Here is a 141621-nt window from a genome sequence, read left to right as displayed (position 1 = left end):
TTGCTATACGGTAAAGTGAAAGGAAAAATCCAAGTTTTGGGGGTGACATTGTGCAATGAGTTGGCATGCTGAGTATTACTCCTGATTTTTCTCTCTTCCTATCTGTATCCGATTTATTTTGCTAAAAAAGTAGTAATAGTAAAACTGTAAAATGTACTTTATGAGCAGTGATAAACTTTTTAACAGGAAATTGAGTGAATGCTGACATGGATTTGTTTTAACCAATCACCAGTAAACACGTGTCATTATTTTGTGTGGAAATACTAATATCTTTTTCTTTAATTTTTACTTTCATTAATATCGTTAGATGGTTTAGTGGTGATTGGCGCTGAACTTGGTAGTGAGGATCGCAGTTCGATCCCCTGCAACTGCGATCAGGAGGGGACTGGAACCACTTGATGTCAGAACTGACCCCCGAACCAGATTCAACTGGTGGTAAAAAACAAAAAAAAAAAAACAAAAAATTATAGTAATTTACAGTTTTGCTCTGAAAAAAAGTTACAATTTTTTCTTATTCTTAGGGTTCGTGGCCTAGCTTTTTTTGAGCTTATGCAAATAGCTTATGCAATATAAATTAAGTTTTATGTTATTTTATAAGTTCACACTATTGAAAATTATAATTTTATAAGCTATTTTATCATAAACTACCTTGACAAATTTATAATAATATATAAAATTTTTATAAGTTGTTTGTATAAACTCTAAATAAGTTATAAATAAGAGGAAAAAATGTCAAGCAAAACGATACCTTAGTAAATTGATATTTCTATTATACTTTTGGATAAGAACGGAACCAAACTAGACTAGACTCTAGAGCAAATGTTGGATAATGGAGAAATAAAATTATTATTCTTGTATTAATCCTTCCATTATTAGAGAAATGGTCTTGTTAATCTAATGTTTGGTCGTAGACAAGTAAACTTCGACAAAATATTGTTAATCAAATTCGAATTCACCCAAAGGTTTGTCAATGTAAATTTGTATTCCTGTCATAATTAGATCTTTCACTTATCATTTGAGCCAAATCACAAAAATTACATGTGATAAAAGGATTAAATATGTTTTTTTAAAATTTTGTGAAGTAGGGTATAAAAAAGTTTACTTTTTGTCAACAATTTTTAGCTCAACGAGTAGAAATATCGAAATTGCTAGTGTCGGACATCATGATTGAGATTCAAACCTCGGTCCTTGTGTGTGAGAGTTTTCAATTATTTGTCATTTTGTTTATTTATAAAAAAAAAAATTTACTTTTTTTGGGCTTGAACTTAATTTGATTTAACTTACATTCTTTTTTCTTTAAAAATAAAATTGTTTTTAAATAGAAGAGCCAAATTCTGCCAAAGAATGGAATAAATGTTTCAAATGCCGCTTGCGCTTGGAATCAAATACTTATTTCTCTCAACTTGTTCATACATGAAAAGTTCAATAGGAAAAAATTGCTTTCTATAATACACCTTCGGTTGTGTCTAACTAAGGGACTCAATACTCTACAATTGTTTTCTACTAGATGGTGAAAGAATGGACCTGTGTAATTTGGAGTGTAAAATAAATGAACTTTCTATACCTAACCTAAAAAAATTGCTTCACCACATGATCCTAGCTACATAGGGCCTCAACTGAGAACTTCTTTGCAATTCCTGGACATGGGTCTCCCCCAAAATTTTCTGGAGCTACAGTTACCATGCAAGATTGCTTGCCAATGCAGTCCTGCCAAAACATAATATTTATTGTTAGCACAAGAGGTTAGGAAGCAGAGTAAATATGAAAGGTGGGTGCATATTAACTCGGTATCATAAAAAATATAATAGTAAATCATTAGAGGCTTGGCTTACTAAGTAAGTAACATCATATGATGTATATATTGTACGAATTTGGATTTGTTGTGGCTAACAATCCACGCATTCACATAGTCAAGGATGTCAGTGGTCGTTGTATTGAGATCAGACAATTCAAATTTCAATGCATATTTGTTTTTTTTTTTTAAACGGACTGAATGCGTAGACTATTTTAAATCTCAATCCAATGACGACTAACATCCTTAACTATGTGAATGCGTAGACTATGACTTCAGCAAATCCCAAGCCAAATTGTACAAGGTTCTAGCTGATTTTTATTAGTATTGCTATTGGAATGAAACAAATAGCTAAGTAAGAATTGACACTAAACGAAATGGTAAACATACCCTTTGAGGAGCATCATATGATTTGTGAGCATGACAACTCCCCTCTCTATAGTTTCCACAAGTTCCTTGTGGCAATCCATAGCTAGCAAATTTAATTTGGGAGATCTTTTGTCCAATGGGACACCACAAATCAGCTAGTCTAGTAACATTGTTCCTAAGTGTTGGTTGATTTTCATATATATCAGCACAAACACTTCCTGTTGTTCTTTTCACCAAAGATATTCCATTAGGGTCACCTCCCCATTCTTCAAACACAACCAAATAGTTCCCTCTTGGGTTCAACCATGACCTAGGAACATGGTACCTGTCCAATTACAACAACAGATTTTACATGATGTTCAAATTAAACCATTCACTATCGTAAAATAAGATGTAGTCCAAATTCTTACCATTTCTGTGAGGGTTGTCCGCAATTCGTCCGACATTTTGTTTCGGTATAAGTTCCGGCATAATAACAATCCTCACATTTACCGCGTGCTATATATCCTGGCCAATGTCGTCCGATGTTACGACCGTTTATCCATACTTGACCCTTTCCCATACTGCTCATATCTAGAGCTAATGGATCATTGCCTGCTGGTGTTCTAAAAAATGCCTAATGACATTGAAATACAAAATGATTCAGAATACATTTAGAGGTAAGTGATCATGATTACAAAATTAAAACATATGTTGAAAATTTAATCATACCTTGTACCATGTCAAAGGTTTTCTTATAGCCAATAATGATCCTTGTACCCATCTAACTGATGTGCTTCCACTTAGAGTGTGAAGTTTTAAGGCTTCACCCTCAAGACCAATCTGCCCAACAACAAAAATCAAATGAAATCTCTTAATGTTGCATTATTTCCGAAAAGCAAAATCACATATAATAATGATTGATTCATACATAACGCGCTAGCCAAAATAAACCAGCAAAACATTGCTAGCCAACAAACCTTGTAAGACCATTTTTGTCGAGACAAGTCTCTGGTACCCTCGTTTAGTCCCTCGAGTGTGACCGGGCCTAACACCCCGGCATTCCATGTCTCAAAGTGCACGCCGACATTCTAGGATTAGTTGAAAAGATTTCAAATAAGTAAATATTATGAAAATTCAAAAAGTATTAAAAATAGTTAAGATGTTACAAAATTTCAAGAGAACTTACCGGGAGACCGACAGTAATACTAAGTAAAGAGATCTTGTTATTTCCAATCCTTAGATTAACATTCTTACTAAATGTTAATTTAGGAAACTCCAATGAACCATACACAGTACCTGCATTCAAACATAATGGATAAGTAATAATACTATAGTTTGCTATAGAACTGAGAAGAGAAAAAAATACTAAACAAAAATATAATTCACTAATTTTATTGACCTGAAAGTTGACCATTAATGAATACATGCATAGCATGACCTGCTGACATTATTGTAAGTAGAGGAGATTGTCCATTTTTTATAAAGCCTTCATTTGGATCAATGTTGACACTGAAAAAGTGATGCTAGTATTTAGTAGATGAAGAATGAGTATAAAGTATAAAGCAAAATTATCAAGAAGAAGAATTTTCTAATTATTAGCCTAAGACATAATCAGTTGAAAGACACTTACTCTGTCATATACCACAAATAATCAGTAGAATCTCGGGTGACGTTTATCTGCTCCCATAATGCATACGCTGTGATGGAATCGCGTTCATCGGATGATGCTGGTTCTTCATTATATGACTGCCAATAAAATGCACTGTTTGCAGCAGTCATCTTCATTGAGGAACTTTGAGTACCAAGCTGTATAAAATCAATTACATAATATTAATAGCCATACTTGAAAAATAAATCAACATAGACAAAATACAAAGAATTTATGCATAAATGATTAATAATTCACTTCAGTTTTATCAAACTGTTGTAACGATTTATTCCAGTTAAGTTTTCCTTCTTGACCCGACCTATAAACGGTCTTAACAATAAGTACTATCTTACCCTTGCAGTGTTGAAAACTGCAGTTTTGCAGTTAGGAAGAATGCTAACTGACCAAGGTGGCAGTTCATATTGTCCGTCCCCATATTTAACTGTCGCCGGATATTTGGTATCATAATTCGCAAGGAATGCAGAACAAACACCAGTAATATTTGTCTTGAATTCATGTACCTAAGATAACGTTAACAAAAGTAAGCAAGTAAATTTACAATACAAAATCTATTGTGTTGAGTATTCTCATAAAACCAGCTTATGGTCTTTAATTACCTCTAGATTTTTTCCTGGCCAAGTTACTGTGGGATCAACAGACAATAAAGCTGGTTCACATAGCTTAATTGCTTTATGTAAATCTCTTAAATGCCCCCATTTTGGTTGGTTCAAAAGTCCTAATACAGTCATTAGATGTAAAAGTTAGTTAAACAAGTTAGTTATAATAGTTAGTCACACTAAGCAACTGCAATCGGGAGAAGACTGAAACCACTTAATGCAAGAACTGACCCCCGAAACATATTAGGCACGGAACCGGATACTGTTGGTGAAAACCAAAAATAGAAGAAGCTTATTTTTATGTATTTAAAAGAACATACCAAATTCATCAAGAGGGGCATCAAAGTCATAGCTTGTAGCAATGAAGGGTCCACCAGATGTTCTATCAAAGTTGGTTCCTCCATGATACTAGATTAAAAAAAAAAAAAATATTACACTCAAGTTAAGTTAGAGTTTACAAAGCATGGATTGAATTCATAAATCACAATTGCAATGATTTATTTATTTATCCTACCATATAGTAGTTAACAAATGAGCCACCATTTTGTACAAATCTTGCAACAGAGAATGCCGTGTCTTCTGCTGATCTACGTGGAACTGCACCACCAAACTCTGTGTACCTACATAACATGAAAAATAAGAAGCATAAATAATGAATTTAGAATATGATATTCTGTGTGGTACATAACATGAAAAAATAAGAACCATTAAAGAAATTAGAATATGATATTTTAGGAATTTATTTGTTTTGACTTACCAGCCAGTCCAATTTTCAGTCCACATTTTGGGTTTGAAGTTCTTGTTGGGCATGAAGCTTTCACAGTAGTAACCATTACAAGTATCAATCTGTTGCACAAAATAAATATGAATTAGAGACAAATAATACAAGGGAGTAGAATCAATTTTTTATGCAATCAGCAATTCCAGACATTCACGTCGCAATTAAGTCGTTGGATCAAGATAGGAATGTCTAATTTGTAATGTAAATTTTGATTTTAAGAAATAATTTAAATTATCAAATTTGAAATGTGAATCGTCTGACTACGTTAATGTGTGAATTACTTACGGCAACAAATCCAAATCTCAAAAATAAATCAATTCAAGTAGTGCTAAGGGTGTATTTGGCAAACACGATACTAACTTTTAAGTTTATAAGCTTATATAACTAAAACAAACTTGTTTGGTAAACGTCGATTTTTTATGAGCACGCAACTTATTTTTTTTCTAGCTTATAACTTATTTTAATACGTTAGTTCAAGTAGCTTATAACTTATTTTGTAAGCTTATTGTGATGACAGTTGACAAAGAGAGCTCTAAGGTGCTTACAATAGGATCAGGAGCATCTTCTTGCTTGCACATAATCCATGGTACACCTGTATCTAAACTTACAGCCATTTGAGCAAACCATTTCGTGTAAGCTTTCCCAGGAGCACCAATTTCCCACTCCACTGGTCCATACTCGTTTTCTATCTATCATATTCAATTGCAAATTAAACAACTGTCAGTTAGGATCATTATAATTGCAATAATGTAATTGGCCAGCTTAAAACTTCCTAGCAATATAAATAAAAAATAATAATATGTGAATGTGAAGCAGAAATCAATAATACAAATAAAAATAACATTTAAATTATATTTCCTTGCCTGAGACAAAATTATTGGACCTCCCTGCGTTTGAAACAATTTCTCTGCCTTCATCATGTCGACAATCTTAGTAGTAAAATTTTGCATTGCCGCCTACATGTATCATCATATAAATTATATGATTGCTTAGAAAATTGACAGAATTTCATAATCAAATCAAATAATAATAATGATAATAATTAAGGGTCGCTAAGCGGCGTCTCCGACACTGGTTAAGAAAACAAAAACAAAAAACCTTTTAAGTTAAAAATAACACTTTTTTAAACCTTCGAGAAGTTGATTGCACAAGTTTCCATACCATATTACTATAAAATGCTTCCTTAAACGGTGCTCCCTTAAACGGTGCTCCCGTGCCCTCGGGGCACCGTTTAGCATAATCTATACCCATATATCCAGAAATATTAACTTTTGATGCAACTATTTTTTCCTCCAATTTTACTCTTCATTTAATCTATTTTATTTACAATTTTATTGAAAAAGAATTGTCAACTTGACTATCGGCTAGAATTTCACTTTTTAAGATAAATAAGTGAGACTATCTCCAATGATAGTACTTATTTTTTTTAAGTACTAGTACTTAATAGGTATCACCATTGGAGCAAAAACAAAATAGGACCCATCAAGACTTGGTACTTATACTATTTTTTGTGGGACCCATTAAAAAAGATGTAAATTTATTGGTGAGATGTGTTATTGGTAGGACTCATTTAGAACTTTTTAAGAGTTGTTTGGTTGGAGGGATTGAATACTTATTAGGTATTATTATTAAAAAATTATAAATGAATGATGTGTATACGTTAGATCCAGTTAAGTACCAAAAAATGGGGAGCTCCATTGTGGATGCTCTGAGAGTATCATGATTTAAACACCGGTCTCTGCATATAATATGCAATATTTATGTCTTTATCAAGTGAGTTATGCTCAAAGAGATTTTATCATTTTTATTCAATGAAATAGTAACTATTTTCTTAAATAATTGCATCTTAAAACAATATTGCATAAAATTGTTGTTGGACCGTATGGAGCCCCATTAGGTTGGATCAACATATTTGATTGAAAACAACCATATAAGTGATTTGATATCACATTTTCACCAAAAATCTTAAGACATTAGGGTTCGAAAACGTTCCTTAAGCTTTTTAATATACTCACAAGCCACTGCTTTAAAAATTTAGGGAGCTTGTGAGCATATTGAGAGGCCTAAAGAACAATATTTTTAAGTTTATAAATCACCTCACTTATATGTTGTTCAACATCAAATCTTTCAATCAATATAAAACATAATTCGCAATTGATATATCTCAACAATTTTACCCTTTAGTAGTAATATGTAATAATAATATATATTCTAAGTTTCTAACCTTGAAAGGCTCATTGTCTGTTCTGAATGCAATACCCGGGACATACTTAAGCCAAACAGGAAATCCCCTGCGTTTCAAATATTAAAAAGAAGACCTTTGAGTATAGTCCAAGCATTATTGTCATTTTCCATAAATACAAATATTATGCTAGAATTATATTGTAATAATAATAATATAGAATTATAATGCAGATTACAAAAATTGATTACCCCAAGTTCCATTCAGCACATGCGTAGGGACCAATGCGTAGATGAACTAAAAGGCCAGCTTGTTGCACCACCTTGATGAACTTAACCAAATCGTACCTATCCTCAAAATAATACTATTTTTTTTTTACAAAAAAAATTAATTAGCTTTCTAGTTAATAACATTATGACAAATTAAATTAAATTCAAAAGAAAAAGAAAAAAAAAAATTGAATTACCTGACCAGGAGAAGGTTCATGTCCATTCCAAAATACATAAGTTTGTATAACATCTAAGCCTCCATCTTTGGCCTTTTGAATAAGTTCTGGCCACATCTAAATTTATCCAAATATCATTGAGAATTTGAGATACATAAAAATTGTTTAAAGATTAACAACTTTGATGCAGCATGTAATAATATGATATACATTACCTGAGGTGTACTTCTTGTATAATGAATGGACCCAGAAATTAAAAGTCTTCTCTGTCCATTAACAACAATGGCCTTGTGATCATAGGTCACTGAGCCAGTCACTGAACAAACCCACAAAAATAATAATAGCAAGAAAGAAATTTTTGTATGCTTCATTGGTGCCCATGAACCCATGACTTGATCACTCATTAATTATTTTTTTTTAAAGAGAATAAAGAAAGAAAGAAAATTGGGTTATTCTTTTGATTTAAGTATAGTAGTTGAGGGGTATGGTATTAATGTCTAGCTGGTGAGAACTAAGAAGCCTACAACTTGTTTACTTAAATCAATGTACTTAGTTATAGAGATTATGGGGTGTTTTGTGGTTGCATAGCGAAAATTATTCTTATATATAGAACTAAGTTATAACTCAAAACATATTATTAAACTATATTTTTAAAAAGAAATAAATCTTCTCTACAAAAAAAAAAAATAAATCTTAAAATATTCTAAACAAAAATATAAATTATAAGATATAGTGATATTTTATTTTAAATATAAATCTAAACTATAATTAAATTTAAAATCTTCAACAAATATTTAGTCAAATTATTTCCTACAATTGAAAACCTTTGTTTTCTTCCATGACATTGACCCCACAAGGAATCAAAACAAGTGAGCATATACTAATATTGCCATTGCCGGTGGCCTATGGTAAATGTATCTTTATTTCCTTTCTTATGATTTTTTTTACCGTAATTTCTTTTCTTATGATGGTTATTATTATACATTTAAGACAACAAATGCGGAGGAGCATCTGACTAAAGAATAAATCTTTCATCTTGTAGGAAAAGGCTCCATTCGCCGCCAATGCGGAAGGATGCCGTCGAAAAGAATGCTTTAAGTTCTTATCGCGTGGCCGAATTCTATACTTAATTCAACGGACCAATAACTCTTAAGTGAGTTTGGTGTTATGCTTAAGCTATTTGCAAGCTCGATAGCTAACATAAAAGGAAGGGCACTCCCTCTAATTTTGAATATAAACCTAATTTTTAGGTTTATTGAATAAAGCATATATTTAAACTATAAAATTGTCTAAATACATGCTTATTTTTTGCTTATATTTAAAACCAGGTAGTATGGCAATATTTATGTATTAATGTAAAATAAAATAAAATAAAAAAAACTTTCTTTTGAGAAAAATTTAGGATTATGATTACAAATAGGATAAGAGAGTTGGATATGATCGGATATGGGCATGTGAATTTTATTTTACGGTAACAATAAAGTTTTTTTTTTTTAAGTTATCTTGATAATTTGGAGGTATTTGTCCATCAACCAACAAGATCAAATTATATACATACCAAATTATATTTCAAAGACTATTATTATAAGGGGTGATGGGAGCGTTTTTACCACACTTAAGTCAATCTTTGTTGTATGTTGTTATGGACTTGTATCGTTTGAAGGTGTGGTCTTATTTATGTTGTTGTTTTTAATGGTACATATTAAGGTTTTTGTTAAGTGTGTTTTAATGGAATATCAATTTTTTATGCATCTTTCGGCGTTTCTGATTCTATAGTTTCTAAATTATTTTACATTTTCAATTATTTTGGATTCCAGTTTCCAAATTAATTTACATTTCCATCGGGTTCAACCATCAATGCTGAATATGTCGGTGCAATCAAGACCGCACAAACTGTCAGTGCAATTAGGACCGCACAAAAAACAACAAATTAAAATTACCAAAATAAAAATTGGATTCTAGAATCCGAGTTTTTTAATTTTTTATTTTACTTCAAAGAATAGATTCCGAACAATTTTAAAGAGGCAAAAAAAAAAATAGAATTTTGAGAGGTCTTGAAGAAACATGAGGAGGGGCAAAGTGAAAAATTCTCTTGTTTTAGTTGAGAATACTCGTAATAATTTATTGGGCCTAGTTTTCATTTTGGCCTTAGAACGGACCCGGTTAAGATTTTCAACATGCTTGTGGGTTGTGTGCCATCGAATATACAGTTTCTTCTTTTAGCGCCCCATCCTTCCAATTCTACACCTATCACAATGTAGAATTCGAGTATGTAAATAACAAAAATTAGTTCACATTCCAGAATGTGAAAATGTCATTGGTTTCCATGACATAAAGGAAGACGCAGCTATAATGGATTTTCGCTCTTGTAGGGGTGCACCGGTTTGAGGTTGATTTGAAGTTTTTTTTTCTTTTTTTTTTTCGTTTTTTCTTTTTAGTTTGTTTCAATTTGAATCAACTAGATCAAATTGAAATTGGTTTGATTCAGATAATGGATTACCTCCCTCCGTTCTCAATCTTTGGTATTTTAAAGTTGAACATATAGATTAAAAATAATAATTTTTACCTTTTACTTTTAATAACTTATTTATTAAAAAGAGTAAAATCTATTTAATAAATGCTTTGAATAAAAATAAAAAACTAAAAAGACCAAATATTAGAGACAGAGGGAGTAATTTTATTTATAAAATATAATTCAAGACTAAGGACAATAAACTATAAGTATTTCAAATTAGTTAACAGGTGGTTGTTTTTTTTATCTAAGTGTTTAAGTTTTTATGGAATAAAATGTCACACACACTATGAGTCTGATTGGTATGTCCAATAAGATAGCTTATAGTTTATTGGACTAACTTATACTCCAAGTCTGAAAAGAAAAGAAAAAACAGTGTTTGGTAAAAAGTTATAAGCTATATTCAAAAGAAAAGAAAAAAAAAGTCTGATTGGTATGTCTAATAAGATAGCTTATAACTTTTTTCAGACTCAATAGTGTCTTTTGAATAAGCTTACTCCAAGTCTGAAAAAAAAAGAAAAAAAGTCTGATTGGTGTGTGTGAATAAGCTTATTCAAAAGAAAAGAAAAAAAAAAGTGTTTGGTAAAAAAAAATTCTCATTAGCTTATAACTTTTTTTGAGATGTTATTTCAAGTAGTGTTTAAGCTTATAGTTTTTTTCATTTCTAATCTTTAATTTAATTATTTTTTATAAAAAAAAAAATTACTCATTAAAGAGGAAAACTACCCACACTAGACATGCATGTCCTTTTATGTATTTTTATATCTATCAATCATTTGCGTTTAAAATTTCTATTATCACTAGCCGCCGCACAATAACACATCATTGCCTTCTCTTATTGTTTATCTTCTAAAGAGGGGTGATTTAGGGTCAATTTTGATCCAAAATCACCCCCTTGATTGTTTTATATTAGCTTTTATTTAAATAAGTGAAATTTCACATAGATTAGAGTTTTCCTGTTTTATTTTGTGATTTCTTTGCCTCAATGCGTCCCGTCTTCGTGCGGTGTTTGTTTGATCCCCGTCTTCGTGCGGTGCTTGTTTGCTTTCTTTTTTTTTGCGGCGTTCATTTGGTTCAGATTGACAGATAAACTTTGATCAACTACCGATTCAATCAATGACAAGGTCATCAACGATGAAGATCCGAAGACATGAGTATTTCGGTTACTTTTATTTTGTCACATTATTTGTATGCTTAAGCATGTCATTTTATGCTATTAACTTGGATGTTGTGAGTTTGTTCGTAGATTCATCCTTTACGTTTTTAGCGACATTGAATTTGTGTTTGTATCTGATGTGTTTATCAATTTGAATGAATGAATATTTTATTTTAGTCAAAAAAAATAATTTATCAATCATTTAAAAACTAATTTTATCAAATTCTTTAATTTTAATCAAGTAATTTTTCAGCTATCACATAACTTATCAATTATAAGCTAGCTTATAGCTTAATTTACCTAAACAAGCATAAACGCAGAAACTACGTAAAAAAAAGGCTCTCTATGCTTCCGAAACCCTCTTCCATAAAATAATTGGTAATAACCTCAACTATTCATTCTGCGACTCGAAACCATGTCAACATGGAAATTTGATTTTCACACACTAACACTTAATTTACCGCGAAACCAAACACAGACAATTAGCATAAGGGTGCGTTTGTTACGGATTAAAAAAATAGTGATTTTGATCTAAAATAATTTAGAGATTAGATTTTAGAGATTTTTAGAAAAGCTGATTTTACTTTGTGTTTGTTTATTATAATAATTTTTTATTTTTAAATAAAATAATCTTTAGTTTGTTTGGATACAACTTATAAAAGTGATTTTTTTAATTACAAACAATTTTCTCCTTTTAACATTTCTTTTCTCTCTCCTTTAAAAAAAATCTATTATTTTATAAGCTACTCTTAGTAGCTTATCATTTTTAGCTGTTTTCTGATTATTTTTAGCTTCTGATTATTTTAAAAATTTGTAACAAACAGACGCAAAACAATTAAAAGTGATTATTTTTATAAAAAAAGTAATTTTTTTCTAAAATAAGTGATGACGAATCGTCACACTCTCTAATCCATGCCTATTTTAGCAACATTAGATGCATTTTAGTAGGTTTTTAGCAATAAATATAAGAGAAATCTAACCATAAGCTTGATTACTTGATTTGCAAGAAAACAGGAAAAATTGCAGGAAATGGAGGATTTTCACTACGCTGGGGGCGTAGCCCACCACGCGCCGCGTGATGGAGCTCACAGGGAGCCAAGATTTTTACTCTGATCACGCGCGGCGTGATGCCTTACCACGCGCGGCGTGAAGCTTTGTTGAAGATGAAGATTGCTCTCTGACTTGATCACGCGCCGCGTGATTCTGTTACCACGCGCGGCGTAGTTGATGGATTTGCAACCACGCGCGGCGTGATAGATCTGGCGCGCGGCGTGGTTGCCTTCTGTATATATAGTTTCTGCATAATTCTGTTTTGGGGTTGGAAAATTCTGCAAATTTGATCTACATTCTGGGTTTTGAACTTCAAGATTGGGATTCAAGACTCCGAAGGAAGCTCCAAGCACATCGATAGCATGGATTCACAAGCCATGACATTGAAGCTCGGACGCGGACAAAGGGAGATGAGGAGCTAAGTTCTTCGGAGGTAGGATCTAGGATAGCCTAGGATGTAGATAGACTTCATGTAATCTGCTATATGTGTAAGAAACTACTCGGTTATAGTGTTGATTTAATGCAATTCGATGTTTAATGCTTTATAATCCTTCATTAATGTTGTAATGATTTCGAGTTAAGTCACGTGCGAGAGTATTGATTTAATTTCTGAACTGAATTGCATTAAGCGCTCGAGTGTCTCCGGTCGAGAGATTGAGGCATAGAGTGTAGCGAACGATTGACGCGCGTTAATATCATTCGTTGTAGGTAGCTTCCGCCCGAGAGATCGGGGGAGTATCGACAACGAATAGAGTGGATTTTGACAAGAGATTGCGATTCACTAATTTGTCGATCTAGTTGTTAACACTTGAGTAGATTCCTATGATATAGTAGATTGCATGTTGTTTAGCTATAGACTAGGCGATTCCGATGATTCTACCTCGCTTTTCCATTATATCAAAGCACGTTTTCTAGCAATTCATAACTCAACATACCCCCAATTTATGTGTATTTCTTGCATAATGTCTATGAGCACTATTCGACTAGTTTAATCACACAATCCCTGTGGATCGATATTTTTATTACTACGTGGTAATTCGTTCACTTGCGAAATAATCCATCAAGTTTTTGGCGCCGTTGCCGGGGATTGTGATTGATTCGACAAGGCAATAGTGTTCATATTTTCTGTGTTTTCCTTATTTTTCTGTTTTATATTTTTCTCCCGGAGCGTTCTACTTGTGTGTTTCATTGTGCATGCGGAGAACAGGTCCAATTAAGCTGGATTTCGATTCTGAAATTGAGACAGCAGCACGAGCAAATCGTAAAGCGGAAGGAAGATATGTTTGAATCATACAATCAAGAGGCACTCTTAACTAGTTGCAAGTTCAATAATGTCTTTCTACAAATCATTACCAAACAACTAGAAGCTCAATGTATGGTGCAAGCAACCTCTCAAAATAATCCTCATTTCAACACCTTCAATCTTGGAGTGAAGAATCACATGAATTGTTCTTATGGAGCTAATCTGAATCAAGCATTTCCTCAAGATCAACATTATGAAGATCACCTTGAATCTTTTGAAGATACTCTTATCTTAGCCATGAAGATGACTCAAGGCAATTTTGAGGTGATGAAGGCAAACCAAGAAGTGTCAAGCGAACGTCATGAAGCCTCCATCAAAAATCTCGAAAATCAAATTGGTCAACTAGCAAGGCAAGTCTCTTCTCTACAAACTCAAAGTGGTTTTTATGGAAACACCACAGATCTTCGTAATGAAAGTTGTAATTCCATTAATTTGAGGAGTAGAGAAGTTTCATCACAAGAAGTAGTGGAGAATCCTAAGAAGGATGAGAGTAAAAATGGTGTAGTTGAAAAGATGAGGGATGGTGTAGTTGAAGATAGAAAAGAAAATAAGGAAGAAGAAAAAAATAAGGAAGAAAAAGCTTATGAGGGTGAAGTTGAAAAGAGAGTGGAGAGTGAGTCTAGTGCCAAGAAAGGCAAGAAACCTCTTGTGAAGGGCCCCAAGTTTCAAGTTCCTTCACCATATGCTAGAATGCCTTATCCTAGGATGAAGAAGGTCAATAACCAAGACCTTGAATTTTGTGGAGTGGTATCCGAATGTTTCAAAGTGGAAGTGCTAGAGGAAGTGGTAAAAGATGAGAAAGAAGAAGAGTGGGATCATGAGATTGAAATTTTTCTTCAAAACTTGGATAACCCCCTAGAAGAGGAGAAAGAGCCAAAGGCAATAAAAAAGCCACCGGAATTGAAAGAACTTCCTCCTAAATGGAAGTATGTGTTTTTGGGTGGCGACTCTAGGAAACCCGTGATCATAAGTGATTTGCTCACTCCACTAGAAGAGAATGACTTGTTAAAAGAAGCGGAGAAAGTGAATGACGACCTAGGATGGGACTTGGATGGTGTGGTTCCTATCTATTGTTTGCACAAGATGGCCAAAGAAGAAGAGTCCGATCCGGTTGTCAATCCTCAAAAGTCTTCCACTTCAACATTTAAAGCTTCGGTGAAGAAAGGTTCTAAGAAATCTCCATCACGGTCTAGTAAGAAGGAAAGAACCAATTTGAAGACCAAAGGGGAAGATCTCAAGAGTGATTCGGGAAGTGTGAAATCATTACCTATTGATATTAATATTGCTCCTTTGAATGAAGAGAACAAGAGGAGCTGGGTTGAGTCAACTTTGAAGTATCCTCCCTAACTTGTGAGGATGAAGCGTCAAGCTAATGACGAGAAAGAAGCGCTTCATGGGAGGCAACCCATGAGTTTACGGTCTTTTCTTCCCTTTCACTCTTATGCTACTTTACTTTCGTTGGTTTGTAATAATAATTTGATGTTGCTTGGATTTGGCTGGATGTACTATTTTAACTCTGAATTTGAATCTTCTTTTGTATGATTATGGAATGGTTTTTACTTTTAGAGTTTGTTTCAATACTTTGGCATGTTCCTTCTAGTTACTTGAGTATCAATTGCTTGATTGTCTCCGCGTGTGATATGTGAAACCTGCAGTGCAATAGCTTGTTGCACTCATGTGATCAAGAGGCAAAGGAAGGGAACGCACACTTTTTGACCGGTTCTTTGATTCGACCCAACCGAGAGGTATTGAGCCAAACACTCCTTTTTCTTCTATGTGTGATATCCACTCATGTATTGTCTCTCGATTTTGCTTGTCGTCTTTTTATTTGATTGGTACCTTTGTAGCACACACGAGGCATGTTCCTTGGTACCTTTGAGCCTTTCTATCCACCCTTACATATAATTATCCTTTGCTTAACCAATTTGAGCTGAAAAAGAAAATGTTATTTTGCACAACCTTAAGAAAATTTTGATGAAAAAAGGAATGACTTTCTTGGAGGTTAGGCACCTAATTAGTGGTTGATGCGCATTGCTCACCACTAAGTTTGGGGTTGCTCTTTGGAATTAGCAAACAATAAAGTTTGGGGTGAGGGTACTAGAGAACTTACAAATGTTTGATTTGAAAAATTGAGAAAATTTCAAAAGTTACAAGGCTTTTTGTGGAAGAGAAAAAAAAAAAGAGAAACAAAAAGAAATGAATGTTGAAAAAGGGAAAAGAAATGCAAAAAGAAGTGATAGCCTTGAGTACAAAAAGAATTGCAAACTTGTGTGTTGAAATGAAAATGTTCTCTAGTCCACTATGTTTCAAAAGAATAAGGTTTTGGTTTATGAAATTTTCTTTGACTAATAGGGGGATCTAACTCCAAGTTTTTCTACGATTTATCCAAAATGTCACCATCCACCCTAGCCAAGCCACGTTATAACCCTAAAAGACCTCTAATGTGTGTGCACAAAGTGAACCGAATGAATTCTTAGACTACTTGCAAAATTATTGTTGACTTGCATTGATGTGTTGATTTGAGTGAATTACCCAAACTGAAGAGTGCATGTGAGTAGTGTGATGAAATCATAGAGCCGTGGTCGAAAAGTGTGAACTACTTGAAAATGTCTTGCGGGAACGATTGTGCAAATTGAGCATTGTTTGCAGGTGGATTATTGATCATCAGGTGATTCTCACGTATGTATGATTCGAGTGAATTTAAGGAAAATGCCAAGGTCTTGACACAAAAGCTTGAGGTAAAAGTTGTTTCCTTGAGGACAAGGAAAAGTTTAAGTTTGGGGTTGTGATGACGAATCGTCACACTCTCTAATCCATGCCTATTTTAGCAACATTAGATGCATTTTAGTAGGTTTTTAGCAATAAATATAAGAGAAATCTAACCATAAGCTTGATTACTTGATTTGCAAGAAAACAGGAAAAATTGCAGGAAATGGAGGATTTTCACTACGCTGGGGGCGTAGCCCACCACGCGCCGCGTGATGGAGCTCACAGGGAGCCAAGATTTTTACTCTGATCACACGCGGCGTGATGCCTTACCACGCGCGGCGTGAAGCTTTGTTGAAGATGAAGATTGCTCTCTGACTTGATCACGCGCCGCGTGATTCTGTTACCACGCGCGGCGTAGTTGATGGATTTGCAACCACGCGCGGCGTGATAGATCTGGCGCGCGGCGTGGTTGCCTTCTGTATATATAGTTTCTGCATAATTCTGTTTTGGGGTTGGAAAATTCTGCAAATTTGATCTACATTCTGGGTTTTGAACTTCAAGATTGGGATTCAAGACTCCGAAGGAAGCTCCAAGCACATCGATAGCATGGATTCACAAGCCATGACATTGAAGCTCGGACGCGGACAAAGGGAGATGAGGAGCTAAGTTCTTCGGAGGTAGGATCTAGGATAGCCTAGGATGTAGATAGACTTCATGTAATCTGCTATATGTGTAAGAAACTACTCGGTTATAGTGTTGATTTAATGCAATTCGATGTTTAATGCTTTATAATCCTTCATTAGTGTTGTAATGATTTCGAGTTAAGTCACGTGCGAGAGTATTGATTTAATTTCTGAACTGAATTGCATTAAGCGCTCGAGTGTCTCCGGTCGAGAGATTGAGGCATAGAGTGTAGCGAACGATTGACGCGCGTTAATATCATTCGTTGTAGGTAGCTTCCGCCCGAGAGATCGGGGGAGTATCGACAACGAATAGAGTGGATTTTGACAAGAGATTGCGATTCACTAATTTGTCGATCTAGTTGTTAACACTTGAGTAGATTCCTATGATATAGTAGATTGCATGTTGTTTAGCTATAGACTAGGCGATTCCGATGATTCTACCTCGCTTTTCCATTATATCAAAGCACGTTTTCTAGCAATTCATAACTCAACATACCCCCAATTTATGTGTATTTCTTGCATAATGTCTATGAGCACTATTCGACTAGTTTAATCACACAATCCCTGTGGATCGATATTTTTATTACTACGTGGTAATTCGTTCACTTGCGAAATAATCCATCAATAAGCTATAACAAACGGCCTCTAAAACGGAGTCAAAATTCTTACAAGATCAACTTAGACAAGACAACACGGAGTCGAAATTCAGTTAATTGAATTGGTTGTAGAAATTAAATCATCGATCGTCTTTATAATGATTGCAATCCTGATAGGTTCCCATAAAACAATAGCCAATCAATCGTATGTTGTGTCCATATATTTGATCTTATTACTGTTCTTTATTTGTAGTGTAACTTGCATTCCGTGATAGATTGATACTAGTAGTATAGTATAGTACGTATGTTTTTTTGGATACAAGTATATTAATTATGTTATAAATCCACAATATTTAATTAACATGCTTTCTTTTAAATGTATATTTTTTAATTAATTGAAATTTAAATTGATCACATTAAATTTATGTGAGACCTGTATAATAATTATTTTTTTAATACAAGTATAGTACTTATATTAAAAACACAATATTTAAAATGCTTTCTTTTTTGTCTACCAAAAAAAAATACTTTCATTTTAATGTATATTTTTTAATCAATTAAAATTTAAATTAATTACATTATGTGAGACTTATATACTTTAGTAGTTCCACTTATATTTAATCAATTATTAATGTACAGAGTTCAAATTTTGGCATGAACAATTTTTATTCAGATTTTATTTATCTTACTGCCGAACTTTAAATTATCGAAGCCTCATTTTTCTAAAAACCAAAAGGTTAATATCAACAATTTTTTTTATAGAGTACTTTGAAAAAAGCGTGTTAGAGAATGTCTGAGATCAATCAAGAAATCTTGAACTTAAATTTTACCTATAGCCTTTCCCTTCCCTTGCCCATGAAAATTCTGTACCCACCATAACACATTGAGATCTATATAGGGATATAGAGGGGCCATGGGCATTCTGTAATTGAAAGAAAATAAAATGTCATGTAGCAACTGAAAAGCAATGGCCCCATTGCCCCAATTTTGAAAAGTAGTATAATTTTGGACTCTACTATATTAAAGACAGAAATTACATTATAATTTCTCACCAAGTCACAATCAGAGACAGCATTGCCACTAGCATCAAACGTTTACAAGAGTGATTTACAAACAGCATACGTAGCCTACTTCATGATCGTAAAAATTACAATAATTATTTATTATCTTTTCATTTCATAGTCATAAATAGGTAGGAAAATAGTTGTTTTAATTAATTTCCAATGAAAAAATAAGAAGCATATGTTCCATATTAATTGTTTATGGATTTGTGATCATGCTTTGGATAAATGTGTGGTAAAGAAGGTCTAGTAGTACATGACTGAATTTTGATGTTTGGTCTCATGGATATGATGATATGATATTTTGATGGGTTATAATTAATTAATACTCTTACAAGGAATCAAAGATTGCTATCCATCATTCAGTTATAATAAATTTTCTATGGTATTGGTACTTGACTCCCCATGAAACTGTCATTGTTAGCATTTTAATTTGGAAATTTATGTGGGTACACCCATTTAACATCATGAGAATTAATTTTGAAATTTATGTGGTACATGCATTTAATATTACAAGAGAGATAAAAATGTGAGAGTTAAGAAATTACAAGGTTTTGGGTTCCAAAGTGTTGTCCCTTGATCACTTGGGTGAAAAGGTTAAGATTTTAACCAAGACATATATTGAGTTTAAGTGGTTAATGAGCTCCTTTAGGATGAATAGTTCAGGAGAATCCGGATTCAATTCTTGGTGAATACAATTCTTGATCAGATTTAACTTATTTTGCAGATAAACTATAGATTACTGTAGCCTTATTCTCGTGAGAACCACATGGATATTATGTTTGAGGGTGGCTTAAGACTAGAGAAAAGAATTTTTGCTTTAATTATCACTCTCGGTGATCTGGTCTGTCTGCTTGTTTAGACTATGTTTCAGATTTATGTATTTGTATTTTTCTAGGGCTTGCATGATTCTTTATCATGTTTCTTTGTTGTACTTTTTACTTTTAGTCACATTCTGTGTTTAATTGACTTTTAAATATAGTATTTTTATTTTTTTGCTTCTTAAAAAAAAGTGAGAATCAATATAGATATGAAAAAGAGTGTAATTAGAAATAAATCAAGATTTAAAAAAAAAGAAAGAAATAAGAATTAAAATAGAAATTCACAAAACAGAGAAATGTTAATTGTTCAAAAATGAACGCTGCTATTTTTTTAAAAAAATAATCAAGATTAATTTTAATTTCAATGATGAATATATTTCATTACTTAAATTAAGTACATACGTGAAGAATAGTAAATGAAATGTGTACTATTTTTTTCCTGCAAAAGAAATATAAAATGTTAAAAAAAATGAAAAAAGTGAAGAGTGGGAAGAAGGTCAATGAAAAGGAAAAAGGTAAAAGATTCAGACATTCTCTCATCTTTCTTCGCAGTGCTAAAGAGGGGGCAAAAAAAAAAGTGGATCGTGTGGATGGCACGCTTATCTAGCACTTTTCTCTTATGTACTAGTACCACCACCAATACTACTAATTAGGAAATAAAAAAGACTTACAGTAAGTTGGTCTAATGATAAAAATTTGGATATTTAAGGACTCACTCAAGTCCTTAATATAGGAAGAAGTTAAATTTTTAGATACATTGATATATTATATATTCTAGATACATTAATATTTTAATGCATCTAAAAAATAAACTTTTTTTATATTAAGGATCGGAGGGAGTATATAATTAGAAGTTCGATTTTTAATTTTTGTAAAAAAGAAAGGAAAAAATTGTTTCGCGCACATATATTTTAATTTACTATGTGCAAATATGTGATTAATTCAATTGAAATTTATGGTTAATTAATTTATATAACTGAAGTAACTACAATTTTGTCTACTAATTAAATTAACCCTATATTTAATTGAATTAACTACATTTTTAATGTGATTAACTAGATCTCCTTTGTATAACTGAAGTAACTACATTTTTAATGTGCGTCTCCGTATCATTATTGTTAGAAAATGTGGTATTTCTTTCTCTCTCACATGATATATATAGTGGCTAAAGGTAACTAGTAGAAACTTTGTATTATATACTGATCTAACCTGATGATCAGAAGAGGTTGATGGCCGGTCCGTTGAGCAATTCGTCCACACCGAAGGGGGGTTTGTACCTGCAGGTGCTCCGATGCCTAAGTCAACAAGAGAACAAGAGATACAAAAGAAGAGAGAGAAAGTAGAATGCAGAATCATTCAGAATACCTGGCTCTCCTGTCTAGGAGAGCTTATATAATTGCCCCCGGCGCTGGGCCAAAGGTTGGTCTATTGGGCCGGGATAACCGGCCCAATAAACTCAACTGCCAAGATAGCCACTGTATCGTAGGGGAGACCGTTATTTGCCTCTATCTTGGTTGGAGCCGTCCCGCTATTCGCGGGTAAGGGATAAACTCTGTGACAAGTGTGGCTGAATGGATGAGCACGTGTCAAACGTGCTGCTTAGCTGTTAAGCTACGGTGGAATGGATCAACATGCGTGGATAGATGAGCACGTGTTTAACGTGCTGCTTATCCGTTATGTCGAGCAGGACACGTCATTGGCTGACGTGTCGGGGAAGTCTCCCCTTATTGGGCCGTGCCCCCAAATGTCGGGCAGAAGCGATTGGGCCAGCTCTTAGCCCAGTCCAGAACATATACGTAAGTGTCGAAGTTTGAATTCCGAGCACTAAATTGATTCACCTCAAGATAGAATTTTTAGCAACTTAACTACATGACAAAAAAAATATAGATGCTAAATATGATTTTATTCCTATATATTAAACCAATCATATCAAATATTGAGCTAAAGGATCGTAGTAGATTTTTATTTCTATAATTTCTTTTAATATTATATATATATATATATATATATATATATATATATATATAATAATTATATATGAACAAAAAGTAGACGGACAACGTTGATTCTCTACCTTCATGTTCATGCTTCATGATGTATCTTTGATCTCTACCTTCAGGTTGTTGTAAAAGATATTTTCTGCATCCGATAGGCTCTTAAAATGAAGACTATATTGGTGGCATATTGATTCTCTTATCATTGGCGGTGGTAATATTGATCCATTGTTTCTGCTTTGAAAGCTTCAAGGAAGGAATTGTCTTCTTTATATGAGAGGCAGAGTGCATGTTACCATGATGCTAGCAGCTAGAGCTTGGACCATATGCACCTGATGATTAGTATTATTTTATTTTATTTTTGTTATTTAGTCCTCAAATAAAATCAAACAGTTGAATATCTTATATTTAAATAAAATTGGAAACAAAGAAATCCTTTTAATTAAGGAAAATGCTATATACATGTTAAAGAAGTGACTCTTTAGGAAAAAACACACATTTAATTTTTCTTATGAGTTGATTTTATAAATATGAGTTAAACACAATATAAAAATATAATAATCATGCTCAAATTTATTGTTGAAACATAATTTTTTTCTCAATGGCACAAAAGTGCAACCCAAGAACTTCCAGAAGCTTTCATTTAAGTACGTTTAACTGCGGAGTTCTGATGAAATATGATTTATTAGTACAAGTATGATCGCACCTATTGTTGAAACGTAATTGAGTAAAAGAAATACTCAAGACTAGATCATTCATTGACATATGCCAATATTATTATATATAATGTTGTCTGGTTTGTTATTACAGTACACACTTGTGAAGATGGAGACGGCGCGGTCATATGGGGACCAAAGTGGTTAAGTTAAAACTTGTAAATTAATTAATTAATTCCGTCGGGATGTGTCCATTTGCCTGCTGCACAATCATTCAATTTTTATTTTTATATTTTTGCATGTCATGCAATGCAAGCTAATACCTCATGCACCTATATCTCTTTCTTTTTCTTGCTCTGATTTCACCTTGTAATTCCAAAATCAAAAGTTGATAATTTTCCAAACTTTACAGTAGGAATGCTGTGAAAAGTTGAATGTTTTTTTTTTCTTCTGTGGATAAGGTTTTGTCATACGTATGGGGTCAGCGTAGTAGCATTCCACACACTCCATATATTTTGTCCTATTTCTTTGTCTTCTTTGCTCTCATCAAGTCACGTGAATTTCCAATATACTCACTCCATAATTACTGTTTTTTTCTCTTCCAAATTTAACTTCATATGCTTACCGCTCTTGTTGGAAAATTAGGTAATTACTGCTTGGACAAATGTTTCAGTGAAGAGTATTCACATGGTGCTAGAGATGGATTCAGAGGTGCATATTCTTCATGCTAATAGGGAAGCTAACTAGTGTGCGGATGTTTTTTCAAATACATAGGATGCGAATTGGAATTAGACATAATTTATTTTGATGTTTGTCCGAGTAGAGCGCAACATTTATTTGATTTTAATGGATATTGGAAATTGGTACCCCTCGTTTGATCGCCTTTGTACATTAAGCCCTAATTTATATGAAAATAAAAATAATTTATTTAAACGACTTATAATTTATAACATAAAGTATATTTGTGGAGACTGGAGAGTAATAATAATTGAATTTCGTTCGTTAATTCATTTTTTTTCTTTGCATGGTAGATTTATAAAAGATATTTACGAAAGCTATTTTAAAGATAAATGCTATCATGTGCCCGATTTAAACAAAAAATAAAAACGTTATATTTAATATAATTTTTAGACATTTCATATATTTAATACACAAACTTGGAGGAAAACTACTAACTAGAACAAACCAACAAGGATCTTAGGAATCCAGGTAGAACACACCTACACGTTTATATCGAGCCCGACACAAGACAAGTCACATCTCATTCATACCTAAAAATCATATCTAGGACAAGAGTATCACCCTATTCACTAGATTCTCAGTCGTCGAAGACCCTCCAACAAAGATCACATCATTCTGGGAGGTACAGATCGACCACACAACAACATGCGAAACTAGAGTCACTCTTAGCCTAACCTGCCTCCCAATCCCTATCCTATAAAACTCAAATAAATCAACCATACCCTGAGGGAACACAAACTCTCTCCCTAACCATCTAGAGACAACATACCACGCCGACGATGTTAGATCACAAGTCACAAGAAGATGATCGACCAACTCCATCGACCCCAGGAAAAGTATTCATTTAATACATCAAATTAAATTTTTGGTGGAACTATAAATATGCACTCATCTTAAAAAATATAACAAACGATATTTTTTAAAGAAAAATGATATTGCTAACGAGTATTTTGGGAACACTGTTTCAGATCTTAAATGGCAAATTTTTGTATAAATCTATGGAATTTTTAAAAAGCGCTCCGAAACCCTTGTTAGCAGCATCATCCTTTTTAAAATACGAGGAAAATTAAATAGGTCATGTTATATTTTTTAATTTTTTGAAAGGAGGTCAAGTTATATTTGATGCCATCAAATCATAGCTATTTTTTGCTTATAAATGAGGCTATTTTTTATGTTTATAAGTAAGGTGGAAGAGAGCAGTAATTTAGAATAAAAAATATAGTCTACTAGCATAAATTTTAATATCTATATAACGGTTTTTTTTGTTACAATCTATATAACGGTTTTAATGGAGCAGAGATGAAAGAACATTTTGACAGTTGAATACATTTTACTGTATACTAATTTAAGGAATGGGGTGTAAAAACTAATAATGAGAAGACATATTTTTAAGGAATATTTTTACTATGAATTAGGAGTAGACATGTTGCCACATATATATCTTCTTCTCTCCTTTATATATTAGTGGACAAAAGGATCAAAGAATACCGTTTCAGTTGCAATTATACTTTTGCAGCTTCCACTTATTCATTATTCTATCATACAAAATATGATGAATAATATGTTACCACCACCTTATCATTCTTCTCTTATGTCTTTGGATCTTAATATTCAAGATCAAAACCATGAGGACCAACTTTCTAGTCCAAATTCTTCTAATTCATCATTTTCTTCTCTATCATCTTCATCATCATATCCTATTCTCTTAAACCACCCAGATCAAGTTCAACAACCATCTTATTACTTACCAAATGATCATCAAGAGGTGAATATATATATATATTTTTTAAACGTCAAATATATTATTAATCAGGTCTCTGCAGTAATATGTTTATACTACTGAATTGAGATGCATGTATATATTTTAATATCTTATTGTATTTTATTATTATTATTGTTATACTTTGTCTTTGTTTTAATTGACCCCCTTTAATTTGATCTTTAGGTTGAGAAGATTAATAGTATGGTCTCAAGTGGATCATGGGATAATAATTCAACTGGTGAAAACCATGAGATCATCAAAAGTAAACACAAGCTGACAATTAGATGGAAGAAAGAAGGAATTAATAATAATATTGAAGAAGTTAATCATCATCATGATGATGGTACTTCAGTGAAGTGGATGTCTTCAAAGATGAGAATGATGAGGAAGATGATAGACTCTGATCAAACTAGTGGCGGTTCTTCTAACATAGCAAGCAATTCAAAGCAAAAGTTTGAAGATCAAAAGCAACCACTTTCACCACTAGGAAGCAGCACCAATAATTATTCAAATCAAATTAGGGTTTGTTCTGATTGCAACACCACTAAGACCCCTCTTTGGAGGAGTGGACCAAGAGGCCCCAAGGTAACATATAATCCATGATCCACACCTTTTCAAAATAAAATCAATTTAAATTAAGCCTATTTTGGATATGTGAAACGTACTAATTTAATCGTGATTTTCTCGAACCTCCAAATTGAAGATTCAATTCAACCCATAGGACTTGGTGTATCTTTTGTATCATCGTGAGTATGCATGGAATCACGGCGATCCCTCGTATTTTGCAGAAGCTCCACCAAAGTATAGCTTATGAAAATCACGATTGGTCACCGTAATTCTAACATATCCACTATAATACTAAACATAGGCTCAAGCTATGTTTGAAACTACAGTGTCTTGATGAAGTCATAGTGGTGACACACAGTCCTTTTGTTGATCTTTTGTAAAATCATGATGATACACTGTTATTTCAAATTCTAACAAACTCACCGTGGATCTAAACATACATTTTATCCGGTTATATAACACAAAAACATACACTTTGCTGTTTATTTAGTTAGGCTCAAACTTTTGATTATAAGAAGAATTAATATATAACATTATTATATAGTATTATTTAGCTAATTAATTAACTATGATATGTTGAAAATTGAACAGTCACTATGCAACGCATGTGGGATTAGACAAAGGAAGGCAAGACGTGCCATGGCATTGGCTGCAGCATCGGCAAATGGTACAACAGTAACTGCTGATCAGACATGTTCTGTGAAGAGAAAAAAGTTGCAGAAGAAAAAAGAGAATAAGTCCAAAATTGATTATTGTTCTACACATTTGAAAAAGAAGACCAAGTTTGAATCAGAACCATCTCATCAAACTAAAAAGGAGTTCATAACTTTTGAAGATTTGAGATTAAGTTTGAGTAAAAATTTGTCTGTTCAACAAGTTTTCCCTCAAGATGAAAAGGAAGAAGCTGCTATCCTTCTCATGGCTTTATCTTATGGACTAGTCCATGGTTGAGAGAGCTTGATGCAGTTCTTCATGATTAATTAAGATTATTGTTGACTAGGTTTTTGATACTATTATTATATCTATCTTTTTTTTTTGTCAGGTAGCCTGATGGCTAGAAAATTCACCCTTAAGGTGGATAAATGGAGTGTCCGATGTTCAACCCCGATGCAATGTCCCTTCTAACTGAGCTAAGCTCACAGGGCATTATTATATCTATCTTATTTAGGTGTTATTAGGACTAGTTTGAATTTGATTAAGGGTACGTTTTGTAGTGTACTAGAAGAAGCTGGTGCAATAAAGTTGGTTAAGAAAATAGGGAGAAGGACGAAAAAGGACCACAAATAAGTTGCATTGTTGTAACTGATGGATGGTGGGAGAGATCAGCTAGGGTGATCTTGTGAGTTTTTTTTTGTTTTTTTTATATATTTAAGAAAGGGTGTGATATTTTGAGGTGTGAACTTATATATATGTGTGATTTCAACAAGTAGACAATAATAAAAAAGAAATGTTTATCTTGTTCATCGATTTCTTATTAACTAGTACAATAAAATCCAAAATAGTACTACAATTAACCGAGTAATTGTAATTGCAATTTTTTTTAATGACAAAAAAAAATATATATAATTAAATCACCAAAATTAATCACCACAAGAATTTCGAGAATTAGACTATATCTCCCTTCATGACTAGAGAAATAACAACTTGAAGTAGTCTCTACAAATGAGAAAGAAAGGGAAAAGTCAACCAAACCAACAATGTTCGAGACACACCGGCACAATCACTCCCACATACCTTAGAGTTGCTCTAGTTCTTTTCGTTAACTAACCTACCAAGTGCTTTCCGGTAACCAAATTATGTCCTCAATAAAGAACAAGTTTCATCTCCCACTTAAAAGAAGTATAATTAAGATTAATGAGTAGCTTTGTAGTTGAATTAGAATGTTTTGTATAACTAAGCTAGCTTGCACCCTATACAACGCTAGAGTAAAATTGTGCATGTGAGCGAATATATTGAGGATTTGAGATGAGAAAGCAACATGACTACTTTTATTTCTTCTTTTTTTTTTCCTCATGTTCTTTCCTGCCCCGGCCGTATCATTCTCAAAAATTTTAATATAAAAATATTTGACCCAATGAGGGAGGGAAGTTCTCTTTCTCTCCTCAATGATGACAGTGATGATTCGGGTTTGGGATGCAGCTTTTTGTGTTACCCATTTGTGGGATGCATAGTTGATTTTAGATTTTGTCTGCTTCACAGTAATAACGCAAGTAGCTAGCTACTATAGTTAGTTAGACTTAGACTTGACCCTTCATGGTACCCAAATACTACTGTACTACTAATAGTAGACATTACATTACATTTACACATACAAGATACAAGAGCTAGCGGCGCCACAAACATCAAACCTTATCATTATATTATAATATATATATGGTTCAGATTGCCCATTTTAGTTGGACACAACTTCCATATACTAGTAGTGCTATACTACTGCATGCTACTGCCTCTTTTCATATTTATTCATCTTAATCAATAGTAAATTCTTAATTAGTAGATTATTTGATTAAAAAAATGAGAAGAAAAAAACCTTAAATAAGAAGCTTTGTAAATACAAAATTACAACTAAAAAGCTCGGTTGATATTTGATGTACGTCATCAAGGGTGGTGGGTTTAAATTAACAACATACAATTTCTATACCCTTATTATTATGTTTGAATTTCACCACTTATCTTTTTGAAACAAATTAAAATAAACAAATATGAGTATAACTCATTGACAAAATATAGTTGGGAGAAGATACCTCCTTAAATAAATATTATCAATCAAGAGTGTGTTAGAGAGTTTGCACTTAGTATTTCTCTATCAATCAATACATTGAAATGAAAATTGATATATTTAGAAGGATTAAAAACCCATTTCATCTTAAATTATTAAATGCTTAGAAATATGTATTAAATATGGGGATGTAGCTCAAATGGTAGAGCGCTCGCTTTGCATGTGAGAGGCACGGGGTTCGATCCCCCGCATCTCCAATTTTCTTTGATTTTTTTAACAAAATCATTACAAATATTTACTTTTTTATATCATAATTACTTCTAAAATCAAACATATGGACTTCTTTTATTTAAAAGTTTTTTTTTTGTTTACAATTTTTTTTTTTGAAGAAGTTAAATAAGCTCACCCAAATTGGCACAAAGAGAATCAAACATGAGACCAAGCACACTCTCAGGTTTACAACTTATGACCTTATGCATACTACCAAGATCTATCACAACTAGACTAAGTCTAGTGGCTTAAAAAACCGTTCTCACATCATTTAAAGAATGTAACACGTCATATTACACCGATAGTGTATATAAATTAAATCCTACTTTTTAAGAATTTATTTCTTCTTCATAATTTAGTTTTTTTTTAAAACTAATTCTTCATAGTTTTTAGTTAAGAATTCAATTTTTTACTAATAGCATATAAAAAATACAGTCTCTAAATGCCTATTGGGCCATGATTGGGACATGCGGCCCATTAGTAGGGATCATATTAAGAGATTCTTACTTGTCCGTGAAGAAAATGAAAATACAAAGCAAACTCGAAAATACAAAAACTCAAAACTCATTTTGTGTCTCAAGAACTTCCACGATTATTTGGTAGCAAAATTAGCAGCGATCATCACCATCATAATCTTCGTTATCGTCATTTGGTTTTGATGAAATGTCAATGAATGAAGCTCCTCCACCTCCACCTCCAACTGGGTTACCCATGAAGCGCTTCAAGTTCGTTTGGCGCTTTCTTTTGCTCTCTAATCTTGCTCTTGGAGGTTAGTTACGATTTTTTCAATTTCAACCTTCACTGTTGTTGTAACGTGAATTTCTGATAATGGGTCATTGTTTATTACTGTAATCTTCAACCCGAATGTGTTTTTGTCTTGTTTCGTATTTGCATATTAGGTGTTTGATACATTGCCTAAGCCATCTTCAACCCCAATGTGTTTTTACCTTGTTTCGTATTTGCATATCACGTGTTTGATACATTGCCTAAACTATCTTTTTTGGCTTTTCCTTTCAAGAAGGTGCCCACTTGACCCGTGAACATGCTTCTTTAAATTCTGTGTCTGATTATGCTAGCTGGATTCTTTAGTCTTGCAAGAAACAATTCAAAAATTTGAACAATATTCGTTTCATTGATTAAGGTCTTTCTTTGAAAGGTTTACCATCGAGAGCAATTTGATTGCATTTTTTATATAGAGATGAAGGCATTCAAGATGAATTTTAATCACTGTGGTGAAATATTTCTTTGCTTTTTCATCATTTCATACTTATTTGTTATAATTCATGGTTGTGTTCCGATTGGCTTTAGTAATTATGACTGTGTTATGGTCGATTTGAATGTAATAGTGAGAGTACTTCTGTCTCATTCATTCGGAATTTAAGAACGGAGCTTTTTGAATCTAAATTTGACGGAGTCGAATATAGATCATTTGTCTTTGTTTGGGTATCTGGGGGCATGGGAGGGAGGATCTAAGGGAAATAGTTGGTGCATCTCAAGGGTTATTATCATCATTGCATGATGGGTATATTGTTTCCTATTCCCTTTTACTGGAATTAAATGCTTAATCTTTATGTAATTGCACGTTGTGATTGAAAAATGGTACTATTTAGGACCTGTCTAACATGATTTTTCTTCAACTCGTACAACTTTTATGTTTAAAAAGAACTTTAAGAGAAGAAAACCTCAGTGGTTCAACCAGTTGAAAGATGTGTTTGTACTTAAATCTAAGAGTCTGAAAATGCGTGGGTTGACCTTTTTTTCTTCAACTCGTACAACTTCCCTGCTTAAGAAGAACTTTAAGAGAAGAAAACCTCAGTGGTCCAACCAGTTGAAAGATGTGTTTGTATTTAAATCTAAGAGTTTGAAAATGAGTGGGCTGTCCTTTTTTTCTTGTTGGTTCTTGAGGACTGATGACAGTATGAGAAAATGGCCGTTTAGTGATTGGTGTCCTTTTACTATCAGTACCTTGTTACTCTGCAGTCTAGTGGGATATCTATCTTCAATAATAATTGCACCATGTGAAGTCACTGACCATCTGAATCATTTCCACTGCTATATGAAATCCTAATTTTCACTGCCAGTTACTGGTGATTTTGCCCCATAAAAAATATTACCTTTTGGATATTATTTTGTAAATTTGTGATCAGTTTAAAAGGGATGATATATTGATATGAAAATGATCAGTTTGACAGATAGTATTTATGGTTATATTTTGTATTTTTGCTGATATCATATGAATATGATGTTGCATCATACGTTAAAATATTTATGCATCATCGGCCTCAACTTCTCATCTATTCTAAGGCTTTTTGATGTCCCGATAAAAGTGGACATGGAAACTCTAGTGTATAATGTACATTTGGCTTTGGTTTAGAGGGGAACATCTTCAACATACTGGTTTGTGCCTTTGTGATATGGTTCTTCTCTTGGTAATATTCCATGACCTTGTTATGCGAGTTCGTGTGAAAACTTTACATCTATCTATCTCTTTTTAAACATTTAAAACTTTGATTGGACCAAACTTATTTAATATCTATAAAAAGTAGAATTAAACATAACATGAACTGATTTATTTCCCTAATTTGCTTTTGTTGCTCCATGATTCGTATTTGATAATTCACAGCTTTTCTGTTTGCAAGGGCAAAACGGAGAGATTCAATGGAGATTCATAGAAAAAGAACCGCACACAGATTGCACAAGAGCAAAGCTCCTGTTGAAGTTCCTCCAGAACCCATCACAAATTCATTGGACCTAAACTATGAAGATTTCTTGGTCCCGGTCACAGTGCCTGTGGAAGTGCGGGCTCCAATTGCTGAAGAACAACAGCGCGAAGTTTTCAAGTGGATGCTGGAAGAGAAAAGAAAAGTGAAACCAATGGATGCTATGGAGAAAAAACAAATTGACGAGGAAAAGTACATTCTTAAGCAGTTCTTGCGTGCAAAATCCATACCCAAGTTTTAACTTCCTCTTTGACTCTAGCGTTGTTAAATAACTGACAGATTAAAGTTTCAATCTGATTTGTCCCTGACTTTGACAAGCTCATCGCTTCCAAAGTTAATTTTTCCCTGAACATGACAGTAACAGGTTAATGGCATGCATTGCATTTCCAAGAGTTTTTAGGGAAGCAAGCAATCAACTTAACCTAGCTAAAAATTCTTGTAACCATACTAGTTGTGCATTGAGGGATAACTGTAACCGTCGTCTTATATAATGGAAACATAGATATTATGCAAGAATATTAGTGTTATATCAACGACTTCATTGAAAACGAGAACCATTATGCCCCCGCTACTGGTAGGTCTCTAATAGGCAGTTGTATACTTTAATTTTTGCTCCTAACTATGATATCTTTGATGGTTGTGTGCTTGGATGAATGATGTACTTGCCAATTATTATTTTAATGATTAAGCCGATCTTTGGATCCTTAGTGAAGTCATCACTCTTGCTTTTGTAATTTTTTCTAAATCCAAACACAATTTTATGGTGAAAACCATTGTGGGGGACGCTTATGTACTAGCAAAAAAGAAGACACCAGAAATGATAGCGACATGAACAGTAGAATAATTTAACTCAACATATGTATGGTTATGTTTGTTTGTGGCAAACTTGTCATGTGAAAGTGGTGAACGTTGATGTACTTCAAGTGGGTCAGGCTTAGCAACCAAAGTTTTGTTATATGACACAGTGTAAGAACTGGACTTGATGTGGAGCAGCCACCAACCTCAGCTGTTGATGAATCTCTATCCAACTGCTCGGATAGGCTGAATGTCAATGGCCGCCAATCTTCATGCACATCCTACAGATGTTATCCTACAGGTATGAAAGAGTGGTGCTCAATTTTCTTTCATTATTTATAAAATAAAACACATTTTGTCTAGGCCCCTACCTGAAAACAGTAGAGTACTGTACATATCCAAATTTATGTTTTCATTCCAAGCACGCCATAATTTGATTATCAAGAGCTGAAAATTGATCGTTGTTGTTGATGCAACAGTACAAGACTTGGTGTTTAAAAAAAAAACAAAAAAACAGTACAAGACTTAGCAATATGCTAGTTGTTTGAGAGTTCTTCGTAGATTGAAATCTAGATTCTTATTTGGTCACCTTAATTATTAATGCAGTACTTGTCTTATAGTATTGAAGTTCTTGTCTTTGCTACGTTAGGGACCATCCTGATCTCAGGTACTCACTCACTCCATGTAGAATGTTGATATCATGTTAAAGAAGCGAGTGAAAATAAAAAGATTCATTTTATTACTTTGAATGTAAAATTATAATTTCACATAGTCAGATAGTTTGTACCAGACTGGTTCAAAGGTATGATGATTGTTTTTTGTTCCCTCTTAAATTAATAAGAATTCTTCTGATATCTCTTCTACTAAAAGATATTTTTTTTATGGTGCAAATTTTATTGGAAAATATCTTTTGATAATGCAAAATTTATGTAGATAAAAAAAATCATCATGTAATATAAAAAATTCATAAAAACATCTTATTATGTCCAATATTGTCTAAAAATTTAAGAAAAGTAAAACAAAATAAATTGAAATTTTAATTAAAAACTACAATTATTAGAAAGGCGTGTAAATTCACAAGAAAATAGGAGTTTGAAGAAACATGGATAATATAGATAGGACTTGGAGTTATATTATTCATGCATAATATATATTGGACTTAGATTTATGAGGTTGGTAGCTTAATTGGTTAGAGTTAGGATTTAATGAGTAAAAATTCACTGTTCAACTCATGACAGAGGTAAAAATATTAATTACTAACATTAATAATTAATGACAAAGAGTAAATTGATTTCATAAACCGCAATTGGTTTATTTTCACATAAACAAATAAATAAAAATCGGATACATTCCGAAGACTAAATATATAATGCTTGATGCAAACACATGTTCATTTGTTGAATGCAAAAGAAAACACCTGAAAAAGTGTGATGAATAGTTCAACTGATTTGGATTAAGATTGAAAAAAGTTAAGGAGTAAAGGTTCAGAGTTCAATTCTGTGATGGTAGTTCAACTGATTTGAGCTAAAAATGAAAGCAGTTAAGAAATAAAAGTCCAGAGTTTAACTACTGGCGAGGATAAAAATTACTAACACTACAAATTAATTATTAACTTTCGCCGTAATACATCAACCCCATTGTAAACTAGTTTATAAACTGCAACTGATTCATTTTCGCATAAACAGATAAATAAAAATTTGATCAATATATATCATTATCATATTGTATCTCTAAAAAAAAAAATTGATCACATTACTTAAACATTGGAGCTATTGGCATGCGCTTTTTTGTTTCTCAGTTTGGACTATTTGGAAAGATCAAAATAACCTAATTTTTTTTAGAGAGGCTGAAATTTGGAATCACATTACTTTCAAGGTGGTTAATATGGCTTATCAGATTGAGAAAAAGATAAATTTTATCTTGCATCCTAGGATGAGAATATATCTAGACGTAATACTCAATGGATAAAACCTCCTAATGGTTTTGTTAAAATAAACATTGATGGCTTTTACATAAATGAAACTTTAGCTTGTGTAGGCCTCATTAGAGATCACCATGGTCACTTTGCGAAAGCTTTTTTTTACATAATATTCGAACAATAAATGTTTTGTTTGCCGAGTTATGCAGTATTTTATTTGGTTGTCAAATAACTAGAGAAATGCAATTGACTCACGTCATCCTAGAAACTGATTCAACTCATGTTGTCAATATGATCAACAATCAGTTTACTTCCATCATTCATCTTCAACCTCTCCTCCATGAGGTTATCTCTCTTATTCATCTCTTTGGTTGGACTATCCATGTCAATCATATACACCATGCATTTAGAGGCGCCATAATGTTGGTTTCACGCTTGTTATGCTAAATTCAATTCCTCTTTATATTAATATTCTTCTTGATAAGGACTTAAGGGGAATTTGTTCTCTATAGTCATGTCTTAATTCTTCTCTTATTTTCCTTTGTATATAGAAAAAAATAAAAATTGATCAATTTATTTCGTTATCATATCGGTTATCAATGTTAACCCGTGGGCCTTATCGCCTCTTTAGCGGTAGAACTTGACAAGAAACAAACGGTCTTAATTTTCTTGATGATAACTTAGGATTTCTTCAGTACAGAGGGACAAAATTAACCGATTACTTATTTATTGCATCCGCATTGCATGGAATTTTTAGTCCATAATTAAAAAGCCTCTAATTATTTATACTTGTGTACTCTATATAGGTGACAAGACAAAGACAACAAACTATATAAATTATTTATTTAGTATTTCTTTTGTTTACTATTTGATGATGGATACCGGTATCATGCATAAGTAAAATTTAATTAGTTAAGAAAATTGATGTATTTAGTTTAAAATATAGATAAAATACATTAAATTTATTAATAAACTTTTATTTATATTTGAGATTGGAGTAATTCACATACTAAAATGAGTAGCGACTTGAAAAGAATAAAGTTTCCGTACCTTTTACTTTTTATTATTGTGTTGTAAGTATAAATTTCTATTGTAGGTTAGTGTGAATGAGAATCTATATACACAAAAAAGAAAAAGATAAAAATTGAAATGTTGAAGAGAAGAGTGCGGAAAAAGAAAAGGACGGAGCTAGCTAGAGCCAAATAGTTAGTATATCGATTTTTATTTTGTTTTCACCACTGATATCCGACTTACTAGAATGGATCTTTGGTCGTAAAGAAAGTGTGAAAAACGAAAAAATGTTGACCCAAAACAGAGGATGAACAATCGTCACCTAATTGACATGAAACAATAAGACATTGTTTTCGATTATCTTTGTAATGTATAGAGAGACAAATTAACGGTTACTTGTATAAATATAAATAAATTGTATAATACTACCAAAAACTATACTCGGTGTGCAAAGGAACTAACTTCTTAATTACATAAGTTTATGAAATTAATTCATTGTCATATATGTACAAAACATTATGCCACTTCAAAACTTGTAACTTTAAATAATCTAGGCACAAAGTTTATGGGTTATGGTTAGTCCAAAAGAAAAGCCTAGAATTAAATCTTTGCTTGCAGCTACGCCTTGGAAGTTTTTGTTTAATATTGTTTCGTGGCGTTTCCATTCTCTCAGGTGTTATGCTTAAGCTTAACATGTTCCACATAATCTCAACATCTTTGTAACCACACATTTCAACATCATCTCGAAGATTTAATAACCCACCACTGGTTTTGCCGCATTCGCCGTCCGCACCGCCGCCGCGTCGACATCGGCCAACAACCCCTGCTCCTAGATAATAATTGAATGAATAAAATTAATATTTAAAAAATGAAAATGACTCAACAGAAATGAAATACTTTCTAAGATCGTTCTCGTAAGAAACATATGAATTTGATATATCTTTGATTCATTGTATTATGGATCAAATTAATGCATTTCTTATAAAAAGAACAAAAAATCAAACTCACAACTGCGATCAGAAAAGACTAAAACTCCTTTATATTTAGAACTGACCACGAATCATATTAGACAGCCCAACGACAATACAGTAATGAAAAAAAACGAAAAAATAGTAATATTTAGAAAATAGAGATAGGACCCACCAGATTTTCGAAGCTTGATTCGGGAGGAGAGTAGAGTGAAAGTTCTTCTGAGCTTATGCAACCAATCCATTTATGAAGTGAACTGGCGCAAACAGAGAAGAGGGACATAGGAATGTAGGATATGATTTATATAGCACTATTTCTATACTAGTATAATTGAATTTCATGTGTATGTATGTATATATGGGGTATAGTATATGAAGCATTAAATTAGAAAAAAGAAAGGCACCGAAACCTATAACACGTTGGTTGAATGAGGTGCCAAGCGTCTTGTGTTGGTACAATCCACAAGGCCCTCTTTGGTTTGCTGCCAATAATGCATATGCCAAGTAAGCATCAACATTTGACTACACTTCAACTTCTTCAATTTATTTATTTATAAATCCTATCCTAGTAAAACCATTAACTTAGAATATTATTGATTCGGCTTCGGCTGCTCTTGTCACATTCTAGGAATCTCTTAAATGGTCCACCTTTGATGACCACCCCCCTCTTACTTGTATTCATACACATCACCACCCTTGACTTGACCCTCCTCTTTTTCACTTCCTCCTTTATTATCATTTTTTTTACCTTATACAGTAAAAAAAAACTTTAATTTTACTATTTACAGAAAGAGAAAAAAGTACTTACACCTTGTAAATATAGAGATTAGTCATTAATCTATTCAAAAAATTATATACTCGTTGAGTAAAAAAATAAATAAAAATTGGGAAATTGTCAAAAGTTATCTATTTTAAAAGGAAATATTTTGAAAGTTGTATAATCATGTCATCAAAAATCTAAAAAATATGTTTTCAACACAATATTTCTTTAACATAAAAGCATACATTCACATGTCAAATATGTTAGATGATGAATAGAAAGAGGTAGACTAATATATATATATATACATAAACGTGTCAAATATGGTGTCTATATTTTTAGGTTCAAATAATTCTGAAAAAATAATACGGTGTGTTTATTTAACATAAGGAAAATACTAAACAGTGCTCTCGGGGCACTGTTTAAGGAACTAAATATAGTAATATCATATTGAAATTTGTGCAGTCAACGTCTCGAAAGTCTAAAAAGTGTAATTTTCAATTTGAAAATTTCCTTTTTTGGTTTCCTTAACCAGTGCCCTGGGGGCACCGGTTAGCATGACCCTTAACATAAAAATACTTTAGCTTTTTACGACACTACGTTTATCTTTATCTCTTATATAGAGTATATTTTTTCATACGTTAAACTTATTTAAGTCTTAAATAAAGTTGTAAAAAAAGTCCCAAATATCAAAACCTCGTATTTGACCTAGATTCAACTCAAAATTAATATAATTGATAAGCATCCGGTCGAATGTGACTCAGGTCTCGGGTTAATAATTTAGAAATATTGAACATAAACGGTTACATATGGACGGGTGCAGGTCTCTAAAATTGTATCTCATGGTAACCAAAATCGACCAAACAATAATTAAAATGCAAATTAATTTTGTTTCCTTCTTTTCCTTTCTCTAAATCTCGTATGCTATTCGCTTTGTTATTTTTATTCATTTTTGATATAATTTTATAAACTTGTAATATATATGCTGATGATAGAGGTGCGAAAGATATTCTAAATCTATTTTAATTTTTGCTTATCTTCTACTTAATTTATTATTGTCTTTCGATCAATAGATTCGAAACAAAGTAATTTCATGTCACCCTTTTATTTTTTTATTAAGTTCTATCTTTTGTTGCATTGTGTAAGATGTATTGAACTATTTAAAAATTTTGGATAATGAAGTTTTAGATGTAAACATATATAGTTCAAATTTTGGACAGCCGCCGTCCATTCCCCATCAACCCTAGTTTTTTCTTTTGTTCATCCACCAAGGAGGGGTGGTTTTAGAGTTAATTTTGACCCAAAATCACCCCTCTAAATTGTTTTTGCTTTTCTTTTCATTTAAATAAGTGATTATTCACATACATTTGCTTTTTCGTTTTTTGTTTTTTAAGTTTGTCGTTGTCTTGTGCGGTGTTGTGTTTATAGTCGTCTTGTGCGACGTTGTATTTGTGGTCGTCTTGTGTGGCGTTGGTTGGTTTTTCATTTTAGTACGGTGTTTCATTGATTCAAATTGACATATCCACCTCAACTCATTACAGATCTGATGAAGACTGCTTGGACATCAACGTTGCAAATCCGGGTGAATGAAAATTCCAGTTACTTTTATTTTGTCATATTTGTAGGCACATTTATAATGCCGTTGTATGTTATTAACCTAGGTGCTGCAAGATATTGTTTGTAGATTCACCATTTTTAGTTTTTAGCAATCTTGAATTTGTAATGATCGATGTATTTTCAATTTGAATGAACAAATACATATTTTTAGTCAAAAAAAGTTCAAACTTAACATTTAATAACCAATATGTTCTATCCGCACCCCGTACGGCCCAACACCCAAACAAAGCAAAAATGTAGGTGGTCCAAATTGAGTCTAAATTAAATTGTTGCGGTTTTTATCGGTTCAAAGATTTTCGTTCCAAATTGGACCGAAATTGACTGATGTTCATACCTACTTTATATAGAGTTGAGATCATTTTTAAAATAAATGGACATATGTGTTACTATAATTTTAGTGTATGATTATGTACTCTCTGTTACTACTTTTTAAGAATTGTTTTAGCATACAACTCTCAGATAGTGGATTGTTGGTGTTTTTACCCTATTTTATCCTCATTTTGAGAAATGAAATGTAGTTATTGAGAAAAAAGAAATTAATTTTATGAAAAATGTAAAGTAAGAGTTATTGAGAAAATAAGAGAATAACTAAAAAATTGTGACTTTAAACTATCAAAATAACATTTAAATAGGGATAAAAAAATATTCTCAAACAACATTTAAAAATGAACTGAGTTAGTAATTAAAATATCAAGTTTTTTTTGTTTTCACCACCAATTTAATCTGGTTCGGGGGTCAGTTCTGACATCAAGTGATTCAAGCTCCCTCCCAATTGCAGTTGCGAGAGATCGAATCACGGTCCTCTCTACCAAGCTCAGTGCCAATCACTATCGAACCAACTAACCATCATTAAAATATCAGATTTTAAAAATGTGAGTAAGTATACTTTCATGGATTGAGGCCCAAAATAGTAGGTGATACCAAATCTTAAAAAAACAAAACAGGATAAGATCCTCCCTCCCGTCCACATTCCACAGCCAGTTTCACTAATGCTGTAAACACTCTTAAAACTTGTAGAATTATCCGTGTTTATCACCAGAATAATTATTCCGAAGCCGATAATGTGGTCCCTTGCACAATTGTAACAATTTTTCTGAAACCATGAGGACCTCCACCAGTGAACCGATACTGCCCGCACTTTTTTCAAACCCACGTCATCACTTCCCGGCAAACGGAGCAATTAAACTTCCCAACCACAATCTCATACACACAACACCAACATTGCCACGCCGTCATTGGACCGCCTCTGCAAGCCGTCCAAAACCTCCGATTACAGTTTATAACAACATCGACGACCAGGATAACAGGTCAGTGCCTATTTCTATTTTTTTTTTTATTTCCTTTCATTTCTAATTTAATCAAATAACAATGTAACTAACTAACTAACTAACTAGTGTGACTAATTGTAACTAACTAACTAACTGACTAGTGTGACTAATTAGTATAACTAACTTTTATATCTAATGAGAATCAAAATGTGCGTTTTGATTGTAAAACTAATAACAGCTATTACCTTTCATTTTTCCTTTAGGGATTCGATGGGACAAATGTGGCTAATATGTTTTAATTTCTCATGGAGATGGTTTTCTAGACTTGTTTCCTTTTACTTGTTATTGTCTCTTAATCTGGTTGCTGTGGCCTCTGATTATCCAGCTCCTTCAACTTATGCCTGTGAGGACATTGCCAATTACTATTCCCCTTTGAAGCATTTGCGATTAAAAGGCGAAGCACTCAAGAGAAAATTGAATACTATCATTGCTCCGCATCATTCCTTGTCCTACCAAGAGGTTATTTATTCCTCGTTTCAAATATGTACTGTGTGTGTAGCCTCAGTTTTGGTTTAAACTATTGTACTGCCACTTGTTTGCTATGCTAAGGATTTATCTGGGATTTGGATTCCACGCAGCAAATGTGTGACACATTTATTGATCTTATCTGTCTGATCTCAAATTGACGGTTAAGAATTAAGATTATTTAAAGATAATTTAGTGAAGTTGTAATATGAACCGACCAATTTTAAATTGACGGCTGAGATCAATTAATGCATGTCAATGTCTGGTTTTAAAGATGTTGGGAATCCAGGTCCATATCTTTGTGGTATTTCAAATCTTTATATCAGTAATGTCACACAGGTGTGGGATGCTCTCAAGATTCTTGATGCTGCTGATATTGATAAACCAGGAGCTTCATCGGGAATGTATGTAATGCACTTATAACATGACTTTTTTTTCTTCTTTAATTTGCTTTACACTTTCCATTATGTGACGCCTTTTGTTTATTGCATTATGTTTAGCTGGTTTTTATATGCCTGGTGATTTTTGATACGCAGAGTTGAAATCTACTCTCTCAGAGTTGTTCCAAAATGGTTATCAGGAAAACCACAAGGATGGAATAGTAAGTCAACTGCTCAATTTGATGAATTTGTCATTATTTCGATATTGGTTTTTGACTACTGTTAATTAACTTATGGTATTTGTAAAAAAAAGGTAAAAATGCAAGTATGTCTGATAAGAAAATAAACATGTATTTGATAAAATACCAAAGTAGAAAGAATTTTATTGAACTAGTGTATATTGCACAGGGAGCTTGTTTTAAGCAGTTGATCTTTAACAGTCTCGAGCTTAAATAAATATACACGATAATAGCAAGAATTTAACCTTGTAACATTAAGAGACGGGGTTCAAATCTAGCACAGACAGACCTATTTCATTCTTTATGATGAGCTCCAATTCTACTTGTTCCATTTTGATGTGTAGATGGGGTTGTGGCCTAACATATGACTAGGAAGCCTGAAAATTAATGTTGATCATGTTATCCTTGGAAAGCCCTACTATCTTGATCAGTTCCTTCCACTACCTCTTATTCCTTCTCTTTTGTTGAGTTTTGGTCCTGAAGTTGTTGGATAGAAGAACCTCTCTCTTCTGTCATCTCAACCTCTAGAGTAGCTACAATCATTGCACTAGTAACTTGGTCAGACGGCTTCAGCTCAGAGGGCTTCAGCAGGGGAAATTTAGTTGCCATGCCTGGTGTTGGAACTTCACCGCCACTGATGACCAATCTTCTTATGTGGAAGAACTTGAGTTAGGTGATCTTGTTGGATTGAGTATTGAAACTCTTAACTATCACAGCTATCAACTGTTTTTCTTCCCAATATTCCAACTCCTCATCTTGAACCTAGACTAGAATACCTGAATCAAATTTTGACGGACACTTCCTTCCCAAAGGTCCACAATGTCTGGTTGCTCCCTTTATAGCAAGGCCCCCACCATTTGACCATCCCCTTGGAATTCCATCTCAGCCTTGATAGCTTTTCCTTCTCAGGTGCCCTGTGTGTTCAAGATACTGATTTAAATTAGTCAGCCACCAATAATTCTCCCTTCTATCAAATATTGGAATCGTTTTCAAGATGCAATACCTAACTCCAATATTAGACCTTTGATACCAATTGGTATGAATTGAATCAAATATAGAAGAAAGTAGTGTTTATTGATAGAAAATTCTATTACATCTTCGGTATTCAAGAAACTTGGTTCTCTGCCATCTAAACTCCTTTCCAAGCAATTTTCTTTTCCTCGTATTTATAGCCTATCATTTCACATTATCTAACTAAGTCACTTATTTATGTAATTGTATCTTATAGGGGAGCATCTTTGGCCTCGTTCTTATGGGCTGACTTCTGCTCCATCTTTGACTGATTTACACAACATTCGCCCTGCCGACGTTAATGGTAAGGGGAACCACAATTCAACATTTTACCAACATTACTATTTTGGTTGATATTGCAAGTTTCTCTCAGTAAATTCATCAAGGGGGAACAAGTACTATGGGGAATGCATAACTAGCTCGACCAAATGTTTGAGGCCAGCCAACAAAGAAGCTGCTCCTGACACGGAAGCAGACAAGAAGAGGTGGGCACCACCTAAGCAGGTCATATAATCGTTTTTATTTTTTATTGTCATTTTAATATCCTATTTAACTCACTGATCATGCTTAAAACTTGACGGGCATCTGGCCTGGTAGTTCCACCTTACATCATTTCGGACTAGGGTTGGAGCATTTTTACTCTAGATTAAACCCATGTGATTAGGATTAATTCAATCTCTATAACTGATATTCACAATAAATTTGTACCTTGCAAATCAATAATAGCTGTTAAAAGGAACCTGAAAGGAAGGTGAAAGCTCCACTACTATATTACTTCTATTTTCAAGTAGCTATGATGTCTCTTGACCTGAGCAATTAATATATTGATTTAAACTTCATATGGGATATACTCATATACCTCTTTGGTATTTATGTCTTAAAGTTAACCTGACCTCAGGTTAGAGGAGATATTGCAAGGGCATTAATGTACATGGCAGTCAGTTATGGGTTTCAACAACCAGGGGGAAGTCCAGGTCTTCGCCTTTCAGACACTCCAAATGCTGGTAGGTTCAACTATTGAATTTCTTGCCAAACAATGATATTTGGATCATGATCTAAAACCCCGAGGGGTAAAAATACATGTCTTGCCTGTGTTGGCTGAATTTTCAGTGTGTTTATCTTGCTTTTCATGTGGCTGTATAATATTAGATGATTGAAGCGGTCCAGAGCATTCATTACTGTTTTTAATAACTTGTAAGTTAAGATATTATGCCATAATCTCAAACTGAAAATTTATATCTTTACTGCAGAAAAGAGAGAGATGGGACTGCTTTCTACATTGTTAGAATGGAATGAAATGGATCCACCTTCAAGGGAAGAGAAACTGAGAAATGAAAGAATATGCAAATTTTATCAGCATAATCGTAATCCTTTTGTTGATCATCCGGAGTATGCAAATCTTATATGGAAGCAGGTTGTTTCAAGACATGGTCCTCACAACGATAAGACTGTTTCCAACAAAGGAAAAGAATTGGAACAGTTGTCTCAATTAATATTGTTTGCCGTAATCCTTTTTTTATTAGTACCCAAAATAACATGAATCTCATTTACACACTATTTAACAGCCAATAAAATGCATAGTAAAACGTCCCTTAAGCTTAGCTCGGTTGGCAAGACATTGCATTATATATGTAGGGAGTCGGAATTCAAACTCCGATCATCCCACTTATCTACCGGTATGATTTATGTAAAACATACTGTAAAATATAAACTGAGTATTTTTATTTTTTTAAACGCAATCAAACTCAATTCATTTCATTCGTAATAATACTTTCACTACATGGTGGACAATATATTACAATAATTATACACTTGGGGATTAATTATAATTACCTCCGTTGTTATGATCAATAATTATAACTTTTGATCCCTCAAATATTATCGACTTTTGATCTATACTTTTAATCAAATTCTTGTGTACTTTTTCATCTCCTTCCAATCGCAATTCATGTTTTCTACTACTAAATATATTAAAATTGATTACCACCAAAGTTACTAATTTATCCTTATTACTTTTAACCACGTTGCAAGATTTATATATTTCATTGTAATTTCAATAAAAAAATTTAAAAACTATATAGAAAGAATATACGATAAATACAAAAAAAATAAATATGCTAAAAAATAAAAATAAATCAGATTATAGATTGGAACAAAACAGAACAATTTATACTCATAAAAATAGCAACAAAACAGATTAATACGATCAACTCAATAATCTATTAAAAGAAAAAAGAGAATAAAATAGTCAATAAAAAAAATTATAGAAAAAATAGGAAGAATATGCATAAAATTAGAAATATAGAAATAGAAACATAAACAATAATTTAAACACAAGCGCTTGTAGCTCAGTGGATAGAGCGTCTGTTTCCTAAGCAGAAAGTCGTAGGTTCGACCCCTACCTGGTGCGTTTCTTTTATTTTATTTTCCTTTTGGATACAACAATATGTTTCATAAAAAATACTATTAATTAATAATAATAATAATAATGCAATAAAGTTAATTACTATCAAATTTACTAAATTATCATAAATATTCCTAATCAAATTCCTAACTTTTTATTAAAAAATATACACGGAACTATTATTTGTGGGTGACGTATACATAAAAAGTTGGATAATTTATCATTGATAATTATAATCAAATTTATTCATTTAATAAGTTTTACAAAAAATAGACAATAGTTTCACTTATATTTTAACAATATTATATAATAAATTTTCTACCAAAATATAATGACAAACTTAAATATCGAATAAAAGTCAATGCCCCGTGCAAATGCACGAGTCTTAAACTAGTTAGTATTATAAAAACCTCTTTTACAAAAAATTAAATTTTTTTAACATAAGATAGAATTTTTTTTTTTTGAAGAACTCAAAATGAAATATTTTAATACAGTCAGCCTCCGATGGATTATTTATCAATTTTTATGCCAAAAAAATTAAAAAGTTCATATTTAGTTCATCCATTACTAAAAAATGTAAACTTTTGCAAGAAAGATTTATATAATATATTAAACATGACCGCGAAAAAAAAATATTTCAAATGATATACACGAGTTGATAAAAAACAGAGATAAAAGATCATGACAAAAAATATTTGAGGGATCAATCAAGACTTTGTTTAAATTTTTTATAGATACTAAAAACAAAATAATTTGAGATATTTATAAAGAAATAAAAATTACATTACATAATTTTTTTTTGGGTAAATCAAAAGTATCCTCTGTGCGTAACTACCAAGACTAATCTCCTCAAGTTAAATGAGATTCATTTAAGCGGTTGAACTCTCTTAACAAATGTTTCTCCATTCGCACCGGTCAGATCGAACCCAGAATCAAATGGTTAAAGATCCAAGTATAGGATTAAAATTCCTCATTTAAAAATGTGACAAAAAAAAAAAACCATGGTATTATTGATGAACGGTGAAGATTTGCGCAGGTCGTAAAATTGGAGAGGAATAGCAGGAGTGGATCCGGATCCAACGATCCTTCTCCATTACCACACTCCACTCTCCCGCCGATCTCCGCCGTTTCTCCACCATCCCTCATGCGTCAGTTCTGAAAAACATCAAATTTATTCTCTTTTCTTTGTCTTTTTTTTTTGTTCTGTCAACAATGAGAATGAGGTTTTACAACAATCTTATCTTAATCCCTTCGAAGAATCTTCGCCGCTCTTTCTCACAACTCACCACTACCACCCCACCAACACAACATTTTCCCGAGAAAATTCTTTCACCCCCTAATTTTCCCGAGAAAATTACTTCACCTAAATCTAAATCCTCCAAACCCAGTTCTAAAAATAAAATCTTGAAGACCCTCTTACGCCACAAGTCTAAACCCAAATCAGCTCTAAGATTCTTCCAAATTGTTGAGAGAAAACGTGGGTTTGTTAAAACCGTTGATGTTCTCTGTTTATTGCTTCACATTCTATCTTCAACTCAAGAAACTCACCATTCTGTTCGATCTTTGCTCAACAACTATGTTTTTGCTGATTCTAGTCCTTCTGCGAAAGTAATTGTGGAACAGTTATTAGAGTGTTCAGGAAGGTATGGTTTTGAATCGGATTCGCGGGTTTTTAATTATTTGTTGAATAGTTTTGTTAGAGTTAATAAGATTACAGATGCTGTTGAGTGTTTTAGAACTATGTTAGAGCATGATGTGATTCCTTGGGTTCCGATTATGAACATTCTTTTGACTGCTATGGTTAGGAGGAACATGATTAGTGATGCACGCGAATTGTATGATGAAATGGTTGTGAGAGGAATTTATGGTGATTGTTACACTTTACATGTACTTATGCGCGCGTGTTTGAAAGAAGAAAAATTTGAGGAGGCTGAGAAGTTTTTCGAGGAGGCTAAGGGTAGAGGATTGAAGCTTGATGCGGCTGCATATAGCATTGTTGTTCAGGCGGTTTGTAATCGGATGGACTTGAATTTGGCGTGTGAGTTGTTGAAGGAGATGAGGGAGTTTGGTTGGGTTCCGTCTGAGGGTACGTATACTACTGTTATTGTTGCTTGTGGGAAGCAGGGAAACTTTGTGGAGGCTTCGAGGCTTAAGGATGAGATGGTGAGCAACGGTTTACGTATGAACTTAGCTGTTGCAGGTAGCTTGATGAAAGGGCATTGTATGCGAGGAGATGTGAATCTTGCGCTGCAGTTGTTTGATGAGATTGTTGAGGGTGGTGTTGTTCCTCATGTGGGTGTGTTCTCGCTTTTGATCAATGGCTGCTCAAAGATTGGGAATATGGAGAAGGCATGTGAACTTTACACCCAAATGAAACTCTCGGGAATCCAGCCTACTGCTGCAATTATAAATTTTCTGTTGAAAGGATTCTCAAAACAGAATTTGCTCGAAAATGCATACGGATTGCTTGATGAGGCAGTTGAACTTGGTATCGCAAATGTTGTTTCATATAACATTCTTTTATTGTGGCTCTGTGAAATAGGAAAGGTTAACGAGGCTTGTAATTTATGGGACAAGATGATGAGTAAGGGTATTACATCTTCACTAGTTTCTTACAACAATTTAATACTTGGTCACTGCAAAAAGGGTTGCATGGATGATGCCTACAGTGTGTTGAATAATATTCTTGAAAGGGGTCTGAAACCAAATGCTGTCACATACACTCTTTTAATAGATGGTTTTTTCAAAAAGGGTGATTCAGAGAGAGCCTTTGCTGTGTTTGAGCAAATGGTGGCTGCAAATATTGTGCCTCCAGACCACACAGTGAACACCATTATAAATGGTTTGTGTAAGACCGGCCAGGTGTCTAAGACACAGGACATGTTGAAAAAATTTATCACGAAAGGTTTTGTTCCCACTGCCATTACTTATAATAGCATCATAAATGGATTTGTCAAGGAAGGTGAAATTGGTTCTGCACTTTCTGCCCAACGGGAGATGTGCGAAAAGGGAATTTCTCCTAATGTTATCACTTATACTAGTTTGATTAATGGATTTTGCAAATGTAATAAGCTTGATCGTGCTTTGGAAGTGCATAATGATATGAAACACAAGGGTATGGAATTAGATGTTATTGAATATGGTGCTCTCATTGACGGTTTCTGCAAAATGCAAGACATGGAAAGTGCAAGCAAATTCTTCACTGAACTTTTGGATGTTGGTTTGACTCCTAATGCAGTTGTTTATAACAGCATGATTAGTGGCTTCCGACATTTGAATAATATGGAAGCAGCACTTAACTTGCACCAGAAAATGATAATGAATAAGATTCCATGTGATTTGCAGATATACACCACATTGATCGGTGGGCTTTTGAAAGAAGGTAAATTGAGTTCTGCTTTAGATCTTTACTCAGAGATGCTTTTCAAGGGTATCGTGCCTGATACTGTCATGTATACAGCTCTAATAAATGGACTCTGTAATCATGGTCAGCTAGAAAATGCAAGCAAGATTCTAAAGGAGATGGATGGGAATAATATAACTCCTTCAGTTCTTATTTATAACATTTTAATTGCTGGAAATTTTAGGGAGGGCAATCTGCATGAGGCTTTTAGACTGCATGATGAGATGCTTGATAAAGGTCTTGTGCCTGATGATACTACTTATGATATTCTTGTAAATGGAAAGCTCAAGGTATCACATACTCTTGCTGGAGTTTAATTCAATTGCAAACAAGTCTTGGAGAAAGTTATTGAATGACTTGAAATTGGTCCAATATTCCATTGTTTACAATGCGGCACCGTCACTTTAGATTGAAGGTGTGTCTAGTGTCTAACACTGAACACATGTTTACATTTTCTCAAATTATTACCGGTGTCAACATGTCAGTGTCAGTATGTGTTTGTGTCTATGTCAGTGCTTCATAGATTGTGTATCTTATAGACCTAGAAATCTGGACCAAAACTCCGTTCATGACGTCTTCCATAGATTGTGTATCTTATCGGTATCCTTTAGTGTAATCATAGGAAAAGTGAATTCTATCAGTTAGATTCTTTCTTTGCCAAGAGCATAATAATGTCATGAGCCAGATATTGTGCAGAGAATCAAGCTTTTTGGTATGGAGTTTCAAATAACTGCAGTGTAGCATGGATTATCAGTGGGGATATTAGCAATGGAAAAGACACACAGCTCAGGTGTGATCTTAACAATACTCTAGTTTCCTTTTACATATGAATTGTAATTTTAAGTTTATTTTGTGAGATAGAAAAAGGTCGTATTATTTGATCTTCTTGCTTTACAAATAACTGTTTGATTCCAAACTTGCCCCTTTTTACTTGACAAGGATGGATAAGTTGTTTCCTTTTCACTTAATATTAATCAATCACATGGGACTAATTTTAGTTTAGAATGGGATAGTGTGTTTATGACTCATAAAATTATATCATTTCAGTTTTAACATACCATATATTTATAGGTCCTTGAAGTTTGATCCGTCAATGAAGTCTATGCTTTTTTATAGTGTGGGGGTTAGGGTAGTGAAATTTAAGCAAACACTTTGCCATATCTGCCATTTCTTGAATGGAGTTGGCGACTTAGTATATTGATCATTTTGTATAGTCTCTCTGGTTGCTTGCTGTGGCCTCTGATTATCCAGCTCCTTCTACTTATGCCTGTGAGGACATTGCCAATTACTATTCCCCTTTGAAGCATTTGAGATTAAAAGGCGAAGCACTCACGAGAAAATTGAATACCATCATTGCTCCGCATTATTCATTGTCCTACCAAGAGGTTATTCCTGGTTTTAAATATACTGTGTGTGTAACCTCAGTTTTGATTTTAAGTATTGTACCACCACTTGTTTGCTATGCTAAGGTTTCCTCTTCGATTTGGATTCCACAGTAAATGTGTGATTCTAATTCTAAATAAAATATTCAAGTGTTATTGTTTATTGCATATGATAATATTTTTCATAAGATTAAGAAGAAAAAGACAAGGTAAGTGGATAATCCTTTTTTATTAGTACCCAAAATAACATATGAATCTCATTTACATACTACTTTACAGCCAATAGAATGCATAGTAAAACATACTATAAAATATATATAAACTGAGTATATTATATATCCTAGTTATATTTTTCCATGATATATGATCATATATAGTTTTTGTTTTCATGCAAGTGAGCATTCATGAGGGAGGCCTTGAGGAAACCGCTTTGTATCAGTGCAATAATTATAAATCATGTAATTCTTTTGCACCCATTGAATCCTAGCTTGTCCTGAAGAATCCAATGATTGTTTCATCCATGATTGATCTGAAGTTGGATTTTTGGAAGAGCAAGAAGAGCCTGAAGAAGTCCAAACACAAGCTTGGATATTGAAGTTTCCATATGAAGCAGTGAATGGGGCTTGGGCCCAATCTGTTTTCACCAGGCCTCCTCTTGTTGCCCAATTATCTGCATCCCAAAGGCTTGAGTATATACTCATTGCTTGGCTTCTAGGAAAAGGAATACCTTTTGACTCAAAATTCTTGAATTCTCTTAGAGGGGTCCCATCCACAGAAAATCTGATATATCGATGACACAAAAAAAGGGTTTAAAATATGAAGATAATATAATTATTTTTTTATTGGATGTCGATAATAGGACATGCACAACCAGTATTAAAGTCTAATGAGAATCTAATATTTTGCGGTTATTTTTAAATTAGCATTTTAAAGTGGACTTGAGCAGTAATATCATGATACTCCCTCCGGAACACTTTATAAGCAAAAATACACTTTTTAAATTCATTGTATATTTAATGTATCTGGTCCATAAAGTAATCCATTTTTGCTTATAAAATATTACGAAGGGAGTATTTTATTTGATGCCGGTTTAAAATTATTTTATGTCGACAATACATGTTTATTAAACTGTTGTTAAAATTAGAAAAACAAATAAAAAATTCTTTAATTATATGTGAATACATGTTTCAACTTGTTATATTATACTTAATTTACCAAAAATAAGTAGTTTGTATTTTACTTTTAAGTTTTTTTATAAATGTAATAGAAATGAGGTAGGATTTATACATGATACTTTGAGGGTTCCAAAGAATGGAATAAGTGTGAAAGTCCTTGGTAGGGTCGAACCATAAATAGAATTGCTGTTCTTTGTTCCCTTTCCCTTGTGCATAAATATTTGTATGAACAATATAAGGATCACCACTTAAGTTACCCAAAAATTCAAAATCTATTTCATCATGAGCACCACCAAGAGAAGATAGCTGCAAAAATCAGTAACAAATATTTAGTTAATATAATTTCATGCTAAAATATTTATATGAAGATTGAGTAATAAAAACACACATATAGAAGAGAGTAATATGAAGGAAACTTAAACTTACATAATATGTTGTAACTGTTCCAGCAGAGTTACCAGGTACAAGCTTAAGTTGCATGTCAATTTTTCCAAACAAGTATTGATTTTTGGAACGAAATCCAGAGCCAGAGGCTTTGTCTAAAGACAGAGTAAGAAGTTGTCCATTGTTAAGGATTTTGCCACGACCATCACCCCATGTTATATCAAAATATTGATTGAAATTACTACCAGCATAAGCTACACCCAAAAAGGCTATAAGTAGAAAACCAATAAGTATTTTATTTGCCATATTTCAACAAACTAGTGATATGTTTCGGTAATAATGAGTTTTTTTGGTTGGTGTGAATAGCAAGCAACTTAATTTGAAAGGAAAAGAGAGAAGCGTATTTGGTGAGGAATGAATTGCATGCAAGTTGTGGAAGTATATATAGTGAGTGTGTTAAGAGGAGGCAATTATGAATATGAAGAGCTAATTGGTTTTTTAAGGAGGTGGTGAAAGTGGTTGGGAAAAAATATTGCAAACGTGTGGAGTGAAGTGTAGATATGGGTTGACTTGTCTTTGGTGAGACTAAGCTGATCAAGTACTGTAGGGTATGTGGGGCCATGACAGCTGGCTAATTAAGGGATTATAGTACATCCCAAAGTTATTATCAAATTATTTGAGCCAACGTAGTACAAAAGCTTTTTTCCTCTACGTACCTGAAAAGTTTTGGCTTTTATAGTTCATATGTCATGATGGCAGCTGTCTGTGGGTTATAGCAGTCTTCTTAATTAAGAGAAAAAATTATAACGGAGAGTAATTTTTATCTTATAAGTCGATTGTGTAAGATTGAGTTACGATCAATCTAAATTTTAATATGATATCCATTTGACCACATGTTTGTTGGAATTGTTTAGAGTCTCACATTGCTCAGGTTTTCAAGCTATTGAGTGTATAATTGTGTTTAAACACCCTCTCATTCATCCTTAAAGCTAGCTTTTTGAATGAGATTCAAGTTCATTTAACATGGTATCAAAGTCGGGTTAAAGACTGCAATGTAAAAATTAGATTCAAGTCCATTTAACATGCACACGCTAGACGTGAGTGTATAAATATACTTGAACACTCTTATTCTTTGAGCTAGTTTTTGTGATGACTATCTAAATATGAAATAACACAAAGGTGTGTGTCACTTAATTCTAGATATGGCATTTTTTTTCTAGATGATGTTAATTGATCATCAAATTAGTACAATTGGGAATAGGATAGTTTGGTCCCTAACTAAATATTGAGCAAAGAAAAACAATGGCTTCATTAATTGATTGTTAATATTATTCACATTATATTCAAGTTGTGCATGGGTGAATTTCAACTTACGTACGAACAAGTGTTATTTTAGATGGGAAGTTTCAACGAATACAGGTGCAAAGTTTATTACGGTATAGAAGGATTCATGAATCTATATTGGACTTTGAATTTTATTACATTTAAAGGGGCTGGAGAAGTTAGAGAAATGAGCTGGCTTAATTTACTTGTTTAACTATAATAGCTTTTTGCCAAAATTGGGTACCAAAATTAATTAGTAGTACTTTAGCAAATATGCATGTAATTGTGAAATAGGACTAATATTTTTCTTCTTATCATAATGTTCTTTTCAATCATTTTTTAAGCCAGTCAAATGTGGTTTCGTGAAAAGTTGGTTGTGAACGAAGTATATATTATATACTTAAAGATTTAAGTGTGATTGGTTAAAATTTTCGACATTATAAATCTAATATCTTAAGATTTTGTTGCTCCAAAATTCCGATACTCTCCCAGTCTCCTGTGCTCTCAACTAGGTTATATCAGAGATCATTCGATTAGGCGAGGGAGCCCGAGCAGAATCTTACTGTATTCACATTCCTAGCAAAGACCATTTCCTTCTTTTGGTATGTTGTTATGAATTGCAACTTAATAGAGGGTAATTGTTTTGCTTAGAATAGGATCCACCCACTCTCTGACTCTGAGTTATTGAATGTATTAAGGAAAATCGTTTCATAATTCCCTCATATGTGTCTATTTGGCACTACATCATACATGATTAATATCGGTATATGGAAGAAACTTCTTCCACTTAAATTAGAAGTCACTCATGACAAATTCTTATGCCTATATTTGAAAATGTTTAAAACTTTGTATAACTATTGGGCCATCCACGGAATTCAAAATCTTAAAAGTTTAAAATAAGAGAAAAATAATATGCACCGACAGTGTAAAATAATTTTACGTTGTCAATCAATACCAACAATTTTTTCTACCACATCACCCCATTTCAACTCACTTTCTTGATATGACATGACAAAATGATAATTGTTTATTGGACGATCGTATAAAACTATTTTACACTGTCGGTGTATATTCATTAAACTCTTAAAATAATAGTTATATATTATAAATGTACATAAAATATTTTATTTGTATCAATGATAAAATATGATTTAATGGTAAAATATAGTTATCTAGCGTTCTCATTTTTTTCTACATAATTTTAGTTTAAGTCATTTAAAAGTTAAAGTAAAACTAATAAAAAAATTGTAAAATAAAAAAAATCCAACCCATTAAATATAGCCACATTCAAAAATCACAAAACAAACCGGTGAGTAGGCCATTTCAATTCTCATAACAAATTCATACATTTTTTAATGTTATTATCATTATTTTTTCTTCACCACTACCCACCGAACCGCTTAATCTGATTCAAAGTCAATTTTTGCATCAAATGCTTTCAGTTCTCTCCCATCGTAATTGCGGGGATCAAATCGTGATCATCTTTACTAAATCTAACATCAATCATCACTGAACTAACTAACGATTGATTAATGTTATTATTTTGTATACAACCCTTTTATGTTTCTTTTTTATTATGGACCATTTTTAACATTTGAAAAGGACTCCAAATTATTTGAATCATCCCTAACTACTATATCATCATTTTGCACTTAGATATTCAACACTTTTTCAAGTATATTACTACTATTTTATTTCTTTTTGACAATAGTTAGTATATTTTCACCTTCGCTAGTATTTGACCTCAGTCCTTTTAGCCTTTTATATGGTGCCGACATGGTCATTTTTATTTTATTTTTTGGTATTTTGAAATGGTCATTTTTGGCAGACACATATCACAATCTCAGTAAACTGTTTCTTCTAAATAAATAAAATCGTCAACCAAGAAAAATGAGTAAATATCCAATCTTCTAAAATTATAGGTTTGGAAATTTACACCTCAAAAATTTGTAAATAAGTAAAAAATAGATTTTAAATAAGTAAATTAGTTATTCAAACTAAGACATTGAGTTCAAGTAAAAGTAGTTAATGAGTTTCCCTATGACGTATTGTTCGAAAAAAACCCGCATTTAATTCTTGGTAAAAAAATTTTTTAGCCTGACTTTCTTAATCTTGCGGCCGAACTCCAAATTACTGGAGTCATTTTCCCTAAAATCCATCCGACCCCCTGTAATTTAAAGGACAAGTTGACGATTTACTCAATGAAAATAAAGCATAACAGCAGGGCTAAGCATATAATAATTGTATACAGTAAATATCAACATCAATATCCACAATGTGTAGTAGTTATAGTCAATTTAATTAATTTGTTAGTATTAATTAGATCTTACTGGAATATTAACAATGACCAATTTTGGAAGAAAGGAAGAAAGAAACAGTTGAAATTTGGAATTTATTAACAAGTTGGGGGTGGTCTATTAATCCATTGAAAATGAAAACTACTCTTATATATAAAGGATTGCATCGTCATTAGTCTGCCAGCCATCAATAATACCGCTGTCTTCCATCTATTAAACTCATTAGTCTTACAGAATTGGACCCCAAGTAACCCCACACAAATTGTACACAACAAAAACATGACAAATACTAATTGAAAACTACTTAAAATGGCCCTATATATGCAAATTCACCTTTGCTATGTAAATTTTATTACTATTATTTTGGGTACCATTAGCTAGTTGGAGTCGGCTATTTCGTAAAGATGTGACTATGGATTGAATATAAAAGGATGTGACTATGGTGCATATGAATAGGCTCGAGAGGAGTTAGGAGGGAACTGGTGGCGGTAGCGGACGTAGACGATTTTTTGTTTGGGAGGAATAATTATAGGGTGATTGTTAGTTATACTATTATATCTAATGTTGGGTTGCAGCTAGGTTGATTTTTTAGATGAGTGGAGTGTCTATTTTTGCTTGGCAGTTTATTAATGACGGTGTTCTAATCCGACTTCAAGTCCACATCTCTGAGAGATTGTCCGCTTTGGGATTAACCCGTCACGATTTTGTCCTTTGTAATTATAGAAAAAGCGTCTCGATGATTTGAAAGATATGGATGTTGTACATAAACACTCTTTAGCATCAATTACCAAGCGACGTGAGACTATTTTTGTGTATCCAGAACAAACAGGTTATCTAGAAAGTTTAATTTTTTTTTGCTTGTGGATGTTTATGTAATGATTATGTTATGCTTACCTGTCTGTGATGCTACTGAGGATACCTATCATCTATTTCTGAATTGCCCTTTTTTTGGTGCGATTTCGAGTGACATCGTTTCCTGATTTGGGATCACGTGTGTTGTTCCTGATAATGCAATTTCGTTGGCTTTCCAATTTTGTGGGGCTCATGATTTTTGCAAAAAATGTTAGAACATATTTACAACCAATTTAGTTAGTCTCAATCTGATCTATTTGGGAAGTTAAAAATGATAGAGTTTTTAATAACAAGACAATTACTATTGACAGATTAATCTTTACCACCAACGTTTATGTTTGATGGTCGTTTAAAGCAAGAAAAAAAGGTTTTTGTTTCGATCTAAATTATTTGATATTAAATCCAAAAATTTATATGAAGCTCAACTGAGGATAAACTTATACTTTATTTTGTTTTTTCTTTATATACAAACTCTTATCTTTAGACCTACTTCTTAATTTGATTTAATATCATCATAGTCTAGCATTACCTACTTTGTCAAAAAGAGGAGAAAATTAAAAAATGCGTACGTGGATAGAAACTTCTCTTCACTACTACTATTGTGTTATTCTTATCTTCTATTTACAGTATGTTTGAAATTGCGGCTGGCATTAGTTCACCACATACATAGTTTGTAGTCTCCTGCCATGTTTAAAATGTGTCATTTTATGAACCTCTTGCAAGTAACTAGTCCTTCTAACATAGGCATACATGGTAAGTTCTAACATGTATCAATCATCATATTGTTTTAAAATATTAAAATGGGTAACATTACTTAAATATTTTATAACAAAAATTTACAGAAAAAATAAATAAAAACAACGTTTTTCTAACATGTGCAATATTGCATAGGATAAAGACTAATTAATGCCTCATTTTTTATGATTTTTTTTTAAAATTTTATTAATGCATCACCTTCTCTCTCATCAGTCCAACTGCAACTCTATTTTTTCTCTCTTTACTAATGCAATCTTTTCATCTTCTTTCTCTGCAAATATCGTTGTCATGTTATTCCCTCGTCCTCTCATCGCCGATCGACGCCGTCGTTCTCTTCCCACTTCCTCTCACCGACGTGCTCCTTAAATTCCAATACATTTCAACACTCAAGTTTAAAATCACTGAGAATTGATCGAAAGCTTTTTAAATTTTCCTTAGTTGTTGAAAAAATGCTTGTTTGAATATAAAAATTATGTGATTTAAGATCAAAATAACATAGATGTGATTGCAGAAAAAAATTACCTTTAGCTTTGAACAAGTTTGCCCGTGCATATGGAAGAAAAAAAATACAACTTAGCATAAATATTTAAGAGCTTGCACTGTTATTGTTTTAATTTTTAAAATATAGTGAGAAAGAGAGATAAAATAGAGTTGCAGTTGGAGTGATGAGAGAAAATATGCTGCATTAATAAAATTTGGAAAAACCATAAAAAGTAGGGATATTAATTAGTCTTTATCCTGTGCAATATTGCAAAGGTTAAAAAAACCACGATAATTAAATTGTACAAAGAACATTAGGAAGCAACCACTTCTGAAAGCTTAGTAATAGTATTTGTTAGTTCGATTAAATCCACATACCATACAATTATATTGACTATTGAGACATATAATTTCTAGATACACTATATATGGAGTACTGTACTTTGGAACAATGATGGATTGGTTGCCAAATAAATATATTCAAGTAATTCGGATTCTGATTTTCTAAATAAACAGCCTTAGGAGCAAAAGGAATTAGCGGGAGGAGTTTGGCGGCAGTATTTTTTTTTTTTGACGCATTTGGCGGCAGTATTAGGCGGGCATAATGATGCAATTTAGGCGATAAACATGATTGGAAATTTTGATTTTCTCCTTTCCGTCCATTTTTTCGAGGAACAAACTGATTAACGTAGATGTCTTTAAGGGACCAAACTGATTAACAGAGATGTCTTTAAGGGACCTATTCAGACCTTTTTTTCTTTAAGGGACCTATTTGGTCCTTTTTTTCTTTAAGAGACCAATGTCAAACCAAAAATGTCTTTAAGGGACCATTTTACTAATTAAGCCATTATTTTTTCAATGAACCTAATTATTTTTTTAATTTTTTTTTTTATAATAGTGATCAGAGGAAGTATCAACTAAAATATGCACCCAACTTTTGGTTGGGATCGACTTCATTTTAGATTATAAGGCATGGACAAATTCATAGATGACATTCTAAAATTTTCGTTTCTAATTACTATTAACAACATTTCATATTGTACGGTCCAAAATTATGACATGGAAGATAAAATCCAAAATATGTATAAATGGCCAATGGGATCCTACCTTCCGAAATTAAAGCACGAATGTGATGATAGAATCTAAAATGTGTATAAATGGCCAATGAGATCCTATCTTCTGAAATTAAGGCAATGGAAAGATAGAATCTAAAAAAAAAAAAAAAAAAGCATTTCAACCTATTTGTCCCAATTCGGAAGATACATTTCCATCACGGTCCTTTTCAGAACGTTTCTTCCTAAACGTCCCTGAGGCTGAGGGTATTTTCCTAAGTTTGGGGGGCTTAGAAGCAATTGAGGGGGTCTAAGGAGCAATTAGTTTTTTCTGACAAATTGATTGATGAGCCTTTGTTAATAACATATTTAGCTACAATTAATTTTTTTAACTACGTTAATTTGATGTTTTCTATTCCGACCCCCGTGTTTTTTTTATATCTCTTGAATTTTCTAATTTTACCCTTGCAAAAAAATTCGGTTTCTACAAACCAAATTTTTTTTTGCCTTGAAAAAAAAATTTCGGTTTCTAGAAACCGAATTTTACTTTGAATTTCCACTAGAAAAAATTCGATTTTTGCGAATTGTATTTTTCTGCAAGGATAAAATTGGAATATTTGGGGTGTAAAAGAATCATGAGATCGGAAGAGAAAATATCCGTTAATTTTAAGATTTCAATTGTTCTGGCAAGCCCACCCAAAATCAATCAAGTTCAATTGTTGTGCGAGTTCAATAATTATTGATTGTTACCGTAAAAATGAAGAAACAAATTTATTGATTGTTTTTTCTTTCGTTCATTCATATAAAATTTATTTTAAAATATATATAAGAAAGGCCCCTTCACATATTTTTGTATTGGTAAATAGAAGAAATACCAATAGTTATTAAAAATTTACACGCAAGTGAAGGAGTTATGATTCAAACCCTCAATCACAACATCCAACCTAATAATTCTGACATTACTATCAATTGAGTTAAGATTTGTACACGATACTTCACATATATTTTGTATTAGTATTGTTTTTGGCACAACATTTTGTAGTATTTATTTACAACTTAAAAAGTCCAAGAGAAAAATGGATTTAGATTTATTATTAAAAAAATGATAGAGCTGGGGACATCAATGACTTTTTTTTTGGTTTACGATGAGTTGGGATTGAACCCAAAATCTATAACGTACTACACAAATCCCTCACCACTAGGGCAAACCTAGTGGCTTGGGACATCAATGACTTTAGCTTTGTCGCCATTCATAATTTAATAGATGACCCGATAAGATATAAGACGTTTGACATTATTAACGGTTAGGATTCTTTTAATTGCAACGATTTTAGAAAGAAACAAAAAACAAAAAAGTGAACGTAGTGAATCTGAATCCAGAAAAATATATAAAATGCGTCAAAAAGAAAAATATATAAAAATGTTTGAATGTCTTTATTCGACCGCATATAATATTCTATTTCTAAATGTATGCATGCCATCCCCTAATACTAATAGAATTGTCCGGCAATTTTACATTGTTTCGATCTATACTATGATACATACACCCACATAATAGAATAATAGAATAGAATGTTTCTCCAATTGTTTTTCAAGATAACAATTAACGACAACAAAGAATTTTGTTACATAGTAGAAAATCAAACATGAAACAGTGGTTGCTGTTGCCAGTTGTTGAATTTCACTTCTTCATATTTGGCTATGTCATCTCAATACCGACCAAGACGGCTCAACTTCAACCATAATACTTTCTTCTCTCCCTAACAACAAACAATGACTCGAAAATTACTTCAACACCAAGGTTTCTTTTTTTACCTTCATTTTCTTAGCAAGTATGTTCTTATAGCTGTATCAGTTTTTTTCATGTTAATTTTTATTTGATCAATGATGAATGAAATCTTGTGATGTGGCAGAAACACCTCCTTCATCATCATCATCCGCGCCACACCATAGCTCTGGAGCTTTGTTCTTTTTCCTTGGAGGGATTGTAGTGCTAATTATATTGCTCATTATTATCTTTGTATGCTGGAAGCGTCTTAAACGCGCTCCAGCAGAATTATCTGAGAAGACAGCTTCACCACCAAGTCAGACTCAGAAGCATGGTAATTGTTAAGAAATCTCACATCAGTTACGAGATGACTTGAATATATGTTTATAACTGAGGGCAATCTTCCTCACCTTACAGGCCGGTTTTGTAGGGTTGAGTTTAGGTCTATGGAAACAATTTGAGACACAAATTTTTAATGCTTGCATAGTAACATATATAATTTGTTTATAAAAATAATCGGATTTTTGTTATTTGTGCTTGATATTGTAGCAGAAGAAGAAATGATGAAGAAAATTGTCCCAACTAATCAACAATCAGGTAGTTTAATTGTATAAACACAGCATGAAAAATATTGGACATTACTTATGGACTATATCATTGTAAAGATCAATTTGTGTTGAAGTTTCTATATGGATACAGGATTCATGGAGTTCATTAGTGGGAACCTTAGGACAATTAGCTACTTTGATTTCCAGACATTGAGAAAGGCCACGAAGAATTTTCATCGAAGAAATCTTCTTGGAAGTGGTGGATTTGGCCCTGTCTATCAGGTATAATGTAGGTACTAAATCTAATGGTGCTTGTTTTGATAGACAAATTTGTGGTTATCAAATTGAGATTCAAATCGTAAATCATAATAAGACATTTTTTTGAATCGTGAATCGAATCTTTTGACAGGGAAAGTTGCTAGATGGAAGGCTAGTTGCTTGTAAGAAACTGTCTCTTGACAAATCTCAACAAGGAGAAAGAGAATTTCTAGCAGAAGTTAGAATGATCACAAGCATCCAGCACAAGAATCTCGTCCGCCTTCTCGGATGTTGCTCAGATGGACCTCAAAGGATACTTGTGTACGAATACATGAAGAACAAAAGTTTGGACCTCTTTATACACGGTATGTATCTCAGTATCCTTTCTATATCTTTATATTAGTTCGGACAAATTAAATAATTGTTATGCTCGATGTTCCTACGTGATTAGGGAAGAGCGATGAATATCTTAATTGGAGTACTAGATTCCAAATTATTCTTGGAGTAGCGCGGGGATTGCAATACCTTCACGAGGATTCACATGTAAGAATTGTTCACCGAGATATCAAAGCAAGCAACATTCTTCTTGACGAAAAGTTTCAACCGAGGATTGGAGATTTTGGACTAGCTAGGTTCTTCCCTGAAGACCAAGCTTACCTTAGCACTCAATTTGCTGGAACATTGTAAGTCCTTTATTCAAATGATATAATTCAGTGTCATGCACCGACATAGCACCGATGACATGTCAGTATCGTGTTCGTTGTCTGTTACAGTTCTTCAGGTTTTTTAATAATGATCTTTATTTCTTTCTCTTTTGGTTAGAGGTTATACAGCTCCTGAATATGCTATTAGAGGAGAACTGTCTGAAAAGGCAGACATCTATAGTTTTGGAGTTCTTGTGCTTGAAGTCATCAGCTGTAGAAAAAACACAGATCTCACTTTACCATCAGATATGCAGTACCTCCCTGAATATGTAACTTCACATCTTCAATTCCAAAACAATTTTAATTATTATTATTACAGTATTATTTATTTTTTTGGTTTTTACCACCAATATCCGGCCTATTGGACCGCCTAATTTGGTTTAGAGTTCAGTTCTGGCATCAAGTGTGGAAACCAATGTTAATTATCATTTGAACCGATATTTATCCAAAAAGCTTTGAAATTGATGTGTATGTGATGTGAATTTTTATTACAGGCATGGAAACTTTATGAGAAGTCAATGGTGATGGATCTTATAGATCCAAAACTGAGAGAAAAGGGATATGTAGAAAAAGATGTTATGCAAGCATTTCATGTGGCTTTTTTATGCCTTCAACCACATCCAGATTTGAGACCTGCAATGTCACAGATTGTAGCAATGTTGACATTTAAAATTGACATGGTTACAACACCAATGAGGCCGGCTTTCCTTGATCGAAGGCGTGTAATATTGGATGATGAGAACCATTCTTGGGAAGTTATATCTGAGGTTTTACAAACTCCTGTAGCTAGTGATTCTATGTTATAATATAAAAGCATCAATAAATATATGAAGATCACCAATCCAATTTTTCTGTCAAATAGGACTTGTAAACTTAAGTATCAAAGAATGGATTTCATCATGTGTATATATTTGTGTGAAATCAACTCATATATGTTTGTACTACTTAGGTTTTATAATTTTTTTTGTCCCATGTGATTTTTTAAGTTTCAAACGTTTGCGCTATTAATTAACCTTTTTTTTTCTAGCTTCTATAAAATAAAGTGAATGTAAGTGTAACCATAACTTATTGATTCTTTCTTTTCGCGACCCCTGAGACACGCCCCCCGGTCTTCCAATTCTACCCCACTCACAAGGTAGGATGCGAGTGTGTAAATAGTACTGAGAAAGAAAAAAAAAAATCAGCATCCTAGAATGCAAATCTTATAAAAGCAGTTTCCCTTCCTTCGTTCCCTATTTTTTTAAAGTTCGCATTCTAGGATGCGAACTATTTTCCCCAGATTTTACGCACCCTGAGTTCGCTACTTAAGTAACGAAGGGGTATTTTTGAAATTTTCAAGGCCGGACGAGGACTTCGTGAGGGCGCAAGCAGAAAAAGTCTAACTTATTTTACCCATTTCAATTCTACAACTCTTATTCCAAATCAAGTGGAATATACGATTTTTTTTTCCAAAATACATATTTACTGTTTATTGGCTATGTAAATATGTTAGAAGTCAATTCAATGTAGTTTAATCCACATAAGGTCTGTAAAGGTCACATGTACAAATGCAAAAATTGGCCGAGGTCAATGGACATCTGTTTAACTCCCTATTTTAGACGGGATGAGTTGAAATTTTGAAGTCAATCACTCAAATTTTGAAGGACGATGTCATAGCGGGGGAAACATATTCTATGCGGTAACTGCAGTTACAATTTCAGTCGTCCGATGTGAACGAGTAGCAGAGATTGGGGAAGCAAACAAACTTAAAAGACTAATCTTATATACATAAACAAGTTAAAGGACCTCATGATCTATTTTACCTTATCATTAAGATTTTGTTTTTACTAGATCGTTTATACTTTAGTTATTGTAAAATAAGTATTTGTTAAACAAAAGTCTTACTAACAAATGTCCTTAAGGATTCTCAATAAGGTAATCATATGAAAAAACTAAACATATGTTTGGAACAAGGATTATGGCCAAAATCTTGTGTCCCAACACTTGTTTCAACAGGAAAATATAAAAGTTGAAAATTGGAGCTTCATTTTAGACTTGTGTTTAGTCACTTTTGAACGTGAAGACTAATTAAGTATATTTTCTTTTAAGTTTTTTCTAAACTACCTTTTCATAATTTGGGGTATTTACCCATAACCAATAAGAACAAGTCATTAGCATGTGAAATAAAAATTGATTACGAGTTAATTGTGTATACAGATATATCACATACAAATCTACTTATATGGTTTGTTCTTATTGATTGTTAGGTAAATACTCCTAAATTATCAAGGGGTTGAGTATGCATCACTTTTTTAAAAGTATTTTTGATTTTAAAAAGGGGTAGTACATAATAGGATAAGTAGTCAACTCCATATAGTTAAACTTATTTTGTACTAGTACTATGATTCTTTAATCTGATAGCAAAATCATTGAACCACCATAGTTTTAAAATGGGTACATTACTATTACTACTATTTTAATCATAATGGACAAGTAACCGAATCACTCACTCTCCCAAATTCTTCTCATAACAACTTTCTAGTTATCCCTTCCCCCTTCATATGTCCGAACCTTCCATAAAATCAATTATCAAAGTGTGCCAAAATATAGCAAATAATAAGAGACATAAAGAAAGGTAAAAACAAACCACTATTTTCCCCGTCCACATTGACTAATGACTTTGTCTCTCCTCCATGCCCCTTCCTCTATTTTATAATACTATTTTCTATTTGACTCTGTTGAATTACCAAAAGGAAAAAAAAAAAAAAAAGGGTAATGACTAGAAAATAATATATCTACAGAACATAACCTCGAGATATACAATATGAGAAAAAGACCGTAAACAAGAATGGCAATGCACCATGGTTCATGTCATAAAGTAACTTTTGTTTGGATACAAACAGGAAGACAAAGACAAAAGCAAAAAAATAAAAAAAAATACTATACATTGAGTAGTAGTAGTATTACATTACCCTTTCTAATTAATATTTGCAGCTAGCATGGCAGTGATGCATTCAATTTTCCTCCTATCCGACATATATTTAATGCCGTTTCTTGATTAACAATGCAGGTTTATAGATCATATCACAACCACCTTATTTCTTTTTTTAACCTATGAATCACATCTACACCCCCCACCCAATATGTACGTAACCCCCTCCCTCCTCTATTATGTCATTCTCTCATAATTCTCTTTCATTTCACACTTTTCCATAACATAAGTGTTATGTTTTTTATTGATCAAAATGGAAATTAAATTATCAACTTTTTAGCCCATACTGGGTGGAGCTCAAACACAAAGGATATATACATCAAAATGGGTACATCATTTAATTACCTACAATACAAGCTTGTTTCAATTTCCTAATAAAAGAAAACAATTTGAAGCTATAGACTATAGTAGTAGTAGTTACTATCAACAATGCCACAGCCATATTGAAATAATAATAATAATTCATTTACATTTTACAAGATAAAATAAAGAGAAAGTCAAAAATAAAACAAAATGGGAAAAAATCAAAGGACAACAAACTACAAATTAAGTAAATATATTATATTAAAAGAAAGAAAAATGCACACATTTCTTCCGAAAATTAAGTGTATATTTCGAATCACATTGAGTTTCACAAAATTACAGTAGCACTGTGTGGCTGCCGTGATTTTGTTGAAACTTCATAGTATAGTTTTTAACAAAATCACTGTGACAAACGTGATTCTGCCAAACTAATTGTTAATTCAAACATACACTAAATCAGGTTAATATTACATAGTAATATGTTACTTCATGGAAGAGCTAGAGACTAAGGTTGTTCATATCCATTCCATGATATAATTTATGCTTGTTGAAAAATGGCATGATTCTATTTCTACCTGTTGTGTAGTGGATTTGGACCTGTAGGAACAACCCTTTTGTCTTCTGATGATGACGTGTCGTTGTAGCAAGGAGACACGTGTCTTCTCTTGTGATTGCATGCCACACTACTACTATTGTTCTTCTTCTTTGCTCCATCAAACAAATTTCCAACAAAAACTGTCTTTCTTGCCATTGTTGTTGACCCAATACAAGCCCAAAACAAAATGCACATAAAAAGTAACACTTGTTGTAATTTCATCTTCTCTTTAATTAATCTATAATAATATATAAGTAACCTTGGTTAATTAAAAAATATATAATAATGAAAATGGTGGCAAAGAAAAGAAATTAAGAGATGAAGGAGAAGAAGGTAGGAAGAGGCAGAGGAAGCAAAAGGAATTGGTTTGTAAATAGTATTAGTGAGGGAAAGAAAGAGTGTGTGTTATGAGAATGGGACATTAACTATAGTACCTCGGATATATGCAGTAAAAGACTTTGAATTTGATACATCACATCTCTCTTTCGTCAGAAATTTCACCAAACCTCATTAATTCACTTCAATTCTATATTGACAAAACAATAGTAATAGTAATAGTATAATAAAAGATTAATATTTTAATCAAATGGAATTTTTGAACATAAATGGTAGGAGTCAAAAGAGCAACATTCTGTTTCCTTAGTCTTTGCAATTCCTTGTTATCTTAACCCTGTTGTGATTAGAGAAATTGTTGTTCAATAATAGCTATAGCTTCACCACGTGATGCTTGAATTAAGGACCATGCTTCAAAAGCTGACATTCATTGAGAGGAAAAAAGGAGTTTGCAGGAGAGAATTAAATGGGTTGTTTTGACTGTAACATAACATAACATTGCATTGCATTGTGTTTGTGTAGCATAGCATTCAATTTAATTTCATCGATCAACAACGTTTTGCTTTTGAATCACGTCTTCTTGGCTTATTCGGGTTTTATTTTCATGATTAAACAAAATTACTGGAAGTCGTTGTTTGGTTTGCGTTACATCATTTCATAATTCACACAAAAACGGAGTATAATAATAGGAAGCTGTTTTTTTATTTCTGATGGGCTGATATTTTTTATTCGAGATCGGGAGTTAGTGTCTAGTAACGTCTTTTTGGGTTGGGTTGATGTCTTCTATGGTAGTCTGAAAGTCGAGGAGTGTATTTCTAAAAATGAGATTAGAAGTAGACCTCTATTAGGTGGTGTCTGTTTCAGTATTTTCATTGGTATTCGCTTATATGCGATGGATGAGACATTCTTGCATAGGCACAAGACATTTAGGCACAAACTTAGGCACACAAACATCAATCAAAAAAATAAAAAGAAAAAAAAATGGTCACATCAATTAATATAATTTTAATCATATCTTTTTTAAAAAAATTTCACTAATGTGAGTGTGCCTAAGAATAATTCATTTGGGCTTGTGTTCATGTTAGCATTTCTCATGATGCATTTGTTTTGTAGTTCATCTTATACTGGTCTCTGTTAATCTTGTGCAAGAGACCTGATTTTTATTAATAATATATTTATTGTTAAAAAAAATTAATAGGAAAATGTTAAACAGTGTCCCTGATTACTGGTTAAGTATATAAATAAGAAAAATTTATCTTGAAGTTTGTGCATTCAATATCTTAGAAGTGTAAAAAAAAAAAAATTGGCGCATGTAAACAGTTGTCTTAATAACATTAATTTTTTTTATTTTTTTTTTTGTGTATGATTAACAAGTGCACTGAAAACACAATATTTAACATGATCCTATATAATAACACTTCAATTTTTGTAAAAACAAAATATTGATATATAGTTAAAAAAAATGATATATAGTCAATGACATATGTAACATTTTACAAAGTCTGATACTTTAGTTTTAGTCAAAAAAAAGTCTAATACTTTAGATTTAACGACAATGATATTCTCTTCCATTTAATATTCTTGAATATTCATTGATCAGCATATTATTTTATCTCTCTTTCTTTTAGTATTATTTATCTATGACTTCTACCACCTTGCTCATTTTTATCTCTTTCTCTCTCAAGGTGTATACACCATATGAAATGTCTACCGAATATTTTCCTAAATTTAATTAAATTAAGGGTGATTTTATATTTGTTCATCTATAATCCTCCAACATCAATTCAACACATTATTTTCTCTCTATTTCTATCTTCGTGGCATCACCAAACATAGGTTTCTTTTAAATATTGTCCATAAATTAAATCTACATGCATATAGAAAACAATTAGTTGGGAAGAAGAATCCACCTTATATATGTTATAGGTTCTCTTATGAAGATTAACAATCGTTAACGGCGGTGACAACTTTGTACCAATATCATGGTAATCTAAAAAAATTTACATATATAGCCTTGTTTGATAAAAAAATAGCGAATGAGTTTATAACGAATAATTTATAAGCTACCTGATTGAATTTGTAGTGTTTGATAAAATTAGTGATTAGACTAGTTTATAAGTATGAAATTATATAAAGAAGATATATTTAATTAATATTTAAATTAGAAAAAAGAATAATAAACTATAAACTCATAACCTACTTGAAATATCGTTTGAAAAATTAGCTATAATCCGGTAAAATAAACAATAAATTCTATTTAAAAATTGTTTACCAAACAATTTTTTTTAACTAAATGACCTTATATAAGTTAGTGTAACTTATGTGTCTTTATAAAGAGAGCAATAGTAGTAACCTCCTTCGTTCATGTGAGAAACAGTGGGATGATGGGTTAATGGAATTGGCGTAGCAATGAAATGACAGTTGATACTTCTTCATTAAAGCCGGCAATTCTGTTAAAACAGGAAGGTTACTCGCCTATCTTACTATCTCATCCAACTATTCGCACCCCCTTTCCCACTTTGTAAAGGTAGAAATAAAAAGGTTCAAAGGTCAACGCTAAAGAGATATGTGACCGGCCATATGGGTTTAGTGTGAGAGTAATAATAAATATTGGTGAGATCTACACTAAATTGATGTTATTCAAGCTGTTAATGAGTTCTATTTAAGATAAATTATTCGGGAGAATTTGAATTCAATTGAAAATAATATTTAGTCAAATTTTACTTATTTTACGATTGAACTTTGGACTCATTATCTTCAAGAATAAAATTGTAAAAATAATATCACAGTCAACTTTATTAATCTCCGCAATTTTCTCAAAGATGTCTTATATTCATGGACGAAAGTAGTAATAAAAACAAATTACATAAGTAAATTTTTATGTGATACCCACAAATAAATAACACATTTTTAAGGTTTTTGTGTACGCTATCCTTTGATATTTTGGGTTTTTTTACACTCTTCTTTGATAATTTTGGTTTTTTTACACTACCCTTTGATAATTTGAAGTATTTATCTAACAACCAATAAGAATAAGACATATGCATGCAGGGACAGACCTGGAGGGGGGCAAGCAGTGGCCAAGCCCCCCCCCCCCACCTAAATACATAATATATCATATTCAATTAGTATATTATAATTTGTAATTATATCTAATATTTATCATTTATATTATATAAATAAGAATTTAATTGATATGTATTTACAGTGTAAAAATATTTATATTGTCGAACAATTATAAGTGTTGAATTATTAAAAATATAGTCTTTTAATTAACAAAAAATTAGTTGTTCCAAGTGGTAAGAGTTTTGGGTCTGTTAAGTAAGTGGTCAAATGTTTGATATTTCGCTCTTGCGTAGGAACAAAGTTTGATTGAGGGGAAGAACTCATCTTTTGTGTCTCACATATTTCCTGGATGCGATTATTTTTCAGTCACCATTAAACAAGAATTTCGTAAATATAACACGATAACATAAAAAAAAAAATTACATGAACAGTATAACAGAAAAATCTACATTTTTATTATCTTACTATTTTTCGGCCCCCGATATAATAAGCTTCTGGATCCGTCTCTGTATGCATGTCAAGTAAAAGTTGGTTAAAAGTTAGTTGTGAGTACCACGTGCAAATTTCCTACGACTTGTTTATTATTAATTGTTGGATAGATACTCTCAACTTACTGTATTAAGGAGTGGTTGAAACGTCACCTATTTTTAAGAGTTTAATGTGTATACATTGTCGATGTAAAGTTTTTTTACAAATGCATCAAATGATTTGTTGGTATATTATTAGACGCGTGCGTAACATAACTTTATACTAACGGTGTATATAAATGAAATTCTATTTTTAAACCATCTTTCGAATATATATTTAATAGAGTTGATTTATGAAATTAAGATAAATTATTCTTAAAGGTCGTGTCAACATGTGTTCTAGATATCTAAATATAGAGTACTTTTTAAGGTTATTCTAAATTATTCAATTTATACAATTTTCTTAATATGCGTGAAATTATCAAATAGTTTAATTATTTTTAGATGAGGGCATATTAAAATGACTTTTTTTTTGTTGATAGACGAAATGACAAAGTCATTGAAAACTCACACACATAAAGTGGAGTGACCGAGGTTCGAATCCCGGTCCTGACGTCCGACACTAGCAATTTCGACATTTCTGTCAATTGAGCTAGAATTTGTGGACTATTAAACATGACTTTTGGAATTATACATTTCAATCACAAAAAAATACCGCAACCCAACTACACGCATAATACCACCGATATATTGTGAAGTTTAAATAAATAAAAATTAAATTTTAAATATTAATAACTCATATACAATTTTTTTTCTTCTCATTCTCACGTATTAAATATGATTATTTGAGTCATGCAAGTTACTATTTCTATATATCTTTACAAAAAGTTTATCCATTGTAATTCTTTATGCATTAAATGACTCTAGATACATATAATATCATGTGATATTATATATTATATACTCCTTCTGTCCCAAATTATAAAGGAAAAAACCTCATTTTTTGTCTCAAATTATAAAGAAAATATCATTTTTAAGAATGTTTTTTTGCCTTATTCTCATAAAATTAAATGCAAATTGCATTTAATTTTCTCTCTTTCTCTCGCTCATTTTCTCAATAAACAATAACCAATAAGAATTATTTTTACATATCCTCATGCAACTTATTCAAAGGAAAATCCGCAAAAACATATTTCAAATTATCATGTTTTATTTTTTCTTAATAAGTGTGATTTTTGTTTTTTCATTTGTATGTTCTTTTTTTTATAATAAATTTCTTCGAGTGCCGCAAATGATACATGACCTTATATATATGATTAAAGATTAACAAAACACCAAAAAGAATTAACAAAACACAAAAAAAAAAAACAAAAAAAAATTCTTAGCCTTAGTTGTCCTCTGTTCCAAGCCGAAAAGAAAGAAGAGTATTGTTGGCTTTTAAGAATCCCAGCATAATCATTAGGATAATCCTTGAGTGCCTGTTGCAATTTTATGTCATGCTCCTCAGTCCAAACTTCAGCCTTCTCCCCTTTTCCAGATTTCATCCTAAGCAATGATCAATTTTTTTTTTTAATTAACAAAAACTAAACCCATCAAGAAAGAGCAGTGATTGAAAAACACATTGATCAAAAACACATTGATCAAAAATCAATTGAAAAGAGACTAAAAAACAATGATCAAAATAATTAACAAAAACTAAACCCATCAAGAAAGAGCAGTGATTGAAAAACACATTGATCAAAAATCAATTGAAAAGAGACTAAAAAACAAGAAAATAATTGAAAATTTTGAATTTTGAAAACAAAAACCCATCAAGCACACTTACTTGAGAAGAGAATTAAAACTTGATCTTGTGTAGAGAGAGAGTGATCTTGTGTAGAGAGAATGAAAATTTGATTTCTGTAGAGACTAGTTGGGAAGTGAAGAGTCAGAATGGTTATTTGATTTGTCTCTAACTAACTTGAATTTCGTTATGAAGTTAGTTACTGTCAAGTGTCAACACTTATACACAAATCCAAATTCAAATATGTATTTTTTAATTTTTTTTTTATCTAAATTTGTGACCAAATATGTATTTCTCATAATATGAATGTAAAATTATAAGATTATTTGATATGTTATTGAGACCTTCTAAAAAAATTTAAAATTTATGCATTTTATTTAACATCGTTAATTTGATGAGTCTCAATAACATATTAAATGATTTTAAATTTTACATGGATGATATGTAATATAAATTTTTAATCCAAGATTGAATTTTGTAAAGGAGAAATTCTTAGACGAGTCATCACGGCACAACCAATCACATAATTACAACTCATTAATTAATTAAAAAATTAAAGGTAATTAATAACACAAAATCTCTTTAACCAAAAAAAATTAACAAAACAAAATCTCTATAAATAAGGAAAGAAAATAAAAACATACATGTGCACTTTATACTTCCACGCTCATTTTTTTTTTCCTTTACATACCAAGCTTTCTTTTTATTTTTTTACTAATTGAAACATTGTATTTATATTAATAAGCTAACTCAAATAGTTGAAGGTTTATATTTTATTAGTTTTATCTCATTTTATCTCTGTTATATCTTACTTGAAAATAATTACATATTAATTAAACATTTTTTATGACACTTTATATTAATAAGATAATTCAACCGTTAATTTTACTAAATAATACAAATTGAATTATCTAGCTTATCGACTATAAGTTACCTTATAATTTATACGATATAAGTTTGTTTATCAACTATCCACTATTTTTTTATCCAACAGATTCACAATAGTTTGGAGTTTTGGAGGGTCTTTAAGTTTTCAAAAAGTACAAAAATAATAATGAATAAAAATAAGCTATATTCTTTGGTACCCAATTTATATTATTGGTCGGCACTGCTATTTCATACGCAAAATTCTTTGAAATATAAATTATATAAATATAAGTTAGTATCAAAATATGATAAGACATTATAATTAAACAGGTATTTTATAATGTATCATCGAAAGAAAAAAACATATAAGGTCACATATAAGTTTTATGTTATTTTATAAGTTCACACTAATGAAAATTGTAATTTTATAAGCTATTTTATCATAAACTACTTTGACAAACTTATAATAATATATAAAAATTTCATAAGTTATTTCCATAAACTCTAAATAAAATAAAAAAAACAATCAAGTCAAACTATACCTTAGGTCGAATATTTTTTTAATCATCCAAAAACCTAACCAACATGTTATTTCCTCTGAATTGGATGACTTTTTATCTCATCCAAACCGAACCGCGACTAATTGTGGTGAACTATTTTTAGTTTGGAAGTGTTTTTGTTGTTTTAACAAAGGATGATCCAAATCGAGGACCCATAACAATATGACTGAAAATGATTTCCCACAAGAACCGTTACACTCTCGCCACCGTCTTTCTTCTCGCATTCTTCTTTCTCTCCATTTTCTTATACTCTTTCTTCTTCACCACTACCATTCTTCAACCTCCTCTCTCTCATCGCTCAGATCTCTATATCCAAGTCAAACCTGCTCCTCTTCTATCTCCTCCTCCTCCTTCACCACCGCCACCGCCACCGACACCGACACCGACACCGACACAAGAATCATCCTCCTCCTCCTCCACCACCATTACCGTCATTCAACCGAAATCTCCCGGTGTTAATACCACCAGTGTTTCTGATCAGGAATTTGTTCCTGCTGTTATTCATACGGAGGAGAAGAAGATCGATAATGCAGCAGCTCTAGCTTTGAAGGATTGTGATTTGTACACGGGAACTTGGGTTGAGGATGAAGATTATCCGATTTATCAACCAGGTTCTTGTCCTTACGTTGATGAGGCTTATGATTGCAAAATCAATGGAAGGAATGATACTCATTATACCAAATGGAGATGGAAACCTCATGGATGTGATCTTCCCAGGTCACTCTCTAACGCAGTTCGTTAATTGATTTGTTTGTTTCCTGTGTGATTTCAAATATGATGCGATTTTCGGTTATTTGCGCCAAGTTATTTATGGTTGATTAGTTATTATAACTATAAAATTTCTTCATTTGTTCAATGTTATGGTAATGTTGCTAAATAGGACTACTGAAGTAATTTGGTTTGATTTAGGGCTTAATTTTGTTAATTTTGAAAATAAACATGTGTTATTGAGCATGTCATTGTTAAGACTTTAATGCATATTTTACCACATTTGTATTGGATTGAATACTGGACAATACAGAGACTTGAGTTCAATATTGGGAAAAATGTAAATTTTATACTAATAAAGTAATAATACTGAGTGGTCACATGACAATATATGATTAGAAACTAGAAATTGTAAATAAAAGCATTATGCAGAAAGTTGAGGTAGTACCTGTAATGGAAATAAGTTAAATATGTTGTGTGAGCCTAGCTCAATTGGCAGGACATTGCATTATACATGCAGGGGGCCGAGGTTCAAATCCCGGTCATTCCACTTATCCACCTTAAGGGTGGAATTTCTAGCCACTAGGCTACTTGACAAAAAAAAAAGGAAATAAGTTAAATATGGTCTCAAGTTAGTTGGACAGGAATGATTCAATGAAGAACACATGTAGGTGCTCCATTATAAATAGAAGATGTATAAACGATAGTTTGGTAATTATTGATAAATGGTGCCTAATGAAAAAGATAAGTCAAATGATTATTGAATGGTTTATTTAGTAAGATAGTATCATAATGGATTTAAATGAATTTTTATTATCATGACTTTAGTTAAAGCTAATTCAAATTGAAAAGCTCCAGGAGTGATACTCATATTCATGAAAACTGAAAAGCATGTTCAACTAGTTAACTGAGTTCCTGTAAAACCTACTGGTTTTTGGTAGCAATTTTCAGGAAGTGTCCGTTCTATTTGTGGAAATACATTTAAACTTGTGGGAACATTTTTGAAAAGTTTCAAGAATCATAATGCAATATTGTTTTTCAAACAAATATATTCTTTGCTTCTCATTTGCTTCTTTCACATATTACTGTAGGTTTAGTGCCAAGGACTTTTTGGCAAGACTGAAAGGTAAAAAACTAATGTTGGTAGGAGATTCTATGAACCGAAACCAATTTGAGTCCATTCTGTGCATACTTCGCGAAGGCCTGCACAATAAGAGCAAAATGTATGAGATACATGGTCACAAAATATCAAAAGGAAGAGGCTACTTTGTTTTCAAATTTGAGGTGATTTTTTTTTTCTTTTCTTGCATATTTAGGGTTCGTTTGATTTGCAAAATATAAATACTAGACAGAACAGTACAGGACAGTACAAGACAGAACAACACAGCACAAACATTTAAGGTATTGAACAAACTTTGTGCTATACGATGTTTGGTGGACAAAATGTTATTTTGGTATTTTAGACAACTCGTGCTGAAGACAAAATGTTGTCTTGTGGTTCTATGGGGGACAAGCATTTCAGTTTTTGTGCTGTCCCTTAGCCTCTAGTTTGTCCAGTACCAGGAACAGTTTTCAAATCAAACACAGTATAATAGAAGCTGTCCTGTCCAGTCCCTTATTTTTTTGGCAGATCAAACGCACCTTTAGATCTGTCTATGCACCAATTACATGACCTACATTATATTATTTCTTTTGGGAAAAAAATAATCTTTTTTCAGTTATATATTCACTTCCTTTGTAAGTTTGTCTCTGAAAAGTTTGATTGACTGGAAAAAAAAATTGTTTACAAATATAAACCCAGCCTGTGCTATTATATAATTTTGTTTTTTCTCTCAGAAGATGAACATTGAATTCATCTCTCTTTGAAGCTGTAAGCTTATATATTATAAAGCACTGTATTTTGATAGTTATCTGAAATATGAAAATGCTTACAAAATGATCAAGGCAGCTGCACTGCATCATTTCCCTGTGAAAATGAAATGTGGATGGACACACTGTAGTTCATTATGCTAAGATTTTGAAACACTTGAGCAGGACTATGATTGTACAGTGGCATTTGTGAGATCTCATTTCCTTGTGAGGGAGGGAATTCGTATGAATGGACAAGGGAGTTCAAATCCTACATTATCAATAGATCGAATTGACAAGACATCTTCCCGTTGGAAGAAAGCCGACATTCTCGTCTTCAATACCGGGCACTGGTGGGCTCATGGAAAAACTGCTCGAGGGTTAGGATACAATTATTTCATATATCATATTTTGATTGATCTATACACTCAAATTTTGTACATTCGATTCTGGAAACTGGTTGTGCATTTCCCATGCTTATTGAATTCTAACATTAAGTAATTAAAGCATTCATCCAAGCAATTGCTGCACAAGATTATTGACATGTTTTTGTAACTGCTCTTAATAGTGAATATTCACATACACAATACTATCGATCAAATATATGTATCAGGAAATATTTTGCATCGTCGTCTTACACATTTATCTTGCTACTTCTTTCCTTTTTTTAAATTAGTTTTCATTCACTGCTATGTGTTGTTTGTCTTTCATTCCTTAGAATTAAAAAAGTTGTCTATTGAAAATAAACAACTGGAACAATATTAATAATTATATTAAACAAAAGTATCTATCGAAAGAGTGACAGCGCATGATTTGTGCAGAATAAATTACTATAAAGAAGGTAATTATCTATACCCAAAATTTGATGGAGTTGAGGCATACAGAAGGGCTATAAAGACCTGGGGAAAATGGATCGACAATAATATCAATCCAAAAAAGCAGATTGTCTACTATCGTGGATATTCTTCGGCTCATTTCAGGTATCTATGTTTTTTTTAGATATTTTTCCATTGCATAAATTCCTTCTCCCCTTTTCAGTTTATTTTTACCGAGGGTCTTGGAATTTGTTAAAAAATTATTTAGCTGCTTTAAAGTGAGGAGTGCACTTAAGAGAGAAAATTACAGTTATAAGTTATAACTGCTGTCTGGAAATTAGTGGCTGAGATTGTATGAAAACACAGTATACATAGCAAACCATGAAGTTGTTAAATTTCACTGGGCTGATTTTGAAATCATTAGTTTTAATTTACACTTTTCTTTCAAAAATTTACCCTTTCACTTCAGAACAGTTAAATTTGGTAAAAGAAATCAGTACCTTGTGATCTTAACATCCTTATGGAGAAAGGAAAGTAGAAGAGAGAAATGCTAGCAAGTAGCAATATACTCTTGAGCACATTCTTTTTACACTCTATTATTCATTAAATTTTTAATATGGCCCATATAAATTTCATTAAATAATAAAAGAGTATGCTGCTAGAATTCTTCAAATAGGAAAAGAAACTAATTGTACCCTATAACCCTGCTACTAATTGTTCTTTAAGTCGTATCTTATTGCTGATGAATCTTTGACAGAGGTGGAGACTGGGACTCAGGTGGGTCATGCAACGGTGAAACTGAACCGGTTCTTAATGGATCCATCTTGAATAACTATCCTTTGAAAATGAAAATAGTCGAAGAAGTGATCCAGGGAATGAAGTTTCCAGTAAAGTTACTAAATGTCACAAGGCTGACTAACTTCCGAAAGGACGGCCACCCATCTGTCTATGGCAAGAACATAGTGGGTGGAAAAAAAGTCTCCATGAAGCGACAAGACTGCAGCCATTGGTGCCTTCCTGGAGTTCCTGATGCATGGAATGAGCTGATTTATGCCACTTTGGTTTTGCAACAGACAAATTCAAGGAATTGACTTATATAGCTCCTTTATTTGAAGGAGTTTACTTTTTGTGCTGCAAAGAAAGAAGTAAAAACGAGAAACGCGATTGAGAGCAATGGAAAGTGTACCCTTAGTTGTATATCATGACAATTACCATGAAAGAATCAACACAATAGTTAACAAGGCTTTTTCATTGATGGTTAAATTTCCACCCCATGAAGACAGCGTTTCATTTCACTTGTAAGGGTCATGATCTCATCGGTTGTTTGACGCGGAACTCCATCGGATAAGCTTATTCGTCAAAATTCTCTTATACTTAAAAGAATAGATAAATTAATCAGGCTTTGGGGTGTAAGATTGGACCTGATTAGTTTTGATGTAGATTTTTTTATGTATAATGTTCTGTGAAATTTTATACATTGTATGTAATCTTAACCTTTCTCCATCGGTGTCATTCTCTCACATTCACTTGATCTCTTTTGTCTATCTACTCCATTGCAGGGTTAGGTATGCCTCTATCTGCATCTCTATTTTACTGTTCCTGCTTGTTGTCATTCTCTCTTTCCTATTGTCTGTTATATTTATTTATTTTTTCCCTCTTCTCAATCTGATGAAGATACACTGCCATTGGTTAACATTGTCATAAACCCTTTGTTTGATTGTTATTTGTGTCTCCCATGCAATTTTACATTTATTTTCCTTTTGAATTAATAATAACCTTTTTGTTTTTATTTCCTATACAAGTCAATTAGCAAAAAAAACCTTTGTATTTTGATTTCCTATGTAATGTAAGTCAGAGTTTATTTCTTCTCACACAATCTTTGTATAATATATCATTAGATTATCAAATAGTCAAAATTCCATTTCCATTTTGAACCTCAAGTATATTTTCCTGAACCTTATTCGACGGGAATTTTCCAACACATTCACACTAATCATTTTAAATTGTTACTTGTGATTACCTAAATGCAAATATATTTTAGGTTTAAACATATAAATATTTATATTTTCTATGGACAAGTGTTGAGTGGGGTGGGGAACATATTAGTGAGGAACATTTAGGGCTTCAACCCTTAAGTTCCCACGTTAGATGAGTTGTTTACTTGATTGTCAATATAGTGTCAACAGTAATAACAAAAAAATTAGATTAAGTTTGATAAGGAAAGCCAAATTCAAAGAGTTAAAATTAAGTTTGATCAGCTAGCAGAACTAGTAAAGAAAGATAGATATTGTTCCACAACAGGACAGGAACTTAGGAAGAAGTTTCATATTCAAATTTTCCATTAAGCCTTGTTGTCTTTCACACCATTATGACCCACATAGAAATCTTGCTGATGTTATTGAATTGTTATGCATTGGAGTTGGTGGAAGCTGATGAAAGAGATGACCAAATGATTGGTGTCCATTGACCATGATCCTTGTTTATGGTTTTAATTAAAGACGCACTTATCCCGTGATCTCTTTATATGTGGGTCTTGCTTAGTTGTTTTCATATTCATAGCGTATAAGAAAAGCATTGATTTTTATTTTTTTTATTTTTTTATAAACTTTCAGTTTCTAAGGGTGTGTTTGTTTCAAGGTATGAAATTGCATTCATTGGAATGATATTCCTAGGAATATTATTTCCAGGAATAACATTCCTACTCATGTGTTTGGTTAAAATTTAGATTTCCTGAGAATGTTTTTAAAATTTATATAAAATAAAAAATTGAAAAAATAAAAATGCAAATAAATGTGAGTGGTAGTGGGAAGTTATTAGAAGTTATAGGAAGTTGAGTTTTATTCCCATGGGAATGTTATATTCCCACCCTATTAGCATGGGAATAACAAGTGTAGAAGTTATGTGTAATTAACATTCCTGGGATTAAAAAATTCCTGGGAACAAATTTTCAAAACTTGAAACAAACATAGCAATGTTACATTCCAGATCTCATATTCCCAGGAATAACATTACAAACCTTGAAACAAACACACCCTAAGGAAAGAGATCCTAGTAGTTCAGAGTTCGGTCGCAAGGTAAGTAAAGTTCGGCTAAGAAATTGTTCCACCCAAAAATCGAACTAGGATTTTTCTGAAATTCGTCCTTTTGGTGAAGCTTATTAATCACTTGAATTCGATAACTTAGGTAACATTGATTGAATTAAAAAATGAAAGAAGAAAAGAAAAAGTGCTATTTTTAAATTTGGTAACTCTAATAGAGATATATTTAAAATAAGAGAGAAAATGAACAAAAGTCAAATTTTATGTGTAATGAAAGGTTTTATTTTTGTCAAGAAAAAGTATTGACCGGTGTGCTTTGCTTAAGTACCAAGGAAGAAATATCAATCTCAATTTCTTTGTTAAGATATAAACATAAAAAATCAATGTCTCAAAATCTTGTACAGTGGGAAATGGGATCCGACACATCATTATCGTGTTTGAAGAATTCTTATGACAAATAGTTAAAACATCATTTATTTTATCTTCATTTGTTGTCGTTTAACTAAGGAATAATAATTCAGCTTCAAAAAATTATTTTTCTTTCAAGTAGAAATATTCTATACAAATAAATATAGTCCGTTCGTAAAAAAAAAAAGGTTTTATAAATACGGTTTAGTTGGGAGCTGCGGAGAGAAAATGAATGAATAGTTAAGATTGATGTTAAATGGACATAAGAGAAAATGAATGAGATGATTTAAATGAGAAGTTGATATGCAGTGGTAGGAATTCAAACTCGAGATTACACATCTTCACATAAAAAATATGTAAGTCTAACTACTAAACTATTAAAAAAATATATCGAATTTAATTTTTAATTAATTAGTATATTTTCATTTATATAAACTTTTTCAATCAGATGTGACCTTTTAAATGGGGGAATTTTTGGTTTCCAAATCTATTGCCGTTATTTTTCACACAGTTTTTTTATATAGAAGTTTTAAACTCCACCCTCCCTTAGGCACTAGACTGGTTAAAAATTTACTTCTTAAAGAATTATAAGTGAAAAGTTTTAAGTTCAAATATTAATAAAATGGGGTATTTCTAATATTTTTATAGTATATGCTCATGAATTTAGCTCAACTAATAGGTATATTGCATTATAGAGTTAAAGTTCAAACTCCGATCGTTCCACTTATTCTTCTTAAGAATAAGATATCTACCTACTATTATTATATGACAAAAAAATATACACTAGTTAAGCTCTGTCCATTCCTTTTTATTTTTGTCAGAAAAATGTGTGACTTTTGTATACGGAGATATTCTTACATGGTCTCATGACCATGGTCTCATGACCAAGGAATATTTATTTGGTCACACACTCAAAACACAATAAATTATATAATCATTTAAAAAAACTATTTATTATTTAATTATTACTTTTTCTACATTTACCTTTTCTGAGTGTGTGACCAAATAAATATTCTTTGGTTATGAGACCATGCAAGAATATCTCTTGTATACGTTATGCCTTCTCAATCCACATTATTCACTAGTTCGATACGGTAACGGTAAGGATTTCTTGTTCTCATTTCGTTCCTATAAAAATTTTCTAGATAATTTTATTTGAGGTGTGTCAAATATTATATATAAATATTGCTATCTCTGGTGCAAATATACATTTTGTATTTAATTTTTGGAAAATGCTAAACAGTGTCCCGGTCATTAGTTAAAAGTATAAATAAGGAAATTTTATCTCGTAAATTGTGCATTCAATACTTTAATGATGTAAAAAGTATTCTCTTTTAACATTAACTTTTTCATTTGTTTCCTTTTTTATAACTAGTGCCCGGGGCACTGTTTAGCATGACCATTAATTTTTTTTTGTCAGTAGTTTAATGACTAAATTCTACCTTTAAGATGAGTATTAAGTAAGTGAAGTGTCCGGAAATCGAACCCCGATTCCTACATATAAAATACGATGTTCTTGTCAACTGAACTAAACTCACAATCACTTACTATTTTCTATTTCTAGTATGATTAATTAAGAACATTAGAAGATATAATAATTAGTATATATAGAAATCATAATTTTTCATTCCGTTTTATAAAGGCGTGAGTTTTTTTTTTTCTCTTCTAATTATTGTCTGATTAAAAATAAATCAGTTATAAGTTATAACTTAATGCTATTATTAATTTTTTTTTTACTCATTATGCGTTAAAGCACGTGAACAAGAAATTTATAAGAACTTTGAGTAGGACTTCCTTAGGACCACACACACCATACATTACTAATGATTTAATGATAAAGAAAGATATCAAGAACCAAGTTTTTATAATAAGAATAATATATATAGTGATACATATATAGGATAGGATTAATTGAATCATATCGTTGACAAAATCCTATCTATATAGCTAAGATTCATTATTCCAAACTTTAACCCTAGTTACTAATTAGTAAGTGGACTAACTTATAAAGAATTATTGTTTGATTTATCTCTTTGAGTTTCAACCATTCAAACACTTATTCCTTATCTACACTCTATAAATATGTATGGCACATATAGCTTCAATATTGAATCAAATAATTAACAAAACAATTTCTTTACAAAAAAAAAATTAAAATAAATAGTGAGTTAATATTTTGTTGTGATATTATATGTCAATAAGATAACAATTATAAAAAAAATTAACAATTAAGCTACACGTGTCTAAACAACGTCCCAAATTCCATATACCTAATGTGAGGACTAGGACATGCACGTGTTTTCTTTTCTTGTGATTATTTGCTATAGCTTTGTATTGATTAAGAAGTAATCAAACATGTAATTATCAATTTTCCACCTCTAATTCCAATTTATAATTAACTATGAATTAATTGTTGTTCTCTAGTTCATTGAGCTTGAACAATTTGTGGTCGCAAGAAGAGCACATTTTGGGTTTTGATGGAGTACGTTGAGGGCATAATGGAGATTGTACAAGTTTGAGTTCCTGCAATTCCTTCTTCAATCTTCTATTCTCATCACTTAGATTTTGACAATGTTTTTTCAACAATTCATAATCCACTTCTGTCTGCTTCAGCTTCGTCCTGTTATATATTTACGAAATTTTACGTTATATATATACTAGCTACTACTATATAGTCAACTTAATTTATGAAAATTAATTTATTTTTTTGACTAAATTTATGAAAATTAAATAGTAGTAATCGATATGTATATACTCCTATGTAGTCAACAAAATAGTTAAATTAAATTAAATGGTTGATATATAGAGTTACAAAACCCAGAAAGTATAAAGAAAAATTAATGATTAATTAATAGATAAATAAGTACGTAATTAACAACTTAATTAGTTACTAGTATTTCTTTTACAAGAATTAACAACTTATTTTTATAAGATCAAAGAATTGGAATCACAAATTAACGTACCTTGCTCTCCTATTTTGAAACCAAACTTCGATTTGTCTAGTCTTTAAATTCAATTGGTCAGCAAGTGATTGTTTCTGGACCTGCATATATATCATCAAACCAAAACTAATGCATAAACACTTTTTCACTCTTTGATGAAAAAAATAAATTAAATTGTACAAAATGAATGAATAGACCATAGCGAGCGCATGCAGGGGTTTTAAGCAAAAGTTCATGGCCGCAACCTGGGTCACGACACAACAATTTTAATTTTGGGTTTGTTTAATATAGACATCTCAAAATTGGTCTAACGATGAACTTCAACTATTTTTAATTAGTAAAATAATGAAAACAGATATAATATTTTATTAAAATTTATTAAAAATAATAATATTCACTTTGAATCAAATTCATATTAGAGGTTGTTATATATTTTATGTTTCCAGAATTACAATATAATGCAATTTGAGAGTGCATCAGCCATATATTTGAAAGTAATTTTCCCCAATATTAAGAATTGTGAAGATAATTTTATATGTGTAACCGCTATATATAATATAAAGAAAAAGCTAAAAAGAGCAAGATTCTAGAAATTTATAATAAAAAGAGAAGGTTTGATATGAATGAATGAATACCGGATTAAGAGTGTTGTGGAGCTTGAAGGTGTTCTCAAGGATGGTTGATTGTTCCTTTGTGAGCCTCAGTTTCTTTCTACTATCGTTGTTGTTATTGTTATTGTTGTTGTTGTTTTCAGAATCGGTGCTATACGTTACATTCGGATAATTTTGTTGTCTCTCCAAGCTCAATCTTTCACCCTTCTTGATGTTGCTATGATTATTGTATATGTTCATGGCTTCTCCTTTAGGAGAAATCTCAAAAGCTAGGTCAAAACAAGCCATCAAAGGTTTGTTCACTAATTTTTGCTTCTTCTCCTTTTTTGCCACGTGTCCTCCTCCCAATCCAAGACATAAACCTGTGTTGCATTCTTCATGATCACTTTCTTCCATGGCTCTCTAGCTAGTTGTTTGTTGAGAAGAGAAACTAAGAAAATAAGGAATTGATCAAATTGTATATCTCTTAGTGGTATGTATTTGGGAAAATGATACTATGGTTTAGTCAAATAAATATTATTGGGAAAGTGGGAAGAGATAGGTGGATTTAATACAGATTTTATTGTTGGGGTTTAGTCTTCATCTTGGATATCATTTAATCTCAATCAGTTATTATTGGCCAACTTGTTGTTTTCATCACAAACAAAAGAAGAAAAAATAATAATATTGGTGTTACATTACATTAGATACATATAATGGAGTGGTTATATATATGCAACTATAATTATTAATAATGATATTATTAAAATGGGGGAAGAGAAAGTAAAACCATGCGTTAGACTTGACTTATGACCCCGTTTGGAAAACTTTTCTTAACGATGAAAGATACTAGTATTATATTTGAAAACTTTTTTTTATTTTTTTTTATTTATAATTATTTTCATATCCATAACATTTCTTATCATGATTATTCGTTGTTTCATACTAGTACTCAAATACGTCATGTCTTACCTTAGGATCGGCCAAATGAGCAAAGTAGTACTTCAATTTTACTCCCTTCATCTCAAATTGAATAATATATTTAACTGCTGTGTACTATTTACACATATTATTTTAACTATATTTTTTTAACGAAAGGTTGCCCCGACAAACTAAAAATAATGAATGAGTTAATGACCGAAAAGATAAAGTGATCAGAAGTTCGATTCCCACCGTTAATAAAACTAACAAAACTAATTATCAACGTTAATTGTTTAAAAAAAATACAAATGACAAAAAGAATAGTTAATAGTATAATTTAAAATTTGAAAAGATAATTAAATAAATAAAACATAATTGCTTAAAAAAGAAATTGAAAACATTATTTATATTTTTTAAATATTTGACGATTATTTTTCATTTTATTTTATTTTGGTCAAGTAAAAATTTGAAAATTATGTCTCGCGAGCTTAGCTCAGTTGGCAAGGACATTGCATTGTGGTTCTAGTCACCAGACTATTAGACAAAAAGAATCAACAATTATTTTTGTTATAAACAAAAACTATTTACTGTATTAATTTACCAAATAGTTAAAAGTATTTCCCTATTGAATTCGGTGGTACTTGTACTATGAATAATATTTAGTCGAGGGCATTTTAGAAAAATAGAGTGGCGTGAATTTCGTGACAATGATACATATGATCTAGCAACTGATTAGTGGATATAGACCCAAACTGAAAACATTCATTACGTTCTTAAACTATTAGCTAATCTTACTTACAGGAAACATCTTTGCCATTCATTTTACTAGATATTTCTGTCCACAAAATAAGATTGTTCTGTTAATTGGTTCAATGGTGATTGACGTTGAACTTGATAGGAAGGAACCACACCCACAGCTGCATTTGGGAGGAGACTGAAACCACTTGATGTCAGAACTCGTCCCGAACTCTGGACTACTAGGGCCCATTCCCCTAATAACCAGAGGATGAAAAAAAAAATTGTTCTCCCAAAACACAAACTGGCCGTACAGTTATATTTGGGCTAATTTAGTTAGCATGCGCTGTTATACAATTTGTAATTATTGAGGTTGGACCAAACTAATCAATTAATTTTAGAGTTTCTAATTGTCAATAGTAGCCAATTATTCAAGAAACGGCTAAAATGTGATGAAATGAAATTAATGGTACTATACTAGAATTACCTAAGGCAAAGGCAAACTGTTGCATGGTAGTATTAACTAACATTCAAAGCGATTTATTTATTTGTTCTCAATATATAAAAGAGAGGGTGGAATTGAAGGAGACTGATCCCCAATGAAGCTGCAACTGCCTTGATCATAATCATAATCATAATAATATAATTATATATGCAGCTACTTGCAACACACATGTCCATCAACAAACAGACAGGTCGACAAGAATATGAAATGTTTATTCCTACCTGTTACGGCCAAACAAGGAGCTAGCTAGTGCGAGAGATTTCACTTTCTTTTTAAGAATTTAGTCGTGAAATAGTCTGAACATGAATTTATAAGTAGAGAAATTTTTATCTTAATTATAAGTCGATTTTGTAAGGTTAAATTAGATTGAATTTAATTTTAAGATGATATCAATGTCTCATCCATAATATGTGGACCACCTTCTGTCAAATTTCTGCTATTAAATCAGTCATATTTATAATTTATATTAATGCATCAAACTTAATTGTGTTGGGCACGATATGTGCCAGATTGCTTCAAACCTTTCAAAGTCTAGTTCAACTTAATCTATTTTCACCTCTAATTATAATACTGCATTCATATATTCTATCGATGAATTTTTCTTTTTTATTTTATGATTGACTATTTACACATATTAAACAAATTAATAAAATTATTTTTACCTCTCTAAGGGCAAAAAAATAGTTTTTGGGTTGTTTGGATTTTCTTATTGATATCTTTATTGATGGGTTAACTCAGCATATGTTACTGGTAGAGTATTGCACTGTAAGTTTACCCTATGTATTGTAAGGTGTGTCTTCTGGATATCTTTGGAGAACACACAATTCATTGCAAAGAGCTTACATATGCTTCAAATACATGCATAACTTTCTTTGGGATGTCATTTTTATATCTTTAGACACACATGTGTTGGCCAAAAATTTAGTGTAACTTGTCAAGTACAGCAATTATTAGGAGTATTGCAAAGAAGTGTTTGTGAACTTCTTGGCCAAAAATTAGACACACATGTTTATTCCTACCTTTTTTTGAAGGAGTATTGCAAAGAGGTATTTGTGAACTTCTTGGCCGAGGGGTTTGAGGGTCATCACATTGGGCCTTGAACAACTACACATGTAAGTTGAACACCACACTTTAACCCAAAATCGACACAAGGAGCCGGATCAACAAGCATCGACTATGATACCACTGTTGGGTTATGAGGGGGTTCGGGGGATCGTCACATCAGGCATTGAACAACTACACAAGTGAACGAGACACCACACTTTAACCCAAAAACTTAAGGTGTTAGGTTTATGAGTTCTCTAACTTATAAATTATTCAACATTCACTATTTCATTCGATGTGTGACTCAACTCATACTTGAAATACCAATACATCAAACTCTCGATTCTAAAAATATTTGTAAGGATAACTAGATACATGAAAATGCAAATCAGAAGAATGGGTAATTGGATGTGAAAAGACAAATAAGAGAATTATATGACGATATATACTTTGTATTGAATTTAATGTTAAAACACTTCCAACTAAATGTTTGTCATGATTATGATGATCATTCGAGAAAAATAGTAAACATTTTGTAATCATGATACAGTGAAATTGGCAATGGCTTTACAACATGCACATGTTAAAACCTATAAAGGCAGCATGGTGTGTTTGCATCTGGCGGCACAGCCACCTATATTATAACTATTAACTACCAAAACATATAGTGCCGAGCTACCAATGGTACTATACTAATACCATTTCTTTCAATTCCTTCAACAAAAAAAAATAGCTAGTACATACTGATACTATACTTTTGTCACTATATGGTATTACCAAGCTCTTCGTCACTTATATCTGCCGCCGCCACCACTAACTCCTAAAAAATGCATTTCAAGTCTACGTTCACAAGTTTAATATTTTCCAACCATCGGCTAACGGAAGTGGTTATGGTGCATAAGTTTTTTCCTTATGTACCATGCATAAATAATGAAAATTGCTTAATGCGCCTCTCATATGCTTAGCGCGCCCCAAGATTTTTTTGCGCACCCCGCATTTTTTTTTTCGTCTCCCAAATTTTTTTCCTCCCCCAGATTTCTAGCGCGCCCCCCATTTCCAATTAAGTAATTACTTTTGATCCTTTGAATTACATACTATAAGAATCCATTTTAAATTAATTGTGTTGGATGATTATATAGTCATATTTTAATTTAAAATTACATACTAAAACATGTACTGTAATTATAGTTTAATTTATCACAATTAACATAAAAACTTAAGTACATCTAATGGTTTTGGAGTACAACACTCTAAAACCATTCCACAACAAAATAATTTTGACATGATTAAGTACATCTAATGGTTTTGGAGTACATATATTTGAAATCATTCCACAACAAAATGGTTTTGGCGTGATTTTAGTTTAAAATTAACTACTAAAACATTTAACCATGCATAATAATCTGAAAATTATCCCTAATCAATAAACTAAAATTCAATTAATCAAAAAATTTTAAAAAAAATAAAAAATCTGGAGGGCGCTAGAAATCTGGAGGGCGCGCTAAGCAATCTGGACTATTTATGCATGGCGCATAAGCTGCCCATCAGCTAACTAGTTGAGTAAGAAAAATTAATAGTTTTTGAGTGCATGTTTCGGTCTTAAAATGGTCTTCCAAATTGCAAAGTTTTAATCAAATATACCTCTATATATATGTTGTATTTATAGCGACTAGATTGACGATATTAAACTAATAATGAATTAGTTCAAATAAAAAGAGATTTTGGCTCTTTAAAAGATCGGAGATTCATCTTTAACTTACTCTTACGTACGGAAAAAATTCAATTTTAATGAGATAATTCATCTTATATATTTAACAAGTCCGTTCTCCAATAAAGTACTATTTGAACCTAACTTGTCAAACTAATTCTATGCTGTGACTGAGATAAATTGAAACTCCTTAACATATTCTTTTAACATTTTCTAGTAGTCTTATTTATATATATATATATATATATATATATATATATATATATATATATATATATAGGGGGCTGCTAATTTAGACCCAGTTGGGTCTAAATTAGCAAGGTGCACCTTTTGAGTTGGACAAAAATACCCTTTCTTTTTAAAAAAAAAAAAAAAAAAAACATATTGGCGCTGATCCAGTGTCTCGCGCCTACCGCAGGACCACCGTTACAGACCGTTGATTCCATCAGACGGCCAAGAGATGATCTCATCATGGCTGTCGGATCAATCAGACAGTCCAGATCATCCATCTCCATGATAAGCCAGCGCGTGCACCACACTAGATCTGCGCCTGGAGAGAGAAAATTTCATTTTAAAAAAGCAGGACACGTGTCAACTGCTGGGTGGTTGGCGTGTTTTTTTTTTCATTTAATACTTTAAACTCAATTATTTCGTTGTAAATTAATTTTTTATTTTTTTATTTTTATACCAAAATTCATAATTTTTTTTTGTCTACAAATAGAGACTTGGTTCGTTTGATTTGGACACAAAAAAAAAAACTCAATTTTTCACTACCTTTAATTATCTTTATATAATACTGTGAAACCATTTAGCTGGTAGAATGGTTTCACAGTATAACTCTCTGAAACCATTTTACTGGTAGAATGGTTTCAGTGAGTAATTTCTTAATTGTTTGCTTCTGAAACCATTCTGAAACCATTTAGCTGGTACAATGGTTTCAGAGCGTTGTACTTTGAAACCATTTCACTGATAGAATGGTTTCAGGGGAGTTAATTTTTAATTGTTTGCTTCTAAAACCATTTTACTGCTAGAATGGTTTCACAGTATAACTCTCTGAAACCATTCTTCCAGCTAAATGGTTTCAGAAGCAAACAATAGTTTTTAATTACCGTTTTATCTCATTTAATTAACGAAAAATAGTTTCAGGTCTCAAAAAATTTTATAAAATATACCAAAAGTTCCAGAATATTATCTAATATTTTATTAGAAACAAATAAAAAAACAATTGGTTTCAGAGTACAAATCTATGAAATTATTATTATTATTTGTTAAATGGTTTTAAATAATCAGCGGAATTTGTGAAAATAATTTCATGACTTGAACTAGGGAGAGTGAGGTACACAAGAGGGTTCTAAATAATTCATAGTACTTTACATAAAATTTTGGAAATTTTTTATAGAATTATAATATTTTTAATTACCTTTTTACTCATTTAATTAACTAAAAATAGTTTCGGGTCTCCAAAATTTTCATACAATATACCAAAATTTCCAGAATATTATCTACTATTTTATTATCAAAAACTAAAAAAAAAATAGAGCCTCCCTGAGGCCGCACGCGCCCCCACGCGCCGCCGGTGAGAGTGGGCGTGGGCGACGCGCACTGTTCATCGTCCCTCCCACCCGTTTTATGCAGAAACGGGTCGTGCGACCCGGTTTTTGACCCGGTTCGATCTCCCTCAATACTCAACGAAACTCGACGTTCCTTATATGGATTTTGATCGTTTTTCAATTTTACAAAGGTTTCCGGTATTAGTTTTTGAAATCGGCGTTCGATTCGCACGTAAAATGAGGTCGAAATTTGGAAGAAATTTAAAAAATGTAATAGTTGTTCTATTGTTTCAAAAAAAAAAAAAAAAGGTATTTTTATGATGCAAATTACATACATGCCCCAGTTGCTCTATTGTTTCAAAAAAAAAAAAAAATGGGTATTTTTGTCCAACTCAAAAGGTGCACCTTGCTAACTTAGACCTAACTAGGGTCTAAGTTAGAAAACCCCATATATATATATATATATATATATATATATATATATATATATATATATATATATAGTCTTAACATGATATGTATTGTTATAAGAAAAAATGAATTAATAGTAAATCTAAAATTATCAAAAAATATTTTAGACCTGTTATTACTTTTTTTTTACGGTAGACCTGTTATTACTGTTAGAATCCTAAAGTAATGTTGCTATAATTTATAACCCTTGCCTACGGAAATAAGATAGACCGGACTCATGATATTTGAGAGTTTATTTTGTCACCCTATCATTTTTTTAAACACCATTCGTTAAGTAGTGGACGACGTTTTTTCCTCAAATTTTTCATTTTATAACATCCGCTACTTAAGTAACATATAAATAAAATTAGGATGCATAAGAAATTCGTACGGCGACAAAAGAAACTCTCTTTGGTAGTTGATTAGCACACTTTGGGCCATGAGGGCTCGTGTATTGTTGCTACTTTTCCATCCTCAGACCATGTTAGGTAATCAACTGCTAATTAGATCCATGTGGTGTAGACCCAAATTGTGCAATTGATGTCTTGATGTTGATGTTTTCTCTCCCGACCCCGTCTTTCTTTTATATCCCCTAAAAATCTTATTTTACCTTTTGCGGTTTGAAAAAAATTGGTCAACTTATTTCGGTTTATACAAACCGAAATTTTTAAACATGGAAAAAAAAACGATTTATATAAACCGAAATAACATAAATGTTAAGAAAAGAAGAAAGATTTATGTGAAAATTCGTGTAGAGCTACCTGCGGTAAATTTAGCATATCTCTCAAAATATAAGTTGTATGCTAATGATTTTTAATCTAGTGTAAAGAAGACAAAATTTACTACATGATTGACACCGGAATTGTTAAATTTCATTAAGTATAGTATGCGAAGATCTACCTACAAGTTTGAGAAAAGGTTTTGCTCTGTTTCTGTACCAGTACCCATTATTTGGTCAAACTGAACCAATTTGATAGTTAACCCTCAAAACAAAAATTATATTTGTAATCTTGACACCCTAAGCTTTCCAACGAGTGGTCGTTTACTCAAATCGAACATCGTTTAGTATTTCAAATAAATTATGGAAGTTGAGGGTCTGATGCTGAATTTATGCAGAAAATCTGGAAAAAAAAATTTGGAATACAAAATTTCGGTTTTTATTAACCGAATTTTTTGATCATGACAAAAAAAATCGGTTCGTACAAACCGAAGTATCCCCAAGGGCAAAAACGGAAATTCAAGGGGGGTCGGGAGAGAAAACATCTTATCCTTAATGTTTCTGTTTCATTTTTCAATCTTGAAATGGGGTGGAAGATGTTTTCTCTTTAGGCCCCCATGGTTTTTTTCTTCTTCTGGAATTTACTTTTTTGCCCTTCAATAAAAATTTCAGTTTTTGTTAACCGAATTTTTCCTGAATTTGAACTAGAAAAAACTTCGGCTTCTGCGAACCGAAATTTTTATCAAGGACAAAATTGGAATATTTGAAATATAAAAGATACATCTATAACAATATATAAAGGGGATAAGGGAGTTTGGGCTGGATTTTTTTTGGTCCATTTTGCCCTTAACTTCCTTTATGGTTTTTTAATTATTCCATAATTGCCCTTAACTTCCTCTTTTTTTTTTTTTTATGGTTTTTTCATCTATATCTATTCTATACTATAATATATAAAAAGAATACATGAGTTTTGGGGTAGAATTTTCATAATACCAACATTACCCTTGCTTTTTTTTAGTAGCAACAAAAATCTTTTATTAACAAACTCACCATAACATAAAGCGTATCTTTTTTTTTGGGTACATAAGTTAGACACAGGCAGGCTGGCCCGCTAGTAGAGTATAAAGAGAAAACATCCGGGTGGAAAGGTGTTCATCATTACTTGGTATCTCTTAAACTCGTCAAAAAAGAACCGCTTAAATTATGAAGCATTGGTCAAAATGATCATCCATTAAGTTTTCCTGTTATAGTCTATGTTGTGATCCATTAACCGAAAGTGTGTGTGACCCTCCACGTTGATCTTAATTAAATTTGCTTATAAAGTTTAGACATCTAAGGGACTAATTTACCAATAAATTAATCCATATATAATTGAAATTGTTGACAAATCCTGTTAAAAAAAAAAAGAAAAAGAAATTGTTGACAAACTCTTACCACTTTATATATACATTAGTCACTTATGAGATGATATTGATGTGGGAGATCAACGTAAAATATAACACGTCAATTTAACTTATCAGATCATAGTCTTTGTAAAAAATAGTTAATGGTTCAGTTCGGGCAAAGAATTGAATTGAACCATAACAATAGTTCAAATAATCAGACCAAATTGTTAAGGTTTATAAAACTGAACCGAACTGTACTTATAGTTCTGTTAATCGGTTAACTGAACCGAACGGTTAAACACAACATAACTGTATGTATGGTTCAGTCAACCGGTTAACCGAACCGAACTTTTAAGCACAATTAAAAAAAAATGAATAACAATTAGAGAGCAACTTTTAAGTTTTGAGTTTTCGGTTCGGTTATCCACAGTTCGGTTCGGTTATTTACGGTTCGGTTCACAGTTAGAGAACTGACTTAAGATTAATGGTTCGGTTCGTAAACTTATAGTATGATTCGGTTATTTCTGATTCAGTTCGATGGTTCTGTTCTGTGATTCGGTTCAGTTAATAGTTAATAATGAACGGTCCTATGTATCACAATATTGAGATGTATCTATCAACTAAAAAATAAACAACTATTTTGACCAACTCTTACCATTTTAGAATCAATTTATCTGTTCACAAAAAAGTGATGGAATGTCATAAATTTGAAGGGGAAAAGTGGTCAAAACAGGGTGGTTTCTGTTTCCTTATCATGCATTTGTTCAAAGCTTCCATTTTAATTTGACTTTAATTTGTATCGTATCCATCAAATTTGTGGAAGTGTTCTCATGTCATTTGGTTCATGTTGTTACTAATAACATATGAGATGTCTTGTCACTCTCATCTCATTCCCTTTCAGTGTTCAAAACTTCAAGACATAAACCTTATCCAATCTTGCTCCACAATTTAGACATACATAACTGTCGATTGAAGATCATGCTTTGTTTGCATTGATAAGCATGAATCCCCTTAATGATTGAAATCATTCACCGGCATGACCTCGGGTTAGTTTGGTTCTCGACATATCAAAAACTCGAATACTAAACAACGGCTGCAGAACTAATAGATGTAAGTGGATACAATTAGATTTTGATTCCAAGTTAAAAACTTTGCAGCCACTTCACTAGTGACATCCTGTTGTATGCTTTAGATAAAACTAAATCAATCGTCAAAACGAAGTATTCCTTTCTACACCAAATAGAATTGAGTTTGTAAGTGCAAGTATGTCAAAACATGATTCCCATCTCCTTGAAAATGAAATATAATTGAGGTATGTAATAGTTTAAAGGATTAGAGGATCTGAGTCTAGAGAAAAAGTTTGAAGATACAAACAAAATATACAAAGATATTGAGAGAGGGTAAGATATGTAACAGAGATATAGCAGCCAAAGGATGATATATCATAAACCAGTCTTTATTGTTGAGGACAAGACATGAGTTGATGATGTAGCAGTATGGTTTCATTTGGAATGTGAATATACCTCTTTCACTATAATCATATCATATGAGAGAGATATGTAACCAAAATAATATCATGAGAGAGAGAGAGAGAGAGAGAGAGAGAGAGAGAGAGAGAGAGAGAGAGAGAGAGAGAGAGAGAGAACAGTCCAACATAACCACTAGAACTGTGGGTACGCATGTCAAAACATGTTTACCAGCTCCTTGATCAATAATTGTATCCACCTTATTTCTTTTCTCTCTCTCCCTCCATCACTTCCTTCTGATGCACTTTCCATGTGCTTCTTCTATATAATGTTTGAAGTGATCAACAACTTCCCCTATGGGTAGCAAAACTGATTTTCATCACATGATGAGTTCTTCAATCTTTCTTCTATGCTGCCTTCTCACACTCTCTTTGTATTCCATCTCCCAACACACAAGCTATAGCTATTCTCTAGATTTTACACCAGCAAGGAAGTTGAGCATGACAGCTCCTGGCCATGATCACAAATATCATGAAATACAGGTATGTTTATCTCCAATTAATCATCTTAAAGAGTAAATTGTGGAAAGATAAATAATAGGATGAAACTTACCGTAAAGCAAATTTCCTCTGCAAGACTTTTCATTCTCCTCCGTGCCTTCATACATCTTTGATTTGCTGCACACAAACAGTAGTGGATCTCAAACATTTGATAAAGATCAAATGACTTATATTCTGTACTTTAAAGCTGATTTAGTAAAATCAGAATACAAGTCGTATGATCTTCATTCATCAGTAGATATCCTTTCAAGTGCTTTCCTTGACTAAAGGAAATTGAGGTCTGTCATGCCCATCTTTCCTTATTGTTTCCATTTCTTAACATGAGTGTATAAAATGCAGGTAGCAGACGAGGGAATGGAAAGTGCCCCTGCTAATGCAGACTTCACAACACTAGAAATTACTGGCAACAGTTACAGTCCTCATGATCTTGTCTATCATACAGATTACCATGGAGTAACAACTCATCCAACTCCTAAGCATCCAAAACCATAGGCTGCAGATTTAATTTTAATATGTGAAAGATTTATGCAGACATGTATTGTAGTTCTTACAAATATATAAATGTAATGCACTGTGTGCTTGGCGAGAGAAAGAAATAGTTTTGTTTATATACTGTAACTGATTACGTGATTTATTTTGCTCATCTAGTTTGACCTATACATCCGCACATAACTTGTAAGCTATATATAGTTCACAGAAACATCAAACATACAAAAACTGATGAGTTTGTCACTAAGACGCTACTCATGTCAAGCATTCCAGTAGGTGAATATGATTCAGCAATTCCATGCAAAAGCAGGGAAAACTGAAATAAGTTAAAACAGCAGGGAAAACTGAAATAAATTAAAACAGCAGCATTACAATTTATTATGAAGTGAAATCATTCCATTAATATATTGCCTTCTTGTATTTTTATACTTCTGAAGAAGCATCCTGTGACTAGTTACAACATCCTCAAATACCACCTCACTACAAAACCTAGACTTCACATTCAGAAAAGCAGCTTCTAACTTGTCCTTGTGCTTGCCACACAGAGTGTGTAAATCTTCAATATTGAAAGATTTTTCTGTGTTGAAAGAACTTTTGGCTTCTTTTTCCATATGATGAACCCAAATCCATTGGAATTGTTCAAATGGATCTTTATTTTTCTGAATTGCAACCTCTACATTACTCAGCACTTCCGAGAAGCTAGATTCATTACATATTTTATCAATCAAGTGGAGAAAAGTTTTTCTCTGATTCTGAATAAGCTTATGATAAACATCTGGTGGCAATGATACTGCAGCAGTCAAACATGCTTTCCGAAAACTAGGATCGCAAGTGCTAATTATCCCAATCGCAACATGTAAAAGATTCACAGACACAAAAACAAGTTTTTGAGACAGAGAGTTAATGGAATCATAACATGGTCTTTTCCAGTTTTCACTCCAGCAATGAAGAGCAAAATGAGCTACTCCTTCCCACCTGTGTTTAGAGAGATATAGAATGAGTAAAACTTGGATATCTAAATCACCAGAGAGATAACAAGGTTTCTTAACATGTGCTACAATATTGTGAACATTAAGTAGCAAGTACAACTTTTCATTTGAAGTGATGCAGTTGCTCCATTAACAAAGTGTACACCCGTGTAGTGTTCAAAATCTTTTCAATCACCTCACTCATTTGCAAGTATAATTATCAATTTGAATTCGAATATAACATAACTCTAGCAATCAAATACAATTCAAGGAAAACAAAATTCAAACAGAATAACAAAAAGTAAACTAATGGTTAAATAATCTTTCCAAATAAAAAAAACCTTAGTCATAGCATATCTCTCATAAGCAAACATAGTCAAAGTTTCACTCTCTTCATGCGGGCTTGAGGACAAACCAGCAGGAGGATGAAAGGTTAATATTATTATACACATCCTTATCAATAGGGTAATAATTGAGGTAGATTAAATACTATATAAACAGGTCCATGAATCAGCTTTCCAAAGACATGGGTCTCTGAAAGCTTGGCCCGGTGTTCTGCAGACACACTAGTCTAATTTTTAATAATTGATTTTAGTGTGGGTCACTCCACATGCATAGTTTCAGTTTTCTGATTCAAAAAACATCTATCAAATGATTTTGTAATCAGTCGATATAATGCTATAGCAGCTATATACAAAATAAAAATCAATGTATTCATAATTCTTGGAATCAATGAAAAATCTGAGAAATAATTTATAAGGAACAAGAGGTCCGCCCATGATTATGGCCATCATAAGAAGACTGATGAACCTACTAGTGTAATTAGATAAGGAAGACCAGCTTTGGCTGGATAGGAAAGAAAACATCAAGATGTAAACATCAGTTCAATATAAGACTGTTTACCAACGACAGTGTGCTAGTAAGGATTGTCAACTGAGCAACGTAGAATTTTGTTTTCACGAGGTCTTTTATTTTTACACTGAGAAGAAAAATTGAAAATACTTAAATATGTTTTTGTTCCCAACAAATATATCACTTATTGTTTTTAGTCCCTGTAAAATAAAATTATTTGTTTTTAATCCTTACAAATATATCACTTTTATCTTTTTTTTTTAGTCCATGAAATATTTGTTTACATTGAAATTGATCCCTTATAATATGTGGATGAGTTGATTTTAGTCCCTCCGATACGAGCTACAGAAGAACGAAAATGAATATTACGGGGACTAATTCCAACGTAAATGAATATTACGTGAAATGAAAGGACCCACAAATTCTAAAAAATCAGCTGTGAACTGAGCTTTTGCTAATTTATTTACACAGGGTTTATCCATTAATCTTCATCAAGGAATTATTCCTTCTTGAAAGGTTCAGATCGACTTAAAATGTTGTAAATTACTTGTCTATTCGTTTATCTTTGCACCTCGCAGTCTTTACATTTCAATGACTACTTTGCCTATCACATGATAGAAAGGAAAGGCCAGAATACTCATTCAAATTTCTATACAATTGATTTGGATACTTGCACCCAACATCCTGAGAGAGAATGAAATTCACATAACACGTAGATACATCTCATTATTTGTCTACCTATAGCTCCCTTGTCATTTAAAATATTTGCTTTAGAGTTCTGTTCTACTTATGAATAATACATACACATGCAATTATGGCATAGTTGAAGAAAGTCTAAAGTTTATGAAACTGAAACGTGAAAAACTATGTAACTGAAACTGCATTCATGTAACAGAATAAGAGAGAAAGTGGCAGATTCAGATTTGAACTTACAGCAACCATCATCTAGTCAAACATTGTCATTTTCATTGCATACCAAAAAGTATAATTAATAGAACTTAAATTTTATATGAAGAAGGAAAAAAGGACAAAAAAGAAAAAGCAAAAGAAAAGGGTCCATGGTAAACTTAACAAAATTGTAATTGAAAAATAACAATGGGAACTTCTATAACCCAAATCATCATAACTAAAGCTTGTTGTAACCAATAAAAAAATAGTTTCAGTAACATTTACTTACTCAAACAAAGGTTCAACCTCAATACTGAGTGTAAGGTGCAATGAAAATCCAGGAGAACCATCATCAACAGATTCGACACCATAATTTGTATAAGCCTCATGTGGAAAACCTCTGGGAATATACAATACGTCCCCCTCCTTGAGAAAAAACTCTCTTTTACCAGCTTTTGAACAGTCAACACCAGCACCACAAAGACTATCATATAGGCGAGGTAACATCTGACCGGGTCGAGAAAATACCGTCCACTTCTTGGAGCCAAAAATCTGGCAGACAAATACACAGTGATCATCAAAGTGACAAGCCAACCCCTGAGAATTAGGTGGTGTTAAGTACAAATTGGCACCTACTGAAGGTTGGCCAAACATAAGTGCTAATGTATCGGCAATAGCAGCAATGCTCTGATAACGAAACTCCAGACCACGCAGGGCAAGAGTATAACCCTCTTTATATGCTTGCTCACACTTTAAGACATCTTCGGTAGTTAAATACAGAGGTTCCTTAAGGCAGTCTGAATGAAAGTCCCGAAAGTAATGTATTTCCTTTCTCGATTGGCTTTCAGTTTTTACAACTCGTATATCTTGCTGGTAAATTATAGGACAACCAAGTCTATCTTTCACCTCAATTAGAAAATTAAGGATGTTTTGCTCCTCTGAAGCAATAGGAAAACAAGACACAAGACCTTGAAGAATTGAATGAAGGAGGGAAGGAACGCCCCCATTCCAGTTCAAAGATTGTATGAATGGGCTAAACATATCATTCACATTGTGATCCTCCGTTGTCCTTGTTAAAAGAAAAGGCAAAACTTCCCAATAATTTGACATAAAATCTTCAAAACTGGTATCGCTCGTACCAAAAAGACCTCTTTGTACCACTTCAAGTGGCAAAGAGTTAGTAAGTTGTGAAGAATTAATGGAAAGCCTAAAGATGCTTTCGGCAAGATCACTAACTCCAATGTTACTCTTACAAAGGTGTCCTTCTTCATTAGATTTCACAGCACCTCTGATTACCAAATGATGACTAGCATTTGCCCTTATCACTTTTAGAAGATTCAGGGATGCTTCAGAAAGGCTTGTCGGAATATCATGAAGTTGCTCAAGATCACAGGCATTTATAAGAACAATAATTGCACTGAGTAAAGCCACCGAGAGTTCATCTTCCCTAATCCCGATCTTAAGCGAGTGAAAATTTTCATTTCCCTCAGACCATAAACATACAGATTCCACACGCTTAAAAATCTGAAGAAACACAAACCTAAGGAAATTTTCAATATATATTCAAAACAACAAATGTTCAAGTGTAAGATTTTACTTTTATCGTTTATTTTTTCCGATATAGTGATAAATTTAAAGAACATGTTAGAAATAAAAGGATTGCAGGTTAGGACCCTGTCTAAATAAACAACTTACTTAAGCACTTATAGCATAACTTAATTAAACACTTATCTTTTAACTGTTTATGTATAAGCTTTTTCATAACAAAAGTTATTTGGATTGACATATTTGAGCTTATCAACTAGTACAATATAAGCACTTCTGAGATTGTTTGGGAAAGCTTATGGAAACAGCTTATGACATGTCCATAAGTTGTTATTAGGTTATTTATATTTATATAAGCTCTATATGATAGCTTATGAAAACACTTTATAGAGTACATAGAAAAAAGTTTGAATTTATTTTATCTTTTGTTATGGCAATAGCTTATACGTAAGCACTTATATGATAAACATTCAGGGCCCGTTTGGACTGGCTTATTTTTTAGCTTATGGAAAACAACTTATGCAAATAAATAAGCTTTTATGCATTATTATAAACTTTTCAAAGTAGTTTATGAGAAAACAACTTATAAAAATACAATTTTTGTTAGTAACAACTTATAAATTAACATAAAACTTTATTTATTTGCATCATAAGCTCGAAAATAAGTTGAATCCAAACATACCCTTATACTACAATCCCTTAATTAAGTTATTTATCCAAACAATAGCCAAAATAAAGTTAAACTATTTTCACATAAGCTACAAGTCGTTTTCATAAACTATGCCAAAAAGATTATGAAAATAAGCTGAAAACATTTCATGAAATGTCCATAAGTAGTTTTTCATAAGTTCTTCCAAAATCCAAATAGATTCTAACAAATTGTTATGCAAATAGATAAGTTAAAATTGAAATAAATAAATAAATGCAAATTAGGTACTAAAAGTGAATGCAATAGGTTATAGCTTACATTAGTTTGTGCAAGGCAGAGAATTTGAGAAGTTGCTGTTGAGCTGCAGCAGTGGTAGACAAATCCAAGACAGCATTGCAAGCAGAGAACTGAACCTTTCTATTGGGATTATTCAACAGCGAGATTAATCCCTTAACGGTTTCGGAATCGGTGGCGATTTCCTCGTTGATTTCGAGCGAAACGAGTGAGGCTGCCCCGATGATGTCTGCGGCGCGGCGTGCGATTTGGGAGTGTGTGGAAGAGAGGAGAGATGGAAGTAAGGCGAGGATAGGTGTGACGGAGGATTTGGAGAGGAGAAGAGAATGGTGAATTTTGAATAAGCAGTTGTTGATGAAGGAGGGAAGAGGGGTTTGGTTAGAGAGTGATGCGAGTAACAAAGCGAATAGGGTGTTGAGATCGGAGACCTGTTGAGAGTTGGATGAATAAGAGCGTTTTCTTTTCTTCTTCTTCTTCATCATCTTCTTAACGCTGCTAGATACAACTGCATGCTTCTTCATTCTTCTTGCAAATGCTCTCTTCTTTTACCTTACCACACGTTCCTGGACTTAATCACACATTTTAGACTTGAGGGACCAAAATTGCAAAATTATGAAATTTAGAGATCAAAAATACAATTAAACCTCTTTAGTAATTAGGTCTATCCAATTATGATTATTGACAAATTTATTTTTGAGATATGATACACAAAATTCTTAGTGAATTCATCATTCATGTGAGAATAACCAACAACGTTGTAACTCACTGTTAACTTTTTTTTTTTTTTTAAGACTCGGTATCCCGTCTAAAAATCGACTAATTTGAGAGGGATCAATCTGACAGTTCACTTGCGGGGATATCCATTTAAAGCTAAAGCCTCGTTTTATATGGATTGACCTAACATAGAATGACACCAGAAAATTTCAAATCTGAAACTTTGAGAAGAGCATTGTCCAAAATCCCAAGACTTCACTCTTAACCAATTTTGCTTTATTTTCAATTGATACTTTGAGACTGTCCACCGGTGATAATTATTACTTTGACATGGTGACTAATAACTTTTCAGATTTTTAATCATTCATTTTGCTTTATTTTCAATTGATTCTATTTGAATCGAGGACTTTCCTCCTTGTATTACTTTTGTTCTTGCAATTGGTTAACACTTGAATGAAATTTAAGTTATACTATTCGACCTTGTTATATATTTCCTCCGATTTTGAATACAAACAAGAAAACAATTTTTTAGGTTCATTGAATAAAACATGTATCTAAACTATTGTCCGGATACATATTTGATTCGATGAATCTAATTTTATTTTATTTTTGCTTATATTCAAAAACTAGAGGTAATTTTACACTTTTTACATTGCAGTACTATGCAATAACAATATAATATCTTGTTTATACTTGTGCCAATCTGATCTCGTCCTAGTTGCATCCAATTTTAATTTGAACATCATATGATTCGGGTATATCTTCGTATTGGTCAGCTATGTGATATGTTTGGCTCATGCTTTGTGGCCATGTATGAAATTGATCAAAGCAGAGTGGATGACCAGCTAGTGACTAATAGACACCTCCATATATTGCACACCGTTTTGGTACAAGTTTACTTGTGTTGTTCCCTCAACATGATGATATGAGCAGGTTTCATATTCTATTGATACAGTGCCAGAGTAAAGCATTGCATCACTATTTGTTTTTCAAGTTATCTAAGGTTACTTTCTGCAAGATTAATTTCTGTTTCCTCAACAGTTTCAACATAATTGAAACAGGTATCAAAGTTAATGTTCCAAAATAGTTAGCTTTCTACAAACACAGATTGTAATTTCGTCTATATAGTTTACCTCTATTACCTGTGCATCACACTCCTGCTAAGCATAAATGTGCACCTAGTACCGGGGGGGGGGGGGGGGATAGCAGAAAACATAGGTGTAAAATTCCACCGCACGTCATTAGGTAGAATACTTTTTCAATTTTCATGGAAAATAGGATTCAGGGTCCATGCAGGTACTACTTGCAGGGAGTGCACAGCACAAGGGCCCTGACTACAGGTGAGGTGGCAGGATGCACATAGCCTTTGTCTCTAACTGGAGCATAATCAGATATTGCACGAACCATAAATGAGTGGATTGCATATGTATTTGAACAGGAAGTGTACATAACTACCCTTTAATCAAATGGAAGAAAACAGCATACTATTACCCCTTTAAACCCTTTAAAGCAAGACATAATTTTGATGCTAGTCATTGGGAGAGTGGACAAACGAATAGAACTACAAGGGGGAGAGGGTGATAGTATGAAATTTGTATTAACTGACTTCCGCCAGTGTTATAAGTGCAGATCAAAAGACCAGATAGTATGAAATTTGAATCTTGACCGGAGCAATTATTGGTCATACTTTACTAACATCCCGTATGAATTCCGAATTACCAAGGCCTCCTTTCCCTTTGGAACAAGAGGGTCGAGACAAAAAGAAAAGTACAAATCAAAGTGAAAAGGCTAAAATTAAATAATCTGCCTTCAACTATGAGTCATGTGCATAATACTCCTGCATCTAAACCTGTTGATAAACTTCCTTGATAAAATGTGCACATTTCATCCTTACACCAAGGAATATTATGCACATTCTCGGCGTGTCAATATGCAATGGCAGTAGTAGTATGCAGGCTTTTGTGTGTTCAATTCGAAGACATGATGTTGCACTTGACCCATAGTTGATGAATTTCTTGAATATTAACAGTTAAAAAATCAAATAAGCAAAGAAGAAAGGAAAAAGATGCTAGAAATCATGCTTCTTTATACTATTTTTTACAGCATTTGCTATAGGGAAAAGGAAGATGGGGTGGATTGCATAAAAGAAATTACCTTATAAAGCAAATTGGGCTATCACAATCAGGTAATGAAAACAGTAAAAATATTTCAAAGCAGGAAGATTGATTCTTCATTCTATAGAGCAATAACAAACCTTAGCAGCTGTAAATATATTTGTTCAGAGCATTTGTAGTCAATGTAAATATACATTAGACGTATGGCAAAACAAAAGTGGAATCATAGAAGATCTATACACAAGGATGCTACTTGATAATACTATACAGGTGGTATGTTAGAGAAAGAGAACCCTTTGTATCCCTTGTAAGCATAATATGCAATCCGCGTATAGTAGAAACCCGGTATGAACAAGATTGATCCCAGTATAGCAAAGAAAAGACCTATTGATAATTCAACATAAAAAGTTCAAAAACAACAACAAAACCAAGAATAATTACTATTAATCATATACTAACTCGGGTCCGGTGAATTATCTACCGAAAATTTGACATTGTTCTCATGTTACTCATAAAGGGCTACACTACATGTATAAATTTTTCTACTAACACTTGTAAAACAAAGTTAAACAACATTGAAATTAAGTCAGATACTATAAGCAGTTTAAGCCTATGTTTGGTATCACATTTGATATATTAGAATCACGGTGACCCACCGTGATTTTGCATAACGTTGAGTCACTGTGATTCTGGCACACTCACTATAATACCAAACATACACTAAGAAGTAAATCATCAATTTAGTCCCTAAAATATCACACTCTCTCTCTCTCGAATTTAGTCCCAAAAGTATATTTAAGTAATAAGTAGTCCCTAAAGTATGTGAAATCCGTCGATTTAGTCCCTAAACTATATGAAAACCCATCATATTAGTCCCTAAAATCTTAATAGCATGACTAAATTGAAGGTTTTTATATACTTTAGAGAGTAAATTGATAAGAGGGTGATACTTATTCTAATCGAATAAACTCTCCAGCTAACCTCTACTTATATACCTTCTCCAAGACCACCTAAAGAATTATAATCAGAATTTTTTCATATGCTCAGAACAAATAGTTATTTCTTCCATTCCAAACAAGTCCCAGTTTATTTTATTTCTAATTCTAATAATAAAATCACAACACAAAAAATAATTTTTTGAAAGAATTGTCAAAATAGAAAAACTGTAAGCCCTATTTTGTGAATGAGGCAAAGAATAATCTGCAGGGAAAAGATCGTAAGTTACCGTGAGCAGTGTCGCCGCCGACATGATTATAAGCCATGAGAGAACCGATGATGATACCTAGGGTTCCGAAGACGAGAAGAGCAACGGCGAGTGCGATCTCCTTGATCGGTGGTTTGTTGTTGGCGGTATAGGATGTTTCCATCATCATGTCCTCATCGGAAATCGAGAATGCGTGATCTACGTACATTTTTTTTTATTTTTTTTGGGTAGTGTTGTTGATCTCTCTCTCTGAATTATGGTTTTGTCTCACCTTTCAGCTGAATTTTTAGATTAACACGAGTAGACGTGTGATTGTGACTTTGTCTTTTTCAACAAACAAAGTTTCACCTTCTAGAGAGAATCCGTACGATATTGGTATTGGATTTGTAATTGTAATTGGATGTATTCGCCATCTTATATCTTAAATAAATAGAACAAGACTTCAGTCCGGCTTATTGTTAAATTAAATCGATATTTTTTTAATGTTTTTTAAATCCCTAAAAAAATATGTTTTTAAAATATAAGTTTTTTTAGATGTTTTCTCTCCCGACCCCGCCTTTCTTTTCTAATCCTGAATTTTTGTTTTTGCTCTTGGGGTACTTCGGTTTGTACAAACCGAATTTTTTTGTCATTTTAAAAAATTTCGGTTAATAAAAATCGAAATTTTGTGTCCAAATTTTGCGTTTCGTCTGCGTTTTCAGATGTCCTGCATAAATTCAGCATCAGACCCTCAACTTCCACAATTTATTTGAAATACTAAACGATGTCCGATTTGAGTAAACGATCACTCGTTGGAAAGCTTAGGGTGTCAAAATTACAAATATAATTTTTGTTTTGAGGGTTAACTATCCAATTGGTTCAGTTTTACCAAATAATGGGTACTGGTACATAAACAAAGCATAAACTTTTCTCAAACTTGTAGGTACATTTTCTCATACTATACTTAATGAAATTTAACAATTCCAGTATCAATCCTGTAATAAATTTTATCTTCTTTACACTAGATTGAAAATCATTATCATACGACTTATATACAGAGAGATATGCTAAATTTACCACAGGTAGCTCTACACGAATTTTCACATAAACCTTTCTTCTTTTCTTAACACTTATGGTATTTCGGTTTATATAAACCGATTTTTTTTTCCATGTTTAACAATTTCGGTTTGTAGAAACCGAAATAAGTTGGCCAAATTTTTTCAAAATACGAGGGGCAAAATACGATTTTATGGGGTATAAAAGAAACCCTGAGGGTCGGCAGAGAAAACGTCTTTATTCAAAAATTAAAGGTACCCTCCGCGCGCAACTGCAAAGATTAATCCCCTCTAGGTAACTTAGTTTCATTTAAGGGGTTGACCTCTCGCAACAAAAGTTTCTCCATACACACCGCCCGAGGATCGAATCCAGGACCAAATAGTTAAAAGGGGCTCAAGTATCTACCACTTGTGTCACACGATGTTGATAAATATAAGTTTTTTTTTTAATCAAGTAGAGTAGTGATGAGAAATTACATGGGGGCTCTCTTTGGAAAGGCAATAAATTGACTTATACTTATAAGCTAAAAATTTTGTTCGGTAATCATTTTTCAAAGAGTTTATAGCTTATTTTTCAAATGTTATTTCTAAAAGCTTATGAGCTTATCGCTTATAGCTTATCATTTTTTCTTTCAATTTTACTCTTATCATTTCATTCTTATAAACTAGTTCAACCGTTAATTTTACCAAACACTGCAAATTCAATTAGCTAGTTTATTTGCTATAATTTAAAAGTTTCAATTAACTAGCTTATTCGCTATAAGTTAACAATTACTAGTTTATAAGATATCTTGTATAAGTTCATCCGATATAAGCCATTTTATCAACTATCCTGTATTTTACCAAACAGATTCAATAAAACGGAGTGTATGAAGTTCGAACTCTTGTTGCACGATGTGGATGTTTATGCTAAATGAGTTAAGCTGAATTTTATAAATAAATCAAATTAGATTAGTATTTATAAATAAATCAAATTAGATTAGTATTTATAAATAAATCAAATTAGATTAAATTAAAATGATTTCAAATTAAAGTCAATAAAATTATGTAAAATAAAAATAAAAATTAAAAAACAGACTTTCTCAGTCTCGCGTGGCCGTGACCATCACTGACTCCGGCGATTGTCCCGACCAGTCCGGCCGTCAGTCTCACTTCTCTCAACCTCACACTCTTGCACGGCGCATTCACTGGTACGTCAAGCACCACCCACTGGTTCAGTTATTCTGCATCAGATCTCCTTTTTCGGTTACTCTTTCTTCCTCTCAGTATTCGTTTTTTCTGAAAAAAAGCACACCATTAGCTGTGATTGATTCTAACGTAATTTATGACCGTGATAGCCGCCCCTGCAAACGGAAAAGTACCAGAGAATTGCGTCGCAGTAGATCACCGCACCGCGATTTCCAGATTGGGTGCTAAAGCGGTGCGGGTAATGAATCATTTTGTTTCTATTTGATTGATTATTGTATGAATTTTATGGCTGTTCTAGTGTTCCACTTCTCTGTTGTTCCATTGAGCTAAGAAAAAAAATATAATTTTCTTATTTGATCTGGTTGGGGACCTAGAAATTTCTCCTTAATTACCATTCTTCTTCCTATAAACTAATAGAATTTGAGTAGTGTTTCCCAACCTTATCAAGTATCAACAGGGATAAGTAAATATGAATTTTATTTTCATTTAAATTTCTCATCCACGGCTACAATGTTTCTTTTACCGTTAATTTATACCGAAAAGGACTGGTCTTTGGTAGCTAGGGGATTGAATCAGCTGTGAATTATCAGCATTGATTTACTTTAATACCAAAAAATAAGGTAGGGGGAGATTCTCCACATTTCTACCTTGGAGTTTGTAGAAAAGTAGTTTTTTGGCTATAGAATTTGAGATTGAGATAATGATTTTTTGTACAGTAATGCTAAAGATATAACCGAACTGCGCCTAGTATGGTTTTCGTGTGTGTGCGCGCGCTTGTTTAGTTTGGATACTTGATATTGTTGTTTAAGAATTGTTGAAAAAAATATTAGAATTTATCACCATATCTATGAGTGTAGAGAATTTTGGACTTGGTTTAATAAAATTTGAAACTCATATCATGCCACAACTCACTAAGGGTGCGTTTGATCTGCTAAAAAACATGGGACTGGACGGAACAACTTTTGTTGTACCCTGTTTGATTTGAAACTGATTATTGGACTGGACAAATTAGGTAGCAAGGGACAGGACAAAAACAAGATTTTTTGTCCCTCACTGAACTACGGGACAACTTTTTGTCCATACTACAACTATAAAAAATACGAAATTACCCATTTTATTTTCGAATATAAAATACTATCGTCCTATATCTCTCTGGTACAGTTTTGTCTTGTCATGTATTATCTTGTTCTGTACTGTTTTGTCCAGTCCTTGCTGTTTTATGAATCAAACGCACCCTAAAGGTGCTTGCGTAAACTCAAGCTTTGATAAATCTATGAATTGTAGGATTCTCTTTTCTTTATGGTACCTGAAACCTCTGGCTTGATTTTAATCTTGTTCTTGACCTTAAAATGTTAGAGATGGTATCAAGTGTGTTGTTTTTATTGGGATTAATGAGTTCAGTTGGTTATAGTTTGATGATTTTGTGATTGTATATGAGTATATGTAAGATAAACACTTTCCTTTTGGGTGAATATGTCCGGCTTCCACTTTTAGTTCTGGTTCCTATATTCTACATCCTTAAAAAAGTGTAGTTTACAACTGTAATAAATTGTATGTATAACTTTTTTTCTATGCTCTTTTAAGAACATATTACTTATTCACTTTTAAACATGTTGAAGTGATTCCATTGTTATTTTATAGGTTTGGTTGTGTTAAAAAAATTGGTGGCTTTTTAGTGCCTAAGTTTACTGTTAATTATGAGATTAATATTTATTTTCAGCCTGATATTTAATTTTTGTTTCTTTCCCTGGTTATGTTTGATTTATGAATTATGTATAATATTGCTAAACATTGCAGGAATGGGAATTAGTAAAACAGAAGTAAACTTGAAGAGATTGCTTGCAGCCGCTCCTCAGCAGCAAAACCAGGCAAAACTTGTACATGTAAGTCTGAAAATTAACCCTGACTATTTATTTTAGAATCAGTGTCATGTAAGAAGTTTTTGCTGTGTGGTTAAGAAGTCACAGGTTTGAGTAATGAAATCAACCTTATGCAAGGTTGCCCGCAATATATCCAAAATAGACCCTATCGGCCTATCCTTTGTTTGGACCCCATCATGGCAGGAGTTGTATAGCACCAAGTTGCCTTTTTTTTGAAGGTTTATGTTGATATCCATTAGCTATAGTTTATTTGCTAACTTTATTGAAATAATGTTCTATTGTTTTAATCATTTAAGACAAGCTTACTAATTTGTTGAGTCTACAGTATGTTGCTACTTTGCGTGAACTACTGGAACAATTGGCTGAAGAGAAGACACCAGAAAGCTTGCCAAGGTAGTATGTCTCTTTATTTACCATCTCATATACATAAATATCAAGGAATTATAAGGGAGACTACAGAGCTTCAGTGTTTCTAAATTATCTGCCATTTTTGAAGCTGCCAATTCGTACTCTTAATTTTATGCAAGATTTAAAAGAAAATTTCGATTCTTACTCTTAACTTTATGCAAGTTTTAAAAGAAAATTTCTCTTATTCAACATTGAGCCGCGTACAGAAAGACTTATAGCCATAATTGGTTTGGATTCTTTGGAAGAGATAACCAATCTGGTAAAAATTCAAGAAATAAAGAAGTAAAGGAAGGGAGAAGAAACAGAGGCGTATCAAAAACTGGATTAAAAAATTTGGTACACTATCAATTCCTAAAAAAATAATAATAATTTCGTAACACCCTCCTCAAATTTGTCCGTAGATATATATTATGCATTTATGCTCAACATGATTGCAAGAATTTTAAAATTAGCTAGGAATAGTCCTTCGGTTGGGATATCTTCCTCTTGTTTTACAATTGGAACAAATAGCATACTAATTGCTTCATCATCTATCTTTTATTTTATTAAATTTCTGCCAACTTCCACATGTTTATATGCGTCCTTGATTTATCGAAAACTCTTTTTAGACATAATATATCACAGAATTCATGAGCTGTATCTCTATATTCCACTTCAATAATGCTCCTTAGTCAAGAACAAGTTTAGAGAAATTAGTGTAAGCTCAGCTGAACAACACACGTAACATAATAAAATCCTATGGCTACAATAGTTCTTATATACTCATATTTAAACCATACTTAAAGGTCTAGCAGACTGGTATATCTATGAACTCCTGTATTTACAATGAATTCTCCTGGAAATATGACTCGCATTGAATATAAGGTGTACTATTCTTTGTTTTTAATTCTTTGAGAAGATCTTGGACTTGTAATGATTACATTTCTTTAAACTGATTGGACAGTTTATTCCCTCTTCTACCTTCTTAGATCATTGGTTATCCATGATCTAAAGCTGTTATATTCCTGCTATATGTTTCTCTACTGAATATGCACATTCATTCTTGTCTATGATCGGTCATGCAGGATTTCAAAGGCTACGTTGAATGATTATTCAGAGAAGATTGAAGCCATTGCTTCCAAATTGGTTCATGTGGTATGTATTTATTAGCTATTGTATCTTGGAGAGAATAGTGAAATGCAAAAGATCATTAGAGCAACTGACTAAACATCTGAGGTTGCTTTTTGCACCAATATAATGGGAAATTTCATTAACAAACGGATGGAATTTGAGTATTTGAAATTTCTATTGGATATCATAAAATAGTTTATTTTATTTGTTTATACCTATTTGTTAAAAGTAAAAACATATTAATGCAGTTACCATGTGGTATAAAATTAGGATTGTATGGTATGCGTTGAGCAAAGAACAAAGGGTGAATAGGATGAAGTGGGATAGTAAACAATCGCAGCCTGATTGTTGCATCCCCTATCATATCTTGCTCCAGGTCGTGTATGTTAACAAAAAGAAATCTATAGCCAGCCATGTGTGCTTTTCAGCCAAAAAAGATGTTTTCAAGTTTGGTGTTTGTTTTATATTTTTGCAATATATGAAATTTCAAATACATACTTTCTAAAATAAAAACATTGTACTGACACTGTTAGGATATAGAATAATGGCTAACTAAAGTAGTTGAGTTGTTAGAGGAGTTAGTTAGTTAGTTAGTGAGTTGATGTAGGGCTATTTGTATAAATAGAACACAAAGGGTAGAGAGCATCTTTGAATATTGTAATTGTGAATAGTGTATTCTCTATATTGAAGGGAAACCCTTGGAGAAGTGATTCTCTCCTATTCTATCATATTTCTCAAATAAAATGTTCTTTCTTTGAAATTCAAAATTTGGGTTCCTAACAGACACAGGTGTGCAGATGCATAAACTTATTAAGGCTGAGGGTCTGCTGGGTTAAGCAGGTGTTAGTTAATAGGGTGGAAACTTAATGATGAAAATCACTTCAAGCCTGCTTGGTATGAGAAAAAACATGAATAAATGGAAATATAAATATGCTCATTTTGATAGGTCACGGGAGTGTAATAAAAGAAAGGCAACAGATTTGAGGCAAAACAAATTAGATTAGTTAGATCGATTGATTGGCGCAGTTGAAACTGTTAGGTGTTATGGTCTAAAGGGATGGTAGCAAGGATGTTTAGCTTGAATTTGGGCAAAAAGGCAATAGAACAGGATTCTTAATTGTTGGTATTGTAGAACTGAGCATTAATTGTACAATGAGAAAGCCATTGTTGAAGAGGAAGCCCCTAGAAGGAGTATTCTCTCTGTTTTCTGTGGGGATTCTCTAAACCTGTGTAGATTTGTTAGTAATGACTGACTTGAATTCATTTTATTATGTGATGGAGAACATCACAATACATTAATTATAGTATGTGAAAAGTGTATATAAAATATTTAATGGCTTGAATTATTGGTACCTGGTTGGAATGCATCATACGGAAATGAAATTTACTCCACTGTTTCCATCGCATATATTCCATTGTAGTTTTGTTTTTTCTAAATAAGCACACTTAGTGATTGTTTTATAACCATTTAAATTTTCAGTCTGAAATAGAAGTATCTGAGAAGGACATTGAAAGAAATGTTAAAGAAAACCCTTCTGAAATTGAGGAAAAAACGCCGATGTCGCCTTCTTCTGGATTGCGAAGAAGGCCTGTGTAAGTTAATGTTAACCTTTTTCACTGCTACTTGTATTTTGTAGGCTGTTTTACTGTTACTCATCTGATTCATTGGACAGAGCTGCCTCAAGTACTGAAGATAGAGCACATGAGCCTTCTGAGACTGATCACTCATCATCTGTTAAACTGGATGCTGCAGGACACGCACATATTGAAAAACACAGGTACACTTGAAGTTTGTGTAATGGTCAGTCAGTACTGCTGCAGTGAAGTGTCCATAACCTATAAACCATGGGTTCCTATATAAATTTCATGAAAACAACAAAAGTTATATTTTTTATTCAGAAGTAGGAAAGGATAACCAACCAGTTACCAAATGTTACTGAATATGTTGAACTACTAGGGTGCTATATTTGGAAGTTTATTTTATTCACCAATGACTTGTTTCAGGATGTTTCTGAATCACTATATTTTGATACCAATACTGTCAGAGTTGCTATTGAAATATGCGACAATATATTAGATAGTCAATTGTTATTATCATTTGTGTTTGTTCTCTCAATGATTTGCTCTTAATCATATTAATTGTTGTACTTCTTTGTTGAAACTTCTGCTCCTCAGAAAGCTTCAAGATGATTTGACGGATGAGATGGTGGTGTTGGCAAAACAGCTCAAAGAGAGTAGTCTTATGATGAGCCAGTCTGTGAAAAATACCGAAAAGGTCTGATTCTCTTCATTCTCTCCTTCTTGTCTAACTAATAACTGGTTGTATGGGTTGGTTATGCAAAATGTATCTCATTTTGGCATGAGGGATTTGGGTGATGTTTATACCTTGTGATGGTGGTTAATACAAAAATAGTTTTATTATAAGAAAATAGTCCCATGAAATATTCTTGTGGGGTGTTAACTAACCTGATGAATGATGGCTTGCTTGCAGATACTTGATTCTACTGAGCATGCCATTGAACATAGCTTGGCAAGCACAGGTCGTGTCAATGTGCGAGCAAACACAATATACTCAGAAAGTTCCAAGACTTCTTGCTTAACGTGGCTTGTGATGTTTGTAATGACATGTGTATTTGTCATGGTTATTCTTCTAATCCGTGTCACATAGGGTGCAGTTAACATTTCATGTGGTAAATTAAATTACTTTAAGCATAGTTTTTTTTTTTCTTTCCATAATGTAAATTTTCCTTCTATTAAGATATTTACATTTTATAGACTTTTTTAACAATCATTTTATAGACGTTATATCATGTAGTCTGTAACGGATAATTTTTTTAATATGACACTCGAGTTTGGATTATTTTCTCTTTAATTAAGAGCTTGTCTTGTCAAAATATATATAAAAAAAGCTTGTCTAGAAGAGTGACCCATCATATGAAAGGAAAAACTTAAAAAGTCCGCAAATATTTTTGACAAAGTACACCAAATTGCCGTAATGCCTGATGTAATATAACTCAAATAAGTTTGTATATATTTTTTTCTGTGGAAAAGAGAAAATATTAATTCCATTAATTTTCCTTGAACCTACCGTTCTTATCTGCAAAATAATTCCGTAGTCAGTAGCACTAGCATGCCATGGAAGTGTCTTTCTACCCCTTTTTCAAAATATATTCCAAAATATAAACATATACTTTGGAAAATATTAAATCATTTTTTCGATAAAGAAATAAATATTAAATATTTTTTTTAATTAATAATGGTTGAAGAATTTGAGTGTTGATTAAAAATAAAAATATTTGTAAATAACTAGGAAAAAAAGAGACTATATTTTATATAAAAAAAAGAGTATAAAATCTCAAAAAAGATGTGATATAAAATAAATGAAATGTATAAAAAAGATGTTATAATTGATTTTTTTTTTTTTTTTTTATATTAACCATCTAGTTCTTAAGGAAAGAATCCCAGTAATCTAGAATTCGCTGCGAAATAAGTAAAGTCTGGTAAAAAATTATTTCCATAGAAAATTAAACTCGAATTCTCTCAAATGATCTATCTTAAAGAAAATTCATTAACACTTGAGTTCAATATCTTGATTAATAATTAATTTATTTTAACATGTCTTTGTTTGATACCATATAATTGAGTTTTACGAAATTATATCACAGTGATTTTGTAAAAGTTATCCTTGTTAAAACTCCAAATAGTAGCTTTTACAAAATTACAGTAGTTCATCCTAATTTTGCAAAACTAACCATGAATCCAAAACATTCACATAATATAACAGTGTTGTTTACTAATCAAATAGAGAATTGGAAATGATATTGGCGACTACCAAAAAGTGAATGATCCCTTGAATTTACTTGGAATATTCTAGGAAGCTTCTTTTGTCACCAGCACGGACAAGTACCATTTTTTGTTCTCACTTTGTCATTCATTGGACACGTACAAGACAAGTGGTTTTTTCCTTGTAGGCACACTTTTCACTATCATTGTCATAATATACTATATAATCACTTCAGGTAGGCCTTTCAACATTTCTCTCTTGCTTTCATCCCTCTAGTTTTCTGCTAGCAATATCACTGTTCAAGGAAAGAGCAGAAGTAAAGAACTTGATGGGGAACTGTTGGACTAGAAGTCTTCAATCCTCAGGCGATCGTTCCAACTCCAATACTGCTCCTGATACAAACAATCAATCAGGTAATTAAACAAACATGTTCACAACACAAGATTCATGGAAATGATTAATCATGTTATTGAAGTCCCATATTCTTGACTTGAGAAGCTGGAGGAATGAACATGTTTTGGCCCTGGTGGCCTTATACTGTTCAAGTTGATTGCGATTTTCAATCTCTTCAAATGTTTTGCAAGTTTGATTTCAAATTCATCAATTTTCTGATATAGTTTCATAACATGATCAACGGTGTCTCTCTTGATGTTGCAATGTCAAGTATGACTCATTCACTGATAATTGGAGCAAGAGTCTCTGCCCTTTAGGCCCATTTGTATGTTGGATTCATACTAGGAGGGCTTGTGGTATGGTGGCGAAGCCCCTCGTGGTACGGTCAGGGATAAACTTGTAATTTGTACAGTAGTATTTAAACATTGTACATGTAACCTTAAGAATTGACTAATCAAAAAACTACAGCAGCCACTGTGAAAGGCATATGCTCAATTAGCCGAACTCTGTGATCAATCGTTTGTGTTCTTGTGTGCGTTTATTTATGTTGTCTTTGGAACCAAATTTGTTTTTCTAACACATAGCATGACAAATTGTCTCTCGTTGTTGCAATGTCACAGGGAGTATTCTGTTTTCTGCCAGACTCAGTAACTTAAGATTGATAAGGAACAGCAATTCCACATCTCTTGGGCGCAGCAGCAACTCTGGAGGAAATAGTAGACTATTTAGTAGCTCTGGAGGAAATAGTAGACTATTTAGTAGTAGTAATAATCACTCAACAGGCAATAACACAAGTACATCCTTTTGGGATTCTGAGAATAGCCAGGCTTCTCGAGTAAGAGATGAGGAAGAGTTCCCTAATGGGCATATCTTGGATGCTGCAAACTTAAAAGTTTTTACTTGGGCAGAACTGAAATCAGCTACTAGAAATTTCCGTCCTGAAAATGTGTTAGGAGAGGGTGGGTTTGGTAAAGTATTCAAGGGTTTGATAAAGGAGGGAGCAGAATCAAAAAAAGGTGGGGGTTTGACTATAGCCATCAAGATATTGAATTCTCACAGTAGGCAAGGACTTGCAGAATGGCAGGTATATTGGCATTATTGCACCATGAGTTACACTTTAAAGTTTAGAAGATCACATTCACACCTTTTGTGGGTATGTGGTGGGTTCTATTTATATTGATGTTTCATTTTGGGGGGGTGGGGGTGCAGTCAGAGGTGAATTTCTTAGGAAGGCTTTCTCATCCCAACCTTGTAAAACTGTTGGGATTTGGGCATGAGGATCGTAAGCTATTTCTCGTGTATGAATTTCAGCCCCGCGGTAGCTTGGACAACCACCTATTTGGAAGTAAGAGCTCATAACATTGCTGAATACTTTACTAGGACATCCACAAAATTACCGTTTTTCACACTTTTTGTGTTGTGTGTAATTTCCCTGATGTTATTTTACTTCACAGGAGGTTCAAATGTTCGGCCACTTTCATGGGACAAAAGGCTGAAAGTTATAATTGGAGCAGCTAGGGGACTAAATTTCCTTCACTCGGAGAAAATTATATACAGAGATTTTAAACCCTCAAATATACTACTTGACAAGGTAAGTTTCATTTCATCTTTTGGTGAATCGAATATCCCATAATCATATTTTGCTCATATTGAGAAATAATAGAAGACAGAAGTTAATTATTTCTCAATTTAAGGTATCCATGCTATTAAAGAATTCATGGTAATGGAAGAAAATATATCTAATCTTTTGGTTTGCAATAGGTATACACAGCCAAGTTATCAGACTTTGGCATGGCCAGATCTGGTCCTTCTGATGATCACTCTCATGTATCAACACAGGTTGTGGGAACAAGCGGTTATGCCGCCCCGGAGTACGTAGTCACAGGTATATTGTCACCACAAGCATCCTCTTAATCCCTTCTTAAACATGTTTTGAGAGTGTGGTTAGTTGGACACTAAATTAATCTTATAATGCCAATCAAACAGGTCATTTGTATGTGAAAAGCGATGTATATGGATTTGGTCTTGTTCTGATGGAGATATTAACAGGTAAGCAGATAGGCGAGATAATGCGCATTGGTGAGCAAACGTCGTTATGTGATTGGCTCAAATCAAACCTATTAAATAGAGCGAAATCGAGAAGCAACATGGATCCAAAGTTGGAAGGCAAGTATCCACCCAACTTAGCTTCACAAATAGCTCAACTTGCTCTCAAATGCATTCAAACAGAGCACAAAATTAGGCCATCAATGAAGGAAGTTGTTGAAACATTGGAAAGTATTGAAGCAGCCAATGATAAACCAGCTGATAACAGAAAAAGGACTAGCAATTCCAGGGAAGTTCAACAACATGGCCAACTAGATGGTAGTTAATACTACTCCCTCCGTACCACAATGTAAGTCACTTTGGCCAAATTACACAAATTAAGAAATGTAATTAATGTTGTATGGAAAAGAGAAATTATGAGTTAGTTTACAAAATTGTCCTTCATTAATGGTATAGGAAAGAAGAGAGTAATAAATAATTAAGGGTATAATAGAAAAAATAACATTAAATGTTTTATCGGTAATGTAAAGTGACTTATAATTTGGTACAATTTTTTCTCAGAGTGACTTATAATTTGGTACGGAGGGAGTACCTATTAACACCATCATATTCTTTGGAAATGATAGATAAATGTTTGCACTCAAAGGAGCTTATGGTTAAAGGTGCATCCCAATATTTTTGGAATTTGGGTGAAGCCTGAGGTTAACTGCTAAATGGTAAACTCATGATAATTAGCTTTGAGCACTTCCCTACAACTGAGGCTAAATATATATTTGTTCATAGTCAAATGTTTGTAAATTAGTACTAAGTTTAGCTTTCAGAGTTTGAACTCAAAATCCCCTCTTTAGAACATCTTCGGTGTCCTTCAACTCATCGACCAATGTGCCTATTTGGGACCGTTACTAGGTTTTGATAAGCCGGCAAGTGAAGGTCCCTTGTTCAAGTACAGTTAATTTTTTCATCAAGTTCTTGGAGCTTGTAATGTATCCATCCATGATTGATTAGTTGTTTTGTGTAAAAGTTGTGCTATTTAAACATCAAAATACAAACATGTATGTAACATCGTATGTTTATGTCTATTTCTCTCGTGTTTTTTATCTTTACAATTTACATGAATTTCAAAAAATACAGGCAAAAATTAAAGGACACTTATTTGGTGTCAAAATTTTGATGTCAAAGTATCATTTTTCAATTTGCATATTATTTGGTTCAAACAACAATATGCGCAATAAGTTTAATAGAGATCAAAGTGTTCAAATTGCTCAGAACTACTTTACGGAAGAATTTAAGATAACAATTTCAGTGTACACACGGCGGTCATAACAACGCACCTTGAGAGTTGAAGTGCGGTGGCTTAGCAGTGATGCGGCCACTCATTTGGTGGCAATCCAGTGAGATTTGTGTCGCCAAAACTGAAATGAAAGAAAGTTAGAAAAAGACTCCGGTGAAAGCTCGTATCTCAGATTGCGGCGGTGTCGATAACTGACTAAAGATTGAATCTTGTTACCCGAATTGTTCATGCCACAAATACTATTCACACATTTGTATGTGCTGTTTTGTTGGTCAAAGCATTTTGAGTGACTATAAATTCAAATCAACTCTAATGTGATGATGGCCAAGTCTTTTTTTTATAGAATTTATGGATTAAAAGTTTCTATTTCATACATTATCTATAATTTATTTCAAAGAAATTAAAAATCATTTAATATGTTATTGAGATCTATCAAAATTAACGGTTTATGAGTTTTTATTGAATTGAATATCATTATTCAAGATTTGTGCACCATATAAAACCTGATGAAGTCCTTGATGTTAAACAACACAGTGATATGATGTTTGTACGGATTAAGTTTAGAGTTATATTTAGGGAGACTACACTTTTTGTGTGTTAATAAAATACTATTGAGATTTATAATATGTTGATTTTATTCCACCACTCTAAAGAAAAACGCACGCTTTTTTAGAGAAATTTAGGTTGAGTAAGGATGAAAATGAAGAAGTAAAATACAATGTATATCAGCATGTTGTATAAAGGAAAAATTCGAAAAATGTTTTTCGAAATCAAGTGAGCGGAAACATTTTCCAATCTTTTAAAAGTTTGGATCGTATTTTCTGAAACTAAGTTCTAGAGAAAAAAAAAATGGAAGTTTTGCTATTAAGCCTAACAAAAATTTGATCCATTGAATTTACTTTCTATCCTAGCAGGCCCAAAGTTGTACCCTTAAATGAATCACAGCCCAGATTTTACTGGACAAAAAGAAGACATTGAATTTAAGAAATTTTTTTTTCTACCCCAACAATCTTCACTCTACCCCAACATATTTTTTAAAATACCCAGTATACCCTTATAAAAAATTAGTATATTTTAATTTTTTTTATCGTATTATACTGTTCCGGTACACTGTTTCATCCTCCAAAAAAACTGTTCCGGTAAGTATTTATCTTTACCGGTATGTTAATTTTACCGGTACACTTTTTAAAAAATGTTCCGGTATGTTAATTTTACCGGTACACTTTTTAATAAGTGTTCCGGTATGTTGATTTTACCGGTATACTTAATTTTAATAAGTGTTCCGGTATGTTCCGAGTTTGGTAGACGCGGTCTCCCAGGAATTGACAAGGCACCTGTTGTCTTCCTATGACCAATGGGATTGTGCTTCTTCAGCGCATCGATTTCCTGTTTTCTGATTGATTTTAAAAACTGCAAATAGAAAGAAACATCAAATCAACGTTCCTGGTTATCGTTGATTGCTTAGCTCAAAACCAGATATAATGGGCTATTATCTAATAGACTAACATAAGGTAATTGCAGATAGACTATTATCTAATATACTAACATAATGTTCCTGGTCTGCTGCTAATGAATCTGAGTTTGGTAGACTCGGTCTCCCAGGAATCGACAAGGCAGTTGTTGTCTTCTTATGACCAATGGGATTTTGTTTCTTCAGCGCATCGAACGAAGAGATAGTGTTTACCGGAACACTTATTAAAATCAAGTATACCAGTAAAATCAATATACCGGAACACTTATTAAAAAGTGTACCGGTAAAATTAACATACCGGAACATTTTTTAAAAAGTGTACCGGTAAAGATAAATACTTATCGGAACAGTTTTTTGGAGGATGAAATAGTGTACCGGAACAGTATAATACGACAAAACAAAAATTAAAATATACTAATTTTTTATAAGGGTATACTGGGTATTTTGAAAAATATGTTGGGGTAGAGTGAAGATTGTTGGGGTAGAAAAAAAAAATTTCTGAATTTAAAAACATAATCACTTGATATTTTTCTCCATTAATAAAGTGGTAAATACTACTGAAATTTAAACATAATCACTTGATATTTTTCTACCAAATGATTTTTCTTTTAGCATTTTACCAAGTGATTTATGCTCACGCACTACCACCAGAGACAATTTTAATATAATTTACTCTCAATCAAATTATTCTTTATATTTCGAATTAAAACCACACCATTGACTCACATGATTGATTTATCTAGCAATTACCCTATCTTGTCCACAAGCAGAAGCAGCCATATACGGACATGTACAAATATCCGTGATGAGCTTTTGAATTTCATAAGATTCCAAAACACTAAAAATGTTACATATAATGCCATATTATTGTGGTTAATAACTTCCTTTTGTTTTTTTGTTCTTTCCAAAGAAGAAAAGGCTAAAATTAGATTAAAAAACGGTTATTATGAAGAAGGTACTGGTAACAGTTACGGTGATCAACAAACGTCCAAAACACAGCCTTTTGGAGTTATTGATGTAGATTCCGACCTGTTCACTTCACCGTGTTGGAGAATTTCTTAAATGGACAAAAATACACCATGCATAAATGTTACTACTCACACCATCATCATTCATCACCCATCCACCATACTCCATAAATTATCATTAAACCTATAACTTGCCTACTCAAAGTTCCTAACTAATTCAACCCTTTTACATGCATGAGTTTCATATGTATGTAGCATGGTAAATTGGTTTCTTAATTAATTCTCCCGTTCTACCTCATTGGAAAGAAAAATTTGTTTTAAAATAAGTGACCATTTCTAATTTTCAATACAATATATATATTAATTATTATTTTTAATTGTATCTTCTAGAACTTTATCGGCATACGAATGGTTAGATCACTTGTTAATGCCTAGAACTTTATTAACCCCTTTGGAGACTTTTTCGTTTAGAACTATTTGGAAGTGTGGGGTTCCCTCAAAGGTTTGTGCGCTAGCATGGCAACTTTTCTTGGATCGAATTCCAACCAAAGACAATCTGTGCCGGAGAAGAATTCTCCATATTGAGAATACGGTGTGTGCTTTGTGTGGAGTGGAGGCTGAAACTTCGCACCATCTATTTATGCATTGTGATTTTGCGGCTCAAACTTGGTATGCAATCTGTCGATGGTTAGGAGTGGTAGTGGTACTCACGCCAGATGTGATGATGTTGTACGGGACTCTAGTCGGGAGTGGGAGGAATAAGTGTGTGAAAAAAGGCTTCTCAATTGTCTGGTTGGCTTTTATTTGGGTTATTTGGAGGAGTCGAAACGATTTGATATGTAATAATGTGGCTGCCGTGGTTGAAGATGCGGTGATGTTGATACAAAGATTGTCTTGGCAGTGGTTTGTAAGTAATACGGCAAAAGGACCCTGCTTATTGTATGAATGGATTTGGAACCCGGGAGATTGTATGCTAAGGTGAGATTTTATGGTTGCCGCGATTGCCGCTGTGTGTGCGCTGCTGTTCTGGTTTTGGAGGTGCCTGCAGGTTTTTTGATTTGTTACTGTTAGAAGTATAGCTCTTTGTTTGTTTTTTTTTTTAGCCTGCTGTGACATCTGTTACTTCCTTTTTGCTTTGGGTTGTTAGGATTATGCTTTTTGTAATTTGCCAGAAACTTGGCTCTTGTATCTTGTATGTTTTACCTTTTTTTTTAGCCTCATAGTACTACTTGTACTGTGTTTGTGCTTTATAATATTTGTTTGCAGTTCAAAAAAAAATTGTATCTTCTAATTAGAGTACTTTTTTTAATGAAAATTTACGACAAATATATATAAAAAAAGTCCACAATACAACTCAAAGGATGTGTTAAATATATTTCACTAGCCTTACATTTATAGTGATTGTAAATATACTAATACTTGATAAAGATATTTTAGTAAAAATATTTTTTTTCTCATTTATTTATAGTAGTACATTTTTTTAAACCCATGTGAAATGGTCAATTATATCATTCATTATGGAACAAAGAAAGTATTATTTTTTTTATTTTTCTTCCATTGAAGAAGTTGGTGTTGTTGATTGTTGAATTACTGAGGGTATTATACATTCAACTTGTAAATGGTGTTGGACTCATCCCACGATCTGGGTTCAAATGCGTCGTTTTTGTGAAACTGAATGTGTTGATGTTCTGCGCTTTTCGATTCTCTGATGTTCCAGGTCTGTTGAGATCTGCAGGTCTAAAGGAGTTAGGGCTGCCTCTTTTCCGGTACCGCTTCTTATCTGTCTATGTCCCTGTGACTGTTCTCGAATTGATTTGTTCGAAAGAGCTTTTATGCATGCTGCTTGTTCAGGGGGTTGTTGGCATGTGGGTCTGGTTCCGTGTTGGCGTTGACCCATACGCTAAATTTTGAACCCTTTTTTATCGTGTGATGCTCTCACTCTTCATATTTTTTTGTGACTTGATTCTGCGCCCGTACGCGGGTTCACTGGGTTGCGCTCGTGATGAGTGTTTGTATTGTTATGATTGATTAGGGCTATTTGACCTGGTTTTGTTTGATCACGATGTATTCCCGTTTAGGTTGCAGCTGGGTCAGGTTAATGTCCCCCTAGTCTCTGTATTTTTTTTTATTTAATATATTTATCCTTTTGCTTAAAAAAAATAAACTTGCAAAATTAATTTATTTCACCAACCACCTTAATTAATATTGTTGATAATTGGGTTTCAATCATTGATTTGCATTAGTAAATACTTGTTCTTCATCAAGATTACTTATAAGTTTCTGCGAGTCACATTTTTTTTTTATGACAATTATACACACTTATATACCATTTCATTAATAAAAAAACACGTTCAAGATAATGTGGTATCTCAACCAAAACTTGAGAGCTAACTATAAATATGTCCGTCATATATCATTAGACAATTTATGAAACCAACTTTAGAATCTTCATATTTGTGAGAGAAATTAAATAAAAGACAAAAGGAGAAAAACCTTCTATCTTATATACTTAAGATTAAGATATTGTTTATGGAATGATAAACAAAATATAGTTATGATTTATATATTTTAAACTTTGAGAATACTATAAATAGAAATTATATAAAGAATTTTTTCAAACTCCTTAAAATCATATATCCTCCAAAACATTGATTGAGTTTCCCATATTTGAGAGATTTTATATTGCGAAAAAAATGGACGATCCCTTACTAGTTACCAATTAACTTGAGTTCTCTTAAATAATTCAACTTTCTAGTAGTCAAATTAACTAGGTGTATCCCTCTCTTGAATGATTTTTTTATTACTATATATGACATATACAGACGAAGTTTTACCATTCAAAAAAAAAATAGACGAAGTTTTCCATCACCATTAGCAATAAATAATATTTACTAAAAAACTTGTAATGCACACGATGTGAGTTCTATGCTCCCCAAACAATTCAAAAGAAATTGGTACAAAATACATTTATAATTTAAAAATAGGTTTACATTTGGAGACAACATTATTTTTTTCCCAAAGAAAACTTATATGAGTACTATTATTTAGCAACAAATTGAGTAGAGTTGAAATATACAAAAATAAAACACAATAAGAATGCTACAAATTAAACACAGTTGAAATTAGATGACTTACTATATATAGGTAGATAGATAATATATATATATACTGTTGCGTTGATGGGATATATGTGAAGATGAATGTTGCATGTAGTAATTAAGTAAGATCATGAGGAAGAAGGTATAGAGGTTAATTAGGCAGCAAGGTGGTTGTTGAGTTTGGCGCGCGGGGGAAATAGAGAAGCTAGATCATGGTCGGATATTTGAAAGAACTTCCTCCTCCCTTGAGATGGTGGAGAAGACGACGGTGATACTGTTAGGAGGCGGCGTTGACGTTTCTTTGGAGGTGGTGGACAAACCAAATTCCTTGATGATGGTGATGTGGGTGGTGTATGGTAATTGTTGTAATGCTCATCTTCTTCTTCCTCCTTTGTTCTCTCTAGATCTGATGATTGTGATACTTGTTCTTCTTCTTCTTCTTCTTGTGTGCGTTGACTCAAAGTAGTAGTAGTAATTGTAGGTGGTGGTGGTGGTGGAGGAACAGTTTTTCGTTTGATTGGTTTAATTGAGAGTAATTCTTCCAACATTTCAAGACCCATTTCCCCCGCTAGCTAACTTTGTGTATGTGTGTGTGGGAATATTTTCCCCCCCGCGAGGTATATACGGTATAAGAAGGGGTGCTATGAGAGAGAGAGAGAGAGAGAGAGAGAGAGAGAGAGAGAGAGAGAGAGAGAGAGAGTACATTAATTAATTGATGATGTGATTGAGGGGTGCTGAAAGAGAGATAGATAACAAAAGAAAACCAATCAAGGTGGGGTAAGTTTATCAAAAAAAAAAATCAAGGTGGGGTAATGAGGTGGGAATCATAAATAAATGAATAAATCAATAATATTGGAAGATACATAATTGGTGTGTTTTAATACCAATTTTAATTTTAAATTATTATTGATGATATAAAGAAATAAAAAAAAACAATGATTTATTTCATCTTATGAGTTGGGTTCTCTTGATATATTCACAAGAGTTATTTATGATAGATTTTAAGATTTAAATAGCGATGACAAATATATCTACTTATAAATTAAGGGTCTTGTTAACATGTGCCCTAAGGGTACATGTTAAGATATCCAATTATAGAAACTTAATATTTAATGATGCTAGAAATTTAATGCTTCAAATGTTAAAAAGCACAAATTAGCATTTATTAGTTTCTATTTTTGTTTCCTTAACATGTGCCTTAAGGGCACATGTTAACATTCTTCATAAATTAATATGTAATGTTGTGAATTTCTTTAATATGTACACTTATATTCACTACTCAAGCGCTTCCAATGCACTAGCAACCTATGAAGCACGGATACAGACACGACACGGACACGGATACTGACACGTCGACACCGATAAAAATTTGGAAAAATGACATAATTTAGTGTAATCATAAGTGTCGGTGTCGGACACGGACACCGACACGTGTCCGACATTGACATGCCTAATCTGAGGAGTGTCGGTGTTTCCTAGCTAGCTAGCAACAATCAAAGAAGAGACGAGCATCGTTGCACTTGTCCGCAACCACCTTCCTTGAATCCATTCCCTCAATCCATGCCAGTTCGAATTGTATCACCCACCAAAGAGGTTCTTACATTGTGGAGCTCGATCTCTATTTCTATTTATAAGCTTCATTTAAGAACAGAAAAAATTTTGCCCCTAAAATATCTATCTTTTAAATTACTATATGAATTTATTATTTTTTAAAAAATAAATTTGAAACCTTTTTTTTATAACCCAAAATTTTGACCTAAAAGCTTTATTTGAGTTGCTAGGAAAATATATATGCATGTACATTACATTCAGCTATATATAGCTTGTATATAATAAGTAACTGTTTCAGTCAATTATAACTACTATATTAACTATTCATGGTAATGTAAAACTAATACAACTCAAAGTACATATATTTAAGGATGGATTAGTAATACATTTGTGTAAGAAATGGCACAGTTGAAAAAATTGTTAAAAAGGACAAGATTGATACTATATGCGAAAGCAATGGAAGGGAAAAAGAAGCAAAACATATGTTAGTGGTGTAGTTGTACAAAAGTACTACGTGTGTGAAAGTGAGTGTTACAAAGACATGATGCGGATGAACTGCAGCATCAGCAGTATAGCATTCGTCTCACTGACACAAAAGGCAAGAAATTCGTTGCACTTCTTATCTGCGCCCCCACTTTGCTTCGCTGTTCTCTTCCAATTTCAATCAACCACACTTCTCTCTTTTATTATATATATTCAGTTTTTTCTAGATTTGTATGTTCACTTTTATTCACTCGTAGGGTCCATTTGGTTCTATGGAAAGAAAATTACGCAAAATAATACATGAACTTGGATCAAAGTTAGTATAAATTCATGCATTGATCTGCGTAATTTTCTTTCCTCCTACTTTATTTCCTTAGAACCAAATGGTCCAATAATTTCAAAGGAGAATGTCTTGTGTGTCACAAAATTTAGCCACAGTATACACAAAAAAAGTAAGAATAAATAAAAATACTAATATATATTTTAATATAAGTGTGTCTAAATTTCGTCAATAAAAATTGTGTCTAAATATTATTTTTATAATAAGTGTCTAAATAATTTAAATTTGAGATTGTGACCATCCAATATTTTTAATTTTAAAGTTAACTTTCTTGCTGCTCTTCAATCTTCATTTTTTGTCTGTTAGCAACAAAAAAAAAACTAAAATAAAATAAATGTCACTTATTCTAAATCTCTATTACAAAATTAATATTATGTATATTATTTTAAAGTTAATTATAGTGTACTATACTTTTATGATAATAAAGATTAGATAATTTTGTAAAATATATTGCTAACACTTTTTTTAAACCAATTTCTTCTTTTTTTTAAGAATAATCTAATAGCTAGAATTTTATCATTTAAGATAAATAAAGAGGGTCAGTCTAACATAGTTGGAGGCCTAAAACAAGTTTTATTGTGAGGCTTTATAAACAAAAAAAATTACATATGACTTTATGAAAATTAATAAAAAAAAAAACCTAAATATCGCTAAGGTCAATAGTTTTTGTGTTTAGGAAGAGCTGAGGCCATTAACTTTATCAATTAAATTAAAGAAATATTCGAGATTCAATTATTGTATTATCTGTTTATAACCGAATAAAAAAAATTTGAGACCTTTTTTTAACTCAAAATTTTAGAACCTAAAACTCTTATTTAGTTGTTTCACCCTTGGACCGACTATGTGAATAAATGGATATATACCAACGTTTGAATCTTCATTTTTTTTTTAAAGATTGAATCTTCATTCTTGTATATATTACATATAATGTTCATATCAATTGAACTATGTTAATGAGTGTTGAACCAATCTTTACACTCTTAAATTGTGCGCGAAAAACATATACAGTGACACTAATATATGAAAGGAGTACCTATTTAAGAGAAAAGATAAATGCCATATATTTTTTTTGACAGCAAGATAAATGCCATATTATTAATGGAATGTAGGAAGTATTGGTTATACACGGTTGGTAGAAATAGTCGATATAGGCATTGATACCTTATTATCATATTTCCTATAAAAAATCATATAGAAAGCCCCAAAAGAAAGCCTTCTTGTTTTTGACTCATTATTAAACAATACAAGTAGTTGACATCCACAACCTCCTTTACAATTATTAGGTAGCTATATAACAATCTAGCACCATACCATATTACATGCCCAAAGGTAAAATGTTACTCCAACATTCCTTTTAGTACGTTAGACACGTTTGTTCCATATATAAATGAATGAATCCAAATATGGGATATGTGGACGATTTTTTAAGTCCATTTTCATGCGTCACGGATAAGCATCCAATGTATGAAAAATTGTTAGGCTGCACATCATAGTCTCATTAATCATTTATCATTATCACATACTTTGAGCCTCTAATCAACAAGATGTCAAAGTGAGGAATTTAGAGGTTTTGATAATTTTAAATGGGAAGAAGTTTAACGAACAAGGTATCCAATGATATATTTGTCATATATGTGCTATTAGAAGGAAGATGCTTCTATTTCATAAGATAATATAATATTATCGTGTATGATTTGTCATGTTTCTATAACTCAATCACATGCATTATTTCACACTCGACCTCTCCTAATCTAATATAGTAAACATTGATTTTAGGTGGGTCATGGGCCACACCTTCTAAGATAATGCTCACATGGTTTAGCCTTGTTTGTCTACTACTACTACTACTGCAACTACAATATATTTTAATTTTCATATTTCAGAAACAAGAACAATATGTCAATGAAAACTTAAATAAATTGTTATTATATATGAATGTGCATATATTTTAATTTTACGGATGTAGTTTTTAGAATGATTGATTTTACCATTTAAAAAAAAAAGTGGGCACTTTATTATCTGGTAGGGCCTACTAAGCTGATAGTTCATTTATGTCTTAAGTCCAATAGCACCCTTATTATTTTTGCAAGATGTATTGTTCTCATGACGCCTCTCACCCACAACGTATAAATGACCCCTCTGCATGTTCATTGTACTCTTATGCTACATTGTCCACCTCATCATAAAATATTTATGACTCATTTCACTCACACAATGGAACTTACTGAAACTATGCATGTCATTCCCTTATATAAACACATGCATTTAGCCTCAAAGTTCATCACCATCGTTACTGGTTACACCAGATCCTACATAGAAAACATTAAGTTATGTCCGTTCAGATAATGACATATAATTGTTAGCATAATAACCTTTCAATTTTTAAATTTATACTATATTACATTTTAAATAAACCAACTTCTTAGTTGATACTAGCTAGTATAGATGAAAATAAGTTAGACCTACTTGAAATATATCAAGTATAATTTAAAGTCTCATTACTTGAAAGAGTTAAGGATGAATATATAATATCAAAATTATTTGTCTAATTGTCATTAACTCAATATAATAATCTAACTTAGCGAGACTCTCACTGATGACGCAACACTTGCATCATGCTCAAATCAAATCAAACTATTTTAAACATATAATTTTGTCAATGTTTTCTGAAACTCTAATTTTTTTAAAGCAAAAAATATACTATAATATGCCAAGCAGAAAACATTGACAAAATTATATGTTTAAATTATAGTATAGTTTAATATGTTTAAAATTATAGTTTTATACTATATTATAATAAAACATTGACAAATTAAATTATATGTTTAAACTCCGCTATAACTTAACATTACTATTTAAATTATAAGTAATATAAGAAACATCAACAATGAATTGGTCCAAGCAATAAAAGTTTTGGATCTTGGTCGCATACGGTCAGGAGTTCAATTTCATAACTCGTGTGTATGAATAAAATTTAGTTGGAAGGGAAAAAATTTATAATTAAGAAGCGTGTAATTTTTTTTTTACTTGATTAGATTTTTTTATACCAAATATATATTATATTTATGAACATTGGTAATATATAATTATTATTATTATTATTATTATTATTATTATTATAGAATCTCAAAATTAATTTATTGAGTACATCGGATATTTTATAAACACTAATGATATTATAGCATTTCAAAATTTTGAGTTGAGACCTCCTAAATTTTGAGGTCCGACGTCGTCGCTCACCATGCACCCTATAGGGGCCGGGTCTGGATGTTGATAAGAATACATATAATTTGTTAAGATAATTGCATGATGAAAGACAAGTGGCCAACAAATTGTTCAGGTAATTTAAGAATGTTGTATCACCAATTTCAGATAAAATATGTGTTGGAGAGATCAAAACTGTCAAACTTTAAAATAGGATCGAGGACCAATTTTGTAAAATAGTAAAAATGGAGGAACCAAAACTACAATTATCTATAGACATAAGAAACACAACATTACAATATATAAACCTTTGAATTTTTGCAGAGATTCTTAGTCTCTAGTACTAGGAAATCAAAAGTGACAAACAAATGTTAATTATAAGAACATATTTTCTTACAGGTTTTGCTAATTAGTGTTCTCGCGGCACTAGTTAAGGAATTAAAATGCAAAAGAGAAAGATAAAATATGCATTCAAAAAACTACAATTAATTTTTTAAGATGTAGACTGCACACAAGTTCTAAATTTTTTTTACTATTTTTCATTATCTTAACTACTATCCCAAATCACTTAGTTAACATTTTTCTTTCTTATATTTGACCACTTTTAGTTGAAATAACTAACAATTATGTTTCAGATCCTTTGTTAACATTTGTTGAATAAACAACCTAGCTACCAGTACTGTTGTGTAAATTATTACAGTGTACATTTACTAATACTGTACCGTTAATTTTATTGTTGCAACTACTGAACAGGAGAGATAGATACAAGTTCATGGAATATATTGTTGTGTTTTGTAACTTTGTTGTACTCGGTGGCATTTACTCCTTATGTATTTTTCACTCTGACACTCTTATCTTACATAAATAACCATGACAAAGTTTAATATAGCCTTGATTATGTTACTGCATCAGAGTCCTACTGAGATTTGATTTTTATTTTAAATTTACACACTCTCGTAGTATATATGTTACAATATTTGTTGAATAACAACCAACCTGTTGTGTAAATTATTGAAGGCATTTAATTTACTGCTACTATAGCTAGCGATAATGTTAATAGTTGCAACTACTCATGAAATGGGAGGTAGATAATATTAAAAACACAAGATTTTTAAAAAATAAAATGGCTTGGTAATATTCAAAACATAATGCTTTAAGATCTGAACCAGTTAGATACAAGTTCGTTGGTATATTGTGTTTTGTAAAGATCTTAAAAACAGTCTTATTATTTAGATCATACTATAGTATTTCAATCCTCTCCGATTTTCTTTCTCATATTAGCTATATATGTTATAGTAATTTTGGTCATTTATTCAATGTTTTTTCTCTCTTCTTAAATATTTTCATGCTATATGATTTATCAATCATTAGATTAAGAAAAAAAGATAAAACATGAGAAATTTTTTTGGAGAGAATCTAAATTCCCCTATCATATACATAAAAAATTAATATAGGCACAATTTAATATAGCCGTGATCTAATGGTTGGAGATTTGAAAAATTGTGCATATACGGAGATTTGAAAAATAGAGCTTCACCAAACCTATGGCTAACATTTCAATTTTTTAACTCTATTTTTGTTAAAAATAAAGTTAAAAAAATTATGGATTTATTTTTATTTTATATAATATAATGTCAGTAAAGTTAACTCTAAAATAGATTAAAAGTAATAAAAATAAAATAGAAGATCAAAAGCTCTTATTTTTATTGGGTTAGTCCGAAAAATCATCTACATTGGATTAAATGTAACTAAATACATCAAACCAAAATGTAAAAAATGTTTTTCTATAATTTAAAACTTATCGGTTGCACATGTAGTAATGTCGAAAAGCTCCGAAAAATGATCGTAAAGTAACGCTCCACACCTTACTTACAAGCTTTTTTACAAGCAAATTTTCTTTATAAGTTTGGCCCAGCTTTTTTTAGAGCTTATGCAAACAGCTTATGCAATATAAATTAGGTTTTATGCTATTTTATAAGTTCACACTAGTGAAAATTGTAATTTTATAAGCTATTTTATCATAAACTACCTTGACAAACTTATAATAATATATAAAAATTGCATAAACTGTTTGCATAAGCTCTAAAAATAGCTTGATCAAACGAGCCCTAAACAACTTGTTTTTCTAACCGGAGCTTTTTAAAATCAACGTCTGTGACCTAGCTTCTCCTTCTAAGGAGAAGAGGAGGCAAATTAAGGTTAGGCCAAACATGCTCTATATATGTTTTTTTTTTTTTTATAAACACGTGCTCTAAATATTTTTTTTTTTACGAACATGCTCTAAATATGTTTTTTTTTTTTTTTTGAAGCAAATGCTCTAAATATGTTTTTTTTTTACACATAAAAACTTATAGCATTTCATTCATCAATAAAGAGGAAATACAACGAGGAATCAAATCAAATATGTTGCGACTAGACCAAGAAATGGCCGCCCTAGCAAGTGTATGAGCAACCATATTCGTTTGTCGCTTAATGAACTTCACCACAAAGTTTGAATTATGAGACAAAATATTTCTAATATTACAAATTAGAGCACCAAATTCCGAGTTTCCACCAATAAAACTATTAGCTGCATCCATCACACTTTTGGAGTCCGTTTCGAAGATGACATGAGTGAACCCTCTCCGTTCAATCTGCTGCAGTGCTTCAAGTAATGCTTTCGCTTCACCTTCAATTATAGAACAATGACCATGATTCCATAAGGTGCCCGCCAATACCAACTGTCCCATATGATCTCGTAACACCCAGCCTGCACTAGTTTTATTGATATCGCGATGGAATCCCGCATCTACATTACATTTGTACCAACCATAGGATGGTTTTTGCCACTGACCTTGCTGGACCTGCTGAGCTTGCTGTGAACTGCCCTGCTGGTGTTGCTGCACAGCCTTCCATTCTTCCCAAATCTGTCGTGCCTTAAAGCCTACGCACCGCCCTTCATCCCTTATCCCAACAAAAATATGTTAAAACCAACAATATACCAACAAAAATAAAATATACAAAATGTACTAATTTTATTGTTGGGCTCAATAACAAAAAGTTAATCCAGTAGACCCAAATGAATGTTTCTCTCCCTACACCCCTCCCCCCTCGTTCTCTTATCTCTCTAAAATTCCATTTTTATCCATGAGAATAAAGTTCGAAGTGTTGATTATAAGAAAAAATTGGTTTTAAAAAATGTCCATACGACTGTAAGAAAAAATTATACGGCAAAAAAAAATCGGAATTTTAAAGACAAATACGGAATTTCGGAGAAAATAAGAGAATGATGTAGGAAGAGAAAACTTCAACCCAAAAACTTCTTCTTTTTTTATTTGTTCAAATAAACCCAAACACTGCATTTTCTTTTTTGACAAACCCAAATACTTTTGATGTTTTCTCTTCCGACCCCCGTGATTCTTTTATACCCTCAATATTTGATCAGTGCAGTTTTAATGCACATTCTTCTACTATTGTACTAGTGTATTCCTATGGTTTAATTTACTATTTTCACTATTTTAAGGTGTTTTTATATTTAAGTTTATTTCTAACTCTATTTTATTTTCGCACTTAATTTATGAATAAATAGCACCTTGACACCCTTCCGGTCCGCAGGTCATAACTGGAGTTACAAATATCGGATTGAGGCGCGGGAAGATGCGTTGGAAAGATGAGATCAAGAGCTACGACTTTCATGTTGAGGCCAAAACCCAGTTCGGAGCGCAAGTGTGTCAAATAATTGCGTTTATGTTCCAGACGAATTTAATTCAGCACAACTTTATATTTTACGGCCCAATTGTTTTGAGGCCCGTTCCATGTATTATTTAAACCGAAAAAAGGCAGCTAGGGTTATCATTCACTGTTCACGAAATATTCAAACCCTAGAGCAGCCGTCATCTTCCATGGAGAACTAAACTTCTATTGATCCATTGGTGTAAGGAACTTTGTTCTCGAATCTTGAGGTTCGGTTTTAATAGCAAATCGTTATGTTTATGCTTATCATATATCAATTTTCTTGTCTCTTTTGTGTATGAGTTGATGCAATTGATGCTTAATTATTTTGTTTCACGTTCATAACATTGAGACTATTCAAATTAATTCACGCTTGTTCAAATTAATCTGAATAGGAAATTGTTATATTATTTTCGCTTGCAAAATAGGGCTGCCGAATTATTGTTATGATTTTTAACTGTGTTATTGGTGACGCTTGATCATCGCCATAGTTAGTCGAACACGCTGGTGCTTAATCAACGAATTCGTTATAAAACTGATTTTCGCTTGTTAAATTAGTTCTATAATCAGCCGAAGCATAAACTGTATGAATATTCATATAAGAACCCATGATAGATGATAAACAAAGTTGCCTAAAACCAATGGATTGATTGCTTTTATATTAATTAAATTCGTAATCTCTGTTATTGCTTCCACAAACAAAAAAACCCCAAATTGCAACCTTTAAATTCATTCTAATATTGTTAAACCGATCGTGAGTCCTTGCGAAACGACCAAGGTCACTACCTTGTACTACTTATTTTAAAATTATTTTGATCACGAAACGACGGTGATCAAATTGGCGCCGTTGCCTATTTTGTCCCAAAATAGGGGATTTTAAACTCTGATTTTTTTCTGATGAACAGGTACAGGAAAAACTCGATTTAGAAAAGATTTTCCAGAAAACTGTTTTTTTACGAAAACTGATTATTAGGGCATGTAAAATCCAGAAAACACGAGAAAGCAAAGGCTAGAACGCAACCACACAGAAACTGAGTCTAATATTAGCTAAAATCAATTGAGAGTCCCCGGCAACGGCGCCAATTTGATCACCGTCGTTTCGTGATCAAAATAATTTTAAAATAAGTAGTACAAGGTAGTGCCTTGGTCGTTTCGCAAGGACTCACGATCGGTTTAACAATATTAGAATGAATTTAAAGGTTGCAATTTGGGGTTTTTTTGTTTGTGGAAGCAATAACAGAGATTACGAATTTAATTAATATAAAAGCAATCAATCCATTGGTTTTAGGCAACTTTGTTTATCATCTATCATGGGTTCTTATATGAATATTCATACAGTTTATGCTTCGGCTGATTATAGAACTAATTTAACAAGCGAAAATCAGTTTTATAACGAATTCGTTGATTAAGCACCAGCGTGTTCGACTAACTATGGCGATGATCAAGCGTCACCAATAACACAGTTAAAAATCATAACAATAATTCGGCAGCCCTATTTTGCAAGCGAAAATAATATAACAATTTCCTATTCAGATTAATTTGAACAAGCGTGAATTAATTTGAATAGTCTCAATGTTATGAACGTGAAACAAAATAATTAAGCATCAATTGCATCAACTCATACACAAAAGAGAGACAAGAAAATTGATATATGATAAGCATAAACATAACGATTTGCTATTAAAACCGAACCTCAAGATTCGAGAACAAAGTTCCTTACACCAATGGATCAATAGAAGTTTAGTTCTCCATGGAAGATGATGGCTGCTCTAGGGTTTGAATATTTCGTGAACAGTGAATGATAACCCTAGCTGCCTTTTTTCGGTTTAAATAATACATGGAACGGGCCTCAAAACAATTGGGCCGAAAAATATAAAGTTGTGCTGAATTAAATTCGTCTGGAACATAAACGCAATTATTTGACACACTTGCGCTCCGAACTGGGTTTTGGCCTCAACATGAAAGTCGTAGCTCTTGATCTCAGCTTTCCAACGCATCTTCCCGCGCCTCAATCCGATATTTGTAACTCCAGTTATGACCTGCGGACCGGAAGGGTGTCAAGGTGCTATTTATTCATAAATTAAGTGCGAAAATAAAATAGAGTTAGAAATAAACTTAAATATAAAAACACCTTAAAATAGTGAAAATAGTAAATTAAACCATAGGAATACACTAGTACAATAGTAGAAGAATGTGCATTAAAACTGCACTGATCAAATTCCCCCACACTTGAACTTTTGCACTCCGAGCAAAACTCAAATGAAAAATTTAAAAACAAATCACAAGCAGTCAACATATTCCAGGTTTCAAGCTTCAAACCTTGGGTCAAAATTCAAAGATTGGCACAATTCTTATCTATCAACTTTCAATAATAATCTTGCGTGTGTGTGTACTGTCTCCCACTGTCAACCAAAGTAATGTCAAGATCCCTCTCTGAAACTACCATTCTAGATGCTAAGTTGTCATTCTTTTCCTATAATTTTGGATTTAACCAGAATTTCAGACTAGGGGGGCTATTTCTTTTCAAGAGATCAAAAGCTTTTCAACATCAACTCAGGGGCAACTACCTTCAAGCTTTATTACAGTTTATTATTATTTATTGTTTTTAAGCTTTAGGTACTACTCCACCTTTTCACCTGACGGGATCTTACTTGTAATAAGTCCAACCTGTTACTCAGAGTAGAGCATCCTACACAGCACATGTTCCTCCAGTTTCGGGCACAGGAACTTGTTCCTCCAGTTTCGGGCACAGGAACTTATTATATTCATTAGTTTTAGCTCTTAAACAGTTTCCCTTTTTCTCAATTAATAGCAATGATCGATCTATCTGTTACTCTAGCCTTTCCCCCACACTTAGTTCTAATCATACCTCCATTATATTCAAATTAGAGAACTTAGTCTAAAGAATAAATATTTTAGAGATTTATCTAGACATTACTAAGTTTGACAGTGTTCAAGCAGTTGTGCATTAAGTTGCAAAGACTATCATGTCAAGTATCAAAACAAAAAACTCCAAAAATTTCACTGACCCTACAGCTATCTGCCCTAGCCTTAGAACATGTGACTACTCATGATGATTTATTTTATTATTATTATTTTTTTTTTTTTTTTTTAAAAACACAAAAATGTAAATGTAAATGTAAAATGTCCCAGTGCAGTTTTAATGCACATTCTTCTACTATTGTACTAGTGTATTCCTATGGTTTAATTTACTATTTTCACTATTTTAAGGTGTTTTTATATTTAAGTTTATTTCTAACTCTATTTTATTTTCGCACTTAATTTATGAATAAATAGCACCTTGACACCCTTCCGGTCCGCAGGTCATAACTGGAGTTACAAATATCGGATTGAGGCGCGGGAAGATGCGTTGGAAAGCTGAGATCAAGAGCTACGACTTTCATGTTGAGGCCAAAACCCAGTTCGGAGCGCAAGTGTGTCAAATAATTGCGTTTATGTTCCAGACGAATTTAATTCAGCACAACTTTATATTTTTCGGCCCAATTGTTTTGAGGCCCGTTCCATGTATTATTTAAACCGAAAAAAGGCAGCTAGGGTTATCATTCACTGTTCACGAAATATTCAAACCCTAGAGCAGCCGTCATCTTCCATGGAGAACTAAACTTCTATTGATCCATTGGTGTAAGGAACTTTGTTCTCGAATCTTGAGGTTCGGTTTTAATAGCAAATCGTTATGTTTATGCTTATCATATATCAATTTTCTTGTCTCTCTTTTGTGTATGAGTTGATGCAATTGATGCTTAATTATTTTGTTTCACGTTCATAACATTGAGACTATTCAAATTAATTCACGCTTGTTCAAATTAATCTGAATAGGAAATTGTTATATTATTTTCGCTTGCAAAATAGGGCTGCCGAATTATTGTTATGATTTTTAACTGTGTTATTGGTGACGCTTGATCATCGCCATAGTTAGTCGAACACGCTGGTGCTTAATCAACGAATTCGTTATAAAACTGATTTTCGCTTGTTAAATTAGTTCTATAATCAGCCGAAGCATAAACTGTATGAATATTCATATAAGAACCCATGATAGATGATAAACAAAGTTGCCTAAAACCAATGGATTGATTGCTTTTATATTAATTAAATTCGTAATCTCTGTTATTGCTTCCACAAACAAAAAAACCCCAAATTGCAACCTTTAAATTCATTCTAATATTGTTAAACCGATCGTGAGTCCTTGCGAAACGACCAAGGTCACTACCTTGTACTACTTATTTTAAAATTATTTTGATCACGAAACGACCGTGATCAAATTGGCGCCGTTGCCGGGGACTCATAATTGTGTTATTCAGTATTAGAATTGCTAGAATTACTTGTTTCTTTTGTTATTGCGTGTCTGCCGTATAAAAAAATTAAGAGACGATTTAGGGCTGATTTTGCGTCTGTTCTGCTTTTTGACCATCCCATTCCCTCAGAAAAAAATCAGGGTTCAAAGTCCCTTATTTTGGGACAAAATAATGGGACACCACCCTCTCAGCCCCAAATTCCTTGTTTTTCTATTTTATTTTAATTTTTTACTGATTTCGTATTTTCAAAGAAATCCAAAAAATTTTGTGTCATCTTTATTTTAGTTAATTAGAATTTTCGTGGTATTTTTAGATTTTTTCTCATTCAGTTTGACCTGTTTTCTATTTTACTCACCTATTTTCGTTGTAGGGACATAGTTGGAATTACCGTAATTGTTGTTTATCACCTCTTGCATGACCAGGTCTGCTGGACAGTCCCAATTAGAGCTTCCTGACCCTGAGATAGAAAGAACACTCCACGCACGCAAAAGGCTCAACCGAGCTAATAGCGTGCATTCCAGTAACATTGATTCTAACACTATATCTGATTCTGAGTCTGACTATTTCCATAACTTATTTAATTCTGATTCTGAACTTGAACATCAAAACATGGCTGCTGAACAAACATTGAGGCAGCTTGCTGCTCCTGATGTTAATTACAATGGTTTATGTATCGAATATGTTGAAGTTGATGTACCTTTTGAACTAAAATCTGGTTTAATACACTTGTTGCCAAGGTTTAATGGTCTTGCAGGTGAGGACCCGCACAAGCATTTAAAGGAATTTCAGGTTGTGTGCTCCACACCATTGAGGCCCGAAGGTATCACGGAAGACCACATCAAGTTGAGAGCCTTTCCATTCTCGTTACAAGGTGCTGCTAAAGACTGGCTCTACTACCTTGAGCCAAATTCTGTTTCAACTTGGAATGATCTGAAGAAGGTCTTTCTAGAGAGATACTTTCCCGCTTCTAGAGCAGCATCAATCAGAAAAGAAATATGCGGCATTAGGCAAGGAAACGAATCATTGGCAGAGTACTGGGAAAGATTCAAACATCTAGTTTCCAGTTGTCCCCAACACCAGATCACCGAGCAATTACTCATCCAATATTTCTATGAAGGGTTGCTACCAATGGATCGAAACATTTTGGATGCTGCAAGTGGTGGAGCACTTGTTGATAAAACTCCAGCTGCTGCAAAGGCCTTGATCGAAAACATGTCACTCAACTCGCAACAGTTTACAACCAGAAATAATTCTGCAAGTGTAAATGAGATTCAGTCTTCCTCTTCCTCTGATAAGTGCCCAATTTTAGTTATATTGTATCACGAATTATGAGCACTTACCAATACTTTTGTGAAGAAATCTTGATTAAAACCCCTTTTGGTGTAAATATAAAATTAAATCAAAGAGGAATTGATCCCAAGGCATTTTTGTTAGGAATGGCTAGAAAAACAGGTTTTGAAGCCTTCGCTCAGCGAAGCCATAGCGAGCTACAGCGAACTAAACCAGTGGGTTAAGGGTCCATGGCGAGCTTCAGCGAGATTCAGCGAGCAGGATAGCAAACTCAACGTTCGCTCAGCGAAAGATAGCGAGAGATGGCGAGCACAACCCGGGAGGAAGGGTCTGTTAGCGAGAGATAGCGAGCATCGGCGAACAAAGTGATGAGTCAAGCCTTTTGCTACGTGTCAAGAAACCCCTTGCTTAAGTAACTAGTTCGCTCAGCGAACATCATTTCGCTTAGCGAACTCCTCTGTCCTGAAAAGCTATAAATAGAGCTCAGAAGCCATTTTCTGAGATATAGAGTTTTGTAATAGTTCAGAAATATTAGTAACATTAGTTTTAAGAGCTCTTGAAGGTGGATTCATCATTATACTTGAGAAATCAAGAGATGTTCTTCATCCCTTTTTATTGTAAGTTTACTTTTATCATGTCTAGCTAAATTCCTTTGTTGTTGGGATTAGATGTAGTTATTTTGTGAACATGTAGTCAATTTAAATCTTAATATATGTGTTTTCTTTATCAATCATTATAAGTGTTATCTTGTTTTAATTGTCTATTTCTAAAAGATTTGAACAACATAGACATATATTGTTTGAATCAAGAGTAAAAGATAATCACTTATTAAACTTCAATGTTTAGACATAGATGTCGAGTTTAGTAATCACGTCAAATATCAGATCTTAATGCTATTATGTCGATTAATGATTCGAGGCATCGAACGTTGGTAGATATAATAGATTTCACGGCGTAATCCGGATACGGATACGTTCGATGTGTGATATGTGATAATAATGATTGGTAAATGAAATATATATAGTGAGGTTGATTGATACATGCTAACGAGATAATGAATCTAGTTCCGACAACTTTTTATTATCCGAAAGTTTAAATCCTTTTATCCAATCGCACTTTTATGTTTTCGAAACTAAATCTTACAAAAACCCGTACTTAAAATCATGGAAATTACAAATCAACGTTTGATATTACACTAGTCTCTGTGGATACGATATAACGAAAATACTTGCTTTGGTATTTCAACAAAATGGCGCCGTTGCCGGGGACTGGCGTTTGATATTGATAAGTTTGATTATGATTTCTGTCGTTTTAAGCAATTTTGTACTTTTTTATTATTTATTATCCTTTGTGCACGCTAACTTGTCTGGTTAGATTGTTGTCCTGTTTATGCGAGGAAAGATTTCTGCAGAGAATTTACTTTTTGATCCATAAATCGAAAGAACAGCAAGGAGAAACAATAGTCAAAGAAAGAAAAGAAAACAACTAGCCAAACAAAAGAAGCTGCAAGAAGGAACTTCAACTTCTATTTCTTCAACATCCTCAATCTCCGAAGAGATGGCTGACGATCCGCCACGTAACGAAGGTGGAGGTGCCGGTATAAGGCCATGTCACAACAGTCCACGGAGACTTGCTCATCTTGCAAGGCCTCCCAGAGGTGCAAGACAAACGGAGATGAAAACCGGACTCTTGCAATTGTTATATGCTAACCCTTTTACAGGTTTGTCACATGAAGATCCGTACAACCATTTGGTCAAATTCTATGAAATTGCCGGTTCACTTGGTGCTCCTGAAGCGGAGGAGGAAGCGGTGTTCATGAGAATGTTTCCACATTCATTGATAGGAAAGGCCAAAGATTGGTACCTTGATTTACCAGCTCAAGTCATGACAAATTGGAATACTTTGGAAGAGAAGTTTCTTGAACGGTTCTTTCCACATCATAAATTCATGGAGTCAAAGACATCAATTGCGGTGTTTTCTCAAGGCTCCAATGAGACTCTATGTGAAGCATGGGATCGATACAAAGCAATGCTGCGTAAATGCCCTAATCATGGATTTGATGAACTAACCCAAATTCATATTTTTAGGAATGGTCTTTTGCAGGATTCAAAGCTCCTTTTAGATGCAACAGCAGGTGGTTCTCTTTTATCATTAAGTGCTGCAGATGCTACGACTATCATTGAAAAAATGTCACTTAGTGATCGACAAAGTGAACGCAGCAAAACTCAAAGGAAGCCTGGGATTCTTGAACTTGATACTTCAGATGCTATGTTAGCTCAAAACAAGCTTCTTACTAACACGGTGGAAGAGCTATCAAAACAAATGTCTAAGATAATCACCTTACAAGAAGGAGCGGGGAAAGCAAAGCAAGTAGCATCTTGTGAATTATGCACCGGAGATCATCCAACTGGTCATTGTCCTCCATCTCATGAAGAGGTGAACTTCATGGCAAATCAACAAAGACAGAGTCAGTATCCGAATAATGCTGGCTATCAAAGGGGAAACAACTCAAACTATGGTCAAGGTTGGAGACAAGATGTTGGCTCATCAAATAGGCAAAGACAATATGAAAGCTACAGTCAACCACCGGTACAACAAACTCAAAATTCAAATTTGGAAGAAGCTTTGAGATCATTCATAGAGATGCAGACCAAACAAAATCAACAACAAAATCAGTTTGTGCAAGAAACTCAAGTCTACCAAAGAGGCAATGATGCGGTGTTAAGAAATCTTGAGACTCAGATTGGTCAAATAGCAAAAGAAATGGCCAATAACAAAAATCAAGGAGGATCATTTACAGCCAACACCGAACCGAATCCAAAAGAACAATGCAAGTCAATTACAACAAGAAGCGGTAAGGAAGTTGGCAAGGGAATAGGTGATAATTTGAGGAAGGAAGAGGAGGTTATGAGACGAGCAGATGAAGAGGAGGTTGGAGAAAGTGAGGATGAAGCAGAAAAAAATAAAAATGAAGAAATAGTTGAAAAAGAAAAAAGTGAAAAAACAGAAAAAAATGAAAAAATTGCAGAGAAGGAGGTTGAAGTGAGAAAAGAAAAGAGTAGTTTACCTCAACATCTGCCATATCCACATGCTCCATCAAAGAAGGATAAAGAAAGGCAGTATGCAAGGTTTTTGGATATCTTTAAAAAATTGCAAATTAACATTCCATTTTCCGAAGCCTTGGAGCAGATGCCAACATATGCAAAATTCATGAAAGAAATCCTTACCAAGAAGAGAAGGTACAATGATGATGAAGTTATTCAACTTGATGCAAGCTGTAGTGCCATTATTCAACGAACTCTTCCGACAAAAGAAAAAGATCCGGGGAGAGTCACGTTGCCGGTTACCATTGGTAATGTGAATGTTGGAAAAGCCCTTATTGATTTAGGGTCAAGCATTAATCTTATTCCTTTATCGGTGATTCAACGGGTTGGTGGTCTTGACATCACCCGTACAAGAATGACGTTGCAACTTGCTGATAAATCCATCACTCGTCCATCGGGAATGGCTGAAGATGTTCTTGTAAAAGTTGATAAGTTTATGTTCCCTATAGACTTTGTGGTGATGGATATTGAAGAGGATGATGATGTTCCGTTAATTCTTGGAAGGCCATTCATGAAAACTGCTCGTATGATGATTGATATTGATGACGGGGTGATGAAAGTTCGAGTTCAAGATGAGGAAGTCAGTTTTAATTTGTGGGAAGCTATTGAAGTGGAAGAAATAGTCACAAGAAAGGGGGGGTTTGAATTGTGACCCTTTTTAAAAATTAATCCTGCATTCTACAAAATTGATCTCAAGTGTATACTTGGATAAATGTTAGTGAATTATAGAACAACTTGGTCTGAGAACGTTCTTTACTATAAAATAGATTGTTCCGAGAACGTTCTCTACTGCGTGAGAATTCAAATTAAATATAATGAAGTGCTTTGTGTGATGTGTGTTTACAGTAAATAAAAGAGAATAAGGAAGAGAAACAACACACAAACAATTATCCTGGTTCACCCCCTAATAGTATGGGCTACTCCAGTCCTCACGCTCCTGTGAGATTATCCACTATGAGATACTACCGATCTCAAATTACACTTCTTCCTTGATCTAGTCCAAGATCATAATCTTCCAAGCTTCACTCGCTTGATCTACCTAAGTCCTCCAGACTTTATAAGGTGTCACTCAATCAATAGTTACGTATTGACTTGAGCCAATCTTTTACAAATGATGATGGTTTGGATCTTCAAGCTTTTACAAAAACTCAAACAATTGAGAAGCTTGTTACAATGGAAAAAACTCTCAGTTCACTCAAATGATATATTGATCCTAGTATTGAGATTACAATGTTTGGAGTGAGAGAGATTTAAATAAAGAGACAAAGATGTAACCACTTAAAAATGGGTTATGTTGAAAAATGGTCTCTTGAGTTATTTGCTTTTAGAAACTCAAAGGTTAGTTTGAGAAGCAAATAAAAACACTCTAAACTCAGAAGTATGATGAGAATGTAGATCTTGAGTGTGAGTGATAAAAGAAGAGTTTTATGACTTGTAGACAAAAACAAGTGATTGATGATTTGTAGCTTCAACTCTTGCTCTTCAATGTTGTCAAAGCCTTCCTTTTATAGTTGAACCTTGAGTCTTCAGTTCCTTGGTCCCAAAGGAAGTTTTCCAACGGCTAGTTGCTTCAAAATAGACAGCTCATGCTGAATTGTTGAGTAGATAAGTTCTGACTGATCTTTCTCAGAACATTCTCCCTGCTGTTCTTCATGTTTTCAAACAAAAGAGCCATAATGACAGCTTGCAATGAGTTGTAGATAGTTGTCCATTGCTTTTCCACCAAGTATAGCCGTTACAAATCATTTAAACACGTTTTGGCCAGCTGTAGATGAGTTTGCATCTTCAAATGTAAAGGACAGTCATTCTCAGCATCGTTCTCAGAGTGTTCTCCAGACTGGGTAATATATGACTTTGTTCTTTTGAAGCAGATTTGATGCATGACAGAAACCAGCTGTAATATGTAGAGGAAGCAGCTGTATTGTCCTTCTTTGGAACTGTTCATGATGTCCTTTCCAAGTACTTTCATTCTTGATTAAAAATTAATCTCTTTGGAGAATGTTCATTTAATAATGAAATTGAAAGTACATGACAACTATGAGTTGAAGATGTGTTGTCCCATTCTCATTGGTCTATGTAAACTTTGTCTAAACACACTTGAGACACCTGATGAGATCTTGCCTTGAGAATTTATCATGTTGCACATGCTTGATCCTTAACTATGGCCAAAGGGGAAAGTCACTTTTCTCCCAAATATTCCTTGCCTTAATTGATCATAAACTGTTGTGATCTTGTGAGTTAAAACCAAGATAAAAGTGCTTCTTTGTCTTGAACAGAGTTGACATAAAGAAATAAGTATTTTTGCTATGAAGCTCGTTCTTGGAGAAAATGAAGCATAAATTGTAGAATGTTCTCAGAGCATTCTTGAACCAGCATTCAAGATTTTCTTCAAGGAGTGAAACACGTGATCTTGATCAATTAACTTGAAATCTTGCTGCTGCAAAACTTCCCACAATTCCTCTTTGATGTTTTGCACACATGGTTGCT

The 141621-nt window shown here is 32.6% G+C and overlaps 16 protein-coding genes, 1 long non-coding RNA gene and 2 other non-coding genes across 27 annotated transcripts; 12 read left to right on the top strand and 7 right to left on the bottom strand.

The window, feature by feature from the left end:
• Nucleotides 1–1559: 1559 nt before the first annotated feature.
• Nucleotides 1560–8187, bottom strand: LOC123906080 (beta-galactosidase-like). The gene is made up of 19 exons (XM_045955929.1): nt 8032–8187; nt 7838–7933; nt 7623–7735; nt 7414–7480; nt 6053–6145; nt 5735–5878; nt 5166–5254; nt 4923–5028; nt 4729–4816; nt 4409–4527; nt 4145–4312; nt 3774–3949; nt 3543–3652; nt 3330–3439; nt 3121–3231; nt 2873–2983; nt 2572–2777; nt 2183–2486; nt 1560–1707 (listed from the first exon to the last, which is right to left on the bottom strand). Exons 1-19 carry the CDS (start codon nt 8185–8187, stop codon nt 1597–1599), a joined length of 2478 nt encoding a protein of 825 aa, XP_045811885.1. The 3' UTR covers nt 1560–1596.
• A 16369-nt stretch (nt 8188–24556) lies between these two features.
• LOC123906079 (putative GATA transcription factor 22) lies at nt 24557–26890 on the top strand. Its single transcript, XM_045955928.1, has 3 exons — nt 24557–24863; nt 25044–25445; nt 26019–26890. Exons 1-3 carry the CDS (start codon nt 24648–24650, stop codon nt 26376–26378), a joined length of 978 nt encoding a protein of 325 aa, XP_045811884.1. The 5' UTR covers nt 24557–24647; the 3' UTR covers nt 26379–26890.
• Nucleotides 26891–28330: 1440 nt separating this feature from the next.
• Nucleotides 28331–28403, top strand: TRNAA-UGC. The gene has a single exon. It is a non-coding gene; the product is annotated as a tRNA-Ala (tRNA).
• Nucleotides 28404–28949: 546 nt separating this feature from the next.
• Nucleotides 28950–31848, top strand: LOC123906078. Of its 2 annotated transcripts, none has more exons than XR_006808696.1 (2): nt 28950–29185; nt 31056–31848. XR_006808696.1 is itself a non-coding variant. In XM_045955927.1 (2 exons), the coding sequence occupies exons 1-2, from the start codon at nt 29080–29082 to the stop codon at nt 31375–31377; spliced, it is 444 nt and encodes a 147-aa protein (XP_045811883.1). In that variant the 5' UTR covers nt 28950–29079; the 3' UTR covers nt 31378–31848. The 2 variants fall into 2 exon arrangements, 1 of the variants encoding a protein (XP_045811883.1); XM_045955927.1 differs by having other exon boundaries at nt 31040–31848.
• A 3419-nt stretch (nt 31849–35267) lies between these two features.
• LOC123906077 lies at nt 35268–36275 on the bottom strand. The gene is made up of 2 exons (XM_045955926.1): nt 36004–36275; nt 35268–35689 (listed from the first exon to the last, which is right to left on the bottom strand). The coding sequence occupies exons 1-2, from the start codon at nt 36071–36073 to the stop codon at nt 35424–35426; spliced, it is 336 nt and encodes a 111-aa protein (XP_045811882.1). The 5' UTR covers nt 36074–36275; the 3' UTR covers nt 35268–35423.
• Nucleotides 36276–39115: 2840 nt separating this feature from the next.
• Nucleotides 39116–43377, top strand: LOC123906076 (extracellular ribonuclease-like). 2 transcript variants are annotated; one of them, XM_045955924.1, is made up of 8 exons: nt 39116–39512; nt 39737–39992; nt 40338–40402; nt 40535–40599; nt 41846–41932; nt 42002–42132; nt 42527–42632; nt 42884–43069. In XM_045955924.1, exons 1-8 carry the CDS (start codon nt 39307–39309, stop codon nt 42922–42924), a joined length of 957 nt encoding a protein of 318 aa, XP_045811880.1. In that variant the 5' UTR covers nt 39116–39306; the 3' UTR covers nt 42925–43069. The 2 variants fall into 2 exon arrangements, with proteins under 2 accessions (XP_045811880.1, XP_045811879.1); XM_045955923.1 differs by having other exon boundaries at nt 39118–39512; nt 42879–43377.
• Nucleotides 43378–43965: 588 nt separating this feature from the next.
• Nucleotides 43966–44038, top strand: TRNAR-CCU. The gene has a single exon. It is a non-coding gene; the product is annotated as a tRNA-Arg (tRNA).
• Nucleotides 44039–45040: 1002 nt separating this feature from the next.
• LOC123906072 (pentatricopeptide repeat-containing protein At3g54980, mitochondrial-like) lies at nt 45041–49048 on the top strand. The gene has a single exon (XM_045955919.1). The coding sequence runs from the start codon at nt 45245–45247 to the stop codon at nt 47750–47752; it is 2508 nt and encodes an 835-aa protein (XP_045811875.1). The 5' UTR covers nt 45041–45244; the 3' UTR covers nt 47753–49048.
• On the bottom strand, nt 49028–50843 carry LOC123906075 (probable xyloglucan endotransglucosylase/hydrolase protein 23). The gene is made up of 3 exons (XM_045955922.1): nt 50419–50843; nt 50105–50298; nt 49028–49597 (listed from the first exon to the last, which is right to left on the bottom strand). The coding sequence occupies exons 1-3, from the start codon at nt 50680–50682 to the stop codon at nt 49204–49206; spliced, it is 852 nt and encodes a 283-aa protein (XP_045811878.1). The 5' UTR covers nt 50683–50843; the 3' UTR covers nt 49028–49203.
• A 7809-nt stretch (nt 50844–58652) lies between these two features.
• Nucleotides 58653–61456, top strand: LOC123906073 (cold-responsive protein kinase 1-like). 2 transcript variants are annotated; one of them, XM_045955920.1, is made up of 8 exons: nt 58653–58937; nt 59050–59238; nt 59454–59501; nt 59604–59734; nt 59862–60075; nt 60162–60393; nt 60533–60683; nt 60909–61456. In XM_045955920.1, exons 1-8 carry the CDS (start codon nt 58910–58912, stop codon nt 61218–61220), a joined length of 1305 nt encoding a protein of 434 aa, XP_045811876.1. In that variant the 5' UTR covers nt 58653–58909; the 3' UTR covers nt 61221–61456. The 2 variants fall into 2 exon arrangements, with proteins under 2 accessions (XP_045811876.1, XP_045811877.1); XM_045955921.1 differs by having other exon boundaries at nt 58666–58937; nt 59457–59501; nt 60909–61350.
• A 9926-nt stretch (nt 61457–71382) lies between these two features.
• On the top strand, nt 71383–76342 carry LOC123906071 (protein trichome birefringence-like 5). The gene is made up of 5 exons (XM_045955918.1): nt 71383–72076; nt 73159–73351; nt 74102–74295; nt 74737–74895; nt 75488–76342. The coding sequence occupies exons 1-5, from the start codon at nt 71532–71534 to the stop codon at nt 75819–75821; spliced, it is 1425 nt and encodes a 474-aa protein (XP_045811874.1). The 5' UTR covers nt 71383–71531; the 3' UTR covers nt 75822–76342.
• Nucleotides 76343–80327: 3985 nt separating this feature from the next.
• On the bottom strand, nt 80328–82408 carry LOC123906070 (homeobox-leucine zipper protein HAT22-like). Its single transcript, XM_045955917.1, has 3 exons — nt 81754–82408; nt 81140–81219; nt 80328–80796 (listed from the first exon to the last, which is right to left on the bottom strand). Exons 1-3 carry the CDS (start codon nt 82123–82125, stop codon nt 80583–80585), a joined length of 666 nt encoding a protein of 221 aa, XP_045811873.1. The 5' UTR covers nt 82126–82408; the 3' UTR covers nt 80328–80582.
• Nucleotides 82409–92345: 9937 nt separating this feature from the next.
• Nucleotides 92346–93384, top strand: LOC123906069. The gene is made up of 2 exons (XM_045955916.1): nt 92346–92732; nt 93090–93384. Exons 1-2 carry the CDS (start codon nt 92547–92549, stop codon nt 93240–93242), a joined length of 339 nt encoding a protein of 112 aa, XP_045811872.1. The 5' UTR covers nt 92346–92546; the 3' UTR covers nt 93243–93384.
• A 205-nt stretch (nt 93385–93589) lies between these two features.
• Nucleotides 93590–99047, bottom strand: LOC123906068. The gene is made up of 3 exons (XM_045955915.1): nt 98460–99047; nt 96237–97487; nt 93590–94214 (listed from the first exon to the last, which is right to left on the bottom strand). The coding sequence occupies exons 1-3, from the start codon at nt 98954–98956 to the stop codon at nt 93608–93610; spliced, it is 2355 nt and encodes a 784-aa protein (XP_045811871.1). The 5' UTR covers nt 98957–99047; the 3' UTR covers nt 93590–93607.
• Nucleotides 99048–101285: 2238 nt separating this feature from the next.
• LOC123906067 (transmembrane protein 230-like) lies at nt 101286–102853 on the bottom strand. The gene is made up of 2 exons (XM_045955914.1): nt 102489–102853; nt 101286–101647 (listed from the first exon to the last, which is right to left on the bottom strand). The coding sequence occupies exons 1-2, from the start codon at nt 102673–102675 to the stop codon at nt 101526–101528; spliced, it is 309 nt and encodes a 102-aa protein (XP_045811870.1). The 5' UTR covers nt 102676–102853; the 3' UTR covers nt 101286–101525.
• A 1673-nt stretch (nt 102854–104526) lies between these two features.
• On the top strand, nt 104527–110878 carry LOC123906066. Of its 4 annotated transcripts, none has more exons than XM_045955911.1 (9): nt 104527–104691; nt 104839–104927; nt 106487–106572; nt 106895–106962; nt 108042–108111; nt 109568–109680; nt 109761–109865; nt 110263–110362; nt 110579–110878. In XM_045955911.1, exons 3-9 carry the CDS (start codon nt 106489–106491, stop codon nt 110753–110755), a joined length of 717 nt encoding a protein of 238 aa, XP_045811867.1. In that variant the 5' UTR covers nt 104527–104691; nt 104839–104927; nt 106487–106488; the 3' UTR covers nt 110756–110878. The 4 variants fall into 4 exon arrangements, with proteins under 4 accessions (XP_045811867.1, XP_045811865.1, XP_045811866.1 ...); XM_045955909.1 differs by having other exon boundaries at nt 104548–104691; nt 104839–104921; XM_045955910.1 differs by lacking the exon at nt 104839–104927 and having other exon boundaries at nt 104548–104691.
• A 784-nt stretch (nt 110879–111662) lies between these two features.
• LOC123906063 lies at nt 111663–115907 on the bottom strand. The gene is made up of 2 exons (XR_006808694.1): nt 115642–115907; nt 111663–112263 (listed from the first exon to the last, which is right to left on the bottom strand). It is a non-coding gene; the product is annotated as an uncharacterized LOC123906063 (long non-coding RNA).
• Nucleotides 112140–115839, top strand: LOC123906062 (probable serine/threonine-protein kinase PIX13). Of its 3 annotated transcripts, XM_045955908.1 has the most exons (8): nt 112153–112284; nt 112885–112974; nt 113005–113348; nt 113474–113609; nt 113719–113855; nt 114026–114149; nt 114251–114659; nt 114872–115632. In XM_045955908.1, the coding sequence occupies exons 1-7, from the start codon at nt 112200–112202 to the stop codon at nt 114634–114636; spliced, it is 1302 nt and encodes a 433-aa protein (XP_045811864.1). In that variant the 5' UTR covers nt 112153–112199; the 3' UTR covers nt 114637–114659; nt 114872–115632. The 3 variants fall into 3 exon arrangements, with proteins under 3 accessions (XP_045811862.1, XP_045811863.1, XP_045811864.1); XM_045955906.1 differs by having other exon boundaries at nt 112140–112284; nt 112885–113348; nt 114872–115839; XM_045955907.1 differs by having other exon boundaries at nt 112140–112284; nt 112885–113348; nt 114937–115632.
• Nucleotides 115908–137587: 21680 nt separating the features above from the next.
• Nucleotides 137588–141011, top strand: LOC123904661. Its single transcript, XM_045954296.1, has 3 exons — nt 137588–138971; nt 139059–139714; nt 141006–141011. Exons 1-3 carry the CDS (start codon nt 137588–137590, stop codon nt 141009–141011), a joined length of 2046 nt encoding a protein of 681 aa, XP_045810252.1.
• Nucleotides 141012–141621: the final 610 nt, after the last annotated feature.

This window comes from Trifolium pratense, linkage group LG2 (assembly GCF_020283565.1).
Source record: "Trifolium pratense cultivar HEN17-A07 linkage group LG2, ARS_RC_1.1, whole genome shotgun sequence".
Lineage (NCBI taxonomy): Eukaryota > Viridiplantae > Streptophyta > Magnoliopsida > Fabales > Fabaceae > Trifolium > Trifolium pratense.
Note: the sequence above shows the minus strand (reverse complement) of the source record. Positions and strands in the feature narration are given on the sequence as shown.

What these genes read in the sequence shown, in the direction of transcription:
- LOC123906080 (XM_045955929.1), bottom strand. Translation starts at nt 8,187, where the DNA reads ATGAAGCATACAAAAATTTCTTTCTTGCTATTATTATTTTTGTGGGTT. An exon ending in CATTAATGGTCAACTTTCAG is followed by an intron (nt 3,440 to 3,542) that starts GTCAATAAAATT and finishes GTTTGAATGCAG; the next exon opens with GTACTGTGTATGGTTCATTG. An exon ending in GGACAACCCTCACAGAAATG is followed by an intron (nt 2,487 to 2,571) that starts GTAAGAATTTGG and finishes GTAATTGGACAG; the next exon opens with GTACCATGTTCCTAGGTCAT.
- LOC123906079 (XM_045955928.1), top strand. Translation starts at nt 24,648, where the DNA reads ATGATGAATAATATGTTACCACCACCTTATCATTCTTCTCTTATGTCT. An exon ending in TACCAAATGATCATCAAGAG is followed by an intron (nt 24,864 to 25,043) that starts GTGAATATATAT and finishes TTTGATCTTTAG; the next exon opens with GTTGAGAAGATTAATAGTAT. An exon ending in GTGGACCAAGAGGCCCCAAG is followed by an intron (nt 25,446 to 26,018) that starts GTAACATATAAT and finishes AAAATTGAACAG; the next exon opens with TCACTATGCAACGCATGTGG.
- LOC123906078 (XM_045955927.1), top strand. Translation starts at nt 29,080, where the DNA reads ATGTCAATGAATGAAGCTCCTCCACCTCCACCTCCAACTGGGTTACCC. An exon ending in CTCTAATCTTGCTCTTGGAG is followed by an intron (nt 29,186 to 31,039) that starts GTTAGTTACGAT and finishes GATAATTCACAG; the next exon opens with CTTTTCTGTTTGCAAGGGCA.
- LOC123906077 (XM_045955926.1), bottom strand. Translation starts at nt 36,073, where the DNA reads ATGGATTGGTTGCATAAGCTCAGAAGAACTTTCACTCTACTCTCCTCC. An exon ending in AATCAAGCTTCGAAAATCTG is followed by an intron (nt 35,690 to 36,003) that starts GTGGGTCCTATC and finishes ATTATTATCTAG; the next exon opens with GAGCAGGGGTTGTTGGCCGA.
- LOC123906076 (XM_045955923.1), top strand. Translation starts at nt 39,307, where the DNA reads ATGAGGACCTCCACCAGTGAACCGATACTGCCCGCACTTTTTTCAAAC. An exon ending in ATCGACGACCAGGATAACAG is followed by an intron (nt 39,513 to 39,736) that starts GTCAGTGCCTAT and finishes TTTTTCCTTTAG; the next exon opens with GGATTCGATGGGACAAATGT. An exon ending in TCGCCCTGCCGACGTTAATG is followed by an intron (nt 41,933 to 42,001) that starts GTAAGGGGAACC and finishes AGTTTCTCTCAG; the next exon opens with TAAATTCATCAAGGGGGAAC.
- LOC123906072 (XM_045955919.1), top strand. Translation starts at nt 45,245, where the DNA reads ATGAGAATGAGGTTTTACAACAATCTTATCTTAATCCCTTCGAAGAAT.
- LOC123906075 (XM_045955922.1), bottom strand. Translation starts at nt 50,682, where the DNA reads ATGGCAAATAAAATACTTATTGGTTTTCTACTTATAGCCTTTTTGGGT. An exon ending in GAACAGTTACAACATATTAT is followed by an intron (nt 50,299 to 50,418) that starts GTAAGTTTAAGT and finishes TGATTTTTGCAG; the next exon opens with CTATCTTCTCTTGGTGGTGC. An exon ending in TGGAACCCTCAAAGTATCAT is followed by an intron (nt 49,598 to 50,104) that starts GTATAAATCCTA and finishes TCGATATATCAG; the next exon opens with ATTTTCTGTGGATGGGACCC.
- LOC123906073 (XM_045955920.1), top strand. Translation starts at nt 58,910, where the DNA reads ATGACTCGAAAATTACTTCAACACCAAG. An exon ending in AAGTCAGACTCAGAAGCATG is followed by an intron (nt 59,239 to 59,453) that starts GTAATTGTTAAG and finishes TTGATATTGTAG; the next exon opens with CAGAAGAAGAAATGATGAAG. An exon ending in CCCAACTAATCAACAATCAG is followed by an intron (nt 59,502 to 59,603) that starts GTAGTTTAATTG and finishes ATATGGATACAG; the next exon opens with GATTCATGGAGTTCATTAGT.
- LOC123906071 (XM_045955918.1), top strand. Translation starts at nt 71,532, where the DNA reads ATGATTTCCCACAAGAACCGTTACACTCTCGCCACCGTCTTTCTTCTC. An exon ending in CATGGAAAAACTGCTCGAGG is followed by an intron (nt 74,296 to 74,736) that starts GTTAGGATACAA and finishes TGATTTGTGCAG; the next exon opens with AATAAATTACTATAAAGAAG. An exon ending in TATTCTTCGGCTCATTTCAG is followed by an intron (nt 74,896 to 75,487) that starts GTATCTATGTTT and finishes AATCTTTGACAG; the next exon opens with AGGTGGAGACTGGGACTCAG.
- LOC123906070 (XM_045955917.1), bottom strand. Translation starts at nt 82,125, where the DNA reads ATGGAAGAAAGTGATCATGAAGAATGCAACACAGGTTTATGTCTTGGA. An exon ending in TCCACAACACTCTTAATCCG is followed by an intron (nt 81,220 to 81,753) that starts GTATTCATTCAT and finishes ATATATATGCAG; the next exon opens with GTCCAGAAACAATCACTTGC. An exon ending in TTTCAAAATAGGAGAGCAAG is followed by an intron (nt 80,797 to 81,139) that starts GTACGTTAATTT and finishes AATATATAACAG; the next exon opens with GACGAAGCTGAAGCAGACAG.
- LOC123906069 (XM_045955916.1), top strand. Translation starts at nt 92,547, where the DNA reads ATGGGTAGCAAAACTGATTTTCATCACATGATGAGTTCTTCAATCTTT. An exon ending in ACAAATATCATGAAATACAG is followed by an intron (nt 92,733 to 93,089) that starts GTATGTTTATCT and finishes TATAAAATGCAG; the next exon opens with GTAGCAGACGAGGGAATGGA.
- LOC123906068 (XM_045955915.1), bottom strand. Translation starts at nt 98,956, where the DNA reads ATGAAGAAGCATGCAGTTGTATCTAGCAGCGTTAAGAAGATGATGAAG. An exon ending in TCTGCCTTGCACAAACTAAT is followed by an intron (nt 97,488 to 98,459) that starts GTAAGCTATAAC and finishes AAATTTCCTTAG; the next exon opens with GTTTGTGTTTCTTCAGATTT. An exon ending in GAGGTTGAACCTTTGTTTGA is followed by an intron (nt 94,215 to 96,236) that starts GTAAGTAAATGT and finishes CTCTAAACACAG; the next exon opens with GTGGGAAGGAGTAGCTCATT.
- LOC123906067 (XM_045955914.1), bottom strand. Translation starts at nt 102,675, where the DNA reads ATGTACGTAGATCACGCATTCTCGATTTCCGATGAGGACATGATGATG. An exon ending in CGGCGGCGACACTGCTCACG is followed by an intron (nt 101,648 to 102,488) that starts GTAACTTACGAT and finishes AATTATCAATAG; the next exon opens with GTCTTTTCTTTGCTATACTG.
- LOC123906066 (XM_045955911.1), top strand. Translation starts at nt 106,489, where the DNA reads ATGGGAATTAGTAAAACAGAAGTAAACTTGAAGAGATTGCTTGCAGCC. An exon ending in ACACCAGAAAGCTTGCCAAG is followed by an intron (nt 106,963 to 108,041) that starts GTAGTATGTCTC and finishes TCGGTCATGCAG; the next exon opens with GATTTCAAAGGCTACGTTGA. An exon ending in GGATTGCGAAGAAGGCCTGT is followed by an intron (nt 109,681 to 109,760) that starts GTAAGTTAATGT and finishes TTCATTGGACAG; the next exon opens with AGCTGCCTCAAGTACTGAAG.
- LOC123906062 (XM_045955906.1), top strand. Translation starts at nt 112,200, where the DNA reads ATGGGGAACTGTTGGACTAGAAGTCTTCAATCCTCAGGCGATCGTTCC. An exon ending in GGACAACCACCTATTTGGAA is followed by an intron (nt 113,610 to 113,718) that starts GTAAGAGCTCAT and finishes TTTACTTCACAG; the next exon opens with GAGGTTCAAATGTTCGGCCA. An exon ending in CAAATATACTACTTGACAAG is followed by an intron (nt 113,856 to 114,025) that starts GTAAGTTTCATT and finishes GGTTTGCAATAG; the next exon opens with GTATACACAGCCAAGTTATC.
- LOC123904661 (XM_045954296.1), top strand. Translation starts at nt 137,588, where the DNA reads ATGGCTGACGATCCGCCACGTAACGAAGGTGGAGGTGCCGGTATAAGG. An exon ending in TGAAGAGGAGGTTGGAGAAA is followed by an intron (nt 138,972 to 139,058) that starts GTGAGGATGAAG and finishes AAAAAATTGCAG; the next exon opens with AGAAGGAGGTTGAAGTGAGA.